Source organism: Micromys minutus (assembly GCF_963924665.1).
Source record: "Micromys minutus genome assembly, chromosome: 1".
NCBI lineage: Eukaryota > Metazoa > Chordata > Mammalia > Rodentia > Muridae > Micromys > Micromys minutus.
The window spans coordinates 29,137,196-29,254,538 of NC_137969.1; the positions used below are offsets into that span (position 1 = coordinate 29,137,196).

The window sequence follows — 117,343 nt, forward strand, 5'->3', positions numbered from 1 at the left end:
GTGATAGTCCCTGTGTTCACAGCTTTCGGTGACTCTCACCACCGTAGAAGACAGCCCATCACACAATCCTGACAGCCTGTGGAGCTCAGAGCTCTTCCTTCCTCTGAGCCAAACCGAAATCCTGATGCTTTCACCAATTTGGTCTCAGATCTGCCCTCTGGAGAGACACAAAGTAAACCTAATCCCTCAACTAGACATCAAATCCCTTTATGTGACTCTCTTTAAAAAAATGGCGGTGACTCAGGCTCCACTTCCATCAAGGATCTAATAAGACCAATTACCTTCCCTCCTGCTCCTTTTAGTCGCAGAGCAGGCTTACATGAATCCACTTTAATAGGCAGGCAGGGAAATCCAGCCCCTCTTCCCCGACAGTCCTTCCTTAGTGCTTCAGTTGATACTCTAGGGCCTCGGAAACAGGGGAGAGTCCAGCAAAAGGCAGTGCGAGGCAGGCAGGCTACCCTGACTTTCCTCTGTTATGTAACACACACTCCTGCAGACAAAGGGACACCTAGCCCAGAGAGTTTCTTTTGTCAAAGCCACAGAATCTCAACTTCTGTGGCAGAATCATGATACTGTCCCCCAGAACTCGACCCTGTCAGTTTGATGGCTTCCAGTTAAGACATAATGTATGACGAACACTCCAGTGCTGAGAAACACTAATTTAAATGAAAAAAACTACAAAGTTCAAAAATTGATGAGTAAAAAATATCTTGCAGGCCCAGTGAATGGATAAGGGGGCTTTCTGCCAAGCCCAAGGACCTAAGTTCAATCCCCAGAATCCATGATGGAAGGGGAGAACCAACTTTAAGTTGTCCTCTGATTATCACACATGCATGTGAAACATACACACACACACATACACACACACATACACAGCACACACATATTTAATATCTAACTTATTTATCCCATTCATTTAAGATCCATTATTAAAACCCATGTTACATAAATAAAAAAAACAACTCTTTAAGCCATTTATTATTCATATTACATTAATCAGTAAGCCTATCAAAATTCTTCCAGAATATGGAGGGGGCAAATAGCATCACCTGCAAGTAACAGATTGATACTCAAGTATTTTGGGGAAAATACTCAACATAGGTCCTACAAGGGAATCAGGCTTCTGAACTGCATGTCAGCTGTTTGGGATTGGCCAACAAAATAGGACCTGAGACAGAGCTGAGGAATTTTACAGGGAGGGCTTCTGGATCTACATGTTGCTGATCAACTTTGTGACTGAAGTCAACATATAAGTCACACCTGGCTAAGCACCTTCACACACATCCTATGCTGCTCTGTGCTAGTTTTAATAAAACTATAGAAGGATTCCAACATACAGGTTATAACAAGTCAGAATATTTCACAGTAGTCGAGATACCTGGAGAATTTAATTATGTTAAAAAAAAAAAAAAAAAAAACCCTTTCTTTAAGAACAGCAACTTACTTCTTTCCAAAATAGCTGCTGTGGTTTTTTGTGCAAACACAAAGCGTGTCTCATCTCTAACTTAGCCATGAGGTAATACCATCCCAAGGCAGCTCTGGTGATTTTGTTTCCTTCTGGAGAAGTGAACACATGTCCTGTTCAATAGCTTAGCCACTTCACAAACTGAGTAAAATCTAGAGCAAAAGCTTTAGGAAAAGTTCGTGAGTCTTGCTACGACATTCCGTACATTCTTGTAAATGAGGCATAGCAAAGGCACCTAAGTTTCATTTTCTGTTAGGAATGAGGACTGTCACTGGTTCACTGACCTTCCTCTTCTTCCTGGAGCTTTCAAAACTTGGCTCAATGTGCACAAAATTCATTCTTTGAACCTGTGAGAATCACAGAGAGAGGTATAATTCAGCAGAGATGTGACATCTCACAGACATCTATAAGACAGGAAGACCAAGCATGCATAACCGATCCAAACCTGCTCTCCTGTGGGCTTGTTTGGCCCAGATCATAACCCTGTTGCCAGTATCAGAATCTGGCATTCCAAGTTTCAGGAGCTGAAGTCCCCTGGAGGCAGCCAGTTTCTGGGACAGTTTCTTGGCTCTCTCTAGTGAATTCAGCACATCCAGCTCTTGAGGTTGTTGATCAAGGTGTGGGGCCAACAAGGAGCAAGTAAGGGTCAGGAGAGATCTAGGGCATTGATTATTTTAGAGGCAGACATAGTGTAAGTCCCTATTCCAGCCAGCAGAGACATGCGGCCTTGTCTTTTCTGCAACTGTTTAGACAAACAACTTAAAAGGACAATGACTCCTTTGCTGAAAAAAAGTATATATTGATTACAGGGAAGTTGACTAGTGAATTATCACTAATTATCATTCCCATTAGTTAAAGATCTTGGGACTTATTTTTGTTTAACTAAATGCATAACTGGAAGCCTACACATCTGTTAGACACCTCTGATGCCTGGAGCTCCAAGAAAAGCATAAAGAACATTTGTATATTATTCAGCCACTAGAAAGGACTAATGTGTTTTTCCCACATCTTTTGGCCCTTTGGAAGGAAAATGGAATGCAGTGAATTTTAAAGCCAGACTTGTCAGAGTATCTAGCAGAGGCTCCAACATTATCCCTCTTTTCTTTTGTAGTCGACGTTCGTTGTTGTTGATATGGTGTAACTACAAAATAGTGAGAATGTCAGTAAAGCCTTTAAGTACCATTTAGACACAGAAACTGAGTCTGAAAACAGGCAATTTAAGCATTCATTTATCCTTTAGTTTTACAAGAGGGCTGAATTTCTCATCTCAGAAACCACAAACTCCCTTTAACCTTAACTAAAACACTGACTAATAAAATAGTGAAAGTTTGAAGAAATTTGGGCTGCTTATCAAATAACTCATTTGTTTCTATGTGCAGAAGTTTGAAATGGCTTGCTCTAAAGGAAAATGAATAGCATCATCAAAACACAAAACACGGGCTGGAGAGATGGCTCAGTGGTTAAGAGCACTGACTGCTCTTCCAGAGGTCTTGAGTTCAATTTCCAGCAACCACAAGGAGGCTCACGACCATCTGTAATGGGATCTGATGCCCCCTTCTAACAAAAACAAAACAACCTCACAAAATACAAGCCAGCTTTTTAGTCTATGAGATGAATTTGTTGTAGTTTGGTTGTAAGAAAAAGCATTTGACAAAGTTCATCTTGTTTGGAAATGCTGCTGGAACTACGACTCTTCTATGAGTCCTGGGAACACACGAAAAAGAGCAACAATGGCTGAACAGCTTTTAAACAACAACTTCACCTGATGCTTTAACTAAGTTTTAGTCCCATTTCTTCTATTGCCAAATAAACGAGTTTTATTTTAAAGTGCGAGACTACAAGCTTATTTCACTGAGCTAATCAAAATACATTCAATAATGAATAGTTTTATGGCAAGCAGTGAACCTGGGGCTTCTCGATGGTTTATAGAAAACTGGTGTGCTCAAAGGCAAGCGTACTATCAGTCAGGGCCACCTCCACATAGAAAGGATCTATGTGAACTGTATGAGCTAATATACCACACAATATCCACACAAGGTATATTCCAACTGGTTACATTTGTACTTTTGATGTCAAAGCTCAACTGGTCAAGCAATTTGGCAGGCTAGACATATCACCTGTAAACACATCAGATATGAATAAAATAATTAATAAAATAATTGTTTTTACTTGTGTTTGTCTAAATGTATGTGTGTGCACCACATGTGTGCCTGGTATCTGAGGAGACTGGTGGGTTCCAATACTCTGGAACCAGAGTAACAGACAGTTGTGAGTGACGGTGTGGGTGCTGGGAAGCAAACCCTGTTCTCTGCAAGAGCAGCTGGTGCTTTTATCCACAGAGACATCTCTCTGGAGTGTCCGTACATGTGATTTCTTGATGCAATGTCTCCTGTCTACTGACGGCTGAGGATGGTCTTGTAATTTTTCATCCTGCCTCCACCTCCCAAGTTTTGGAACTGTGGGTGTGCATCACTAGTACAGTGCAATATGTCCTGTCACATTTAAACACACAGTTCTTAAGGTGTTTCTTAGCCAAGCATGGTGGCTCATGTCTCTGAGTACAGTACTTGGAAGACTGTGACAAGACTGTTGTAAGTTCAAGGGTAGCTTGGGCTTCAGTGTCTCAAAGAGACCAAAATTTAAAAATCACAAAGTGTTTCTTGTATTCAGACTACTAAGAGGCTACCATGATTAGTCACCAATTGAATCCAAGGAATACAGAATTCACATGGGATTGAAAAAAACTTAGAATATACACTTCCTACTGTGTGTCGCTTAACTGGTTTACATTGTTGAAAACACACATACAAACAACATATGAACTGAGGAGGTTGGAAATATATATACATATATAGTATACATATATATATATATTGTATACATATATACACAATATAATATATACATATATAGTATATATTACATATTAATATAAAAAATCAAAGTTGGGTTTTCAGGATTGAGCCTTGTGAAGAGAGTCACTAAGCACATGTTATAATATAATGCAACACTATATCGTCCAAACAGACATCTATTCTCTCAGCAAATACTTTGCATCAGACAAAACAGATAAAAGTCCCCATGCGGGGAACTGTACAGTCGGGTCACATTACTTTTGGTCTTAGAATGGCATCATGTCAGTCTTGGCTGCCTGCTTGGCAGTGGTGCTTCTTCAGGTATGACTCACATGCTCACCCACTCTGGCAGATGGGTGAGAGCTTACTGGACCCCTTGAGTAAGGTCACATCTGGTTATAGCTGCGTGCTTTGATCCTATACCCTGTCCTTCCTGATTCTAGTCCTTTGCATGCAATACTCTGACTAAAATATCTTCTCTCTTGTATCTTCACTTAAAGATTCTGACTCTGGTGAAAAATTACTTTCCCAAAGAATATTTTCCAATCCCTGTGATATTATTATAGACACATTTAGTTTCTACGGTTTCTAGCTCCTAATTCCTGCCTCAGGGCATGTCACAGAAATTCAAATCTTCTGTCTTCCTTTGACCTACTTTTCCTGATAGTAGATGATAGATAAGTAACAGCAGATACTACCCTCATGTCAGAAGGTGACCTGTCTCCAAACGGAGAGATCCAGAGGACTGACAGGGAGACAGAGTGTAATAGCCTCCATCTTCCAGTCTGTTTCAATCTGAAGAGAACAAATGCCAGAGAGCATGGAAGCGCTATGCCCCTCTCCTTACACCACTCTATGTTCCTTCTAACATCCGTTATAAATGCAGTGTACACCCCTAGATTTTAGGAGCCATTTAAACGAATTAGTGGAACTTGAGGCAGTTGTGGGAATCCTAAATGGTGCCAATAGGTCAGAGGCACAGGATAAAGAAACAATCTGTAGCTAGCAATTGGCATCTAAACTATGTGTGCCTGGGGGCACAGATGGTGCACTGGGGATAACTTTATGTAGATGGTATCAGTTGAGTTGGGGGATATTGAATTGGTGTTTCCTGTTATAGAAATGACTGTTGCTTTTGGTGAAAAAAAATCCTCATTTTTTTCAACATCATAAAACTCTTCTTTGCTGGAGCTAAAAAAGGGCTTAGTGGACGAAGGGCCTGCTGCTCAAGCATGAGGACTTCCGGCTGCCTGGCACTCACATTAAAGCTGGGTACAGTGGTAATACCTATGATCTCAGTTCTGAGTGAGGGTCCAAGATAGGTAGATCCCTTGAGTTCACTGGTCTGCTAGTCTGGCTGAATTGGTGAGTTTCATGTTCTAGAGACCCTGCCTCAAAAAACAAAGTAGAGAGAGTAACTGAGGAAGACAGCATACATTGACTTTTAGCATGCTTGTGTACACATATATATTCATGTATACTTGACACACAAATGAACACACAGACCTACATATAGTGCCCACACACAGAGGGAGGAAGGAAAATGTTGATTGAGTTGATTTTTTATATTGATTGAGTTGTGAGATCAAAAGAAAAACAGTCTTCTTTATTTATACAAACACAATCTCAATTACATTAAGTTCCCCAATCATACAATCTATAGAATTCTAGAAGATTGGGAACAGGCAATTTTAGTCACATTTGTGTCAGCACCATCTAGGAAGTGCCTTGCATGCAGAAAAGGGTTAAGAATGAATGAATGAATTTTTAAATTATGTTTGCAATGTAGAAATGCAGTAGAGGTATGGAGTGGGAGAAAGATGGTGGTTCTGCATATAGTTGTACTCAGGTGAAAACATGAGAGGATTATTTAGAAGTCAGAGTCAGAAGATTGACCATCAGGACATGGCAGTGAAAGAACTTAGGTATGTCAGTAATAACTCCTTGCTTTTAGTTTGGCTAATGTGTAAATGAAGGAGCTATTCTCTTAGATAAAGAACAATTTGTGGAGTTTGAACCTGGTGAGTGTGGACAGAGTACCAGCAAAACTTCCACAGGGACTATACCGAACAGCAGATAGACGTCTGAGTATCAGGAGAGAATTTAGGGTTGGAGATGAAATCTGAGAGTCAGCTGCCTGAATAATTAAGGCCCTGGGTGTGGAAGTGTTTGCTTATATGAAGGGCAGAGCGTGAGAAGGGAAAGGGGCCAGGACACAGCCTTAAGGAATTCCAACACTGAGAGATTAGCTGGAAGAGGAGCCAACAAACAAGGCTGAGGATGAAAAGAAAATGACAGATAAAATACTAGCAGACTGTTATGTCAGGAAATTCAGGGGAAGCCGTGCTAAGAACAGGGAATGGGAAAATCAAAAGGTGGTGGTCAGCAACATCAAGGAATGCTGACAGGTAAAGGCATTGGTGTGTGTCCTTACCATTCAGCCGCCTGGAAACTACTGGGTACTCTAAATTGTGAGGCTAGAAATCAACTGAAATGTTAATAACCACAGGAAAAAACTGAAAAAGTACACAAAAGTGTATGAAAGTCAAAGGCCTGGGGAATACAGAGAATTAAATGAGAGATATTGATTTCCATCTTGAAAAGTGAGTAGCAGTTTTCCAGACAGATGTGGTGGTAGACATAGAGGGCAGGGGGTCACTGGAGGCAGAGTTCAGCAGATATAAAGTTGCTGAGTTGTGAAAAGACAAAGAAAGAACGAAAAAGAACGACAAGGAAAGACTATGGGACAATGGGAAATGTCCCTCCATTAGAACAGCTCGCAGGGCTAGGTCTTCTATATCCTCCAATTATTACTCAATGTGATGTTAGTATAAAGTAACTTATCAAACGATCTCCAAGTGTCAGCCAGCTGGAAGCCAGGTCTCTCAGGCTTTGGAAAGAAAGCAGACATATTTCCATATGGCAAGAGCGAGCAGCTCAGGCCACAGTAATTATCTTGCATCAGGAGGTTGGCCTGTGTGGGGAACCAAGGGATGGGCTGCCCTAGGCGTCCAGGAAATACACTGAGTACTTTACGTGCCTTGGGTGAGAGTGCAATGGATTTGAATTTTGTTTACTTCAAACTTATTTTTCATGTCTTATTTGGCCATATGCCTCGTCTATAAAGTGTGATTTCTCTGGTGTCAACTCATAATGAAGCCGTAACTCTTGAGTCTCTAGATTTGTCACTTCCCAAGTCACAGAATTCTATGGTCCAGAGAGTCTGTGTTTCTATAAAGAAGTGTAGTGTTGTCATTAGTTTGATTCTTCTGCCATTTACCTTTTCTGGCATCATAAAAGAATTAATAGTGATTTATAATAAATGATATTAACATAAATGTAGGTTGTGTTAAATTGTAATGAATGAACAGTACAAGGCAAATGCTTACAGAGAATGCTTATCTTCAACTTCAGGGGAGCTATGCAAATTGCCTATGTGTTACTGGGCTTTATAAAATACCCAGTAATTACTTTATTTTCTATTATAAACAGGGTTTTGAACATGACTATTTTTATTTAGGAAATGAATATGCATTTTATAACTAGATTAATTCCATTTAACCCAAGAAGCTATTATATTTATTATCTTTCCATGTTCCCTAAGATAGAGTCTCACAATGAAGTCAGGTGTGGTAGTGTATGCCTTTAATTCTAGCACTCCTGAGCCTGAGGGGGGCAGATATCTGTGAGTTCAAAGCCAGTGCCTATATAACTAATTTCAGGCCAGCCAGGGTTTCATAGTGAGACTCTGTCTAAACAAGTAAAGTTTTATAAAGACTGAGTTGATAAATGCTTTTGAGCACCCTTTCTGTGGCAGACACTGATGTAAGCACTATAGATCTAAACTTATGAAAATGTGCTTTATGTCCTTAAAGAGAGCCTGGGAGGGAAATGGGTCAGAGAACAGATGACAGCCAGGAAGAGTTCGGATACCATTTGAACCAGTTTTCTTCAGGAGACATGGCAGCACACTCCTGGGGACTCTGAGAATGAGTTCAACGAGACTAACAGGAAGGGGAGGAAGCAATGGGCTGAGAACACCATCTCTCAAGTGTAGACTTGGGGGCAAATTATTTTAAAAGACACCATTGATTTTGATCAATACATGTCTTAATGAAGATCATAAAAAGGAAATGAGGAAAACAATATAATACATGAAAGTAAAGTTCAATAAAGAAATAGAATTACTAAAGGCCAAACTGAAATAAAACTCAAAATGAAAAACTTAGGAAGTCAAGCAAAAAAGCTTTGGGGGTAATCCTCACCAACTGATTAAAAGACATGGAAGAGAAAATTTTAGGTCTTGAAGATAAAGTAGAAGAAATGAGTATTTCAGTTATAGAATATTAAATGTAAAAAAAAATCCAGGCACAAAACATCTTGGAAATATGGGACATTATGAAAAGGCTAAACCTGTGGTTAATAGAAAAAAAAACTTAGGTCAAAATCTATCTGTCTATTTATACACATGCATATATATATACATACATACATACATACATACTTACATACACATACAATATTTTAAATAAAAGCATAGAATAAGATTTCTCCAATCTAAAGAAAGAGATACTCATTAAGGTAAAAAGTTACAGGGAACATCAAATAGAACCAAATATGAAATTACATACAATACATAATAATATAATCACTAAATGTACAAGACAAATAAATGATTTTAAAAGGGAAAAAGACCAAGTCACATTTAAAGGCAGAGCCACTAGAGTAACATCTGACTTTTCAATGGAGACTGAACACCAAAAGGGCCTAGAAAGAAGTCTTATGAGTTTTGAAAGACCACAGATGACAGCCCAGACTGCCCAGCTAAACTTATTATCACAATTAATGGAGAAAGAAAAAAAATGTTCATGATAAAAACAAATTTAAGCAACTCTGTCCACAAATTAAATTCTATAGAAAGCACTAGAAAGAACAAATCTGTCAAAGAAAAAGTTAGCGACACCTGAGAGGTCATAAATGGTAAGCAATCACAGAACAGTTAACCAAAAGAAGGAGAAGAGGAATGTGAACCCACCTAAACAAGATAATAGAAATTAATAAACAGTGCTCAATAATAATTTTCAATAACAACAGTCTTAATTTCCTAATAAAAAAGACACAGAAAGCAGGATCCAACTCTTTGCTCTACACAAGAAATATATCTCATCATCAAAGACAGAAATATCTTAGGATAAAAGGATGGAAAAAGATATTATAAGCAAAAAGAAACAATTAGGCACAGATATTTTAATATCTGAAAAAATAAACTTCAAACCAAAACTAATCAGAAGAGATGGGGAAGATACTACATACACACTAAAGGAAAAATCCACCAAGAGTATAATTCTAAGCATATGCACCAAACACAAGGACACCCAATTTCATAAAAGAAACACTACTACAGCTAAATATATATATTGATCCTCACACAGTGATGGCGGGTAATTTTAATACCTGACTCTCCCCAGTATAAAGGTCATAAAAACTAAAACATAGACATGGTAGAGTTACATAATATATAAGTCAGATGGACCCAGCAGACATCTATGGAACACTTCACCCAAATGTTAAATAAGCCTTCCCAGCAGCCTATGGAACTTTCTCCAAGATTGACCACGTATGAGGACACAAACCAAGTCTCAGCAGATACAGAAAAACTGAAACAACACCTTGCCTCTTATCTGATTACCATGGGTATCAATAAGAATAGAAAGAGCAGCGTATATAAACTCAGACAAGCTAACTTACTACTGAATGAACATTAGATCAAAAGAAAAATCAAGTAGGAAATTTAAACCTTTTAGAAATAAATGCAAATGAAACATACCCAAACCTATGGGACACACTGGACAATTCTAAGAGGCAATTTCATAGCACTAAGTGCCTACAGTAAAGCAAACAAACCACAAACTCTGGGGAGATCTCATATTAATAAACTAAGCCCTATCAAAACCCAGGAAGACATAATATTCAAAAAGAAGAGATGGGAAGAAATAATAAAACTCAGGGCTGAAATCAATGAAATAAAAACAAAAAAATAATTAATGAAGAGTTGTTTCTTGGAGCAAGATTGGAAAAAAAAAAAAACCTTTAGCTAAATTAACCAAAATATACAGAAAGGGGATCTAAATCAATATAATTAAAAATGTAAAGGCATATTATTATGACACCAAGGAAATTCTGAGAATTATAAGAATATACTTCAACAAGTTGTGTTTCGACTTTGCCCTCCAGCCGCAGTGGCTGCAGTGCAACTTGCGGATAGTGGAGTGGCCTCAGCTGCGAGCCGAGAGGTGGCGCTCAGGACATCCGCAGATCAACTTTTCCCCAAGACTTCGCCATGGCTGAGAGTTGTGTACCGGTATGCCCACGGCCAATGTGTATCCCTCCACCATATGCTGACCTTGGCAAAGCTGCCAGAGATATTTTCAACAAAGGATTTGGTTTTGGGTTGGTAAAAGCTGTATGTGAAAACGAAGTCATGCAGCGGTGTGGAATTTCAACATCTGGCTCATCTAATACAGACAGTGGTAAAGTCAGTGGGACCTTGGAGACCAAGAACAAATGGTGTAAGTATGGTCTGACTTTCACAGAGAAATGGAACACCGATAACACTCTGGGGACAGAGACTGTAATTGAAGACCAGATTTGTCAAGGTTTGAAACTGACCTTTGACACCACCTTTTCACCGAACACAGGAAAGAAAAGTGGTAAAATCATGTCTGCTTATAAGAGGAAATGTATAAACCTTGGCTGTGATGTTGATTTTGATTTTGCTGGACCTGCCATCCATGGGTCAGCCGTCTTTGGTTACAAGGGCTGGCTTGCTGGATACCAAATGACCTTTGACAGTGTCAAGTCAAAGCTGACGAGGAGTAACTTGGCTACAGGACTGGGGACTTCCAGCTACACACAAATGTAAATAATGGGACAGAATTTAAAGGATCAAGTTATCAGAAAGTATGTGAAGATTTTGACACTTCAGTAAACCTTGCTTGGACATCAGGTACCAACTGCACTCGCTTTGGAATTGCAGCTAAATACCAGCTGGATCCCACCGCATCTATTTCTGCAAAGGTCAGCAACTCTAGTTTAATTGGCGTGGGCTATACTCAGACTCTGAGGTCTGGTGTGAACCTAACACTGTCTTACTCTGAGCTTTAGTACTGGAGGCCACAAACTTGGGCTTGCCTTGGAATTGGAGGCTTAATCCAATTAAAAGAAACATCTGGAAAGGTTACCAGAAGATTTGGCCTTAATATATTTCCATGCAACCAGCAGGCTCCTCCCCACTCCAGAAGGTGATCAAATCAAAGGATGGTTAAGCAAGAGCTGAGTTTTAAATATTCAGACAGCCACCCGTTGGCTGGTTTCTAGTTGGATGGTTATCTCGTTATCAGTGCTGCCGTCATGTGGCCTCCTATACATTATTTAAATGTACTTAACTGTTAAATGTGCTGCCCACCAATGATGAAATAGACGTTTATGAAAACCGTGAAAAAAAAAGTTGTGTTTCACCAAACTGGAAGACCTGAAAGAAATGGATGAATTTCTTGATATATAAGAGAGTTAAATCAAAATAAAATAATCGATCTAAGCATACCCATAATCCCTAGTGAGACAGACAAAATAATCAACCCTAAAATCCCAGGGCCAGATAGATTTGAGTGAATACTACCATACCTTCATAGAACTAATACCAATCCTCTTCAAATTATTCGTAAAATAGAAACTGAAGGAAAGTTTAAAAACCTTTGTTATAAAGTTGCTATTACCCTTATACTAAAACCATGAAAAGACGCAACCAAAAGTAAAATTATAAATCAATATTCCTTATGAAAATAGATGCAAAACTTTTCAACAATACAGTTGTAAACTGAATTCAAGAACATATCAAAAAGATATGATTAAGTGTGTTTCACTGCAGAGATGTGGGAAGGTTCAACATAAAGTAAATTGATAAACGTGATTCACCACATTAATGGTTCTCGACCTTCCTAACACGGCAGCACTTCATACAGTTTTTCATATGTCGGTGACCTCTGACCACAAATTTATTTTGTTACTACTTCATAACTGTAATTTTGTTATAAACTGTACTATAAATATCTGCTATGCAGAATGTATGATATGCAATCCACAGACTGAGAACCAATGCACTAAATAAAAAGACTGAAAGACAAAAACCACAGGATCATCTCATTAGATGCAGAAAAGGCCTTTAACAAAATCCAACAACCATCATGATAAAAGTCCTGAGGAGACTAAGGATGCAAGGGGCATACCTCAACATTATAAAGGCAATTTAGAGCAAGACCATAGATATGACCCTAAATAGAAACTCAAAGCATTTTTGATAAAAATTAGCAACAAGATAAGGGTGTTGACTCTTTTCATAACTATTTAATATAGGACTTGAAGTCTTAGCTAGAGCAGTAAGATAACAGGGAAAGAAAAGTAAAAGTATTCTTATTTGCAGATGATGTGATTTTATACATAAAAGGCCCTCAAAGCGTTCAGTAGGAAAATTCTAGCACTGATAAACATTTTCAGCAAAAGTAGCAGAATATAAAATTAATAGGGAAAATGAGTAGCCTTCAGATATACAAATGACTAATAGGCTGAGAAAGAAATCATGGAAACAGAACCTTCCACAAAGGCCTCAAAAAACATCTCGGGATAACGCTAACGAAGCATTTGAAAGACTTGTGCAATAAAAACTTTAAAATGTTAAAGAAGGAAATTGAAGGAGACATCAGGAGACAGACCTCCCAAGTTTATGAAGCATCAGGATTAATATTGTGAAAATGGCCATCCTACCAAAATCAGTCAACAGATTCAACACAATCCCCATAAAAATATCAACAGAATTCTTCACAGAAATTGAAAAAGACCATCATTAACTTTTATTGGAAACAAAAAACCCAGGATAGCCAAAATAATCCTAAATAACAAAAGGCCTTCTAGGGGTATCACGATCCCAGATTTCCAACGGCACTACTGAGCTATGGTAATAAAATCATCACAGAACTGGTGTAAGAACAGTCACAGTGATCGATGGAATAGAAATGAAGACCCAGACACATTCTATAAAATATGGACACATGATTTTTGACAAAAAAAAAAGCTCAAAATACACAGAGAAGAAAAGACAGTACCTCTAACAAATGGTGCTGGCCAAACTGGAGCTGCACGTAGAGGAATGAAAATAGAACTAATACCTAACATCTCCAACGAAACTCCAAACAGATTGGACCTCTGTTTAGGATCAGATATCCTGAGTCTGACAGAAGAGAAAGTGGGGAATAGGCTTGAACTCAATAACATAGGAAGGACTTTCTGAACAGAACACATGAATCAAAAGTGCTTCTGTGCAGCAAAGGACACCATCATCCAAAGCATCAGCCTACAGATGGGGAAAACCTTCACCAGTTATACTTTTGACAGAGGGTTAGTATCTCTAGAATGTACAAAAATCAAACAAAACAAAAATCCAAAACCCAAACAAACAAAAAATCAAGAACACCACCACCAACAACAACCAAAAAAATAAAAATAAAAAAAAATGAAAATGAGGTTTAGATATAAAGAGAGTTTTCAGCAGATGAAACATAAATGGCTGAAAACATTTTTTAAAAGTTCAGCATCATTAGATATCAGAGAAATGATAATTAAAACAAATTTGAGATTTTAATCTTTCCCCAGTCAGTATGACCAAGATTAATGAAAAAAAAAATGACAGCATATACTGGAAAGGGTATGGAAGAGAACACTTATTACTGCTGGTGGGAGTGCAAACTGATACATTCACTATGGAAATCAGTGTGGAGGCTTATTACAGTGCTGAAATTAGCTGGGTGGTGGTGGTGAGTGCCTTTAACCCCAGCATTTAGGAGGCAGAGGCAGATGGAGTTTGAGGCTGGCCTGGGCTACAGAGGGAGTTCCAGGACAGCCCAGGCTACACAGAGAAACTGTCTTGAAAACAACAACAATGCTGAAATTAATACACCGCATCATAAAGCTATTACATTTTTTTATTTCTAAAGGTTTTTTCATCTTACTACAGTGATACTTGTGTATCCATGTTTATTGTCGCTGCATTCATAATAGTTAGAAATTGGAAACTGCCTACTGTATATCCATCTACTGATGGACAATGAAAATATGGCATACCAACACAATAAATATTAGTCAGCTGGTAAGATAAAGAAAATGTGCAGGTAAGGGAATGGGGGTTGAATCAATCATCCTGAGTAAAGTAACCCAGACTACCCAAAGCAAATTATTTCATATTTTCCCTTTCTGTGTGTGTTAGCTTTAGATATATGTGTTTTCAATTAGAATGGATTAGGAGATTAGGTAGCTAGTAAGGGACCCGGGGGGAGGAGGGAATCTTTCTGGTAAGAGGAAACAGAATATAGTGTTATAGGAAAATAAAGGAGGAAACTAGGATTAAATGGGGAAGGAACAGAAGGCAAGGTAAAAAAGGGTCCATGAGGAGAGAGAGATGGAATCACCATACAAATGGGGAGACAATGCCCCGACTAGATATTTTACATCTCAATTGGTTATTTAGCATTTGCATATCATCTTTTGTAAACTGCTCTTGAGACAATTAATTGACTGAGTTCTTGATTAGGTTTTTACACTTGATCTTAGCCAATAGGCCGAAAAATGATTTGATTAGGTTTTTAAAATATTGTTAGTTCATTGCGAATTCGATTCTGTGTGTTTGGATAATTTTTACACTCCTTTTCATTTCTCTCAGACCAATTCCCCTGCCTATACAAATCTGTGTCTTCTTATGTCTTCTTTTAAAAAACAAAGCATCAAGTCCAATGTGTTCTGCCCACATATATCTTGGGTGTGTGGCCATGCACTGGAGTGTGGTCAATCTACCAGGAGCCACACCCTTAAAGAAAACCGACTCTTTCTCTCCTAGAAACTATTTATTGTCACTAGCTTAGAGGTAAGACTTCATGTTCACATTCCTCTCAGTGTTGGGATTTTTTCTGGTTTGAGCTTGTTCAGAACTTGAGCATGCTGTCACAATGGATTTGGGCTCACATGGGCAAATGTTCTGTCATGTCCAGGAAACATTCTTATAGTCACCCACAGCCTCTGACTCTTACCACTGTCTTAGTCACTGTTCTGTTGCTGTGAAGAGATACCGTGACCAAGGCAATGCTTATAAAAGAAAGCATTTAATTGGGGGCTGGCTTATAGTCCCAGAGGCTTAGGCCATTATCATCATGGCAAAGATTATGGCAGCACACAGGCATACGTGGTATTGGAGAAGTAGCTGAGGTTCTATATTATGATCTGAAGGCAGAAGAGTCTGAGCCTGACACTGGTGTTTGAAACCTCAAAGCCCACCTCTAGTTACACACTTCCTCCAACAAGGCCACATTTCCTAATCCTTCTAATTCTATCAAAGTTCCCATTCCCTGGTGACTAAGTACTCAAATATATGAGCCTATGGGGGCCATTCTTTATTTAAACCACCATACAATCTGTACACTCCCTCTTCTACAATGACCCCTGAGCCCTGGGAGGAGGGGATGTGATATAATGCCTTATTCAGCACTGAACAGTCTCTGTTTCTTGACTAGTCACTGGGTTTCTTTTGTCATCCACTGTAAAAGAAGTTTCTCTGACGAGGGCTGAGATATGCACAAATCTATGGGAATACGGGTAAGTCATCAGCAGCTGGTTTAATGCTGTATCTGTTTATCAGAATAACAGTGGTTGGCTTTCCTTTAGGGCCTGTGACCTGTCTCGCCACAAGATGTCGGTTTCCATAATGATGCCAGGTATGGATTCCATCTTGTGGAATCAGCCTTAAATCCAAGAAGAAAGTAATTACTTGCAGGACACTCATGCCGTCTATTGTACCAGTGGGCATGTCTTGCTGAAACAGCTCAGTAAGCTCAAGATCACTTCTCTCTTCCAGTAGCATGCATAGAACCTTCTAGTACTGTGAAAGCTAGCCAGTACAGATGAAGATTCTAGGTCAGTACCAGCTTGATTTCTACATGATCTGAGTCAAGTACATGGTGTCTTCAGTAGTAAGGCCTTACCATCAAGTTCTGGAAGGTAACCAAGAGCACTGGCAATAACCTGCAATGTAAAGTTCTAGAATATTTGAGCCCTCAACTACAAAGATGAGTATTTCTAACAACTCTAAAGGAAGAAACTTACCTACCTCTGCCACTGGGCCTTTTGTCAATCTGTGGTATCTAGTAGGGGCATTACTGTCCTGTTACAGAGTAACACTATTTTAACTCTTTTTCTATTGTACATGTATATATTTTAGGAAGCATCTACAGGAGTAGGCTTTTTACCCACATTCCTTCCTCCACTTTGCACTCCCATCCCCCAAAATCCTTAGCCTTCAATGGTTTATCATTTCCCTTTAGACCATTACAGTGTATCTCCCCTTCCCTAGAAGCTACACTCTATCCCCTTCCCTTAGAACCCTCTCATGTGTCTTACTCATTTCCTGGCCTTGGGTGAGTATTCCAAACAAAACACACCTATTTAAAGATTCAAAGCTAACATCCACAAATGAGACATATCATGTGACATTTGTCTCTCTGGGACTATGTTACCTTAGTCAGAATGGTGAGATTTTTTAGCTCTATTACTTGTGAGTTTTGTAATTTCGTTTTTTAAAAAAGATTTATTGATTTAATGTATATGAGTACACTGTCGCTGTCTTCAGACATACCAGAAGAGGGCATCAGAACCCATTTCAGATGGCTGCTGGGAATTGAACTCAGGACCTCTGGAAGAGCAGCCAGTGCTCTTAACCACTGAGCCATCTCTCCATCCATGTAATTTTATTTTTAACAGACAAAAGAATAATATCCCACTGTATAAAAATCCCAGAGGGAGAGTGCCCATAAAGTCCTACCCCTAACCAAGACGTTACTTGCAACTGACACCTGCTGGGAAAGGGAAAATTAGTTCTCTCCAGTGGCACAACCATACCCTACCAGATTCCATGGTTTTTGTGTGTGCTTATTTGTTTTGTTATTGTTTTGCCTTATTGGTTTTTATATGTATTTTTTGAGAAAATAAAGATAAAAGAATGAGAACATGTAGTTGGGTGGAGGATCTTAGAGGAGTTCAAATCGGTCCTTGTACACATCAGTGGGCATCTTCTTTACTGATAATTGAAGTAGAAATTCCCAGTCTTCTGTGATCACTACCATTTCTAGGAAGGAGAGCTTTAGCTGTATAAGAAAATTAGCCATGAGCTAAGAGGTTAAGAGCATTGGCTGCTCTTCCGGAGGACCTGGGTTTGATCCCCAGCAACCACATGTTCAGAATCATCTGTAATCCCAGTTTCAAGGGGATCTGATGCCCTCTTTTGACTCCCTTGGTACAGCACACACATGATGCACAAACATAGTGCAGGCAAAACATACATATTTAACACAAATATACAAACAGACAAAGGAAGCAGTAACTATGTAAGTCAGAAGGAGGAATCTAGGAAGCAGCATTCTTCCTTGTCTCTGATTTGGTTCCTACCTCCAGCTCTGGCTTCGATAATGGACTGTAACCTGTAGGTTGAAATCAACCCTTTCCTCCCCAAACTGCTTTTGCTTTTGGTTATGGTGTTTACCAAAGCATCAGAAAGAAAACAAGAACATTCATCTTTGTAGATGTGGGGACTGAAGCTCAGTCTATTGTAATAAATAGAATCCAGGTTTCCTGCTATCAAATTCATTGTTTATTATAATTTGCTTCTTCAGCCCAAGAGAGGGAAACAAAGGTAGGAAATTTTAGGAGAGGTCATCAGAAGAACTCTTTGTGGGTTCTGGGCTTCTGCTTAGGATTGGCCCTTTCTTGAACAGTCTACTGTGACCTAAACACAGCTAAAATGGAATAATTGCTCTTCTTTTGAACCCATTTCCCCTCATGACTCTTACATTTCTACTCATCATCATTTCCCTGGCATCAGAAGCAGCCGACACAGCATTCTGGTAATGAGTAAACGGAATGGCATAGACAGAGCATCTAAGACAGTATCTCACAGGACAAGTCATTCAGTGACTGGCAGCTGCAACCACTCTCACTGACTCAAGAGTCTCCAGCCATCCTGCATCCCCACTGCAGGCTAAAAGTTGAGTCCCAAAAGATGTCTGTGTCCTAAGCCCTGAAATATGCGATGTTCCTTTACATGAGAAAGAGGAGGAAAGAGATACTTGCTGAAGTGATTAACAATCTTGAGATAAGGAGATTAGTCGTAATTACCCAAGTGGGCTTAAATGGCCCTGTGTAGTTAAAAGAAAAAGACATGGAGAGATACGAACAGAGAAGACATCAGTGAGCACACAGGCAGACTGGAGGCTCCTATGGAGCTAAGTTCCTTTTGGGAAGCACTTTCTGTAGATGCCATCCAACTTAAAACATAAAACATACACGTAGAGCTTTCTAGAAACACGGTGTAGCAGAGACACAGACACTATTAAATCATGCTTCCTTAAGACACTAAGATTATTACAAAAACAATTGTTCCCAAAATTAACTATCATATTAACATAATCCTGGCCAAAATTCTAATAATATGCATGTTGGAACTCATTATAGAAGAGAAAATTACCATAAGAACATCTAAAGAGGAGAATTATGAAGGGGAAAGAGTTAAACTTCCAGATACCAAAACATATCATGAAGTTAGAATAATTAGAGCATGACAACCGTGCTTCAAGAGTAGATTTATGAGTGACACAGAATATCAACTATAAAATATCTTTTCATACAAGAACATGCCCTTTCAGTTTTAGCAGGCAGAGCAGACTGTTCAAATTTTATCAATACAGTGGGAAAAAAAACTACAAAAAATAAAACTCAGCTTGCTTAAGGAGTCAAATATTTAAAAAAGAAAATCTTAAAAATATATGAGAAGTAAATATAGAACATTATGATTATAACAGAATTGAGGAGAGGTGGGATTTTTTTACTTACTTCTTTTTTTTTTCTTTTTCCTTGTCTTTCTACATATCCCTGAATGGCCTGGGACTCACTATGTAGACCAGGCTGCCCTCAAACTCACAGAGATCCCCTTGCCTTTGCCCACAGTATTGGGATTAAAGACGCACATCATCACACCTGGTAGAAAGAGTTTCCTAAGCAATGCACGAAGCAGCGAGAGGATGGAAAGACGAGCGCATGCATGAGCTGCAGGGCTTGCGATTACCCTGTCGCTACCACAGACCAAAGCACTGCTAACAGGCCAGTGAGATAGCTCAGACATAAGGGTGGTCACTGCAGAGCCTGATGAGCCTGGTCTAATCCCTGGAACTAGTAAAGCAGAAGGAAAGAACCGAGATGTCCTCTGACTTCTACATATGTGTCATGACACATATGCATAATGCCTCTCCTACTAAATGTATGAAAAGAACCCCAATAACATTCATTACATAAATAAAAACAAAAGTTATTTTTAAAAGTATAAGGAAGTATTGTGGCATAGCTTAGTAGTAAAGCATCTGTCTACTACAGAATATATACATATCAACATTTATAGTATGAACAAAGTGGAAGCCATCTACCTGTCTGTCCTGGTCAGAGTTTATACTGCTGGGACGAAGCACAACACCTGAACGTAACCTGGGAGTTCATTTTGCTTACACATCCACACCAAATCACGAATCACTGTTCATCATAGAAGGTCAGGAACATAAACAGCAGAAACCAAAAGGCAGTAGCAGACAGTAGGGACCATGAAGACCAGGAGGAGCGCTCTCTGGCTCACTCGATCCTAATGGCTTGTTCGGCCTGCTATCTTTTTTGCTTTCTTCTGCTTAAATTCATTATTTCATGTGCACTGGTGCTTTGCCTGTGTGTACGGCTGTATGAGAGTGACATATCTTCTGGAATATTAATTGTGAGCTATCGTGTGGGTGCTGGGAATTGAACCCAGGTTCTACTGAAGAGCAGCCAGTGCTCTTAACCACTGAGCCATCTCTGCATCTACTCAGCCTGCTTTCTTATAGGATCCAGGACCACCATTCCAGGGATGGCATGGGCCATAATGGGTTGGGCTTTCCCCATTAGTCACTAATGAAGAAAATGCTTTACAGCTAAATCTTATGGATGCATTTTCCCAATTGAGAGTCTCTCCTTTCAGATGACCAATTTGTGTCAATTAGCCAGGACAATGGCCACAGAGGGTGAGATTTTCTATACATAAAATACAGCATTATTGAGTCTTAAAAGGAAGGCATTTCTGATATGTATTTACAGATGATCCTTAAGAATGTTGTGTTACATAAGTCAGTCAAGAAAGGGCAAATATTGCTTGATTCCACTTATATGAGGTTTCTGGGACAGTCTAGTTGGTAGAGACTGGCAGCAAAAAGATGGTTTTCAGGGGTTGAGGGAAGATGGTGAGGATGGGGAACTACTGTTTAATGGAAAATAGCTTTGGTAACAATTACATCAAAGATGAGTGGTGGTCATGGTTACATGACAGTGTGAATATACTTTATGTTACTAAACTATACACATAAAATGCTTAAAACAATATTTAAGTCTGACAGCATAGCCCTGCAATCCCAACTACCATGAAGACTGAGGCCTGGGGATCACAAGTTCAAAGCCTGCCTGGGCAACAGTGTGAGTTTGGGGCTTGCCTGGGTAGCAGTAAAAGTAAAAGGCCAAGAGATATAGCATAGTGGTACAGTTCCTTCCTAGCACACATAAATTCCTCAGCTCAATAAGTAATTGGGGTTAAATTTGCAGTATAACAGACTGGCTATGTGACTATCCTCAACTCAAACACAAATGCCCATGATGTGTTTTTAAAGATAGGGCCATAGGAAAAACACATCTCTTATAGTAGCACAGTTTGAACATGACAATCTGTATCAGCTACAAAAACTTCACAAAGGGTCACAAGGGTTCTAGAGAAAGGATTCTGTATGTGTACAGCCATGTTTAGAGACATATGAAAAGCACTGTTTTTATGAAAAAATAAAATTTTAAATTTAAAAAGTTTATTTAGTGTATTAATTTTATTTTAATTAACTTTGAGTGTGACACACACATACACACAGTTTCTAGGGCTAGTGTTCAGTGCCTCACACATGATAAATATGCACTCTATCTCTGAGCTACAGTCCCAGCCCAGTAATATTTTATTTAATTCAATTTATCAAAACACTATCATTCTAACATGTGACCAAAATAAAAATTTCTGATATATTTTACTTTCCTTCTTTATAGTACACTTTCACAATCTAGTGAATAGTTTATACATAAAATACATCTCAATTTAAAACTAGCCAAATTTGTGTAGGGGTGTATATATGGGTGCATACATGTGTGTAGTGTATGAACATGTGCATGCGTGTACAGGGTTAAGGCTGTATTTGGGTGTCTCTAAGATCCCCACAGATTATGAGACAGGATCTCTCTCTGAACTGGGAGCTCACTGATGCAGCAAGACTACTGGGTACTGGGGATCTGAGCTCAAGCCCTAATGTTTGCAGCAAGTATGCTCCTGAGTAGTTAACTCCTGTACCCAAACTAGCCATATTTCAAGTGCTCACTAGTGTGTGTGTGTGTGTGTGTGTGTGTGTGTGTGTGTGTGAAATAAAGGGAACGGTCATAAATATCCACAGCAGTTTTTGGATAGTCTCTAAGAATATATTCAAGCCTAGGGCTAGAGCAATAGCTCAGTGGGTTAAGAACATTGGCTGAGATGTTCTTCCAATGGACGCAGGTTTGATTCCAAGCATCTTCTTGGTGTCTCACAACTATCTGTAACTGCAGTTCTGGAAGAGCTCAACCTCTCTTCTGGCTTTCATGGGCACTACCTCCCAAGTATTGGGGTGCCTTGCTGTTTGGCTTATTTTTAAAGATCATAGGTTATTCCAAAATATTTTACTAGATTCTTTCCAACAAAAGACAGCTATTTCCCTACTTTCAAGTACCCAAGTAATTGATTTTGAATTCTGGTGGTAAAGATGGACATAAAAAGCATATAAAGTTGCTCGCACACATACTGACACCTGTTATAAAAAAAGAAAAGTGGGTGTCTGGTTTGTGGGACGAATAAAAGAAACCTACAGGTGAGGGATGACATGGTGACATCTGTATCACATCTGGCACGTTTGCTGTTTCTTCTAACAAGAGAGGGAGGTTGGGAGTAGTGCTACATTCCTTTGATCCCAGCACGCAGGAGGTAAAGGCACCCAGATCACTGTGAGCTTGAGACCAAACTGCTCTACACAGTGAGTTCCAGGACATCCAGCACTACATAGCTAGACCCTACTTCAAAGAGACAAGTGCTGAAAGAGGAGCAGGTACCCAAACACTATTCTTTTAAAAAATATTAAATTACTTTTATTGACTAAGGAGGCATGCCAAAGTGCCCCTCGGAGGCACTGTGGAGGTCAGAGGGCATGCAGGAGTAGATTCTCTTCTTCTACTGTGTGGGCCTCGGGCTTGGAAACAAACACCTTCACCTGCTGAGACATCTCACTAGCCCCAAGCAGAATTTTTTTAAAAAAGGTTTATTCATTTACTTTTACTTTATGTGCATGAGTGTTCTGTCTGCCTGAATGTGCACTAGTACCCATGGAAGCCAGAAGAAGGCGCTGGATGTCCTGGAACTAAAGTCACAGTTGGGAACCATCTTGGTGCTAGAAACAGAACCCAGGTCTTCTGCAACAGCTTAACTACTGAGCCACCTCCTCAGAGCTCACACTCAACATTCATATCAAACTTTCTGACACAAAATGAAAGCTGGGCACGGGGACTCACCCTGTGATTGTCCTTCTCAGAAAGTAGAGGTAGGTGGATTCTGAGTTCTGGGCCAGACTATGATGTCCAGTGAGATCCCGTCTTTTATTATTATTATTATTTATTTTCTTAATTAGCTGGGTGTGGCAGTGCACTTCTTTTTTAATCCCAGCACTCTGGAGGCAGAGACCAGTAACTCTCTCTGAGTTCCTTGCCAGCCAGTTCTGGTTTCAGAATCAAAACAAACAAAAACTGCACACTACCCCAAATTGGAAAAAACAAAAACAAAACAAACAAAAACAAAAAACAAACAAGAAACAAACAAAAAAAAAAAAACCCCCACTGGAAATAAAGTTTAAAAAGAATAAAAATTCTGGGCTGGAAAGATGGCTCAGTGGTTAAGAGCACTGACTGCTCTTCCAGAGGTCCTGAGTTCAATTCTCAGCAACTTCATGATGGCTCACAGCCACAACCATCTGTAATGGGATCTGATGCCCACTTCTGGTGTGTATGAAGAGTGTGAAAACATACTCACATAATAAAATAAATAAACAAATCCTTTTAAAAAAATAAAGTTTCGAACAAATATTAAAACTATACCTTTTTCTTGATCAAATTAATACATTTGAATCACTTAATATAATCAATGGATTTTGTGCCATTAATTTACTTGGAATCTATTTAATTTTCCTGTTCAAATTTTATATTATTTATTTATTCCAATAGTTAGTACATTCACGCAGTATGCAACACAAAGGTAACGAAGAAGTGTACAGTGAGGCTGGATCCTGAAGTCACTCAGTTCCCCTGCTAAGAGACAATCGATTATGTCTTGGAATTTTCAGTTTCTTGAATCTTTTGCAGAAAGTGCCTTTTCTCACTTTGAAGTGATTGGTACAACTAAAAATGTAAATTCCTATAAAATCATTTTATCCTCTCCAAATTGGCGATGTACACCTGAGGAGACGTGGTAAATGAGAACAACCAAGCTAAGGTGGGACAAGCAGAGTCACTCTTGGTCCCGAGGGGCAGCTCCCCTCCACTCCCTTCTAGCAACCATGTGGTTTCCTCCTAACTAAGGGAGTGGAGGGGAAGGGAAGGTCAGAAAGGCAGAAGGCTTGGTGGTAAGAGGGGCAGGGCACAGTGGCAGCAGGAGGGCAGGATTGGAATGAGAGCCTTTCAAGGCAGTGGGACAAAAGACACAGAAGCCACAAACTCTAACAACATCTAACAAAGTGAAGAAAGGCTAGAAAACAGTCCAAGCAGTGTGATTTTGGAATGCAGAAGGGCAAGGAATGGAGGAAAGACTTTATAAATTAGCCTGGAGCTGGCTGAACATGTCTAACGAGCCTCTCCTCAGAGTGCACAGTTTTCCCTGACTCATGAAAACGGAGCTGAGACTATGCCAAAGCAGTGTACAAAGCCTGGAAAGGAAGTCTTTTGGAACCAACATGGAGGGGGAAAGTCCAAGAAAACTGCAAAAACACAGAATGCAGAAACGATGAGAGAGCCACTGCTGTAGTCCCGAGCTGCATGCTGAAGCAGTTACAAGCATTTTCAAAACCTTACTGTCAGGTTAAAATTAGGCCTGCTAAACCATGTTCAACTCAAGGGATTCCCAGTTATATTTCTGTATGTTATGAGCATTCCTCCAAGTGTGCAAGTGACTCAGCATAGATCCCTGCTGAGCAAGCATTTAAGTTATTTTGCTGCTGCTGTTTGCACTTCTGAGAATCAAACCCAGGGCCTTATAGCAGATAAGCACCCTATCTCTGAGCCACACTTCTGGCATTGAACACCAGCTTTTAACACACAATTTCTAATCCCAACACTAAGCATTTAGTTGGTATACAAAGACCATCCCTTTGGCTATTATTTCCAATATTAGAAACACTGCTTGCAATGTTTTGAAAATGTATTTAAAACCCAAGGCGGTTGGATCTGCACTGCAATGCAGCAGTACCATCAGAACACAGCCACATTATACATTTCAGTATGACATACGTTTTCCAGCCTATAAAAAATTTCCATGATGTGGCAGGGCTGCTCGGTTTCCAGTTAAACACAATTTTAGATGCAGGGCCCTTTCACATCTAGCAGAGCTGGACAGCTGAGTGGAGCAGCACTGTTGCAGGGCATGTGACATGCTTTGGCTCTGAGGATTTCAGGATTTACTGATTCAGACCACAAAGCTTCTGCCTTGTTTTAAAAGCGCTCCTCTGATTCCTACCTAGTATCCCTCAATTCATTGCCATGACCAAATCCAGTCAAGTACCAACATCTACCAAACTGGGAAAGAACATGACATGGGATGTGCAATGGGTTTTTGCGCTACTGTAGTTCACAATCCTGAGTTCTAGTCATTAATCCTGCTCAGCAGTCACCTATACAAGGGAGATGAAGAAACACTTGGCCTAAGATACACTGTGCTTCTTCCTCTTTCACACTTCCCACTAACTGCACTGCAACTGACCTTGTGAGTTTTGACTTGGTGAGTATAGAGCTGACTCCTGGCAAGTTTTATAATTTACTCGATTTTTTGTGAAAATTAGTTTTTGTTGGAATTTCCACTATGAAAGTTAACTGGGGAGTTCTTTACAAGAAGATAGCTCAGGAGAGATTACTATTAGCACCTCTTTTCAAAATGTGTGTGTGTGTGTGTGTGTGTGTGTGTGTGTGTGTGTGTGTGTGTTTGCGTGCTATACATAGATCAGGGAACAATTGACAGTTCTATTCTTCCACTATGTGGGGATTGAACTGACTTGGTAACAAGGTCCTTTGCTTGTTGAGCCATCTTGACCCTCAGTTTTCGATTGCCTCGGTATTTTCACACATATAAGATTTAAAACGTAAAAGGTTCCCATGTAATATTACGTATGTAAAACAAGATCCTATGTTTGCAAATCATTGACATAAAGGTTAGTATATGCTGGTTATTCAATACAGATTAGTTAGTTGGATCTAGTTAAACATCTGATTGAACATGAGATGACTATAAAATGAAATTATATTCTGAGTTGGTATGATGACTTAAAATCAGCTTATTCGATATGGGTATGAGGGTGAAAGGGATCTCTGAGCAAGGGAAAGTCCATGTCCTGTTACAAGGCCTCTCATTTGAAATCCAGCTGTGAACCTCTATCGCATAAACACAGCAGCAGAGGGGAACAACACACGCCTGAACATGCTGAGCCCTCAGTGAAGAAAACTCCAAGAGGAGAACTGAAACTGGAGACACTGAGTACCAGACCGCATACAAACAAACACATCCTTTCCAGTTCCACCAAGATGCAGGACACTGTAGAACACTAGTCCTCTGGCCCTTTTCATCGTATAGTATAGAGTAAAAATGGGGAGCTGGGTTCCAGAACTGACTTGCAAGTTTCCACACAGAAGAAAAAAAAAAAAAAAGGAAGGAGACTCATATTTGCCATACAGCAAACAGGGATGCTTTGAGGATTAATGACATAATGTCTGAAAAGAGGCTGGAGTTCCTTGGAAAACAGACTCTACATAAATATAAAGTTATAATATTTAGGCTTAGTCCACAATGTGAGACCTGGTCTTTGGTTTATGAGGTCATCAGCAACTTTGTAGAATGTGCTCAAATACCCACCAAGCAACCTTTCAGGGTCCTCCTAAGTGAACTGCCCAGCTAATATGAGCCACCTGGACGGAGAAAAATCAGAGCCAGTTTTCCTTCTTTGTGGCTCCCAGAGAATACACGTGTGGAACGCTGATCCTATAAAGAAGAAAGGTATTGCCAAGACAGCATTTCCACAGCACTTAGAGCAAAGGTTCTCAACCTTCCTAAAGCTATGACCCTTCAATATGGCTCCTCATGTTGTAGTGAATCCCCAACCATAAAAGTATTTTGTTGCTACTTCATAACTGTAATTTTGCTACTGCTATGAATCATAAATGTAAATATCTGATATGCAGTATATGTGATATGTGACCCCTGTGAAAGGGCTGTTTGATTCTTAAAGGGGCTGTGATCCACTGATTTAGGGTTTCCAAGGAATTCAGTAGAAGTTTGGGTATGTTGTGGCTAAGAGGTAAACAAAATCAATATCATATGCTGACCAAGAGGAAAAACAAATAGTGTTTCCCACAAGAAAAACTGGAGGTAATTGTAGGAATGAGAAAGCGTCTTGGAATGGTTGTTTATGGACATTAGCTTTTCCTGGGCTAGTTTAATGTCTCTGACTGGAGTACCCTCTACCTCCTCTTCTCCATATAAAGGTTATCAGGGCCATTCTGCAGACACTTTCATTTTAATGTTCCCAGGGGAAATCAATTCAACATAGACACCGATTTGCAGAATCCTGAGGTCTAACTGAATGGCAGTTGTATTGCTATGTAAAATAGTTACATTTCTCAGTCTTAAGAGGGAAGGTAAATTGTAGTACCAAGACTCCAAGCATGAGAAAATTTCCTTTTCAAGATGTAAGGTTCATAAATATAATTAACCATTAACTGCTCAATAGTAATTCCGAGACTGTTATAATACCACAGTATCTGAACAGAAGATGGAAGAACTACAGAAGAGCCCTTCATTTGGTTGTTTTGTTTCTATATTTATTTCAGTTGGCTGTTCCTTCAGGGGCTTGACTTTTCTGATTGGTAGATATTTCAGACAGACTAAAGTTGGGAAACACACAAAGAAAAATAAAGGGAACAGAAGTGGTATAACCTCAACAAATTAAGTGTGCAACTTCTAAATAAGACATTGACCTCAATTCTTCCTTTTCTTCCAGCCCTTATCAGCTGAGTCCTAAGGTGGTGTAAGATGTGTCTAAGCAAGCTAGGCAAACTGCATGAAAGAGAATGGAGCCTGGGCAAGACAGGAAAGGATCCACAGGGAAGACAGGATTGGTGTGAGGAGATAGAGTTTAAATAGGGTAAGAAGGGTGTGTTACACGGAAGGGTGACCAACAGTAGGGTATCAGAACAGAAGCTGAATTAGAAGGCCATCTGCATAAAAAGAGGCCTAGTGTAGAATTCCAAAGACCCAGCAGGATGGGAGGTTATCTGGGGGGAGTTGGGAGCCCCAGGTGGGAGGGGGTGAGACAGGTCTCTGAGCAAGTATGAAAAAAATGAGGGTAGGAATTTGGTTACATCCCAGGGAAGCAAGTAAATATGTTATGGATGACAGGAGCCCAAGTTCTCACAGATGGGAATAGTATAAATATGGAAAGTGAGAAAACTAGAATGATCTTTTCTATTTTCTAGTATTGCACTGGCAATATGAGATTATGGACTTCAACTTGGATGCATACATATAGGTGTGAGTGTGTGTGCTCAAGCACTTGTGCATGGACATGTAGGCTCTACCTCTGTCCCCTCAGAGAGCCCACACCGTAGTTACTAAAAGAAGCCACTAATACTGATTCTGGGACTGAAACAGGGAAACTATAAATCTGGACAGCTTGTCAGGGCAGAATGCAAGTAGGTACTAAATAATTACGGGGACACTAAAGCCTCCCTGATGGGATAATTACTAGCAAAATCTCAGAGACTGTGAGCATCAAAGTAGTCAGTGACAGATAAAGTACTCATGAATTCATACTGGATTCAGAAATGAATAAATGAGAAGTTTGATGAAGATAAGATAATGTAGCTTCAGAAGACTTCTCTAGACTGATTAGTTCCAAAAGATTAAAGAAAAAAAAAAAAAAAAAAAAAAAAAAGACTGACTTTATTATAGAGAAGCCTAGCAAACTGCACCTTAATCAAATTACCAAGCAACAAATTAACAATGGAACAAATCAAAATCATTTGCTACTTAAAGGAAGTAGTGATTATTCAACAGCACTTCTGGAGTACTTGCACACACACACATACTCACACATACACACACACTGAATTTAATCCTGAGGAAACATCAGTCAAATGCATATGGAATGATCAGTGAGTCTGTTCTATACCACAGTTAGTACAGTCAAGGAAAGACTGAGGACCTGTTCCAAACTAAAGGAGGCTTAAGAAATGTAACAACTAAATAAACCGTGGGAGTCTGGCCTGGATCCTTATGTACTAAAGAACATTATTAGTATAGCTGGGGACTGGGATAGAGTCTGAGGACCACATAACAGTTGTTCTAGAAGTTTGTCCTAGCTTGGATGGCTGTACTGTGACTATGGAGGTGAATGGTTCTACTTCTAGGAATTGCTTTAAGTTTTTTGGGTTAATGAAGTAAATTGTTCAGGAAAAAAACAAACCTGATTTGTGCTGAACTTGCAGCTTTTTGGCAAACCGAAAACATGTAAAAATGTTCATTTTTAGGAAAATATTTTTAAGAAAAGGACTTACCTTTTTCTGCTACACACCTATTTTAATAAATGTTTTGGAAGGCACTTACTCTTCCCTAACTGGCCTACGACTGAGGAGAACATGTCTAAGTGAGGTATCAGAAAGCACAATGCCAGACACAGGAGATGAGCGAATGAGAAACCAGGAGAATCTTGTTTTGACTGGGGCCTATCAGGGATGCTTCTGAGACCATAGGCATCTTTAAAAGATGTCTTAGGTCAACTAAATCATGCAAGGGCAAAACTAAGAGCAGAGATCACTGTGTCCTGTCTGAGTGGTAGCAGTTAGTAAGACGTGGCTTGGATGGAAATATATCATGCATTGAAAGAAGCACAGTGGATTCTTGATGAACTAGATGTGATTGTGAGTGAGGTTTTGTTTGAGACAGGGTTTCTCTGTAGACATAGCTGTCCAGGAATTCCCTCTATAGACTAGGCTGGCCTCAAACTCATAGAGAGCCACCTGGATCCCAGAGTTTTGACTGATGTAACTGGATAAAAGATAGTATTACTTACTGAAAAGGGAAAGAAGAAATGTGAGGTTCACATATAGTCACTTGATTTTTGACAAAGGAGCTGTAAACATTCAATAGAAAAGGACAGCCTCTTCAACAAATGGTGTTGGTCCAACTGGCATTCAGCACACAGAAGAATGAAAATAGACCCTTCCTTATCTCCTTGTACAAAGCTCAAGTGCAAGTGGATCAAAGATCTCCACATTAAACCAGATACACTGAAAACTATTAAAAGAGAAAGTAGGGAAAACCTTAGAACACATAGGTACAGGGGAAAATTTCCTGAACAGAACACCAATGGCTTGTGCTCTAAGATCAAAGATCGAGAAATGGGACTTAATGAGATTGCAAAGTTTCTGTAAGGCTAAGGACACTGTCAAGAAAACAAAACTGCAACCAACAGATTAGGAAAAGATCTTTACCAACCCCACATCTGATAGAGATCTAATATCCAATGTATACAAAGAACTCAAGAAGTTAGACGCCAGAGAATCAAACAATCCTATTTTAAAATGGGGTACATAGCTTAAAAAAAAAAACAATTCTCAATTGAGGAACATTGAATGGCTGAGAAGCATCTAAGAAAGTGCTCAACATCCCTAGTCATTAGGGAAATGCAAATCAAAACAACCCTCAGATTCTACCTCACACCAGTCAGAATGGCTAAGATCAAAAACTCAGATGACAGCAGATGCTGGTGAGGATGCAGAGAAAGAGGAACACTTCTCCACTATTGGTGGGGTTGTAAACTGATACAACCACTTTAGAAATCAGTCTGGCGGTTCCTCAGAAAATTGGACATAGTCCTACCTGAAGACCCAGTTATTCCATTTCTGGGCATATACCCCAGAGATGCTCCAACATACAATAAGGGCACATGCACCACAATGTTCATAGCAGCCCTATTTATAACAGCCAGAAGCTGGAAAGAACCCAGATGTCCTTCAGTAAATGAATGAATACAAAAATCTTGGTATATTTACACAATGGAGTACTACTCAGCTACTAGAAACAATGAATTTATGAAATTCCTAAGAAAATGGCTGCATCTAGAGAATATCATCCTGAGTGAGGTAACCCAGTCACAAAAGAACAGACATAATATGCAGTCACTGATAATTGGATACTAGCCGCAGAAAGCTCTGAATACCCCAGAAACAACTCACAGACCATATGAAGCTCAAGAAAACCAAAGGTCAAAAAGTGAAAGCCTCAGTCCTTCTTAGGAAAAAAATAAATGTATAGCACCCTCTCAGAGTGTGGTTCACCTGGATCTTAAATCATTAATAATTCAAGAGCTAGAAATATAGCCTTGTGGCAATTTTTGGCATTCAAAGATCATTATGCTTAATCTATACTCACCAAGAAAACTGTTTCCATGTTACATTCTGTCCTACATGTACTTTATGCTTATGGTAACTAGTGGCATTTCAATGCATGCTATCAAACCTCTAAAAGAATTAAGTACTGACAAAAAATATATTCATATAGTGTTATGCCAAAATGCCTTTAAAAATCTGTACATATATCTCTCTTTTTTTTTTTAAAAAAATAAAGTTGTAAGAGTGAAAAAAAAGAAGTGTAAGGTTAGTTTTAATTGTCAACTTGATAAAACAAAAATCACTTGGGAAGACAGTTTCAGGGACTGTCAACACTCAGCTGGGCAGTGTACATGTCTGTTAATAAATTAAGTGATATGATCCAACACACTGTGGTAGCATTATTTCCTAGACATTCTTACATTCTATCAAGAGTAGAGAAATTGAGTTGAGCACCAAGCAAATGAATGTATCTACACTCATTTTCTCTCTGCTCCAGACTGTGGATGTGATGTGACCAGCTGTCCCAAACTCCTGCCCCCGTGTCCTCCCACACTGCTGGACTGTAACTTGTCACTGGTTTCTCCCCTCAGCTGTTTTCCATCAAGGTATTTTATCACAGATGAAATGAAGATGAGAAGTGAATAATGTTAGGAAAATGAACATGTGAACTCGACAACGGGGCTGTCAAGATGAAAGTCTGAGTAAACTGGGCTAAAAACGACAGAAGGCAGAGAAGTAGACACAGAAGAACTAAGAGAATCGTTGTGCAAGATGAACAGAGTTCGGATATGAGGTAGCAAAGGCATTTTGGATAAGATAAAATACATTCCCTAAATTGGGGACGCATAAATGGACTTAACTCTTTTCTCATGCCAGTGAAAAGCCAACCTAACTCCAGGAAGGAGAACATGTTGGGCAACAGTGAGAAAGAACACAGGTCGGGTGGAACCAGATTAGGAGCAGCCTGAAGCTGAGCAGAAGTGTTTAGACTTGATGTAGTAGGAAATGGGAGTCATGAGATCTGATGAAAGCTATAGTTATGTTAAAGCAGATGAGCCAGTGGTGTTACACGGTGGAGAGGAGGCTGCAGATGATGGACTCATGTTTTCTCAGTAATATCACCCTGGAAAGCAAAGGCTTGGGGGCACACTTCGATAACAGTGTGGAAGGGGAAGGGCAGTAGTGAATAAGGCGACTGCATATTGAATTGGATAGGATAGTGGGACGAAAGGGGAGAACTGCTGAGTAGCAGTTCAAAGAAGCAGAAGTGGAAGTCTGGGTCAAGGTCAGGGCTCAGGATAAGACATGTAAAAGTCAACAGTACACACAGCGCTGTCTGAAGCTCTAAGAATGACCAGGCCCATCAAAGAAACTATGTAGGGCTGGGAGAGTGTAAGTCAGATCTCTGGAGATGTTGGGAGCTGCTTGCTACTAGAGATGGGAAAAGGAAGAGAAGCAAAAGAGAAGTGGATAGCAGGGTAGACAAACGAAACGGAAGCAAGAAGGCAACAACAGCAGAAATAAGAGGGGTATTTCAAAAAGCATGCATAGTCATCGTCATAGAGCAGACAGATTATGGAAGGACTGGTAAGGAGGGTGGTTAGGAGGCTGTAAGGACAGAATAAGAATAGCAACTGGAACACAGCTAATCAGGGTCATGTGAAGGTTGCACTTCTTCCCTGCTGAAAGTTAGACTGACATCTTTACATTTCCCTCACTTTCCTCTTTTCTGAGAATCTCCAAGTCTCATTTCTGAACATAAAAGTAAGTGAAAGAATTTGACTTCTCCATCCTTATAAATCAACAAGAAATTATCATTTTTGCTCATTTTTTTTCAAAATTGAGTTTAGAGTTGTTCTGAAAAGTTCTGAAAAAATTCTGTGGGAGGGATAATTTTCTTTAGGTCAAAGTTTTTTCAGATAATGTAGTTTATGGTATTCAGTGGCTTTCTATCCAGCTGAGATACTTATTTCAAAATAGAAGACAATGTATTAATATTGTCTTCTCTGAGCCATTCAGACTTACTATCTAAATACATTTGTATTATTTTTACAGTATTTTGGAGTATTTGCATGTTAAATTTTATGTCTACTTTGGCAATTCTCAACCTGTATAAAACTTATTTATGTATTTATTCATTCTTCAGATCAAAATGCATAAAATACTTCATTTCTAGGTTCTCTAACTATTTCTTGAAGTATTTTTTAGAAATGTATTTACTATCTTCTGGACAGAAATGGTAAATAAAAAAACAAAAACTTTAAAACACAGATGTTTGGAATTCTGATGACACAGACACACACATCTTAAAAGAAAGAAAGAAAAAAGGAAGGAAGGAAAAACACCACTAAACTATATACAGGAAATTAATATTTTCAAAGAGAGGAGACAAATCTATAACCACAAACAAGAACAGGATGTCATCAGAAAGCTATATTCAGAGAACAACAGCAAAGGTCTTGGAAATGAAAATACAGTCACACAAACGAGAAAGAATCAGGTCTGTGTTGAGGGTTATCTTTCCCCAGAACAAGACAAAAGTACAAACATGGAAAACTGATTACAAATCTTTTAACAAACAGAATACCTATACAAAAGGTCTAATATTTATATGGAGTTCTGCAAAAAAAAAAAAAAAAAATGTTTGAAGAGACATTGTTTTCCTTAAGGAAATAATTGAAGAAAGTTTCCCAGAACTGAGGGAGTGCCCGAGTTACCAGACTGAAATGGGTCACTATGTAACCAGAACAAATAATGTATAAAAACAGACTCACATCAAGGGACGTTGCTATAAAATTTTAAAACCTTGAGGAACAAAGCTTTCAGACAGGAATAATCAGATAATGAACAAAGACTTCGAACCAGAAAGGTCTGAAACTTCTCAAAAAGCAGCAATACTGAAAGCTAGGAGAGGAACAATGTCCCAAAATTTACCAAGACAAATAATTATCATGCTAGATTTTTATTTCCAAGAAAACACTCAATCAAACATAGGGGTAAATGGTATTTTTAAGACAAAAAATACCAACACCCAATACTGGCAAAGAGTGCCCAGGAAGCTGGGGTGGGAGCAGCAGCAGGCAGAAACCCTATAGGCTGATCCAAGATGAAAGGGATCATCTGAGCAGCCCTGTGCACCACAACTTTCTATGATTAGTTCCCAGCACCCATATCAGTTGGCCTATAACCTCTGAGGGTCAGATACCCTTTTCCTGCCTCTGAAGGTACCACAGATGTGCACTTGAGGCACACACATGCAGATAAACAATAAATCAGTATTTTGAAATAAAAATTACTATGCATCAGTGCTTTTACATTCAACTGTAGTCAGATGGATCCCTGTGAGTTCAAGGCCCACCTAGTGTACACAGAGACTTCCAGACCAGTCAGAGCTACACAGGGAGACCCTGACTTAAATACAATGCCCATGAGGAAAAACACAATGAAATGAACAATAAAATGAAACTATTTGAAGTGTATCTCTTTCTGTTTTGATAAATAATAATTATAGCTACAATGAAGATACAGAACATCCATTATGCTAAAAAAAAAAAAAAAAGTTACCATCTGTCTCACTATGTAGCCCTGGCTATCCTAGAACTTATGTAGACCAGGCTGGTCTAGATCTCACAGAGAACTGCCTACTTCTGCCTCCCAAGGGCTGGGATTAAAGGGTGCACAACTGGACCAGTCATAGTTTATTTCTTTTAAGTTACACAAATATATTCTTTTGTTTGACGTTTTTCTGACTTATAAAATTCACACCTATATTCGCCTGTATCCATTGTTTCTTTTTATTGCAAATTGTAATTCATTTTTTAAAGACATCATAAATTTGCTTATTCTCTGATATACTCATGACATTTGTGTTGTTTCCAGTTTGGAGTTATTATAAGTAAATTTGTAGTGAATGTACACACACAAGCCTTTACATGGTTGTGTTCTCATTTCCCTTGCTTAGACACCAGGAGTAAAAACAGCTGCATCAAATACTAAGTCCATGGTTAAGAAAGCCTAAGACTTTTTGTTTTATTTTCTTCAGTATGCTTCAACTATGTTTCTCCTGTTGTATAATATGAATTCACTGAACTATCAATGGCCTCTTATCTGCTAAACCTATCCAGTAAAAATTTAAAGTTACAAATATGGTATGTTTCAGATCTATAGTTGATTTTGTGATTCTCCCCTTAAAAAACAAAACAAACAGCCAGGCAATGTTGGCATACGCCTTTAATTTCAGCAGTTGTGAGGCAGAGACAGATACATCTTTTGAGTTCAAGGACAGTCTAATCTGCAGAACAAGTTCCAGGTCAGCCAGGACTACACCAAGAACCCTATCTTGAAAAACCAAGCAACCAAGCAACCAACCAACCAGACAAGCACTTCCTGTATTTTTCTACCTTGTGATACTTATGCTTTTCTTTAAATCTGTGACCATACTTATAATAGCTTTTTCCATTTATCTTATTGATGTCTAATCTACATAAAATAAAAACCATCTGTGAATTCTAATAAATGTATACATATTAACAACCCAAATCAATTCTACTCACCTCTGTACTTAAGCCTCAGACAAAGCTTTCTAATTAACTTTTGTCTCTAGATATTTCTCTGCAAAACACTGTGTAAGGGATCAACTTCTCACGTGTCCATGGAAAGAGCTCCATGGGATGGCTCTCCAGCAGAACTGAAGAACTGTTTTTAAGAAATTAAAGTTTCAGTCATACTTGGTGGCACATGTTTGTGATCTTAGCCTTCAGAGGCTGAGACAGGAGAATCACATATCTGATGCCAGTTTAGATTCCATAGGGAGACCCTGTATAAACAAAAGTAAAGTCTCTAGAAGTACTGTGAGGACATAGAGCAAGTGAAACAGGATCATATAAGTATAACATTACATTAAACAGATGATTTCAATAAAGAGATAAACATTCCTAACCAAATGCTAATTCTGGAGATAATAGAAATGAAAAATTCACCGGAAAGTTCAGCAATAGATCTGAGCTGATGAAGAAAACGACGGACAAGCCTGTAAACAGATCAATATAAATTAGGATATTGAAAAAGAACAGTTTGGAAAATGAACGATGAATATTTAGGTGGTCAGCAGACTATGACAGGCTGTAGCACAGCTGGTGAAGACAGGGTGGAGAGAAAAGTACAGATGCAGAAGAAGCACCAGACAATCGACAGTCAACAGCAGAGGCTTTGCAGGCATAACTAGCTCCTTAAACAACTTGGGAGCAAAACAAAATAAAACAAAACAAGAACTTTAAAGCCCAGATAACAGAGTACCACACGAGGTGACATGAAGTGCTCAGTGTCGTCGGACTCTTCCTGCGCCTCAGCTGCTGTGGGGACCACCACCGAGGGGCAAGCAGCCCTGACCGCTTTGCCTCATAAGATTCTCTCAGAATCCTCAAAAGTCTGCCTGATTGCCAAAGATAAATGCAGTTCACCTGAACAGACAGAAAGTTTCTATAAAAAGCTTTTGAAAAAACACGGAATAAACACTACCTCTCAGATTATCCGTTTAAAACTTTAAAAACAGAAGATAAAGCCTATGAGGTCAAGCTCCGCCTCCAGTGTAGCTTTGATGTCTTTGTTACTGATGAAAGAATTAGAAGGCACTTGCCCACACACATAGGAAGGCATTTCTATCAGAGGGAGAAAGTTCCAGTATTTGTAAATGTTCTCGCAAAGAATCTGTCCAAAGAGATTGACTCGTGTATCACAGGGATTGGCTTAAACATCTCTACGCATGTTTTTTTTAAGTACTGTCCCAATTGGTCACACTGGAACGGAGACTCAGCCCATCACCACAAACATCCTGGCTGTCTCAGAAATGCTTTCAGAAAAATTGCCAGAGAAATGGCAGTGTGAAACTCTTGTTCCTGAAAACTGTGAGGTCGGTTTCCCTTCCCATCTTTTCCTCATTTGTCACATCTTAGTATGAAAAGATCGTTTCCAGAAGGACCAGCAAGGCAAGTGCACAGCCGAAAGTTAGAGGAATGTGAAGAAATAACTCCACAACTGGCACCAATAGGAGAAACTCCAGATAAAGAAAATGTGAAGATGCAAGGAAATATCACAGGGGAAAAAGCTCCAAAATCAAAATCTGATCCAAATATACCTAAGGGTAAGAAAAGGAAGGCCTTACTGGTTTCAGAGACTCCAGAAGCCTCAGATCCTGAGACCTCAGGGAAGAAACAAAACAAAACAAAACAAAAGGATGTGCTGAAATTCAGAAAGCCAGAGGCCAAGTCCTTCTCTATTCCCACGAAATCTGGAAAGAAAGCTTCCGACACACCCAGGGACAGAAACCCACGCAAGCTAGAAGCAGTGCACTGGCACGAAGGGCATCGGTTAACCTCAGAGCTTCTCAAGAATAATTAGAGAGGGTGAGGTGGCACACGCACACTGTGGTGCAGAGATGGGCAGATGTGTGTGAGTTTAAGGCCACCTTAGTTGTCTGCAAAGGTGGCTGGGTCACCTGGAACAAACCAAGATTCAATATTTAAAGACCAGATTTAAGTCCCAGGCGTGGTGGCTTAACACTGACAGTATACACAAGATCCTGACCTCTTACCCAGAACTGTCACAAGAAAAAACAAACAAGCAAACAAACAAGTCCACACACCAGAAGGCACTCTGCATCACAGCCTTTCCAATAAGGAGTCCATGGGTGCCTCTGAATTTAATATTTTGGTTGTAAAAACAAACGGTTTGAGACACAAAAAAATTTTTTAAATTGTTTAGTGTATTTTCTGATGCTCCTGTATGTTTGCTTTTTTTAAAATTAAATTTACATCCCCTTCTGGGTTAAAAAACCTAGATGACAAAATGAAAGGTGTTCATCAATAATGAGGAATATCAGTGAAAACATCTACATGAAAATAAAGAGACAAGAGGCAAAAGGTTTAAAAATGAGTAATGCTACATGGTTTTTTAGGGAGCATCCAAAAGGACAGGGCTTTCACAGAGGTTAGAGAGTAGCAAGAGCGATGATGGGAAGCTGTGGGGGACAGCGACACTAACTACCCTGATCTACAGTGGTCCCTAGGCTCATGTTTAAGTGTGTGGGTTTGCCTCATTTTGTTTTGTTGGTTTTTTGAGACTGGGTTTCTTTGTGTAGCCCTGGCTATCCTAGAGCTCACTTTATAAACCAGGTTAGCCTTGAACTCACAGAGATATGCCTACTTCTCCCAGACATGAGCCACTGTGTCCAGTGAGCTTTTGTTTTTATAAACAAGTTTTTAAAAATAAAATAATAAAAATAAGTAAATATATATAAGTACAAATAAAATAATAAAAATAAACTTTTTAATAGGAAAGGTTTCAAGAGTATATAGGAAAAAACACTATGTACAGCTATATGAATGTGTATGTTAAGCTGAATGTTACTATAAATAAGTCAAGAGGTTTTAAAAAGTTTATAAAGCTAAATGTTAAAGAAAACTGACCATCCGAGGAAGAAAAACCCTTTTTAATAAATTTAGAGTAGTCTAAGTGTAGAGTGTCAGTCATCAGTCCTCAGAAGGGTGACAATGGGTCTCTCATAGCTGTCACTCACAGCTCAGGCACTGATACATCAAGAGCAACCTGCAGCCTGGCTCGTTTCTTTGTGGAATGGAAATTCTAAAATGTGCCACACCATATTCTCACTGCACCTTTTCATGTTCAGATGCACGAATAGCCAGACAGTGCCGTGATGGTCTCGGCACCAGTACAGTCGCATCTCTCCTGGTGTGTAGCCTGCTACAGTAGGTCACACCAGACTGCTCAGGTACATTGTAGGCACTTCATGTGGGTTTGTTGAAGTACATTCTGTGATATTCATACAACAGAAAAATTACCTAACAAGATGATTCATCAGAATGTATGCCCATCTTTCAGCAATACTAAAACAAAACAAAGCAAATCCTAAAGCTAAAAGCAAGAGCCCCAGTTATTTTAAACAATCCAAAGACAACAAAGAGTACTGCTAAAACTGCTCTTGAATTCAAAATTCAAAAGCAGTATAAAAGCATATTTTTCTTTTCTTCTATTAAATGAATTAAAATTAAGTTATATAAAATAATATGCGTATGATATATTTAAAATACAAATAATGCATCTTTATACTGCACAAAAGAGCTGTGTAAGCTAGAAAAGATAATTCTCATGTGAGATAATGTCACTTGCTTTCTCTCTCGTGCAAAGCGTGTATGACAGGAAAGCAGCAGAGAAGTGCTTTGGAGGAGAGAGCCGAGCAGGAAGTCGGAGAGCAGGAGTGAATATAAGCAACATACCATGCAATGCATCTATAAATGTCACAGTGAAACCTATTGCTTTGCATGCTAACTAAAATTAATTAATGGAAAAAAGAGGCACTGGGGGCTGGGAGGATGGCTCAGCAGGCAAAATGCTTGTCACACAAATATGAGGACTTGTGAGCCCAGAGCTCCTGCAGATTTTGGGAGGAGAATTCCCAGAAACGTGTGAACCACTGGCCAGGTGTGCATAGCATCAAATGACAAGACACCCACTTCAAACAAAGCAGAAGGAGGACTGATCTCCAATATTGTCTTTGACCTACACACACACACACACACACACACACACACACACACACACACACACGCACACTGTACATATACACACACAGAGACAGAGACATTAAAAGCACTGGGGAAAAGTTGCACTTAGCTAGGGAAACGCCTACAGAGTAAAGTAGGAACTGTAACATGATTGTACCTTGAACATTAGCCAACATAATACATATAAAGCAATAATACAAAAAGAGGATGAATGTGGATCTGTATAAGGGAAACACTGAAATATAACACTGGAATTAAACTAGTATGCGGTTGAAACTGACACTGACCAATTGGTATATAAACACACACATTTGTATGCTTTATATATTTTTTGTATAAACTAGTATGTATACCCCTAAAGCACCTATTAAAAATAACCCAAAATATGTTGATAACCATAAAACAAACATAAATCTTTCATTCACTTCATGCAAAGAAAAATAGTAAAGAAGAAATAAATGAGCAAAGAGATATTAAATCACACAGTAAAATTAAAATAGCAATTATAACTACAACCATATTAATGCAAGCATTAAATGAGACTGAATTAAACGATCAGTAAGCAGCTGCTGACAGTGACTGTTACTGGAAATAATAAAGGGAATTTATGATAATAAAGGGCCAATCCGATACATGCACATTAAAGAATATAAAATTGCAAGGAGACGAAACTTATACAGATCAAGGGGAAAATAGGCAACTGAAAGCAATAGCCATAGACCTCAACACCGGGCTTCGGGAGTGGGTAGAATGACTTAGCAACTGAGGAGAAAACAATCCCAACACCATAATCCAACATGACATCTTCCAGCATACACTGTATTTGATAATTTTTTAAAACAAACTTTAATACATTTTTGAAAATAGAAATTTAAAAGTTTTCTAACTGCAACGGAATGAAAATACAAACCAATAAAGAACAAAATTTGGGGCAATAAAAAGTATGTAGACATTAACTTCTACAAGGGCATAGCACCATGGGTCTGCTGTAATCCCTGCACCCGAGAGGCTGAAGGAAAGGGGATTATGAGCTTTGAAGTCATTTTGGGACATCCCATAAGTTCTAGGCCAGCTTGGCCTACAGAGTGTCATCTAGTATTATATAAAAAATAGATCAAGTTAGATGGTGATGGTAGTGTATGTCTTTAATCCCAGAACTTGTGAGGCAGAAGCAGGTAGGTCTCTGTGAGTTCAAGGCCAGCCTAGTCTACAAAGTTCCAGGGAAGTCAGGGCTACACAGAAAAACTCTTGTCTCAAAAAATAAAAACAAAAAAATTGGGTTAAAGAAATGGCTCAGCAAGTAAAGCTGCTTGCCTCCAAGCCTGATGACCTAAGTTTGATCTCTGGAAGGAGAAAATTTCCCCCTGTAAGTTGTTCTTTTTAAACACACACACACATACACACACACACACACACACACCAAATAAACGTAAAAAGTTAAAATATAAACAAACAACATAACAACACTGGAGATATAGCTCAATAGTAGAATACTTGCCCAGCATGGAGAAGTCTCTGGATTCAATTCCCGGTACTGCAAACAAACAAACAAAAATACAAAATTAACATATTCCTTTAAACAAGTGTGACTCACCTTTCTCAAACTCTTCCCACATCTACCTTTCCAACCAACTGTGTCTTTCTCCTCCCCATCAAAGGCTGTTCCTAGTGCCCAAATCTGCAATCAACATACTCTTAAATATTTAAATATATCAGAGCGAAAGCAGAAAATACTGTGAAGCAAATTAAAACAAAAACACAGCAAAGCTCACACAAATAACACATGACTCGCAGGGAAATTTATAGCTGCGCACACAACAGAAATCTCATGCTTTAATGTATAAATGTGTGACCTACCAAAATGTGCCTGTCGTCTTATCTTTTACCGTAAGAGAGACAACAAACAAAAAGGCAAACGAACCAGGTGCAGGGTAAGGGAATCTTCCATAACACACAGGCACTGAGCTGTCTCTTACATACAGAAAGGTCCTGAAAGCACAATGACAAGTTTCCCTCATGATGACACAAGATGAGACGACCTGACAAAGTCTATCTTTTTCCTTTGGCAGCAGACAACCTAAACCTCATACAATCAATGCTGTCTCCCATCCCACTCCACCCCTCTTCCTATCTACGACCTTTTCCAGGTAGTTTATTCTCTGTATCTCAGTCATTTCTGTATTTGCTGCACCAGAGCTTCCATGTATCCAATGTGACCCTAGTAACTCTGCAAGGAAGTACAAAGATAGGCAAGAGATGCTCAACTTGGAACCCAAAACATGATCTCCAGCTGAGCAGTTTCCTGGGTCTTCCCTTCCCCAGAGTGACCATGCAGAAATCTGTCTCTGGATGTCACCGAGACTGCCAGTTCTTCCACCCTAGAGGCAGGAATTTCTAGACTCTAACTATGTTAGACCAGGGTTTAAGTTCCTCTCTTTTTTTCTCATTTACGACTCTGATCCCACAGGACCTTCACACAGCCAGCTATCTCATGTTGAAAATCGCTGACTAAAAGTAGTTACTCTGTCATCTGACAGGTTCAAGTCTTCTGTCCTGGCCTGCTGTTTATTTAGGGTGATTTATTTCCCCTTTTCTCTCCCTCTCCTGTCCTTCTTTCCACACTGCTCCCATATGTTTTGGAACTTATCTGACAAATCTGTCTGTATCCCTACCCTCTGTACTTTCTTCTGGGGAAGAGAATCCCTTGATTCCCTCTGATGGTCCCAACGAGTCCTTTCAGAACTATGTCATCCTTTCCAACTCGGCCACACTTGCATGGCTTGCATGCTCTCCATGAGGCCACCTACTACCTCAACACCTTGTTTGCTATTCTAATCCTGTACATAAATAAGATTGTGATTTGGATTTTGATCAGAATTAGAATCAAAATTAGTATCTGTGGAGCTGGAGAGATGGCTCAGTGAGTACACTGCTTTCTGCACCAGCATGAGGAGTAAAGTTCAGAACCCCAAAACCCATGTAAAAGCTAGGCAAGCATGGGGGCCCATCTGTAATCCCAATTCCTAGGAGGCTGGCAGGGAATCCATTGCTCCAGCTAGCTAGCTAGAGTAGTTGATTGGAAATCTTAAGAGTACAACTGAAAAATCCTGCCTCAGTCAATAAACTGGAGATACACATTGACTCTGGACACACACACTGACTACTCAAGTATTCATTTTGCTGGTTAGATTTTAGGACAGCTCAATACACGCTTGAGTCATCTTAGAGAACTTCAATGTCTTCCTAAGATCAGACTGCAGTCAAACTTGTAGGGCATTTTCTTAATTAGTGATTGATGTGGGAGGGAACAGCCCATTGACAATGGTGTCATGAGTGAGCTGGTGATCCTGAGTTCTATAAGAAAGAAGGCTGAACAAGCCATGAGGAGCAAGCCAGTAAGCAGTATTCTTTCATGGCCTCCTGGCTCCATGTTCCTGCCCTGTTTGAGTTCTTTCCCAACTGCTTTTGATGATGAATCATGATATAAAGTGAAATAAACCTTTCCACTAAGGTTGCTTTCAGTCATGGTGTTTATTTAATGACACCCAAGATACCCATACACATGTGAACATATATATACATACATGTACTTATTACCTGATAGATTTTCTTAAAACTAGAGAGCCAGGACAGATTCCTTTAGAGCGCCATCCTGTACTGTCTCAGGTTACTCTTGCCCTGTTGTCACAGACCCATGAACATAGTTTGTGTCTGTGTTTGGGTCATTCCTGGGTTTTATGTTACATCCCAGGGCCACTTACTGCAAGGCATTAGATTTATAGGAATCCTGGGTATGGGGGCTCTAAAAGTACTCCAAAGGATTCTTTCTCTATAGAAAAAGAAGGCAATTGTATTTGGCCTCAATATGGTTGTTCTGGTTGGTTGGTTGGTTTGTGCTTTTTTTGAGATAGAGTCTTACTATGTAGTCCTGGCTGACCTGGAATTCAATATGCAAAGCAGGCTGGCCTCCAGCTCTCAGAGATCCTCTGTCCCTGTCTCCCAAATTATGAGATTAAATGTGACTGCATATGCCATCACACTTGGCTCGATATCCTCTTAGTCAGAAACGATGGCCTCTTAATAGCTTTCTAAATTCTAATGCCATTTTATATCTGAACTGCAGCTGTGAGAGACGAGAAAATGGGAAATTTATACATACAGATTTATGTTTGGTTATCTAAGATCCAAAACTAAAATGAAAATATATAGCATCTACATAGTTTTACAGCTATCACTTAAAAATAATCCTCATTCAGAATCAATAGATATTATATCTATATGGTCTACGCCCTAACCCATGGCTTGATTCAGGGTCTCCTGACAGACATCTTGCTCTTTAGTGCTTTGCTTCCTCTGCTACCACCTCTTCCATGTGGCTCTGCTCCCCTTCTGCCTGGCTACAGTCAAGAAGCTAGTCCTTACTTCTCCTGTGCGACTCTTGCACAAAGCTGGAATGAACTATTGAAACTTTCTCATTTAGGGCCACATCAAATTAGAAAGGTGAGGTAGCTTTCATTACAGTATATGTCTTCTTCCTCATTTCATATTTAGGACATGAAAAGAAAAAAAAATCTCAAGCTTTTAGAGGATTCCAATACATTCCAGAATGAACTCATAAAAGTCATAGTTTCTCCTATTCCTCACCTACCAAGGGTAATGATGGTTTTGGATTGTTGTTCTATAATATATATGAAGACTAAAACTGAGGCAACAGATAAATTTGTTCCCACTCATCTAGATCACAGTGTATATACTGTAGGATCTGCCTTCCAAACTCTTGTGGTTTAAATGAGAATGGCCTCCATAGGTTCATACATTTGAATGCTAGGTCTCTAGTTAGTGGAACTGTTTGTGAAGGATTAGGACATATAGTCTTACTGGAGGAGATATAGTCCTGTTGAAAGTGATGTGTTACTGGAGGTGGGCTCTGAGGTTTCAAAAACTCAGGCCAGCGCCAGACTTACTGTCTCCTGTGTGCTTTCAGATAACACGTAAGCTCTTAGCTACTGCTCCAGCACCAGGCCTACCTGCTTGCACCATGTTTGTGGACATAATGGAAATAGGATAACCCTCTGAAACTGTAAACTAGACCCCAGTTAAATGATTTCTTTTATAAACCACCTCGGTCATGGTGTTTCTTCGCTGCAAAAGAATAGCAACTAAGACACAGACAAAAACACCACCCAACTAAATGGGACTACAGTTGGGGTGCCCACAGGGAACAAATGGAACATTTCCTTACCTGTCTTGCTAGGGGTATAAAGAAGTCTATAATGAAACCAACTTATTACAAGGTCTAGGAAATTATACAGTAAAGGGATGAAAACACAGTTCTATTTTCTTTTCTGGTTTGCAAGTGTGTGTGTATCTGTGTGTGTGTGTATCTGTGTGTGTGTGTGTGTGTGTGTGTGTGTGTGTGAGAGAGAGAGAGAGAGAGAGAGAGAGATACTCTGTGTAAGGAGTGTGTGTGTGTGTGTGTGTGTGTGTGTGTGTGTGTGTGTGTGTGTGTGAGAGAGAGAGAGAGAGAGAGAGAGAGAGAGAGAGAGAGAGAGAGACTCTGTGTAAGGAGCGTGTGCAAGACAGGGTTGCTCTGTGTAGCTCTGGCTGTGTTGGAACTCACCCTGTAGACCAGGATGATACTGAACTCAGAGATCCACCTGCCTCTGACCTCCAAGGGCTGGAATTAAAAGCCTTGTATTACTATACTCAGCTATTTTTCTTTGAAAAAAAAAAACCATTTATTTATTGTGTCATTCTCCATGTGGTAGGCCAAATCACTTGACTCTTTTCTGATTAATGGATCTGTTTATTCTGTTCTGACTTGACCCACTGGGCCATTTATCAAACCAAAGTGTTCTGTAATACTAGATTATAAGCCTAAGTGAGTTACTTTTTGTCTTGCTTGTGAAACTGGTATCCAGACAACACCCCGCCACCATGACCACATTATATAACTAAGACTGGCCTTAAACTCCTGATCCTCCTGATTAAACTTCACAGCTGGGATTACAGGTGTGTGCCATCTTGCCTAGATTCCAGGTCAATTTCTTTATGTCCTGAGACGCTCCACTCCTCTGTTAGTAAGGGATGTATTGACTAAACAAGGGAGAGGCAATTCATTAACTGGAAGCCAAATTTGGAGGTTCCTCCAGAAGAGGGAATTCATTTACTAATCCTTCTAAAACAGGATTCTCCTCTTAATATTTTTCAAGGTGTACTTGATTTAGTAAAACTCATGCTCTGGGATACCACAACCCCAGAACATACTATTAACTGTCCCCCAGGTCAGATCAAATGAAAATGTTGGGTCCAATACTCTTCGAAAAGATAATTCCATTTAAATCCAAGTACAAACCCTACTGAAAAAATTCTTGGCCAGCAGCTTATTCAAGCTCGCCAATTTCCAACATAACTCTCAACAATCCCACTAAGAAGCCCTCTAGAAAATATCACCATCACAGGGTCTCAGGAATATAAGTAAAGTTGTTGTCTCCATCTATTTTTATAGTCCAGAAATTCTAGACTTTGTTCAAATACCAGCTAAATATTTTACTGTTTTAATTTTAAATGACATCTTACTTTACATACTTACCCAAATAGATGGCTTATCTTTAAATGGAAGAACTCCAAAACTCAAAAAGCATCCAGTATGCCTAGATAGTATTGTGTTAGGGATCTAGGACAGCCTACTTGGTTGGTAATGCTTTAGCCCACCTAATAACATTACAATTTTTAAAATGGAATCCTGTTTAAATACAGTGATAATGAATTATTGATATTTATATCACCACTATGACAGTCTATTATCAGTCTACTATATTATAGCTACTTTTCTCTTTTTCTTTTCTCCCTTCTCTCTCTTCTTCCTCATGTGTGTGTGACTCTGTGTAAAAAGTGTGTGTGTGTGTGTGTGTGTGTGTGAGAGAGAGAGAGAGAGAGAGAGAGAGAGAGAGAGAGAGAGAGAGAGAGAGACTCTGTAAGGAGTGTGTATGTGTCTGTGTGTGAGAGAGAGATTCTGTGTAAGAAGTGTGTCTGTGAATATGTGAGACTGTGTAAGGCATGTGTGTGTCTATGTGTGTGTGAGATTCCGTGTAAGGAGTTTGTGTGTGTGAGTATACACACTTGAGAGAGGGAGAAGGGGGAAGGGGAAGGAGAATGAGAGGGAGAGACAGAGAGACAGAGAGATGCAGACGGAGACAGTCAGAGTCGCTCTGTAGTGTGACTGGCTGGCCTGAAACTTGCTATGTAGATCAGGCTGGCCTCAAATCTGTTTCTTCCTCTGCCTCCCAAGTACTGATGTTATAGGTATATGCCATTATGCCTTTAATTTCCTTGCTGATCACCTTTCAAAAAGTCCAACATGTAGAATTCTTACCCTAGAAGCCTGCTCACTGGTCCCCCAATAGAAAAAGGATACCATTTTGTTAGTTAAGCCCAAGTCCTCAAGACATCTTTGAGGGTTTCTAGGCATGAAAGAGTTTTGCTGAATATGGTTCTAAATGATATCAAACTGCTGAAAAGCATTAAAAGGGAACAGATAAAGCCTCTATGCTGGACTAAGAACATCAAAGGACATTTGATCAACCAAAGACCAAACTAAGTTGTATGCCTCCATTTTAGGTCTTCCTAATTCTTAAACACATTCACGCTTTTTCTATATGGAATGCCAGGTTTGACTTTTGGGATTTTTTTCTTATAAACTATGACATGTCCCAAGACCAATGATCTGTTCTCTATAAACAACTCAATTTAGTGGCCCAGTGATAGCTAAGCTATTTAAAGCAGTAGCTACTTAAACTACTTTAAAAATTTAAACTCTACTAGTTAAAAGGCTTACAAATTAAATTAACTTTGGGATAACATACGAAGCTCAGAAACTTTATCAAGTTCAGAGAGTTTCAGAAATCAAGGGGCATGACCAACTTAGCAGACAACTAAGAACCTATCAAGCCCTGCATGTGTACTAAAACCTGAAATTCAACTACCCTGCTCCCAACTTTGTCTCCTCTAGATTATCAATATAGAGACCACTAAATCTTTTCCAGCCAATCATACCTAAAAACACGCTTCTGGATAGCTCCAAGGCTGGCCGTTTACAGATGACAGTAGTTTTACAAAAGCTGTTAAAGGCATGGGCTGATGCTGTAGCTGCCTGCCATGATAACCATAGAAGAAAATGCCCTTTCTCCTTATGCCTCGGTCTCCAAAGCAGAATTCCATTGCCCTTACTCAGGCCCTACAGTCAGGCCAAGAAAAGATCGTAAGCAGCTACACAGACTAGATGTAAGGATTCCTACTACTCTGTGTCCATGGTTTCTGGGAGAGAATGTTAATGGTTGAAAGTTCTCCATCAGTACAGCCCTCTACACACATGAAATAACTCACTACAAGGAACATTGATAGGGTGGATTCTTAACAAGCCAAAGCAATAATATAACAGGTAAGACTTCAAAGCATGTAGTTAAAAGCCAACCTCTCACATAGGATCCCATACAACCACACAGTCTAATAGTCTTAGTCCCAGATTTTCTTAACCTAATCCGAATGCCAGATGCCCTTGACCAGGTGTACAGAAATGGAGTAAGTGGGGATTCTGTAACAATCAGGCAAGCTATTTCATAGACGGACACAAGACTGGCTGCAAAGGCTGATTATAAGCAGATTAGTAAACACCTAAATAAAGCCACTAGCCAGAGAAGGCATGTCCCCAAGGACCCAAGGAAAAGCCACTTTCTTATAAAAGGCACTTATAAAATTGTTAAAGGAGTGTTTACAGCTATCAAGTTTGCATACAAAATAAGCCTTAAACCCACTCAGTGCCTCCATAATTTGTAAAGCCTCTCCAATACCTGGGTACCTTACAAGGGGAAATTGGCTATTAGGCTTTACTCAAAGCCTCCTAAAGATGGATATAAACATTTATTAGTGTTCATAGGTATTTTTTACTATTAGTAATTTTGTTTACAGGTGTTTTTATAGGATGGATATGTTTGCACTATTAGAATAAAAAGACTGTAGAGTTATCAAATGCCTCTTCCAAATGCATTTTACTTGGGCTGTCAATGTCCCTGCTAGGTGATAAGGGGTCTTCTTTTGTTAAGAATGTAACCTTCCTACAACCTTTGGGATTAATTATAAACTACATTCTGCCTGGAATTCCCAGTTCTTAGAAAGAGTGGAAAATGTCAACCATTACTTAAACAGACTTTAGACATACTATTTCAGGAAATTCAGGACCCTTAATTAAGCTATTACCTATAGCCTTCTTGAGACTATGAGCCATCACAAACATTTGCCTAAAATTAAACCCTTTCCAGATGCTGTACAGAGGCGCTTCTTAACCATTTTTTTGTTTGATAACAGACCATGCTTGTCATACTCTATAAGATACTCTTAATATAGAAAAAACCAACAGGTTCTTTTAGAGTATAAAAACAAAGTCTTGCCAGCTTCTATGCAGACTTCACAAAGAGAACCAAAAGATCTATGAAAGTATTATACCAAATGCTGGCTTCTACCATGTTGGAAGCCATTAGTCACTATTGGTCCATTGCTAATGGTTGGTGTATGTGTATTTGATAAACTGTAGTCTACATTTTCTAGACTCTATCAATTCCAAGTCAAGCTGATATTTTGCCTGCAGTTTTTAATCCATATTAGATGCCTGCTAGAAATACTATGTCACACTGACAATAAAACATTCCATTCCTCTAATAGATAAGGCGAAGAGTCTCAAATTGGTTCCGAAGCAATTCTGGAAGACAGGCCTCCACTCTTCATGACTTCTTTAGGATTACAGAGAAAGAAGATCTCAAGGGGGAAATGAAATAGAAATACGAGGCCGTCCTCTTTGGGACAATGTACACAGGTTCTCACAGTTCTAATCCACAATTTCATAGACCTGTAACCCACCAAGAGTCTCTTTCATCTCCTGCTAATGGTATATGTGCCAGTCCCTTGTCTCCTTATAACAGAAGAAAAAAATAGCAACAAAGCACTAGAACCAGGGTAATGCCTGGATACCTGCAGTGACAAAGTGATCACTCATCTGTTTATACAGGAAATTCCTGACACAAAAGAAAGAAACTATATAGAGATTTTGTCTCTCTCTCTTTCTCTCTCTGTCTGTCTCTCTCTCTCTCTTTCTCTCTCTCTCCCTCTCTCTCTCTGTCTCTCTCTCTCTCTCTCTCTCTCTCTCTGTCTCTCTCTCTCTCTCTCCCTCTCTCTCTCTCTCTCTCTGTGTGTGTGTGTGTGTGCGCGCACACACACTCACACTTAGAGATCAAACTCAGGGCCTTGTGCATCTAAGCAAGTGTTCCATATCGAAAGTCCTAATAAGAGACTTCTTCAAAAACCCATCCTCATATCTAATGAAAACAACCAGAGTCCAGATCACTCCAACAACTCACATACAATGCCCGCTCTTCTCTGTTGCTTGGCAGCTGAATATTCTGTAACCAGCATTGCTCCTTTTTTTTTGTAGCCCTCTTTCTCTATCCAGCAAAAAAGATTGCCTAAAAATATGGTTTCTACATCTCAATTTTTATTTATAATCACTGATACTACAAATACACACATTTTTAAAAGGGGGGGCTAGAAAGATAGCTCAGTGGTTGGAAGTTGTTCTTTCAGAGGACTGGGCTTCATTCCTAACAAGCACACAGCGGCTCACAACTGTCTGTAAGTCCAGCACCAGGAGATCCGATGGGCTCTAGTGGTCTCTGCACTACATGCCTGTGGTGCGCAAACATAAATGAAGACAAAATACCTACATATACAAAGTAAAAAAAGATAAATCTTGGGATGGAGAGATGGCTCAGTGGTTAAGAGCACTGACTGATCATCCAAAGGTCCTGAGTTCAAATCCCAGCAAGCACATGGTGGTTCACAACCATCTGTAATAAGATCTGATGCCCTCTTCTGGTGTGTCTGAAGACAACTACAGTATACTTATATATAATAAATAAATCTGTTTTTAAAAAGATAAATCTTTTTAAAAAAAAAAATAGGTTAGGACATTAGTGATAAGGTCTATGTTTAACATACCAAAGATCCTGGGTTCAACCAATCCCCAAAAGCAAAAGGAAAAAAAAGGCATGGGTGAAAACTAAGGTAGGAAGATCAAGGCCAACCTGGACTACATAGTGAGCTAGTTCCAGGCAAGCTGGAGTACACAGTGAGACCTTCTCTCAAAATACCAAAAATCTCAGTTTCACCTTCTGCCTTAATACACTGAGAAAAAGGCTGAGCATGCTGGGACACGCTTTTAGTTCCAGCACTTGAGAGGCAGAGACAGACAAATCCCATAATTTGAAACTAGTCTGATCTACATAGTGAGTTCTAGGGCAGATAGAGCTATAGAGAGTCCCTAAAATTAGTAAGACTGTTTCTGTTATTCCCAAAGCCACCAATATTCTCGTAACATATACATGCTGTCTCTCCAGCTAATTCACAGAGCAAAAACTACATCTTCTATATCTTTGTTTTCCTCACAGCAAGGCATCTTCTTTGTTTTTGTTTTGTGTTTTGTGAGGCAAGATCTTTCCACATGAATCTGGCTGTCCTGGAACTCACTATGTAGACCACGCTAGTTTCAATTTCATAGATCCACCTACCTATGGCTTCCAAACTCTGGGATTAAAGGCATGAGCCAACCATTGCCTGGCCAAGACACCCAGTAAACCTTAGCATAAAAGAGATCTCGGAGATCAATCTAGCTCAACCATCCCCTGAATCATCAATTTTGTGTAACACTCTAAAGACAATCATCTACACTCATCTTGAACAAAAGTAGATGATATGTGTATATGCATGTAATAGATGTAGGCAAAGCTGGGGATAGGAAGCTTAGCCCTTCACAAGGCAGCCAGATTACCATTCTCAAAACAGCTATCCTCAGGAGGTGGAAAAATAAAGTTTCTGAAAAATGATTTAGTTATGTTCATTCAAGTGCTGACTGCTCTTCCAGAGGTCCTGAGTTCAAATCCCAGCACATGGTGGCTCATAACCATATGTAATGGGATCTGGTGCCCTCTTCTGGTGTGTCTGAAGACAGTTACAGTGTACTTATATATAATAAATAAATAAATCTTTTTTTAAAAAAAGACAAAGACAGTTGAAAGATTTGAGCTTTTAATTACTTTGATGTCGTTAACTGTATTGTTTTTAAAAAGTTCTTTCAGGCTGTAGATATAGTTCAATGGTAAAACATAAGTCTGGCATGCACAGGGCCTAGATTTAATTCTTACCACTGAAAGCAACCAAAGAGTTTTATCAAATTAACCTCTTCCCTACCTCTGCTCTGCTCACAACTGCTATTTTCACACACTGTATCTCTATGCCCCTGAGACTACACAATACTATTTGAAGTATCTGAACATGATAAATACCTTTTCTCTCTGGCATTCTTAAAAGACAGACTGGATGTTCGAGAGAACCAGTCAGGAACTGTAGGTGTTATTCACCAAGAAAGCCTCACACAGCCTGTGTCAGCACGGTGGGAGAGGGCCATACTGGACTAGAATTTCAAAGCAGAGCAGACTGAAACACTAGCCAAAAGGATGTGAGGAGTAAGGGGGAAATGGAGGCTAAACATCTTGGGTGTTTGGAAGAGTGACAGTACCTAGTGCCACAGATAGTGAGCACAAGAGGAAAACGTTGGGCTGGAAGTTGAAACAGGGGACCTATAGGGAATACAGGTCTGCACAGTGATGGGGACTTGTAGGTGGTGTGATGGTGTAAATGAGAATGGTGCCCAGAGGTTCATATATCTGAATGCTCAGTCAGCACGGGGTATCTGAGAAGAATTAGACCAATTAGGAGGTGTGGCTTTGTTGGAGGAAGTGTGCCACTGGGGTGGGCTTTGAGGTTTCAAAAGCCCAGGCCAAGTCTAGAGCTCTCTCTGCCTACAGATCAGGGTGTAGCTCTGAGCTGCTGCCCCAGTGCCCGCCTGCCTGCCACCATACTCAAGAAGGACGAAACCTCTGAAACTATAAGCCAGCACCAGTAAATGTATTCTTTTAGTAAGAGTCACCTTGTCATGGTGTTTCTTCAGTAACTAAGACAGGTGTGCAGATCTATACACCAATGGTACAGTAAGGGACCTGTAGGTGTGGTCTGCACATGGGTGGGAAGATCAATGTGAAGTCAGGGAGAAAAGACCGTGAGCTAAATAGAAAAGAGAAGCAAGAGATGTGAGCAGCACAATCAAAACATAACCTTTTCAAAAATACTGATTTGGGGTAGGGGTATTAATAATAAAATAATAACAATATAATAATAATAATAATAATAATAATGGGACTCAAATAAATAGCACCAGATAGAAAAAAAAAACAACTACAGAAATGTAATAGATTTCCAAATTGTGAAAACTTCATAAATAACTCCATATTGAAATGTGAGTGACTGAAAGTGACTGAGGAAAAGGCCAGGTACTTATATGTTTACACACATATATGCATATATGTATATACATATGTGTATGTATATTTATTTATAGATATTTATGGTGATCTTTGTTTCTGTTCCCCTCCACTCCTATCCCAGTACAGAGGCAAACAGAAGCCAGTACCCCGTATGTGCTTAGCACACTCCCCCATAATGAAACAAAACTTCTTTCCCTGTGGTTACTGTCTCCTCCCCTTCAGAGAAGGACACAGAGAGGATGTCTCTGTAAGCTCTGGAGTAAACTAGAATTTATTTTCATCAAGTATTTAAAGCTCTTTTTTTGTGCATGTGTGTGTAGTGTTCACAGGGCCCAAAAGAAGGCACTGAACCCCTGTCTAAAGAAGGGTCCTAAACAAACATTTTTTTCCTTTTTTAAAAAATTGGATATATTTTATTTACATTTCAAATATATCCCTTTTCTCTGTTTCTGCTCCATTAACCTCCTATCCCAACCCCCACTCCATTTCTATGAGGGTGCTCTCCTACCCACCCAAACCCTTCTTCCCCCCCACCCTGACATTCCCCTACACTGGGGCAATCAAGCCTAGGCAAGAACAAGGGCTCCCCTCCCACTGATGGCCAACAAGGCATCCTCTGCTACATGTGCAGCTGGAGCCATGGGTCTGCTCATGTGTACTCTTTGGATGGGGGTTTAGTCCCTGCAAGGTCTGGTTGGCTGGTGTTGTTGTGCTTATGGGGTTGCAAACCTTCAGCTCCTTCAATCCTTTCTCTAACTCCTCCATTGGGGAACCCTGTTCTCAGTTCAATGGTTGACTGTGAGCATCCGCCTCTATGATCTGGCAGAGCCTCTCAGGAGACAGCTATATCAGGCTCCTGAAGTCAGCATGTACTTCTTGGCATCAGCAATATTGTCTGGATTTGGTGGCTATATATGGGCTGGATCTTGAGGTGGGGCAGTCTCTGAAGAGATGGCCTTTGCTTCAGTCTCTCCTTCAAACTTTGTCTCTGTATTTCCTCCTGTGAATATTTTTGTTCCCCCTTCTAAGAAGGACTGAAACATCTGCACTCTGGTCTTTCTTCTTCTTGAGCTTCATGTGGTCTATGGATGTTATCTTGGGTAATCCAAGCTTTTGGGCTAATATCTACTTATCAGTGAGTATACCACGTGTAGGTTTTTTTTTGTTTGTTTGTTTGTTTGTTTGTTTTTTTGTGATTAGGTTACCTCACTAAGGACGATATTTTCTAGTTCCATCCATTTGCCTAAGAACTCCATGAAGTCATTGTTTTTAATAACCGAGTAGTACTCTGTTGTATACATTTTCTGTATCCATTCCACTGTTGAAGGACTTCTGGGTTCCACCTCACACCAGTCATAATAGATAAGATAAAAACTCAGGTGACAGCAGATGCTGTCGAGGATGTGGAGAAAGAGGAACACTCCTCCATTGTTGGTGAGATTGCAAGCTGGTACAACTGCTCTGGAAATCAGTCTGGCAGTTCTTCAGAAAATTGGACATAGTACATGAGAACCCAGCTATACCACTCCTGGGGATATATCCCAAAAGACTCTCCAACATATAACAAGGACAATGCTTCACTATATTTATAATAATATAATTATAGTTTTAATTGCAATAATATAATTGCAGCCTTATTTATAATAATAAACATTTCTTTTTTAAAAAGATTTATTTATTTTATTTATATGAGTACACTGTAGCTGTCTTCAGACACACCAGAAGAGGGCATCAGATCCCATTACAGATGGTTGTGAGCCACCATGTGGTTGCTGGGAACTGAACTCAGGACCTCTGGAAGAGCAGTCAGTGCTCTTAACCGCTGAGCCATCTCTCCAGCCCCATAATAAACATTTCTTAAACAGTTTTCTAAGCTGCTGAATGGAGCTGACAAGATTAACAAAATGGTTTCTTCTAAAATTAGCACCTTCTGTTCAAAATTTTGGTAATATAAATTATTGACCTGTACATTTTTTCTTTACTCTGACTCACTCCTTTCCAGTACTAGATTACTGATTCAAAAGAAGCCAAGAAAATAATTTCATATTACCAAATGCTATTCAATTGCATATTGTACACTTTATTGTAAATATGGTGAGCAGAGATCAAGAAAGTTATATATTCCTCTAAAAAAAACTATTCATAAAACATCTCCATAAAATAATGAAAAGGAAATTTATGAAGTTAAGATATTCCTATCCATTTGTTTGGTAAATCAGTTTTATGCAGGATGTATCTGTATCATTACTACACATCAGTAAGTCAGACAACTGCTGATTTTCTGCAGAGAAATAAAAATCAGAACCACAGTAATATACCACTGCACACACCCACAAGAATGCTCATCCCTAACAAGATGAAATATGCTCTGCATACACAGCATGACGAAAATGACAGAAATGACCAAAGTGGATGAAGATGTAACGCAGCTGCAGCTGTGAAGGAACACACCTTGGCAAAAGTGCTTTAGAACTGGACCTATCAGAGCTGACTGACAGAGGCCTGTCGGCCAGCAGGCCCACTCCTATTAACTCGATTCCCACCATCAATGTGTATCTGACTGAGCACCATGTTCAAAAGTCTCAGTAGTACTAGTCCTAGTGACCCCAAGTTGGAGCATATGCAATGTATACCAGCAACAGCATGAACCAATCCATGTGAACAGAAGGGAGGATGCTGATGCTATTGCTAACTAGAGTAAAAACTGTAAGGTTAAAACTAAGTTTCCAAGCAGCTAGTAGTGTCCCACTTCTTGATCTGACTGATGTTTTTGTCAGACTATTCAGGAGGGCCAAGATGTGTTGAGACAGCAAGAACCCAGGGAGAACATCTTAAGGAGGCTTTCACTCTTGTACTTGAGGGCATCCATCCTCCCTGGGCGTCTTGCTTGCCTCACCCATGTCCAACCCTACAGTTCAGTTTGTGTGTATTTACTGATCTGTGCCCCCAAACCATATATCTTTCTGCAAGTATATAATAATTAGACATAAAACTGTTAGGGAGTCTTATCTACCTTATACCATAAATGAAATAAGCTCTATTATATATATATATATGTATATACATATTATCTTAAGTAGATAATTTCTTTAGAATATCAGAATAAAAGTTTAGACTACATTGAATGAACAGCTTTTCTTTACCAAAAGACTACTTAAAGAAGACAAGACAAGCCACAAAATAAATTATTGTATAATTAAATAAATAAAATAAAATAAATTAAAAAGGGATTAGAAGGATATTTTCTTTTAATTATGTGCACTGTGCATGTTTGTCTGTCTGTCTGCTGTGCACACAGTACAGGTGTCCTCAGAAGCTAGAAAATGGGTCCCTCTGAAGCAGTCGTGAGCCCCTGACAAGGATGCTAGGGACTGAATTCAGGTACTCTGGAACAGCAGTGTAAACTAATAGCCACTGAGCTATTTCTCTGGCCCCCAGAATATTTTTGCATGAGATAACTCAATGCACCAGAAAACCAGAATGACTGATGGAAACATGCTCAGTATCAAATGTAAGAAACTATGCTCAAACTATGAGGTGTTAGCATATCAAGCATACTACTGAAAAGATAAACAGGAATGCAGGATCTCTCTTTCTCTGTTGGTACAGTAAATGTGGGTATAGAACTTTAGAAAACTATCTTGTGATTTCTAACAAAGTTGAAAATGTGTGAACCTGTGGTGATTTGAATAAGTGCCCCATAGGTTCATATATTTGAATGTTCAGTCATCAGGGACTAGCACTATTTGAGAAGAATTAGATCAATTAGGAGGTGTGGCTTTGTTGGAATAGGTGTGACCTTATTGGAGAAAGCTGGGCTGGGCTGTGAGGTTTTAAAGCCCATGCTAAATCCAGACTCCTCTCTGCTTACAGATCAGGATATAACTCTCAGAGACTGTTTCAGTGCCTGCCTTTATGCCCCCATGTCCCTTGTCATGATGCTAATGGACTAACCTTCTAGAACTGTAATCAAGCCCTCAATTAAAAGCTTGCTTTTATACACTGTCTCTTAACAAAGACACATCGGGTGTCTGTTAACAGCAATAGAGCAGTAAGTAAGACAAAGCCTACAACTCGTATACTCCCTGAAGACACTCACTCTGTAGACCAGGCTGTCTTTGAACTCAGAGATCTTCCTGCCTCTGCCTCCCAAGCACTGGAATTAGTGACATGCTCTATCATATTCAGATGTAAAGATTTTTCTTCAAAAAAAAAAAAAAAAAAAAAGAAAGAAAGAAAAATAGTCTCATTATTTTCTTAACAACCATTATTGTTTCCATGATGGTTGTATCTGCTTTGGCATGGAATCAAAAGAAAAATAACGCACCAGAATCCAGTTATCCTCATGCCTGACACTGTGAAAAATTAAAAAATAAAGACAAAAAAAAAAAAAAACCTGTTGTTTGGCTACATTTGTCACATTAACTGAATAGACTAGGATCTCCCTTTCCATATACAAAACGTAATACCGAGTATGGATTTAGAAGGTATTTTAGAAGCTGCCCAGCATAGTTAGCCATCAAAGTTTTGTTGTTGTTGTTGCTGCTGCTGCTGTTAATCTTATACGTATGGTTGTTTTGCCTTCATGTATGTCTGTCTATTCAGCATGTGTGTGCCTGGTACCCATGGAGGCCAGAGAGGGCATAAGATCCCCTGGAACTAAAGTTACAGATGGTTGTGAGCTGCCATGAAGTGCTTGGAATAGAACCTGGGTCCACTGGAAAAGCAGCCAGTGCTCTTAACTGCTAAGCCAATACTACAGCCTCTAGAGTCATCTTTTAAAAGTAGGAATATATATATATACACACACACACACACACACACATATATGTTAGTGTCCCTTTCCACTAAACAGCCTGAAAATGCTTTCAGAATCCTTCACCTACAATGCTAGCACACAGCAAACATTATTACCCAGACAACTGCTAAGTCATGGTATGGACCTTCCCACAACAAAACAGAGCCTTAGCAAGTCCACAGCTTTAAGTCTTTACAGAAACAAGCAAAGCCAAGGGCTCTAAGCTCTACCTATCACTGGCACTGGCTGCAAGCTCTCAGTTCCTCAGCTCTCCCCAGCATTCAAACCACGATGCTTGTCGTGGATGTTGGTATCATATTCTCTCTCTCTCTCTCTCTCTCTCTCTCTCTCTCTCTCTCTCTCTCTCTCTCTCTCTCTCTCTCTCTCTCTCTCTTTCTCTCTCTCTCTCTCCCCTCTCCCATTCAGGTTAATCCATAAAATTTGTTCCTCCCTAACCCTTGTGACCAGTTACTACAGTAATCAAGAGCTAATGTATATTTCTATTGAGTATGAACATGTCAGATACTTAGAATTTTTTTTTTTTTTTTTTGCTATTGCTAGACAGTCCCATACAAGAGCATATATTTCCTCCTAGAAGGACTTTTTGACTAGAAAGTCCTTGACGTCACAGGCCAGTTTGTTTCAGTTTTCACAGCTGGCATGCTCCACTGGACTCTGTTACTGTGACATGACCCAAATACAAACTGGAAATGTCACCTGTGTTTAAGTGAAGCAATGAAGGGTCACTAAAAGTTGGCCTTACTTGACTGCCGCAAGTCTCTTCTTCCTCATCACAGTCTAGACCCTGATGGGCTATCTCAGTAGTGCCATTGTCCTGACCGACACTGTTCTCCCCATCAAGCATTCTGGTGGCCTCCGTGGTGACTTTTAGTTTCATGCTGTGAAAGCCAGACGAGACTGAACCCATTCGAAGGCTCACAGGTTCCCCCTCAAACAAGAGGAAGTGTGAATTCACCCCTTCTTTAAAACCAGGGGGTTGGTAATCATGTGGGGTCACTGCAGAAAGGACAAAAATATTGCAAATTAAGTTTCCATAGAGCAAGTGACATTAATACTTCATGTACAGTAAAAAGCATCTTTCAGATGGTATCAATCCTTCTGCTTCTACATAACATCACTTGAGCACTTAACAAGAAACCTGACCAAAGGCCTCTACCTACCTGAGTTATAATAATGGAGTTTCATAGTAAGTACAACATCATTGGGAAGGGGTCCAAGGTTCTGCATCAGTATGTACAACTGGCGGATTAGTAGGGAACAGGCTTTCTTAATGTCTTGACTGTTGGTCCCACTTTCAAAGCTTGTATTACTGCTACAGTCACAGAAAAAAAATGGCAGCGTTCAATCATATATAAGATTCGCAATAGACCCCCAAACTATACAACTTTCAATCACATATAACATTCCCAATAGACCCCCAAACTATACAACTTTCAATCATATATAATATCTGCAATAGACTTCAAAACTATGCAATTTTTGGTTATGTCATCTAATAAATTAAACATTATGACATTTTGTAGACAGTTTTTAAGGGGTAACTTAAGGGAATGATAGTACTTTCTGCAATGTATATGCACGTAATCTCTGAATAACAGACATTCACAAAGCATTTTAAATATTATCTTTAAATTTTGGCTTTTAAATAACCACATGTCATAGTAACGAGAACAATGGATTTGTAATTAGGTGACCTGGCATCTAGTATCAGCTGTATGTACTCTTAGCTGAATGACCTCGGTCAAATCATTTGCACACATTCTAGGTCAGTTAGCCCATTTGGGAGATAAGCTTATGGACATTTCTGCAGCTCTCCCAGCATGAAATCAGCCACTAGCTCTATGCTTATCTACCATCTGATTGTCTCTCAAGAACTCCCCTCCTCTCTCTGACATAGGTTACTAAAGCATCTATTCTTCTGGCTTTCCTTTTGTCTACACTTGAGGACATTCTCCTGGCTGCAGCCAAGTGACTACTCCCAATAGGAAGATCTGCTTATGTCACCTTCTTGATAAAGTTTTCTATTACATCTGTCATCTTTAAACCAAACATGAGAAATGGCGTATGTACAACTATTTTTCACCTCCACCCGCCCTGCAGCTGTCACCTGGTTTGTTTTAACCACGTGCATCTGCAGCGGTATGGTACTTTCTGTTCCTTATCCTGATGCTCCCTTAGCACCTACCTAGCTCACTCGCCATGTTGTCAAGAGTCTCCCTTACACTCTGCACCTCCCTCAGAATTATATGTCCTCACATAGACTAGGAATGGCTAAATCTTTCATCTACACGGTACTCGGTTTGGTGTTCATCTACCCAATAAATATTTGTTGAATGAATGAATGAATGAAAGAGTTAGGTTAGTTATCTTCTAGCTCAAATTTTTCATTACTTTACAAAGTTTTCTTGCCAATTAGCCTCACATTTGAGTGTCTTCAAAGACATGCTACAATGGCAATATATTTGTAGTACCTTGAATGTATTGACACTTAGCACTGCAACATAATCCCAAGTTCTTAAACTGTTAGGTCTCTCCCTGATTTTTGGAGGCAGTGAGAGATCATGAAGTAAACAAACATGTATTAACTGAATATTTTAGCTTCTTTATCAATTTCCAACAACTTAGAAATTCTGTCTACCAAGGTTTTTAACCAGGCAGAATGATGGGGTAAAGATGCACGGCTCATGAAGCCTCAGGAAACATCAAATCATATTCAGGGCCTCACTTAAGCTTCATTTCCAGAAATGTATACTACATATTACCTTCTTACCTCCTGAGTATCTGAAATGTTTACCCATTTGATTTACTGTCTATCTTTCAGCAAATGTATCTCTAAAACATACAAAAAGATTAACCTGCTTGTCCAGAATACATATGCTAGAGTTTTGAAGAGTAACTGTTTCTGTGGGAGGAAAGCATGAAGTATGTCATACACAGCTGGGCTTGGTAGAGCACAATCTTGCCTGTACATTAAGTTCAAAGTCAGCCTGAGCCACATGAGATGCTGCCTCAAAGACAAAGTTCTGTACAACTTGTAAAGTTGTATATAAATCCTAATTAATTGTGGCTGGTGTTTTGACTTTTCTTTTTGTACCTGAGTACTTTCTGCAAGTCTCACAAATGAGGGGATAATTAAGAACATGCACAAACATCTCTATATGTGCTAGGGTCTTCCTTGGTTTTGCCTTTTGACCCATTACTATATCTAAAAGCATGGATTTTAAGACTTGATAAGGCTAGGAGGTGGTGGCACACATCTTTAGACCCAGCACTTGAAGACAGGCAGGCAGATTCTGCTTTTGAGCCCAGCCTGGTCTACAGAGTGAGTTCCAGGACAGCCAGGGCTACACAGAGAGATCCTGTCTCAAAACAAAACAAAACAAAAGGCCTGTAGGAAAATACAATGTATATGGGTTTTCCTATATAATGACACACATAGAAAATGGTACGTGTATGTGTATGGGTAAGCAAAGTATTTGCGCATACAGGCAAATAATCCAGGAGTTTCACTTCCCTCAGGCTCAGTATTCCTCTACTGAAAATGAAAAGAATTAACGTCTTTGCATGCCAACCGAGCTACTGAGTTAATAGCTAGAGGCAGTCATATGGGTTCTTTATGTTGACAGCATGAATACATTTTAAATTAAATCTTTTGTTTTTTTCAAGATTTATTATTATTTTTAGTTATTTGTAGATGTGTGTCTACATGTGGGTATGCGCACATGAGTGCAGGTGTGCTCAAAGGCATGATTCATTGTAAGCCACCTGACTTAGACATTTAGAATTGAACTCAGGTCCTCTGAAAGAGTGCTTTCTTAACCACGGAACCATCTCTCCAGCCCCCTCACTAATATAACTTTAAGGGCCATCACATCCACCACTGCCTCTACTTTCATCAGCCAAATGTATTGACTTCAGACTTTGAAACAATTATCATATTTGTGACAGTAAAGTTTTATAGGGCTACGAGAAGATTACAAAAAGATGTCAGATTTCCACTGGCCACACAGAAGCTGATATTCACTGCACTCCTATACATTTCTCATGCTCATTGAAAAGTCAGGGTCTACCTGTCAAAGTCCATAGTGGTTCCCTTTTCTGTGTATTTGAATTTGAATTGGTATATCTCAGTCACTTTCTAGAAAAACCAAAGAGAGCAGAGAAAGAAGTTAATTCTGAAAACCAAACTAGATTTTTACCTCATAAAATGAACATTTCATTGAATATCGCCTTTGTTTCATCTGTATGTTTGTCTCACAGCATTACTTTATCAAGGAGTAGTAGTTCCAAATATAATGATAACCTCTCTCCTCTCAGCTGAAAGTGAGTTAGGTAGCAAATATTTCCATTAGGTATTACTAGCTGAGGAATCAGTCATTTGTTAATGAATGTTTTATCAAATTATTTACTTTGAGCTAGAAACTGGAGTCATTGTGGTGAACAAGACAGAGAAGATTTTTTTCCATAGAATCTACAGAGCTAGCTAGTAAACAAAAAACTAAGGTAATTTCAGAAGTAGTGACACGGACAATATAAAGCCGATGCTACAGTAGGAAATCCATAATGGAGAGAAAGAAGGGTTCATTAGATTTTGAAGGGTCAAGAAAGATTTGCCTGAAGATGTAATATTTTGTGATGAGCCTCAAGAAGGGTCAGTTCTATACAGACTGGTGGGACAATGCTTCAGACAGACAGAACAGCAATGCAAAAGTCCTGAATTAGGAAGGGATGTATTTCTCAGAATCCAGGGAGAAGCTAACTAGCTGGAAATGAGAGATATGGTTGTAAGACTTTGTTGACAATGTAAAGATCTTGAATTTTATTCTAAGTTCATCAAAGTCTACTGAAAGTTTAAGCAGATCAGTGGTTTGCAGTTTCTAAAGCTCTGTGTACCTTAAGGATACAGACAGTGTATTGGTTTGAATGAGAACAATCCTGACAGGCTATGAATGCTTAATCACCAGGAAGGGAGTGGAATTATTTGAAAGGATTAGAAGGATCGGGAGGCATAGCCTCATTGGAGGAAGTATATCACTGGTAATACCAGGTCCAGTGTCCATTTGTCTTATCTGTCTGTCTATCTCTCCCATCCAACAAGGAATCCAGTTCTGTCTCCTTCACCAGAAGTTGTCACTGCTATTTGCTCTCATCACTGGTAAGGCTGTGACAGCAGAGAGAACAAATGTCCTCATTAATGACATCCTCACATAGTTCTTTCAGGCTGGTGGCACAGCTCCGAGGGAAAGTGCTGACACTGCAAGCCTGACACCCAAGTTTAATCCCAGGAACCCAGTGTGGAAGAACAGACTCAAGCTGTTCTCTGATCTCCATACACTTGTTGCTCACGCCTGCACACACATGGACATACACACACACACATACACACACACGAACCTACATGCACACACAATTTATGATGCTTTAGTTTAAAAATAACTGTTTTACCCAGATAAATGATACCATTTGCAGACAGAGCTGAAGGTGCTAAAGGCAGATAGAGTATGAATTGAAATCAACACGGAATATGACCCTCATTCATCTGACAATGTGGACATGAGGATGTTAGACTGATCAAAAGCAGTTTTCATGTTCCTGTTACTTATCTCTAAGATTTAAGCTCAAAGCTCTGCTGATCTTTAGTATACAACTTAACCGCAGGTGATGAAGTCCTGGAAATTAGCTCATACTTCCTGAGCCTAAGGAGATTGTAATGAGTTAACGTTAAAAGAGAATTGCTTTCATAACTGCTCAGTCTATTTGCAGGCGGCTGTTTTGTGAATACAGTAGAAGACAGGTCAGATCAGAGGTAGCTGCAGGTGCCTAAGAGCAGCAGCATGTTCACTTCAGATTGGCTAGTGCCTCTCTAGGACCCAGTGTCCTCTCTTAGCCAGTGCTAAGTATGATTGTCCTGTCAACCAAACAATGCCCATTCTTCTTGCCTGTCCTTGTTTCTAGTCAACTGTGGCCTCTTAATACTATGAGAATGTATTTTGTAAATAAGAGAGACTTTAAGTAGTTGTTCAATATTTATTATTTGATGCCTAAATCAGTGGTTTTACCGTTGAGATATAGAACTGTTTTAAAAAGATGTTAATCCCAGAGCTGAAGAGATGGCTCAGGTTAAGAGCGCTTTTTCCTCCAATGGAGGAGTTGGGCAACTTAAAACTGCCTGGAACTAGTTCTAAGGGATCGGACACCCACTTCTGGATTCTAAGGGCACTGCAAACACATGGTGCACAGTCAAGTAGACACAAATGCATCAAATATAAAAAAGTCACTATTTTGAAGTGTTAATTTTTGCTAACTTCACCATGTCCAAACTTTCTCTCTCCTTATTCCAATCACTGGAGCCTCCTCAGGTCTGTGTCCAAAGTGAATCACACAGCCACGTCATCTTCATTCTCCTCCTCTAGCCGAGAGCTTTTGAAACTACAAACCAGGCCAGGCACAGATCACACATGCTTGCACTCTCAGCTACTCAGGAAGCGGAGGCAGGAAAATCACAAGTGAAGGCTAACCTGGGTAACATACTGAGCTAACCATCTCAGGCACGTGGGGAGGGGGGAGAAGAGAAAAGGCCAAGGGTCAGAGAGGATCTAGGTAAGGCCTGAGTCCAATTCCTCAGACTACAACAAAAATAAGCATTTTAAGTACAAATCAAATCGCATCTCTCCTCCTCTCAGCCCCTCCCCTGGCCTCTCACTGTCCTTGTAATAACACCTATGGTGCCTCCTCATCTGTCATCCACTTAGCTCTGCTGCCATTTCCCTTTTTGTCACTTATGAGACAGACACGGGGTATCTTTTCTGCCTATAAACACTTCCTGTCTGAGGGTCTCCGTATGTCTGTATTCTGGGTCGTGCCACCAACACTCTGAGGTGGCACAGAATCGGAATCACAGTTGTCAGTACTGACGGAGCTAGTACATGGTAGAGCTGCAGTCTGACTGCAGAACCCGGTGTGTTACCCTCAGTGCTGATCCGATGCCTTGCACAGATCTGGAAAAGCTGACTCCTGATTACTCCAGCCTCCAGGGATGTTTCCTATGGCTTTGTCCATCTAAGCCCTCCTTCTGTGATCTTTACCTCATCACTGACCAGCACACTGTTTCAAACTTTTTTCATGGCGTTACAACCTTAAAAGACTTGTACTAAATTCTATTTACTTAATGTTTATTCTTCTTCATACAAATATAAAGTTCTAGATGTCAGAGACCAGGTCTGTCCCGTTTATGTCTGTAAACACGCAGAGTTCATTTTCAAGTAGAATTTCTTATTATAAGAATTCGCTCTTGACAGAGTTTTTCTATGTTGTACAACTAACCTAGAACTAATGATCCTCTTGCCTCAGCCTCCTGAGTGCTGGGATTATAGATATATGCCATCACACTTGGTCTCTAATATAGAAGCTTTTTAAAAATGTCTCTAGGCCAGGCTTAAACCCAACATTCAGGAGGCAGAGGCAAGTAGATCTCTGTGAGTTCGAGGCCAGCCTGGTCTATAGAGCAAGTTTCAGAACAGCCAGGGCTACAGAGAGAAACCAGCTCATACATGTAATTCTTAATGATTTATCACAGATTAAGATTTGCTTGCTTTGTATGCCGCCCACATTTCAGTGTGTGCTTGTAGAAAAGCTCATTGTCAGTCTTCATTACTTTAGTTTTTAGGTTCTCGTTCACGACAGCAATCAAAACAAAAGTGTAAATGTAAATGTACTACAATTGTGTACATGGCTCCTAATTCTGTTCACTTCTGAAGTAGAAAAACACGCTTGGATTTAACCTACAGTTCATCTGTAGTACTGTAATATATTCTTCACAGAAGTGCTCCAAATTGAGACCCATGTGAAAAGTCTATTTTTATTCCTAGTAAATATTAATACTGTTATTTTTTATGCCATTTTGTTTAGGGAAGGCTATTCCTTCAGTGATGACTCAAGCAGTTGGCATAGGATCAATAATGCCAGAGATTGGGTTGATCTGATAATGTTGTCTCATGATTTTTTAAGAGAATGAGGTCAGAGAGCTACAGAGTTTTCTCAGTGACTTGATGTTTTCATAAAACAGTGGAACCTTGTGCATGCTTTTCGATACAGTGACCACTGTAGAACTGTTGTGGTAGTGAAACTGTAACCATCAGTGCTACAGTAATCTGAGTGAGAGATGTCCCTCAAACTCTGTTATTTGGACACCTGGTCCTCAGTTGGTGGCGCTGTTTGGGATGTTGTGGAATCTTTAGGAGGAACCTGGTTGGATAAAGTGTGTCACTGGGGGTGTGATTTGGTAGTTTATAACCTCATTTCCACTTCTAGTCTGCTTTCTCTGCTTTGTGTTTCTGGTTGAAGATGTGAGCACTCGGCTTCCTGCCCCGGCTTGCTCTGCCTCCTTGCCATGATGAACTCCTCTCTGGAACTGTAAGCCAAAATAAATTCTGCTCTAAGCTGCTCTTGGCGATGGCATGTTACCACAGCCGCAGGAAAGCACTAATACAATCGCTGACTTTGTTTTGAGTTGTGTTTTATAAAATACAACCTGTAGTGTTTTTAGTCTTTAAAGGCTCCCATTTCTTAGTGACCAGATGCCATGAAAGCATGCGCTCGGGGACTGCTGCCATAGAGTTAAGCAGTGAGTGCTCAAGATAGTTTTGTCAGGTCATGGATAGCTTCAAACTGCCCACACGAAAGCTCTCTTTTAAACCTTCATTATCCTATACGTTAGCATCAGAGCTAATTCAGTAGTTTTATTTTCATTCTGTTTGACTTTTCCTGAGGTAAACTCGAGTTTACCACCTCTAAAACTACTGATCTCTCTTTAAAAATAAAGCTTATTATTTTCTTAAAAACCTGCAAATAAATAAAACATCATGCACCAAAACTAACCAGATTTCAAACTAGGAGATGTGCATGCACAGGGAAACATAATACGAACTAGAACAAAACAATCTACTCACAGTCTGCCAGGAAGTTTTTGTTTGGAGAACTTCTACTCCATCTTAATTCTTTTAAAAATCATTTTGAAACTAAATAGGCGAAAAAGATCAGGCTGGGATGTAGCTCAGTTGGTAGAGTGCGTATCTCGCATGCACAAAGTCCTAGTTCCATGCCTAGGACTCAGTAAACCAGGCATAGTGCTACCCTGTAATCTCAACACTACACATACAGAGCTGGTGCATTTGGTGAAGGCAGCAGGAGCTGAAGTTCAAGGTGATTCTCAGTTACATAATGATTCCAAAACTGATGGTTAGGAGAGAGACTCAGAAAACAGAATGCCAGTCTGGGCGTTAAGGAATCTCTGTACACTCCTGCACAGTAGTGATTCTCCTCGCTTTCATGGTAATTTGTAATCTTGCAAAGTAAAAATACTAAGGACTTAAAAACAATTTAGTCTCCAATGCCACCAGTTAGACCAAATCCACTGGCTTAGAGAAGAAAAATTCAAAAGGGAAATGAGAAAAGAAAGCTAGAAGAGAGACAAACCAGGATGAGAAAATAAAATGCTTCTCCGTGTCTGTGTCAGTTAGAAAGCCACTGAAGTGGCAGAGGTGACGATGTCATATTCAAGGCAGCACTAGTCACTCTGCAAGACAGTAAACAACACCCTTCTCCCAGGAACTTCTAATCCTAATCTTTTTAGGAAACATGGACCAACCCAGAGGGCTCACCTGGGAAAAGACTTTAGAAAAAGTAGGAGTTAGCACAGACCGTGAGCAGTCCAAAGAGGATTTCACAAAAGATCTGAAAAGCTCAAGGTTCAGGAGTTAAGAAGCAAGTCCAGAAATCTAAAGATGAGAGTGGAGATCCTAAGCTCTCAAAGTTTATGAAAGCATCAGCAGAGAGCACTCAAATGGTAAAGAGCTCTGAGTAATGCTGTAGCTTTTATTTTTCCAAAAAATCATAAAGCAAATAAGTAAAATATATTTATTAGTATACATCAATACTTATTATTTATATATTTATATTAATAAATATAAAGAAAATTACTTTTATTCATTTATTATTAAAAGAATCTTAATATTGACATGTTATGGAATAGTCTCAGTTCTAAATAGTGTTTTCTGGTTTTTTTTAACACTGTGTAGAAGTGTTTCTAAAAAAGAAATCTAGTTTCTAAAGGAAACTCTCATACAAAAGGACTGGTCTCATTTATAATAACACATAAAGTTTACGATGAATTGCTGTTTATGTGGTAGTCTAGTAATATAATCTACATACAGCCTCAATTCAGAGAAGCATACATAAACATAGTATCATACACTACTATCTATGCACCACCATCTTACCTCGGGTTCCTTGGGATTTGTGTAAAGCTGTTAAAGGGAAAATATAGAGCACTTAATCTCCAAAACTTGCTAGATTGCTGTTCCCTGAATACACTGTCCTTGTAGAGTTAATTTGTGCTCTGCTGACTAAGCGCCACTAAGCACACTTCCAGGTTTAATAGGATGAGCTCTCATTTTACTAAAAACTTGAAATCTTTAGTACTTTCTACGAACACTAAATATAAGGAAGTTTATAGCTGATGTAAAGTATCTGTGATTAGTATGATTGAACTGCAAATAAATTCTTAAATGGTTATGCCATAAACACTTGAATAATTAATATATATTGTCAATGGTATCTCAATTTTCTACCATCATTTTATACCCAAGGGTATATAAAACTTCAAAAAAAAAAAAAAAGTCCACAAAACTTTCAAAACAAAAACCCTTTGAATCTGTTACAAACCTAAAAATATATTTAAATTGTGAGTTAATATGATTAATTACTATGTTCTCTCATATAATAACATATATGCCAAAGAAATATACTGAACATTTATAATATCTTATTAAAGCTCTGATATATCCAATTTTTACATGCTAAAATGTTAATAAATCTCAAAAGGGAAGAAAGGGAAAGATTTGTTTAAATGCTTTAAACAAAAGTTTAAATTTTGCCAAAAGTTAATGTAGAGACAGAGACTTGGCCTTTAAGTATGTACTTACTGTCAGCACTGCCATGTATAGCTTCAAGAGAAAAGAGAACTGCTGTTATGTGCTTGTACTGACATTTCTGACACAGACTACTTCAAATACTACTTCAGAGAAAAAATATTCAGAAGATCAGAAAAAGGAACTAATTATTCACTCATTCAAACAATTCATATTACAAACACTGGCTTTACTGGGAAAGAAGAAGAATATAACTTAAAAGTTGCTATTTTCAAATTTGCAAATCAAAAGATATGCAAAGCAATTCATTATTTCTCAAAATTAACTATAGCACAAGAATCCCTTAGAAGTACTCCTTTTGAAACTTACTGAGCAAGGTAAACAAATTAGTGAGTCTGGTGTATCTCACAAACTCTCGCCTCTCTGCATACCACAAACTACAAAGTCAGTCTCTCATCCTTAAAGAAATATTGAATATACAGACACAGATGCAATCAAGGCTATGCAAAATTCTTAAATGTAAAATATAAAATTTGAGGACCATAATTCTGCAGTAGTTGGCCAAAACATCAGTGCCACCTTGTGGTCATTTTGGCTTATAACTGACTTTTATGACTAACAGTGAAAATGTTAATAGTTTATTGATACATTAAAGAAGGAGGAGGAGGAGGAGAAGGAGAAGAAGAACGCTGCCTAGCAAGGTGGACCAACATTAAGGAGAAAAATCACATGGCCACACCGTTATACCGTGTGGTCTGCTGTGAAGAAACCATACACAGTGTCAGGGGAACCCTCAATGAGGGACAATTTTAGCTGCAGGACAAACTAAAGCCAGGCAGGCCATGGGCATAGGGTCTGGACAGAACTTTTTGTGCAAGAGGAACAGTATGTGCAAGGACACAAGGAACCAGCACCCTATAGCGTCTTCATGTAGCCTGAGCATGGCAGTGAGGGAGGGTGTCTTAGAAAATCAACAGGGACTTTCAGGCCGGCTCAATCGTGCAAACGGCTTTGAACTCTTTTTAAATTCCTGGAAAATCTTTAGACATAAAAAAATAACATAATCGGGGCCTGGAGAGATGGCTCAGCGGTTAAGAGCACTGTCTGCTCTTCCAGAGATCCTGAGTTCAATTCCTAGCAACCACATGGTGGCTCACAACCATCTGTAGTGGGATCTGATGCCCTCTTTTGGTGTGTCTGAGGACAGCTACAGTGTAGTCACATACATTAAATAAATAAATCTTTTTTAAAAAAAGAATAGCATGATCAGAGTTCGGTTTCTGGACAAATGTAGTGTGGAATGTGGGCAGGAATTGTGAGAGATGAGAGTGGGAATAAGGGAAGTTATATAGTTCCTTTTTTAAGAATTATTTAATACATGTGTTTACTTTAAAGAATTCAAATTTACCATAAAATATAAAATACCCAAATTTTCACAACTAGTAAACAGAACATCTTCCAAGTGCACTTGCTACTTGAAACTTGGTTTTGCTTAAACTACTTTTTGTTTTGTTGTTGTTGGTTTTGTTTGGTTGGTTTGTTGGTTTTTTGTTGGGTTTTTTTGTTGCTGTTGTTGTTGTTTTTTGTTTGTTTGTTTGTTTTTTGAGACAGGGTTTCTCTGTAACAGTCCTGGTTGTCCTGGAACTCACTGGATAGGCTGCACTGGCCTGAACTCACATCCACCTGCCTCTACTTCCTGAGTGCTGGGATTAAAGGTTTGTGCTACTAGGGACCTGCTCTTTTCTTTCTTCCTTTCTCTTCCTTCCTTCCTTCTTTCTTCTTCTTCTTCTTCTTCTTCTTTTTTTTTTAAGAAGCAGGGTCTTGTCACAGAGCCTGAATGGATCATGAGTTACCTGAGGATTACGGAGTTGCTCTTCAGAAGGATTCAGATCCTTTGCATAACTTAGAGCAGAGACAGACCTGGCAAACCAGGAAGTCTCCTAGGGCTGAGAACTGCTTAGGTAATCGTCCTTCACACAATTCCTAGATCAGATAAGAGGTTTTGCTATGCGGAAATTGACTTGCTAAATGTGCCTTTTGTGTAACAATCAAGAGCAAATGAAAAGTTTCTGGGTGTTCAGTCCTTCAGAAGCTGCTCCATCCTGCTGCTACCAGAGCCTAAAGTCCTTCTGCAGTGTCACTTTGTCAACCCAGACCACAGACACCAATAGCTGAGCAACAGGTAACCAGTATAGAACCAGCAATATTAGCCCTCATATGAGCAACACCCACCTTCTGCCACGGTCTATAAGCCCTTCCCTTATCTGTTTTATCTTTGTAGCCCTCAGTCCCGGGTCAAAACGGGATGACGTGAGAGTGGGAAGGAATGAGGGAACGTGTGACTATGTTAAATAATTCAACGTAAAACTTCTTCACTGCAACAAAAAGTGGAGCTGACAAGTGAGAGGAGAGCGGAGGGTAGAGTAGCAGCCATCTCATCTACGAGCATCTCATCTCTTCCGCCAGGCTTGGAGCCTTCATTTTAACACCCTGCACACTTGCCTATCAAAGCATGACAGATCATATGTGCTTAATTAAAATCTGGGCTGTGTCTTTTAAAAGTTCAGAGTTATACTCAGGAGTCATAATTAACAAAATAAAATAAAGATTCATTATTTAACTATTACTTCTTTTCCATCTACAAAATGAATCACTACTATTTTGAATATGTTCAATGTGCTAACTACCAGATTCTTGTCTTCCTTAACCCACATCCTGTGGATCTTGTCCAGTGACTTCAGAGGAAATTCTGTGGTTAAAAGAGATATGCGTATATAAAAAAGGAGAATGAAGCTTTCGTTTCTTATTGATGTAAGGGAAACATCAGTGCAGCAACACAGACAAAATAAGAGAAAATCGACTAATAAATACAAAGGCAGGTACTGCAATACTGCTAACCACTATAGAATAGAATGTTCTTAAAGAGTAAAGACGAGTCTTTAATTTGAAGGTAAGTTTTTAAACATTCTTACGTATCTCTTTTCCAAAGCATCAAAACAACCTTGAATCCTGTCAAGAAATAATAACCAACGTCACTTAAGCCCATATAAACAGCCAATGAATAATAAATAAATAAATAAATAAATAAATAAATAAATAAATCCAAGTATGTAATTAGTTCGCACTTCTATTTTTTTAGTACATAAATTGATATATGCTTCTCGGCCTTCTCGCTAAGATCAAGTGTAGCATCTGAAGTATATAAATTAATAATCATTCTGCCTGTTCAATTTAATCACCTTTGAAAACCTAAACATCTTCCCATATATCTATAGAATACTGTAAATAACAGACAAGCCATTCTGAAGCACAGAAGTGTTCTCTCTTCCCACTACTGCAATGCTAGTAAACAGATAGGCATATGGTGAATAATCGCAGTTAAAATTTTTTTCTTTATATAAGTCCATTTTCTTCTAAAATGAAATCAATAGTTTAAAATAATAATGAATAATTGCTATAATTTTCAGAAAAAAAGACTAAGAAAAGTAGCCTAAGTAAATAATTTTACAAAATAAAATTTTATGGGTAATTTCAACCATGACTAATATGTTGTTTGATTTTTACAGAATTTACTTACCACTTAATAATATGTGATGACCCAGGACACTTTTTGTCATCCCGAAGAATTTTTAAACTGAGGTCTAAAAAAATAGAAACACCACTGTTATCCTGAAAAATCCATGCTAAATAGGACATTTCCTTTATTTTTTTTACTTGTAAAATTTAGTTTTATAACATATTTCTATCTTTCTTTTTGTTTATTTTGTTATTGTTGTTGCTGTGTTTTTCAAGACGGGGTTTCTCTGTGTAGCCTTAGCTGTGCAGAAACTCACTTTGTAGACCAGGCTGGCCTCAAACTCAGACATCCACCTGCCTCTGCTTCCTGAATGCCGGGATCAAAGGCGTGCACCACCACTGCTTGGCACACTTTTAATGTTTCGATACCTACTTTACACATAAGTCCTGTGTTGACAGTGACCTCAGTCCTAGTTCTGAAGTTGGCAGCAGACTCCCACTCTAGTTTTTTTGACTTGTTCCCTTCTCTTCCTAAGCAATCTGAGGTCCCACTGAGGCCATCTCAACTAACAAGTTAGACACATTCCCAATTCCGTTCTTTACCATCTCCCTCTTAATGAAAAATATTAAACACAAATGCATAAGTTATTCTTAAACATCTCCATGGGAGATCTCCCACATTCCCATATGAGGGAAGAAAGGAAGACATAAGTGGGCACTGAAATCAGCATAGAATCACTGACCCATGTATGATTTAGCAGGAACCTCTTAAATGATCAAGTGTTTATAAATGCATGGATTTGTGCACGTATAAATGCAAAAATGTGTGCCATACCCACATGTGTACAAGTCAGAAGAAGATGACTTACAGGGGTCTCTTTTCATTACGTGGGTCCCAGATCATTAGGTTCGGCAGCAAGTACGTCTATGCCTGTGGAGCCATCTCACCAGCTCTCGGAGTCCTCTACTCTTTCATATGGTTTCTCTATGCCAACATTAACATCACTTCCACCATTGTTGAGGAATAGGAAAACTAGTCTAGTTTGACAAAATACTTAGATATTGCTGAAAAGAGTGCCACACACACTGGGCACTTTTTTGTGATGTGTCACTTTAAATACAAACACATTAAGAAAGACTAGCTTCTACTATAACAGTCACAAAAAAAAAAAAAAAAAAAAAAAAAGAAAAGAAAGAAAGAAAGAAAAAATGGAACTATGAGCAAGGCTCTTGCCTCCATGCCTAAGTCAGTGCGAGGTAATGCTCCTGGAGAGAAGCTGTACTTTACGAGGCTGCAGGTCCAGAGCTAAACTACAAATTGTGTTGGGTTGTTTCTAGTCCCCTTCATAGCCAGTTACTGCCTACCTCTGTTTATGAGCTAACATCCTTGTGGGTGTTAGGTAGTCCTTTTATAATGTACCAACAGACTCCCTAGCTTAAACAGACACAAAAGCTGAAAGTGTCAGCAGACAGCACCCAGGACTGAGGGGAGCTTTCCCCACTTGACTGTATCCCCAACTTTCTATGACTTTCTTTGTTCTGTTACTATAAGAACTTCATGAAGCTTCTTCCATACTAGAACATGGAATTTGGCATTGGCAGCAACCTAAATCTGTGTCCCTGGCCCATGTCACTCACATTTGGTCCTAGAATAAACTATCATTTTTATCTTTTGAAGTAAAAGCTGTGGGGTTTTGTTTTGTTGTTTTGATTTTAATGTCAGCAGTAGCAACTGACATATAAAAAATGCTTAATTTCCAAAGGATGCCTTCTTTTATAATTCCATGTTTCAAACAGGAGGGGAAACAAAGTATATGCTACCTGTGAACACACTAAATCTTACATATTTAGCTCCTAAGTTAAAAGAAGTGATTAACATGAAGAAAGGGCGGTGCATGATTACAAGCACCGTCCTTATGTGTTTAGAGTAAGCACACACTCACTGCTGTTCATTTGGAGAATCAATATTGCCTAGGAAAATTAACTTAGAATGAAGCTATGGCTGTTACTAAATATAAACATGAGAAATTTCAAATTACATTTGGAAAAATAGCATTTTACAAGGAAATATGTGCACACCAATAACAATAAAATGAAGAGGCGGGCTATTGTCAAAAGAACATACTGATTAAAATAACTGTCTAAATAACCATGCTAATCAACAAATGGATTTATGTCTCCTATGCATATTTATATGTGTTAATAAGAAGTTGTTTCTCGCATGATTCCTTTGAATTTCCTCAGCATCAAAATGTACCTCAAAGAACAAATTCAACTGAGGCACAAAATAACATAAATCTTCAGCATTAAGGCAGACTTTTGTTCTCACCTTTTCAAGGATGACTAAGAATTACTAAACATAGCTCATCAAGTCTGCCTTTTCATTTACTAGCTAGCTTGAAGTTAATGGTTCCTATAAGTAAAACCAATACACAGCAAAATTAAACTGGAAAGTGAAGTACATTGATCTTGAAGAACATGCCCATGAGGTAGAATGAACGCACTCTGTGAGAGAGGAAGCTGTGTCCTGCTGAGTAGAAAACGGGACACTAGCCAAAGCAGTCATTTCACCCAACTTTACCATCCAAATGGCGATCTCTGTAAGAGCTCTCTGGAAACAGGCCCCTCAAATACGTTATACATGAGATAGAAGTAGCAAAAAGTTTCTTCACCATCACCAGTGACTCATGCTCATTCGTGATTTGGGATGGAAAAATTGTGTTCTGGAAGAAAATCAGAGATGATAAAAATCAGTATTCATGAATATTCAGCCCATCAAACCATTACCACAGACAGGACAGAAACTTTTTTAAGATGTCAATTATGATACATTTCTAGATAATCAAAAGAAAACAGGGCTCTGAATACTTGAGTTAAAATAGATCTTCATAAAAGCAAGGCAGAACAGAAAGGCAGGCAATTACTGGAGTAATTCAGGATGAAAACAATATATTTCAATGACCCATTGCTCTAAAGTGAAATGGGGAGTTTTCCTATAATTCTATAACATCATTCCTCTCTTCATATACTCTAGATTTCACTGTAATCTGAATTTTTACCCTTGTCTCTTTTATACACTCTCTCCAGAGTTACCATGTACAACTTATCAGAGAATGGACCCCTTGTCTGGAGTGTTTGACACTGTATCCATATGTCCCCCTCCAGCTGCCTTGACACTGTTTTGTGTTTTTCTTGTTTTGGCAGAAGTGGGAATCAAACCTAGGACATTGTTGCATGTTAAGCAAGAAGGATACTGAGCTAAACTGCTACCCTAACACTATTTCAGCTTTCATCCATCCCTGCACAGATGAATCCCACCCCACCACCCATCCCCTGACTCCCATTCTTATGAAACAAGGTCTCACTGTGTAGCCCTGGCTAGCCTAGAACTCACATTATAGACCAGGTTGACCTCCAACTCATAGAGATCCGCCTGTCTCTGCCTCTGAGGATTAAATCCTTTTAGGATTAAAGGGTGTTTAGTCCTAGGTCATTTCTCCTTTTTACCCTGTCGTCCTCCCTGGAGTGTCTTCAAGTCTTTCCTCTCTTAAGAGTTCTCTTGGAAAATCTTGTCTGTCCTCACAGCTTCAGTTACAGTCTATAGAAAAGACTTCAATTTCTTATTTATGTTCCCTGCCTATATTTCTAGTTCTGGACATCTGCTCCAATACTACTTTGTCGACCCTGAAATTCAGTTTGTCTCTGCTACAGTGCATAAAGCATGGTCCCCAGTTTCATCCCTAGACAAGTAAATCATTTATTCCAGTTACCAGGCTAGAAGTAGCTTCATTCCTCGTTGGCTTTTCTCCCTCTACCAATGCCATTTATAACAACCAACTTGTCTTTCAATAAACCATTTTTTAAAGCAAGAAAAGTTCTCTGTGTGTTCTGTGTATGCTCCTATGTGTGCTCCTATGTGTGCAGGTACACATATATGCAGGCATACAACCACATGTGTTTACATGCATACGGATACCAAAGGTCAACCTCAGGTGCTCTCTCTTGAGACAGGATCTTTCATTGCCCTGGGAGTCAACAAGTTAGGTTAGCAAGCACCAGGGATGCCTTGTCTCCACCTCACCAATGCTGGTCATACTAGTGTGCACAAGGCTGGGGTCAAACAGGTCCTCATGTTTGCAGGATGCAATGTTACAGGACTCATCACTTTCGAGTGCCTTGAGAGTAGAGTGGTAAGGGGGCATCATGAAGAGGCGAAGGGCACAGCCTGCATTCCTTAACCAGGTTGAATCACTATTCTGTTACAAACACAATTTATGATTGGCCGGAGGTCAGCGACCTTTTCTAGTAGCTGTCCAGATAGTGAAATTCTTAGGCTTTGCAGTTAATTATGCCATTTCAACAAGAAAGAAAATACAGACACAATATAAGTAAAGCCGTTACAATAAAACTCTAGTGCTAATACATTGTTGCAGGTACCTGATTCTACATAAATTCATGGCTCTTATACCTCACTCAATCCCTTCATCTGTACACAGGGCAATAGTAAGACCACTTGATTGAGGATTAACTAGGCTAAAGTCTATAAAATGCTTCACATGGGCCCCAATTCAATCATTTATTGTATTTTGGTATGTGTGTGTTCACTTGTTATGTGAACAAGTACTAATTACTTTGTTCATTTGTGAAACATCCATTACAAACAAGTTTCAGAACAGCCAGGGCTATAAAAGGAAAATATGTCTGGAAAAGAAAGAAAAAAGAAAGAAAGAAAGAAAGAAAACCAAAAGTGGACTAAAGAGAACACAGTTCTCTAATGGAGTTTACCACCCAGGTGCAGACAGAGGGAAAGACTTAGGCTAACAGGGCAGAGACTGGGTATAAAATGAGTGGAGAGAGATTAGAGGCTGCGCATGGGAGACAGGAGCAGCTATTCGCCTGAGCAGGAAAGCTGTGGGAAAAGTGGGACTGAATTGAGCCTAAGGATAAGTGGCAAAGAAGAGGAATGTTAGCAGACAGCCGAGAGGGGAGTGCTGCGACATTACGGGCACGACCATCAGACAGATCAGCACAACCTCAGAGTGCAAGCTTCGCAGAACAAGAGCAAATTAAACAGAAGCCAATGTGCAGCACCGCTAGGACACCATATTAAAGAAACTATTGAATCTCTAGAGCAACAGAGAATGCATGAAAGTTGAGTAATGACTTTCCTCTTTCATCCAATACTTGAGTTGTTTGTTTGAATTCTGGCTCTGGGACCAGCGGTTATATTTTAGAAGACTGCTGAGTCCTGCCAAGATCATTAGTGTCCTAAAAATGGACAAAATTCTTCTTAAGGCCAAGTCATTCTTAGAACTTTTGTTGTCACCAAATCTCCAAGTGACAAAATGAATCTGGTTAAGTTAAGGAAACTGTAACATTCAGTAACAGAATAAGCTTCTCTGTCTTACTGGAATGAGATTACATACATGTAGTCAGAGCCTTAGTACTAAACAGGCTAGAGTTTCTCTTTCTAAGCCAGCAAGACAGTTCCTTGTGTAAGGGCACCGAGCCTGATGGCCTTAGTTCCATCGGATCACGAAGTGGCAACTGATCTCTGCACGTATGCCAGGATGCACTGCTCACTCCCATGCTCAGTGTCTTAATCAGCGTTTCTACTGCTGCGATGAAACACCAGGACCAAGCGCAGCTTGGAGAGGAAAGGGTTGACTTGGATTACACTTCCACAGCACTGTCCATCACTGAAGGAAGTCAGGAGGGCAGGAGGAAGCAGGAGCTGTTACAGAGGCAATGGGCAGGTGCTACTCACTCATTTGCCCCCCATGGCTTGCTTTGACTGCTTTCTCATAGAATCCAGGACCACCAGCCCAGGGATGGCTCCACCCACAATAGGCTGGGCTCTCCTTAATCAATCACTAATTTTAAAATATGCCCTATAGGCCTGCTTATGGCCCAATCTTATAGAGCCAATCTTAATTGAAGATCCCTATTCTCTGCTGACTCCAGCTTGTGTCAAGTTGATATAAAACTAGCCAGCACACACGCATACATAAACAAACATGTATACATACATATATTAACAAATAAATTAATGTATAAAACTTTTTAAAGTTTCTGTTTCCTATTTTTGGTAGTTTGAATGCATTGTCCCCACTGGTTGAATTATTTGGGAAATAATATGTATGGCCTTGTTGGAGGAGGTATACCACTGAGGGTGGGCTGTAAGGTTTCAAAAGCCATGTTATGATCATTCCCATATAGCATGTATCCCCCCTCCCCTCTCTTCCTCATGCTTCTGTATCAATACATAAGTTCTCAGTAACCTCTCCAACGCCTGCCTTCCTACCTGCTGACACACTCCCTGCCGTAATGGTCATGTACTCACCCTCTGAAACTGTAAGCTTTCAATAAACTCTTCTTTCTATAAGCTTCCTTGATCATGGTGTCTCATGACAGTAAAAGAAAAGTAACTAAGTCATTCATTAAATCAAAGTTAATTAAATCTAATCTAATGCTGGGGACTTTGCACAGCATTTTTAAATTGGGAAGACTTTAGGACCCATTTAACTCAATGTACTCATGTCATAGGTCCTAAAAGGAAATCTAGAAAGATAAGTGATTTGCCACATCAGAAAGCTGGCAAGTAATAAATGTTCTTTTTTATACAGTTCAACCGCTGGACTTCTAATAATTTTAATAAAGTTATTTAGAGGTAGTTACTACCTACAAACATATCTTCAGATAAAAAATACCTTCCAAAGTTCACATACAGGTGCACACAGAGATAAACACACACACACACACACACACACACACACACACACACACACACACACACGTTCCTAAAATGTCCTCTGGATATTTTAGATATGATTTTGCCATATTTAAGAATGTATCTTCTTTAGTAGTCTATATAAAGACAATGAGTTATCATTTTATGTTTTTGTCAAATTACATTATATTCATCTTTTTTAGGCATTTAATCTTTTTCTTTTTGAGTTCAGATATGGTTATTCACTCCTGTGATCCTAGTACTAGCTAGTATCCTAGAGTTGAAAGCAAAAGGACTGTAAGCTCGTGGCCAGCCTGAACTACATAGTGACCTTGGGCTATGCAGTATACATCTAAAAAGTAAAGAGAAATTTGAGGGTTTCGAACATATAGATCCTGAGAAATTAAAAGTTTCTTTGGCTGGTTAATAGCTGACATGAAATACATGTAATAACTCACTGAAAACATTCTAAAAGTAATACATGAAGCTCGGTTAGTCTAACAGCTAGAATGTTACTGGTGGTGTTGATAATATCTTGAAAATAGCAGGCACTGCCAAGTTTTGGTAGTCAAGCATGCTACTGTTGACAAGTTAGCTGTTGTGTGGCCCTGAGCTGGATACCTTACTTCTCCAAGATTTACTTTCTTCCTCTTCATTTCAAGATAGGGTTTCTCTGTGTAGCCCTAGCTATTCTGGAACTCACTCCATAGACCAGGCAGGCTTTGAACTCAAGAGATCTGCTTGACTCTGCCTCCCAAGTGCTGAGATTAAAGATGTGCATCACCAATGCCCTGCTCAGTTTCTTTCTTATTGAGAGTTTTAACTGAAATAATAACATAATGCCCTTGGTACAATGCCTGGAAAATAGGTAAATGTTGCATAAATATTGAGTTTTACAATTACTATTGATAGGTTATTTCTCTGCCAGTGAGCCAATTCAAGCCAGATTAGATTGCATTAAAGGCCAGTTTTTTTGAGAAGCTGTTCTCCAGAGGGCAACTTCCCTGGCCCAAAGGAGGCCAGAGAAGCTGCCATGGTGGGGAGGAGGGAGAGAAAGGGCTCAATGCAGAGAAGAGAGGGAGGGAGAGAAGAGAGGGTGTGTAAAATGTCTGGATTATATAGGGAGGAGCCCCTGGGGAAGGGCAGCCCAGCCCCTGGGGTAGAAAGTTCAGGGTATGAGCAGGGTATGCCAGGTGTGGACTGAAGGATGCTGGAAGAACCTGGAGGGCAGATCTGCTTTGATAGGTAAAATATGCACCTCAGTCCAAGGTCCTGCGTCTGAACCCAAACAATTATCATTGTTGTTAGTATTAGATAATAGAACTGCACTGTCATGTAAAATTTACTGGGAAAAAGAGTTCCTGTAACTCAATACAACAAAGGTTTAGTTGAACCAAAAAGTCAATTTGTTCATTTCAGTGAGAAAAATGGCTGCCATGCTGATTGCAATTCCCACACCCAGCTCAGCACTTCCCTCAAGAGAGAGTACTCCCTAGGAAACTAGATGACATTAGGTGTTGGCTTGACAAGTTCCTGGGACCAAGCCAGAGAGATGACTGCTTGCTGATGCCCATTTCTCCTTCAGCTTCCAACCTGCACCCCTTCTCTCCTACAATTTAGCAATCTTAAAAAAAGTCCTGTACTCACTCTTTTTTTTTTTTACTTTAACTACATTTATTTTATGCTAAATTTATTCCCATGCCATGAGCTTTTGCTTCTTCAGTTTCTTCTGGGATATCTTTTCCTTCTGTGCAACCTCCTCTTCTGGCTTTGGAACGATCTGCTCCTTCTCCGTGAGGATCATCTCAGTGTGGTAGGGGGAGCTCATGTATGGGTTAATCCAGCCATGAGCTCTGTAGGTTCGCCAGTGCATCTTAGGTGCCTTGTTCACCTGGATGTGTTCAATGACTGGAGAATCTGCATCTAAACCCTTAAGTTCAGCATCACTCTCTGCATTCTTAAGCATATGCAGCAAAAACTCAGCACTCTTTTTTGGCCACCGTCCCTGTGTCCAGCCCCACTGTTTGGCCTGGGTGCACCTACTAATGCCACCATTGTAACGCTGGAATGGCACACATTGCTTCTTCAAAGTGACATCCTTCAGATACTTGGTGGCTTTACAAATATGCATACCTTGATGGCCTGGGCAGTTTCCCGAGTGTTCTTAAAATGAACATGAAGGTTTGAACCTCTGGATTTGCATGATTTTGTGGTGTTTTCTGGGTCAAAGGAGTAGCGAACCATCTTTACAGGTTACCTCTGGCTGCTTACAGGAAGGGCTGTACTCACTCTTCTAAGCACACAAACCTTCAGACCTTCTGACCTGGTGCTGACTACAGAATAAAGCACCAGTTCTTCAGCCTGGCTTCTAAGATCCAAATTCATGTGTTTGCCAAAGTCCTGCTCCATGTTGTTTTCTCCTCCTGGTCAACATGTCAGCCTCACCACAGAAAGAGCAGCTTCCCCTAAACACACCAGGTTTATTTCTTATTCTGAGCCAAGGCATAGGCTAGGTATCCTCATGACATTTTCTCTTCTCTGAGCCTTTTCATCATTTCAGAGTGAACAAAGACCCCTAAATTGCTACATTGCTACAATTTGAATTACTTTGTGACTTTTTTTTTTTTAAAAGATTTATCTATTTTATGTGAGTACACTGTAGTTGTCTGAAGACACACCAAAAGAGGACATCAGATCCTATTACAGATGGTTGTGAGCCACCATGTGGCCACTTGGAATTGAACTCAGGACCTCTGGAAGAGCAGTCAGTGCTCCCAATCGCTGAGCCATCTCCCCAGCCCTACTGTGTGCCTTTGTAGGTTAAGAGGTAGAGACAGCTTCTCAATCTAGTTCAGGGTGACCTGGAACTCACTATGGAGTCCAGCTGGTCTCAAGCACGTGACAATTCTCCTGGCCTCACTCTTTTTCATGTGTAAATATAGGTATATTGACTTAATTACCATAAATCTGATTGTTCTTAATATGATTACAAAAAAGATAAAGATTATCTTTTGTATTTTCTCACAAAAAATAACATTACCCCACATATACTATATACTGGATCTAAAAATTGCATGTGATGCATTTGACTGTTTTGGGATTTGCCCAACTTGCCTGGGTAAATCCAGTAAGCTTTCCTGGCCTGACATACTGTAGCTTGTTATGTCTGAATCTTGACTGTCCCCTGAAGTTGAAGGCATGGTCCTCAACCTGCTGTGATATGGGAGATGAAGAACCTCTAATAAACAGGATCTAATGGGACACTAGGTTATCCAGCGAGTGTGTCCTCCCCACCCCACGCCTGTTCTGGAACACTATGGTGTGCAGCTTCGCTCTACCATGTGTTTTCCCTGCATGTCTCCATGGTGTTCTGCCTTGATACTGAGTCAAAAACAATAGAATCAACTTCTGAAACGGTGAGCCAAAATAAATCCTCTTTTCTTTTAAGTTTATTATCTCATATAGTTTGTCATCCCCACAGGAAGTGACTAATACATTTTTCCCTGGACTCTTAGCATCAAAGCCTCTTTCAGATCTCTCCTCTTTGGTTCTGAACATTACATCACAAGTTTCCTAATTGCTTCAGGAAGTACATATCTAACAAAGAACCTTCTCTTTTTGTCTCTGATTTCTTTTACTCTAGTAAGCATGAAACATGCACCCAGTACATAACTTTATAATTGGTCTTAATTTTCGGAATAGCCCCAGTCCATTAGGCACTAAAATGTAGACATACTTTCCCAGAGTATTATGTGCCAACTAACTGATAAAACTGCTGCTAAAGAAATTTGAAATTAAGTAGCTCACTAAATGGTCATTGATTTTTCTTTTGAATTCTTAACACATACCTTAGATGCCTTCAGTGTTCTGGTGTTGTGAGACAGCTGAGCAGTAGCCATCGTGAGAATGAATCAGGACTTCTTCAACAAATCCAACCTGTTAAATAAATTAGATTTTCCTTAACATAATACTTCTATCTTGTCTTTCCAAAGATGGAACTGAACTCTAAAACCAAAAAGTACAATCAAGTACAGTTAGGTATAGACAATTAATTCCTCAGACTGTACTGTTAAAAGAGAAATTTACCAAGCTCAATTTTGAAAATACAAAGGGAGAATGAAGCTAAAATAGTTCCACCTGGCCCTATCAAAAATTATGAAAATAAATCTGAATTAGAAAAATTCTTACTTCGAATTTTCCAAATGAGAGCTATATTAATTAACTGTAATTTTGGAAACTAATTTTAATAATCATTTGAGTTTTCACGACAAGCTTTTACTAAATCTGGCATAAAGTCTCTGCATTAAATTTCAACGACCCAATAAAAATTGTAAGATAATTTATTCGTTCATAAACACATCCTCAGAAGAAAAAGAAGTTATCAGTCACCTACACACTCAACAACATATCCCATTCATCTTTGTTGTTCCCTCAAAGAGGAACTGCCTTCTTGTGCACAGCAGGGCTCAAAACATTTTTTAGGTTAACTTCAGATTTCTTTACAAACTGAAAACCTACTCAAAAACAGTGAAGAGATGGAGAATTAAAACCCTCATCACTGCTGGCTGGAATGTAAAACAGCCCAGCCATCATGAAAAACAGTATGCAGTTCCTCACATTTCTAAACAATCACACCAGTATCCAACATTTCCACTTCTATGCACACAGCCAAAAGAAATAAACAGGGGAGGAGGGAGCGGGGAGGGCCTCCAACACTTGACCATTCACTTGCTCAGCAGCGTTCTTGTTCTTTCTCGGGGTCAAAGGTAGAAACGATCCAATGCCTATCAGCCGGCAAACAGACAAAAATCCAGGGGCAATGGCACACTCTGAGCCCAGGAGTTTGTGAGCCTGGACAACAAAACAAGCCCCCAACTCAAAAAAAAAAAAAAGGCAGATAAACGGATAAACAAAATGTGTTTTATGATATATTTAAGTGCTACTCAATCTTTAGAAAAGGATGGAACTGTAGCAACATGCCATGATGTAAATGAACCTTATAAGCACAATTCTGGGTTAAAATAAGACAAAGCCAGATACAGAAGGACAATTCTATGCTCTCGTGTATGAATACTTACAATAAATTAAGCAAACATACATAGACAAAATGTAGCTGAGAGGTTATCTAGACTCGGGTGGGGATAGAAGAAATGACAGTTCAATAGGAGAGTTTCTATCCTTGTTGATGAAATGTTTTGGAAACTAAATGGGTAGCAATTGTCACCTGACAGCTGAGCATTTCTATACTATACGTGGAAAATGGCTGACATGATCAGTTCCCCATTATGCACAGTAGATCACAATGAAAACAAACGATGGAATTGGGAGAACCCACAATTATACTGCTGAGTCTGGGAAAACATTTTAAAGTGTCCTAAAAGGTAGGAATTAAAAGGGTACTATTCGCCCTTTTCTGCTTCAGTGGAATTTTTAAAAAGTAAATCTTCCATTTTCTTTCTGAAGGCCTTAATTTAATTTCAATCCAGACCCTACTTACTTACTTACTTCTTTTAAAGAAAGTCCATTCTATTTCACCCAGGGCAGTCTGTTACCTGTTATATTAGCAACTAAGACAAGAATCTGAAAGAGTTTTTGCAAATTAGAAGTTAGAATAATTTGGACATAGTGCCACAAGGTGGTGATAGAGATTATAAACAGATACTACTGAGTTTCTCTTAAATTGTTTCTTCAGGCAGCACTAGGGGACACTGGTACAATGTTTCTACATGAGACTGAGATCTACCCAGTGGTCCTTGAGTAGGCTTTCAATGCTGTTTTCTTTTGTTGTCTTTAGAGTGTAACTCAAATCTGACCCAGGACATCTTCTTTATAATGTAAGAAACAAGGAAGGAAAAGAAAGGTATAAGGGTTATATTAGAATATAGCCTCCTGCAGAGAAGCAATAAATATAAGAAATAATGGTTTTTAAATCACCTACTATATTGGCAGAATTTTAGCCAATTTCTTTATGATCATAAGATATTTCCAATGGCATCCGCCAACTAGACCACCACATACAGTTGGCATCTGCATTTTTAGAATATATAGATGACCCAGACTAAATTAATAGTACTGAAAAACAATACCACCAAGGGTGTTACATCTGAGAAGAGATTAAAAATATTTATAAAACAAGTAAAATTTAATTTTATGTAACATAAATGGATATGTAAGAAAAAGCAGTCAATAATACAATCTAGCAAAAAAAAAAAAAAGGCTTTGGAATTACAAAATCTGAGTTCAAATTTGAATTCTATTACCTAGCAGCCGTGTAACTCTGGTTAAATTAATTCCTCTGAGATCTGGTTTCTTTTTTTGTAAACATAAATACAGATCCAACTTTTAGGTCTTGCTCTCTGTACAGCTGGAATAGTAACACAGGCCAGGAGTTAGACACATGGACTTTCTGAAACAAAACTGCCTAAGATCACATCTCAGTGTGCAGCTCGTTATGTAACCCTGGACAAAATATAGGTCTCTGTTGCTCCATTGTACAGAAAAAAATGTAACAGTGACTACTTCACAGTTATTTCAAGATTAGTTTATTAAACTAATAAGGTACTTAGAATGGTTTTTGGAATTCATTTCACTAAAGGTAAGAAAGCACGTTTGCTTTCAAAACAAAACAAAACAAAGCACCTGTATATTAGTCTTCTTTCTCCTGGTGTTTCCCAGACTCAACAGCCCCTCCTACCCTCCTCCAGTCTTTTCCTCCTGCCATCTTGGTATTCCTCAAGTTTCTGTACTAGTAGTCCTCTGTGATTGATTGACTGATTGAGGGGGGGGGGGGGATTTTTCTGTGTAGCCCTGGCTGTCCTGGGACTCCCTCTGCAAACCAGGCTGGTCTTGAACTCACAGGAGATCAGCCTGCCTCTGCCTCCTGAGTGCTGGAACACAAGGTGTGTACCACCACCATTCAGGTTTTTTTAATTTCCAAACATAACCACTAAACAAACAAATAAGGTTCCACTATTTCAATTATTGTTTCTAGTCTAATGATTTTTATGTGTATATTCCCAGCCCAGGTCATTCTCATGAGTTACTGATCTACAGTTCTGCCCATTAGACAATTCCCACTTTGATGTTCTTAGCATATCCAAATGCAAACTCTTTCCCCTCAAACCCTCTGTTTCCTAGCAAATGACATCATCAAACACTTAAATCACTCAGTCTGAAAATGTATGACTCAACTCTGCCCTATTTCTTTGTTCAGTCAACTTAGTATTTCTGAAATGTGTCAGCTGCTCAGTTTCTCCACACTGTTGCCTACTTATGTTGGGGAGGTGGGGGGTGGAGGGTCTTCTTTCGTTGTTATTGAAGTTGCTACTATTGTTTTGATAGGATCTCACTACATGGCTCCAGCTTCCTGAAACTTGCTCTATAGCCCAACAGCCTTAAACTTGAGGTGATTCTGCTGCCTCCACCTCTCAAGTGCTGGAATTACAAGTGTGGACCCTCACACTGGGCCTGTCATCTCTACTTCAGCTCAGATCAGCCTCATCTTTTGCCTGAATTGCTGTGACCACCCATCTGCCTGTTGCTGTGCTCAGCCGTCTCTGGTCTACCTTTTCAGCCAGACTTTTCTCATTACAACCTTGATTATATATTATTTCCAAACTCAAGTACTTACACAGCTCCCCGACTGTCATGGTTTGAATATGCTTGGCCCAGGGAGTGGCCCTGTTGGAGCAGGTGTGTAACTGTGGGTGTGAGTTTTAAGACCCTCATCCTAGCTGCCTGGAAGTCAGTCTTCCACCAGCAGCCTTCCAATGAAGATGTAGAACTCTCAGCTCTGCCTGAACCATGCCTGCCTGGATGCTGCCATGCTCCTGCCTAGATGATTATGGACTGAACCTCTGAGCCTGTAAACCAGCCTCAATTAAATGTCCTTATAAGAGTTGTCCTGGTCACCGTGCCTATTCACAGCTGTAAAATTCTAACTAAAACACCAACTATTCTCAGGGAAAAAAATTCAAAACTCTTTCTTTACATTGTTTCAAGATTTGCCTCAGACTAACCTCCTCAGTCATTTCCTCTGGTATTTTTATGTACCAGTCATTTGTATACCTTTACTCTCTCCGGGGTATTGGCAATATTCTTCTGGTCTGAAATATCCTCTTCTACTTCAAATTATTACCTATCTCCTGAAGATGGTTTGTTTTTTCAAAGAACAATGCCCTAATTTCTACTGCCAACTCTACCAAGTTCAAGTTATGACCCCATTATAATATATAGTATATTATATCTACTTTGTGTATGTGACTACCTACTGTGAGTTAACATAAGAGTAAAACTATATCTGTTGAGCTCAGATTTTTAAAGTTTTTTTTTAGTACTCCAGCTTAAATGAGAGTCCCTGTCTCTAAATAGATACATAGATAGATAGATAGATAGATAGATAGATAGATAGATAGATAGATATGGTAAAGGAGAAATGCCTCAGTGGTTAAAAGCACAGACTGTTCTTCCAGAGGACCTAGGTTCAATTCCCAGCACCAACATGGCAGCTCACAACTGTCTGTGACACCAGACCCAGTGAATCCGATGCCCTCTTCTGGCCTCTGTAGGCACTAGGCACCCACATCCATAAAGCAAAACATCTATACAAGTTAAAAAATAATGGTACAAATAAAACATTTTCAAACATAAGCAAGCAAAGAAGATAATAGACATTAACATATAACTTCCAAATACACATGAATCTCCAGGTGTATGAAAACACACATGCACAGAAAGTAAAATGTGCCAGGCTGTAATAGTGCACACGTCTAGGGTGGCCCCAGGGAGGAAGGGGCAGGGGACCTCTGTGATGGAGGCCAGCCTGGACAGCCAGGGCTACACAAAAACCAAAGCCAAAGGGGAGGGGCTCTTTTGCTTCCAAAAGCCAAAGGGGGGGGGCTAACAGAAAAACATAAAATAATAAAGGAAACTGAAGATCAGCAAGAGAATTTGGTTTGCCAAAGTTCTCCGTGCTGAGCGCACTTGGTGGCTAAATTATTAGCCACCATTTTAACAAATTCCTTTTGTCCCTGATAATTCTGCTACTTCGTGATTGCTCAGGCTAAGTGGATCATACTGTATTAATTGGGTATTGGTTCATACTCTTTGCTTTTTAAAACAGTTTCGTGCTAGTTCCATTAACCCATTTATTGAACATCTACTGTGCACCTGCACTGTTCCAAGTCTTTATCCCAGGAAATGTACCATCTGATGAGGGAGAAATTAGGCTATCATCCTAATTAAATCTAACACCTTTTAGGGCCAAGAACCACACTAACTTTGCTTTCACCGGGTGAGCAGATAATGTACTGCTCATATCACGTATGTGTGTACATCTACGTTTAGATTCCACATGAGGGTAAACGTGGTTGTTTGTCTGAGTCTGGCTTATTTCACTTAATTTAGTAATCTCCAGTACCAATTTTAAAAAGTAAAGAAGAGCTAAATCATACAGCTATTAAAACGGTGGAAATTCGCCACCACACCACCACCTCTTTGTTTAATGTGTGAGATTTTTCACCATCTAGAGTAGGAAACCATGTTACCTGAAGCTTCCGGTCCTCCTTGGCACTCCGCCACGATTATACTTCTCAGAGGACTTTCGAGTTTCACGAAAATACTTCCAAATCAAACCTCTCAATTAAAAAGAACAGAGAAGGTTGACCTCAAAAGACCACAGAATCCACCCGAACGCCTTCCTCGGGAGACCCCGCGTGCGGACACGCGGTGAGGCCTTCACCTCATCGGAGGCCAACGGCTTTTCCCAGCAAAAGCCCGCCCCGGAAAGACACTTTCCCGCCAGGGCCACAGGCGCCTCTTCAGACCCTAAGGTTTACCCCGAAGTCCGGCCGGCCTCTACCTCATGAATATGCAAAGTAGGGAAGGAGGCAGCCTACCCACCTGGGCTGTGGGCGGGGCCTAACCCACAGGGCTATGGGCGGGGCCTGCGTTTTCTTGCCTTAAAAGGAAGTGTGGGGAGCTCCTGGAGCCTTCAAGGGACTGTGTGAGGTGGTGTCTGTTCTGGGCCAGAACTGACTGACTGAGGGGAGGCAGGGTGAAGCCGATGGGGCCAGTAACCCTGATGGGAGTTCTCCAAGACCTGAGGCAGAACTGGTACCCCTAGCTAGAGCCTGGAAAGACCCGGACTCAACCAGAGAGCTTTGCAGTCCTAGGGGCCATCTTTTATCTCTTTCTCAGGCTTGGACCCCTCTGTAATCTTCTTTACAGTAGTAGTGCTTAATTATACGGCTAAAACTTGGCTATATTCACCTTTCTTTGCGCTTCGCCTATCTTAGCCCCGCCTCCCCAGAGCTTTTCCTCTCTCTCTCTCTCTCTCTCTCTCTCTCTCTCTCTCTCTCTCTCTCTCTCTCTCTCTCTCTGTGTGTGTGTGTGTGTGTGTGTGTGTGTGTGTACCAGGGAGCTTTCCAGAGCAATCCAAAGCTCTGTAAACCTCTGCAGTGGATTTCCCAGGGCCCTAAAATGAGTGAAATACTTGACAGCATTCATTTTATTTCCATTAGAAAGCAAAAAAAGGAGGAGGAGGAGAAAAAGAAGGAAACATTGGGTTACTGAGAACATGAGTTTAAAATGTAATGAGCAAACTGAATGAAAAAATATATATATAAAAGGAAAGGACATGACTAGTCCTGGGTATGGTGAAGAAAATTTATTATAGATAAAAGGGAAACGGAGCCAGAGGCAGAGACAACTGGGAAAGCCCAGAGTATTCAGGATGACCCTGAGTCATGTGGGGAGGGGGAGGAGTGGGGGGGTATGGGAGAGAGGAGAGAGGGGAACCAGGTGCAACAGCCAGGAGGCCCAAAGAAAAGAGGTGACCAAAACGGCTGGATTATATAGAGAAGAGCAGTCCAGCCCTAGGTGGAGAGCTCAGGGTAGGGGACAAGATATGCTATACAGAAGGGCCCTGGTTGGACTGAGGGATGCTGGGAGAATTGGTGGCTATGTCTGCTTCAATATGTTAAATAGGCACCTCAGCCATTTGTCCAGGGTTTGAGACCTAATATAAATCACAACCCAGATAGAAAAAATACTCTAGATTTTCTCAACCTCTGCAGTAGTTAAGTGCCCCTCTCTCCAGTCTTGGCTATCAAGATGACTTCTAGACTGCCAGTAGTCCCTCCAGTGCAAAATCACTTTCTGGTTTAGATCTGCTCGGATCCTGGACTTTCCAGAAATAACTTCTTATTTTGTCTCTAAGATCCTTTCCAGTCACAGAATTGACCAGTTTCCCGGCTGGACCATGAGACTCCCCTCTAGGCTGCCTGTCTGCCTTTGTTCTCTATTGCTGTAGTAAAGACATCAAAACCAAAAACAACTTGGAGGAAGATGGTGTCTATTTTATCTTCATCGTGAGGAAAGTCAGGAACCTAGAGGCAGGATCTGCACTAGAGACCCACAGAAGAATGCTGCTTGAAGGCTTGCTTCCTCAGGCCTTCTCACCTTGCTTTCTTATACAACGCAGGACAGCCCACAGTGGGCTGAGCCCTCCCACATCAGTCAAGAAAATGTCCCTGCAGACATGCCCACAGGCCAGTCTAATGGAGACAACCTCTAACTGAAGTTCCCTCTTCCCAAATAACCCTTCTGTCAGTTTGACTCTGCATATGTGTTGGCATACATGCATGCAATCGTGTAAAAACCAGGACACTGTCCTAATTGTCACTTGTAGTCAGAACTCAGCCAACCACCACAATGTTCAAAGGCCTTCTTTCTTTCCTTTACACTAATGGCCATCTACCATATTCACAGAGATATTTTCCTCACACTTTTTAATAGTCTATTTCTTTCTTTTTAAAAAAGACTTATTTATTTTATGTATGTGAGTACACTGTCACTGTCCTCAGACACACCAAAAGAGGGCATCAGATCCCATTACAGATGGTTATGAGCCACCATGTGGTTGCTGGGAATTGAACTCAGGACCTCTGGAAGAGCAGTCAATGCTCTTAACCACTGAGCTGTCTCTCCAGCCCTGCTATTTCCTTCATGGCACTTAATATGAGTTTCATTTTTTTTCTTAACCTGTTCTTTCTGTCTAGAACATATGTGAGCTAAATAAGCTTCATCAGATCTCCAGGTATTCAGTTTAGTTCCTGGCAAATGGTGGACACCTGATAAACATGGGTGGGTCAAATGTGCTGGTGTGTGCCTGTAATTCTCAGGCATTAGAGGCCTTGAGACAGGAGGACTGCTCTGAGTATATATATTAAACATCAGTGAGATGAACCAATCACTCCCCCTCCCTTCCTCCTAACTTTGTTTTCAGTGTTTCTCCTCTTTCCCATTGTTGGTTCCTTGTAATTTTTGTTTAGAGCATGAGGATGAATAAGCCCCTGTCCTGCAGTGCACGTGGACTGTGCCACCAGACAGAACTGCTAAGGCTGAGTGAGTCAGACCCAGGGAATCTCAGAGACTTGAGCTCAGCAGGAGTAGAACCCCCTATCCATTTCTGTACCTGCTCCGGAACATGTAACCATGACATCCCACTGAGAAGTCATGTAGCATAAACACCTGGAGTTCTCCATGCTGATGAGGTATCTAGATAGACCCCCGACCCCCACCCCCAGCATTCAGCCAATGAGCTACCCTTCCTGGGCACAAAATGTATTTAATCCCTGGTTCACTCCAAATAAAGTGTATGCATTCACACCCACCGTCAAAGAGCAGTATGAGCAACCAAGGATCATTTCATGGCTAAAGGCCGATACGGTGAAGGCCTTCATCTTAAAGAGCCATTTCTAAATCTCCCCGAGAAGGCCTTTTCTCTTCCAAGTGCTCACTTGGAACCAAACCTCCTGGGCTCTGCCTTCCCCTTCCTGCCCTGTGCATGGACACCCTGAGGGAGAGCATGAACCAGAGACCCACGTTCCTAACTCTCAGGGGTACACTGGCAGTGCCTAAGTACACAGGGGATTGGGAGCCACAGCACCATCCCAGACTCTCCCTTCCTGGGAAAACATGGACTGTAGACCACCCTCAACAGACTTTGCCCTGCCTTCTCCTGGCTGTGTGCCAGGCACTCCAGGCACCTCAACAGAGAAGCTCCACACAGCCACGAGAAACGCCTGCTTCTTTCCTCACTGGCTTATCAGCTTCTTAAGGGCAGGAATGAGATGTTAAATGTACTTCTTGTTTTATGTTCTTTGAATGCATGCACGTCGATAACTGAATGAACTGATTCCCGACTTACAGAAAGGTGTTAATCCAGTTAAAGTGGGTGGTGCTAGAGGAAGCCTTGGAACTCATCTTCGTCTCCTCTTCTGCTTCACACAGGAGAGTTTAAGTCTTCGCTCATTCCCTGAGCTTGTTAGGACAGCAAAGCGCAAGAACAACCCTTGCACCCCCATCTCTCATTCCAAGGCTTTGCTGTCCAGAGCTGGGCTAGTTTCTAATTACTCTTCTGTGAGTCCAACTTACAACTCAAACACAGACAACCCCATCAAAGACTTGCTTCTTATCTGCTGAAGTCTCGAGCTTCTGCTCTGAGATCAAGTCTACACTGGGATACGAACCCAGGGGACGAGAGTGCAGTCTGAGCCCACTACCCCCTGTTCTTCCTCTTCCTCCTCCTCCTCCTCTTCCTCCTCTTCCTCTTCTTCCTGTACTGCCTCTTCTTTCCGTTCCTTCCCTTCAGTAATAAAAACTCCACCATAGCAGAGTAGGAGTGCACATTGCTTTAGCAATAGGCCACCTTTTTTTTTTTCTTTTAGAAACATCCTTGTCAGAAATTGACAACTGTTAAAGTTCTGACAGCTGGAAGTAAAATGGCACGTGAGACAGGAGTGGGGAGGAATCCTATCAGAGAGTGCTTCACGACCCAACTTTTCTCTCTTTAGAAACATTGGCATCGTTGTCTATGGGCCCCTGGTTAGAACCTGGCCCCTTACCTGCTGTGGAAAGTTTCTCCTTCCCCATTAAAAGGAATTTGCTGTGTCTCTGATCAACTTGATGGCCTTGTCTACAGCCAGGGGCAGAATCATCTGGTCAGCAGAATCATGCGGGGTCTTAGAGTCTTTCTCCCAAAGCATGTTCTGGTATACTGCATCACAGGAAGAGCAGCTAGCTACTGAGAGGTCGCTATTTAGACTGGCTGAAACTGCACACTGCATTTAGTTTAATCTTGGGAATCATCTGGGGGTCATCAGAATAGACATCAGGTTGAAAACAATGTGTACTCCAAAAAGGACATCTCTAGAGGCACCTTTCTGCTCCTTGTACATGAATGATAGCAAATACAGAGAGCAGAGGTAGGAAGGGTAGGGTGGCAACATTTGCTTCCAGCCTTGATTAGGTCTCCTGAAACACCACAGCCTTCAGTCCTGCCACCGGCACTGTGTGTCCTTCATCTGCAAGCGCTCTGGTTGGCTGTGGGGATCTGGGAGGCGATGTCTTGGGCCCTGGGATGTTTATAGTTTAGTGAGAAAAGATGAGCTACAACCACATTAGAAACAGAAAATGGTTTGCAAATCGTGATAGGGCAGAAGGTGAAGAAGGAGAACGGTCCACATCAGCTCCACCAGGAGGGGGTATTTTAGAAGGAGAGTGTGTATGTATATAAGCCCCTTGATCTGTTCTTTGGCAATGGCTTAATCACTTCAAATCAATACCAGCAGACATCTGACCCGCCCCTGGAGAGCCAGAAGAGAAACATGATGGCAGTTCCTTTCTTTTCAGCACGGAGCGTGCCCCTGAACACCGAGTGCTGCCTGTGAGTGACAGCTCAAGGGCCGTAGTAGTCACATTAAGAGCAGAGCCTAGTGGACCAAGTCCCCTACCATCTTTGTTTCCTTCCTTATAATACCAAACTGAATGTGGCCAGTTAGCGCTGCCTGTGTGCCTTCTCATTTCTATGTTCAGATGCTATTTTATTTTGGTTTTCAAGGGAGCATTCAACAGGGTTATAGTCTGGATCTTAAATGTTTTCCATATACTAAAGGCTTGGTGACCTGCCTGTCACACTGTTGGGAGGTGGTAGAACTTTTAAGAGGCAAGGGTGGATGGCAGGAAGAAAGGTCACTATGGGGTGGACTGGGCCTTCTCTTCTTTTCCCTGCAGCAGTGACATGGGTAGAATGCATGGTCCCCGCTATGGCATGCTACCTCCCCTGAGGCCCAGAAACAAAAGTGCCATCCAAACAGCTGAAATGGTGAACCAACACATTTGTAGGCTGTTTCTCTCTGTCACATCAGTTGTGTGATGGAAAACTAAAGCAAGTGGCCACGTGGTTTATAAGGGGCAAGAATCCTTCCTTGGAGCTCAGGGTGGATTAGGAAACAATTCTGGAGTCCTAAGAGTTTTAGCATCATAAAAGGGAGAAGCCAAATAAATGATTAAGAGAACTCAATTTCTGAATGAAGCCTGTGTGTGTGTGTGTGTGTGTGCACGTATATATTTATGATTGCCAATTTGGCTGAGATTCTGAACTTTCATCCTTTGGCAGCTAAAGAGAAGCCAATCAATAGGAAACAAACTCCCAACTGTAAGGTCCAAACACAAATCCCTGCTCCTTCTGACCCCATCCTGTCAACCTACAAAATATGACTTCCTGTGTAAGTGGAATTCACTGTGGCCTTCGTGCCCACTCAGAGCTGCATATCAACCCTTGTCCCCTTGGGGCTAATTTTACTGACTAGTAGAGGATCTCCAAGTGGATTGAATGTTTCCAGGAAAGCCAAGGTTTAATGAGCTGGAACAGGAAGTGACAGGAGCTGTGAGTGACAGGCTGCTTTGCTGCTTGCTTGAGTACCCAGACTAAGAAATGATGTCAAGGGGGACATCGAGTGCTCCAGCATCATAGAACTAATGTTTAGCTACATGGTTCTGTCTTCTACTGAATATCAAGTTTTGGTGTCACCTAAAATGATGTTTCCTTTTAATAATTGTCACTTAATATGGGAAGTTTCAAATAAATAAATAGTGTTGAAGCTGGCTTTCCACGGTTGGCACTGAAAATATCTGCATTGGTGATAGAAAATGACAGTTACCAAAAAGTGATTTTGAATTTCAGTGAGGCCACATTGCAGCCTGGGTCCTCAGAGGTTTTTTTTTTTTTTTTTTTTTTTTCCCCGAATTCACATTTAACAAGTGATGATTATATTGTAGTCTCTGATTGAGAGGGTCTGTAATTTAAGACTTAGAATTCTCAAGATCTTAGCACAGACTGAATATAATAACGTAAGAAACACGGAGCAGGCTTTTAAAAGATCTTTTCTGATTAAAGAAACAAGCATCTAGTTTGTTCTTGCCAAGAAAAAAGCTAAGCAACTAGAAACTGTGAGTCCTCACAGGAAAATGACCTACATTACTTCAGAGCGGGAAGAAAAGACAGTGACAAAGGCAGTGTTGTGGTGTTTGCTGGATAGACAGTCTCTTTCCTGGAAGCCTAGGTCCCCATGGGTGCCCTATTCCTTAGTGCATGTGTGTGTACATGTGTAAGTGTGTTCATGTGGGTGCACTTGTTGTCTTAGTTAGGATTTTACTGCTGTGAACAGACGCCATGACCAAGGCAACTCTCATAAAGGATGACATTCAATTGGGTTGGCTTACAGGTTCAGAGGTTCAGTCTATCATCACAAAGGTCGGAGCAGGGGAGCATCTAGGCAGGCATGATGCAGGCAGAGCCGAGAGTTCTACATCTTCATCTGAAGGCTGCTAATGGACGACTCCATCCAGGCAGCAAGGATGAGGGTATTAAAACCATGCCCAGTGACACTCCTACATCAAGGCCACACCTTCTAACATTGCCCATTCCCTGACCCAAGCATATACAAACCATCACACTTGTGTGCATAAGTATACAAAGACCCCCAACACTGTCTCACAGGTATCATTCATTTCTCAAGAGCTATCTACCCTGTTGTTTCAGATAAAGTTTCTCATTGGTCTGGGACTTTCTAGTTAGGCCAGGCTGGTTGACCAGCAAGCCCCAGGGATCTATCTACCTGTCTCTGCCTCTCCAGAGTTGGGGTTTCAGGCACACACAAACACACCTGAATTTTGTTATGTAGGTTCTGGAGATGGAACTGTAGTGCTTGTGTGGCAATCGCCTTACTGACTGAGCTGTTTCCCCACCCCCAGGAGCTGCGCTTTCAAATGTGTCTGGCACTGTGTGTATTTCAGTCCTTCGAGGACTCGGGATTCAGCCTGGAAGGTTGTGCAAGATGAGAACAGAGAGGAGACCTGTAGTTTCTAATCATTTGTTGATGTCGCCCCCCCACACCTTTCTTTTTATGAAGACTGTCTAGACATGAAGACATGTTGAACTGAAGTTTTATTGTTGGAAGAATTTAAATCCAAGTGATTTTTTTTTTCTGGGATGTACTCAAATTAGGCATGATATGATTTCTCTTTAAAAAGAAATATTGTAAATGTTCTTATCCGGTTGTTTATTATTGTTGTGTAGTTGGTTGTTTTTGCTTTTACAGTTCTGAAGATTACACCCAAGGCCTTGCACATGCAAGACAAGCACTTTATCATAGAGCTATATTCCTTCCCGGGCCTTGTGTATTTTTAGTTTTTATTCTGCATGTGTGTGTATGTGCATGTGTGTGCATGTATGTGGAAACCGGAGGTTGAGGTCACTTGTCTTTCTCAATTCTTCTTCCCTTATTTTTGATACAGAGTGCTCACACATTTATCTAGAGTCTGGCTCGGAGGCTGCTGGGATGCACCCTCCTGCCTCCAGCTCTTCAGTGCTGGGACCAAAGTACAACCACCTACCCAGCTTTTTATGTGGTGTTGGGGGATCTGAACTCAGATCCTCATAATTGTGCAGAAATTCTTTACCGACTAGGCCATTTTCCAGCTCTGAGTTTTAATTTTGAGACCTAGTTTCACTGGGGCAGCTAGGCTGGCCTTGAACTCACTCTGCAGCCCAAGGCAGGCTTTGAACCTACCACTGTCCCCATGGAACCTCCCAAGTAGGTAGGATTACAGGCTTAGATGTCATTTTATTTCTTTATTCATCTTAAATTGAAATCTTTATCTTTTTGTGAATAACCGTTTTATGTATACATACATAAACCCATCTCCTCTTTTGCTGTTTGATTGGCATATTTATGAAACTCATTGTTTTGAAGTATATAAATCAATGTTTAGTTTAGTCACAAAACTGTGTAGCCATTACCACCGACTCAATTCTCTAAGAATCTCATTGTCTCCAAGAGAAATCCTACGTTCCGAGCCTATTCACTGCCTATTCCTCAGAGGTGTCAGCTCTGTACACTCCATAGGAAGGAATCACAATATGGCTTCCTCTGTCTGGCTTCATTCATGTAGTATAAAGACTAGAATATAATTTTCACCCTTGTTGTAACATATATTCCTTTTGTAACGAATACTCAGGTGTGCACAACATTTTGTTTGTATATCCAACTGATGGTCATTTCGGTTGCTAACACGTTTTTGCTGTCCAGAATAATCTTGCGGTGAACAAAAATGTGTAACCTTTCCTGTAGGCGGATGCTGCCCATGAGTGGGGCCCTGGGCACTGTGGTAACTTTTTGACTCCGTGAGGAGAGACCGCACTCACTGGAAACCACCTAGTCATCCATTGTCCATCTGCGTATTGCCTTGCTGGCTTCTCTGTTGGCTCTTCCTTTGCTGGGACATGGTGCTGAAGCATCTTTTAATTTGCTAATTGGTTATGTGTATATCTTTGAAAAAAGTTTATTTAAGTCCTATTCCCACTTTTAAATCTAGTTACTTTTTGATGGCTGCATCCTAAGAGTTATGTCTTCTGGGTGCCAGCCTGTGATTGCATGCTTTTTAAATATTCCACTCTTTGGGCTGTCTTCACTATCTTGCTGGCATCCTCTGAAACCCAAAAGGTCTTATTTATTTATTTTATTGTTTGCACTGATTGAACCCAGGGCACCCACCCCAAGGCTAGAACTCTAGGACCGAGTACACCCTTAGTCTGCAAAGCTGCTCTTCTGGTGAGGCCTTCGCCTCATCCCTTCTTCTGACCCATCTGGTATCTGGCAATATGCTTGTGGGACCTTCCTTAAGTCTAATGAATTGCTTTTCTCTTGCTGCTTTCAAAAGTAGTTATCTTTGACTTTTTTACATTATTAATTATGCATTTGTGCCAGGGCAGGGGGAGGGATACATGCCACAATGTGTGTGGAGGCCAGGGAACAATTTGCAGGAATCAGGTTTCTCCATCAACCACATGGGTCCCAGGGGTGGAAGTCAGGTTTTAGACATCCCAGCAAATGCCTAAACCCTCTGAGCCTTCTCAGCAGCCAGACTTTTAATAGGCTCTCTCTCTCTCTCTCTCTCTCTCTCTCTCTCTGTGTGTGTGTGTGTGTGTGTGTGTGTGTGTGTGTGTATGTGTGTCCTTATTTGGATCTGTTTAGGATTGTCCTGCTCAGAATCCTTTGACATTTCTTGAATTTTACTGAGATCCCTTCTCAGATGGTGGGATGTTACAGGTCATAGGCCATTGTGTATTAGATGCATTATCTGGGTCCTTTCTCTCCCTTCTAGAATTTCCAAAATGCATCTATTTCTATATTTCATCATGCTCTGTAATCTTCATAAGCTGTCTTTACGTCTCTTCACGTTCTTTTTGTTCCATTGGTCTTCACTGCCTAGATTTAGAATCGACAAGAAAAGTAGGGTGTGGTGATCCAAGCTCATGATCCCAGCACTCAGAGGAGATGAGAGTAAAATTCCCCCCCCCCAAAGCAGGCCTAGCCTGATCAGCAAGTTTTAGGCTAGCCAGGGCTACGTAGTGAAATTTTCTTTTAAAAGGATAACTAGAAGATATTGGGGCACGGTTCTGTTGTATCTATGAGGGGATTTTCAGAGAAGATTAACTGAAAGAGAAAGCTCCTGAAGGTAGAAGATGCCTTCCATGGGGAAGAGAGTCAGGGAAGGGCCAGGGTTCTCTTTTCCTGGTGTCCTTCCATGGTGGCCTAAGGACTGCTGTGGTCCGCTATACCTCCTGGCCGCTGTAGACTAGGGCTTCCGAAAGCATGCACAAAGTTACGGTACACAGTTCTCACTTATATGTTTCTGTAGGATTTCAGTCACAGCAACATACTTCTCTCTTTGTCCATCTGTCCATCCCCAGCGGCTTGCCTGGAGACCAACAGCTTGGTAGACTCTGCGGCCAAACCCATCCAGCACAGCCTTCCACTTGGGTTCGTCAGCTCCGGATGTCGTCTGATTCCTATGGTTGACATTTGTGTTTTGCTGTTCCCTTGTTACCCACAGTTCCTCTAGTTGGCTCAGTCCTCCTCTAGCTCACCCAATGCTATCTTGGTCCTTTGGACCCTGTGTCCCTGTCTTCTATGTGCCATTATCTTGCTGGAGCATGAGCATTTGGAGAAATGCCTTGCCTCTTCTGTCTTTACAGATGTCCACGGTCAGCCCAGCTGCAGACTCTTTGTACCTCTCAACTTCCACTTTTTCTGAGACGCATGTCCCTGCGCTTAAGCACCCCCTGTTGTGGAAGGTTCTCCAAATTCGAGCTTCTTGCGCCCCCTGGTGTCTGCACGCAGTGCTGCAGCTAGCTGCGAAGGCTCTCTGATGAACACAGAGCCTCCAGCGAGCGGTTCCTGTGTTTTTTAAGTGCTTCTGAGCTTACCCCTTACACTTAGAATCAGACAAGATAAAATCAATCCTTGGGAAGGCCCCCAGAGAGCCAGCGAGTTGGGCATACGTCCCATTCTTTCCTTCCTAAAGAAGAAACAAAAACTGGGCACTTTTCCTGGCCGCACAGAGCTGTCTGGCTCGTTGGAAGACTCGCACATGGAAGCAAAGCAGACGGACCAGTGTGCGATCAGCCGTTCTCGCCCCTGTGCTTTGCTGGGTTCGGTGACTTCCAGTTAGTTTTTGGACTTTTTTTTTTTTTTAAGTTTTAGGAACTATATATAAGGTCAGTGTCTCTGGTCTTTTGCTTTCTACTCTGCCATCTTGCCATCCCCGCTCTAGATTCGTAACTTTCGGAGTCGTGGTTCACTGATAATATGGTGGAAGTCCCGGAATGTCTACCTAGAAAAAACACATACATAAAATCTGAGATATAAGACAGGTATGGTGGTTCACATCTGTGCCCCCCGGCACGGGGAAGATGCAGGCAGGAAGATCCAAATTTCAGGGCCAGCCTCGGGCCTTTATCTGTCTAGGGCCTGGAACCTCATGATCTGCATTTGGTTCCAGGAGTTATGGTGACATTGAGACCTATGGTGGCCGTTTAATAAAGATTGTGCCCGACTGTGTGAACTTCGATAAAAATCCTGGACTCTGAGGCTCAAGAAAGCTTCTTACTGCGTGGCACTTTGTAGATCAGTACTGAGAGAATTAAGTGCTCTCCCTGAGACCAGCAGCAGACAGCTGGAGGCTTGTGTCTGATATCTTCTGGACTTTGCCCATTCGCCTTTTCCCTTTATGATCCTAATCTCTGTCCCTTCATTGTGATACACTTCAACGTGAGCAGAGCTACGTTTTCTGCGCCCCAGTAGCAATTACCGTATCTTGGGAACCGTTTACACTCTAAACCATTTACACTGAGGTGGCCACCCTGCCAGGCCCTCTGCAGTGCGTGACCTTCCTGTCACTCAGCACCTGCAGCATATGTAAGTTGATCCAAAGAGAACATTACTGTCTACGCGCTGTAAAAGTCCAGGGATTCCAAGGTGAATAGGCAGAGACCTCGATATCAACCTCCCCACTTTCGAATCTAAGTGGTAGAACTCTGCACACGGGTCTCACCCTAGTCTTCTTGTTGCGTCCAGTTTTTCTTGCTCAGCATCTCATTGTACCATAGCCCCTCCCCCTTCGCCTGGAGCGGAGTACACTTCAGGGCCACCAGTGGATGCTGAGGCAGAGCCCAGTGCTCAACCTTACAGCCAGTCCTTTTCAGGACCACTAAACCCCCTCACAAGCTGCACTCGGGAGCGGAACAGCGACAGTTTTAGCGTCTTATCTCTGTCGAGCGTATGATTTTTTTCTTTACTTACTACCTCAAGAGCCTTCACCTTTCACCTATAGGAAGTTGTTCACCCAACCCCCACCGAGCCCCGCCTCTCTCCTTTCTCAACTTCTGCCTGTCTCTCGGCTCCTGTCTGGGACCTTTCTCCAAAGAATTAGAGCCGTCTTGTTTCTCCCACTCTGGTTTTGGAATTATATGGTACCCGTGCTTTTGTGTCAGGGTCTCACTCTAAAGCCCAGAATGTCCTGGAACTTACTTAGTGTAGCCCACACTCAAATTCCCAGCAGTCCTCTTGCCTGATGTAGCCTGTCTAATTCTAGGACCACACGCCACCCTGCCCAGACATCTCTTTATACTCATTTCTTCCCAGTCTGGGGCTTGCATTCTCATTTTTTGGGACAATGTCTCTTGCTGAACAGTTTCAAGTTTTGAGTAAGAACATTTTACACTCAGTTTGAGCACGTTGTTCCCAGGGAAGGGCCAGAGCCAGAACGCAGCTTCTGCACACAGATGTTTCATTTTTCTAGCACCATCTATTAAAAAGCATCTCCTTCCTCCCACCATCAGCACCTTTGTAGAAAACGTATTGCCTCTGAGTGTGAGTCATTTTTGGCCTCTGAGGTTCTATTCATCCATACGTCTGTCTTTATGCTTTTTCTGATTTTAATTTCCATGGTTTTACACATCTTGAAAACGTCTAGTTTAGTTTCTCTGGTTTCAATCCCTTTCTTCCAGGTTGCTTTGGCATCAATAATTTTAGAGCCAGCTTGTCAATCTCTGCAAAATTACCTGCTGGGATTTTGACTGGGTTTGTATTAAATCTTTAGATCAATTGAGGCAGTTTACTGTCTTAACGATTCAAGCCTTTTAATCCACGAACATGGATTGTCTCTCCGTGTATTTAGGTCGTCCGTCTTCGGTTCCGCTCAGCGGTGTTTTGTAGTTTGCGTTGTGTAGGCCTTGTGATGCTTTATTTAAATAATCCCTAGATGCTTCCTTTCTGTTGGCGGGTAATGTTAACACTATTGTTCTTTCATTTCAACTTGTAGTATAGAGAAGTCCAATAGGTCTTGAGTCATTGTACACTTTGTATGTTTTTATTTTAAAATAGAATGAGGACAAATGAACTCTGAATATGTTGAAGTGGCCAAAGGGTTTCCTGTTTTCTTTCTTTGGACTCTGTATCCTTCCATTTCATACTCATATGTGTCTGTCCTCTTTACTGTAATAAGCTCAAAGATATCATATAATGCTCAATATTTGACTCAAAAAAGCCCTGCGTTATAAGTACTGTTAATATCTCAGTTTAGAGATTTAAAAAAAAACAAAAACCAAACAGAAACTTGAACGATGAATTAATTAGGAAAGCCCCACGGATAAGTGCCTGGGATGGGGAATTGATTCTGGTGTCTGGCTTTTGTGCCCATGCCCTACATCAGAAGTCCTGAGACCTTTTGGTGTCTGGACACCTTCATAGTCTTAAAGACTGAGCCAATGTGTGCTTGGAGAAAGAATGTGTGGCTGGGAAATGTTGATTAAGAAATTTCGGTGAGTTTAACCACCAGATTCTATGTTTGCCATAAAGCTCCGAATTACAATAGAAGCCCAGAGGCAGACTCTTAGATGCACCATCCTCCTCTGATAACCCATGAAGGACACGTCCCAGATGCCCCAGCAGAAGCCTGAAACTGGGCGGTTTTGAATCCTAGTAGAAATCAGACGTTGAGCCTAGAATTTTTTTTATCTTTTACTAGAAGAGCAATATACAGTGCAGAGCTCTGTTGAGATGCGGGGTACAGCGGTGAACCACGCCTCCAGCCAGTCACGTATCCACAGCTTTAAACACAGCTTTAATCCACAGTCGCTACTGTGTGTGTGAGGTGCGGCTGAACTCTCATCCATAGCATATGCATATTAAACACATTTTTTGACTTGGGATATTTCCATCTCACTATGGGTTTATCAACTCTATTATGAGCCAAGGGGCATCTCAACTATGTTCTTGTCTATACACCCTGCAGTGTTGCCAGAAGGCTGCCAACATTCGGCCTCCTGTGGTTTGTGCCCAGGGTGTTTTTGTACTGCTGCTCCTGTGCTATGAAGCCAGGTCGATAAGCAGTAGGTTGTAGTGTGAATACTCTCACAAAGGGTTGATTCATGCAGAATGCACTGGGGCTAGAGCATTTGCCTAGTGTGCATGAGATCTGGGGTCCAGGCCCCATCACCACAAAACAAACAAACAAGGTAAAAATGGAATGGTGTGAGATTTCATCTCGTTGCTCTGAACAGTATTAAAAGTGAAAAATTAAAGTTATTAATTGTTTATTTTGGAATTTTGCATTAAATAATACTGGACTGAGGTTAACTGTGGGTGGCTAAAATTATGGAAATTAAAACCATGGAGAGGAGGGGGTGTGCGTGTGTGTGTGCGTGACACAGCCTTGGTAATTCCGTGGACCGAAGGCATGAAACACTGACACATGACTGAGAATGAGGAACTAAAACTGTACACGGATGTTTTCAGGAATAACTGACCTACATTTAAAAGTTTTAAAGCGTCTAAATAAACAGGTAGAGGTCAAAGAAAATATTTTCACGATACTGGATTGAGGTAGGTAAAGATTTTGTCATGACACAGAATGTGTTAAGCCGAAAAACTAAACAACAAATGGAGCCAAATGAAAATCTAAGCCAGTGAAATTCGAGAAGAAAACCAACTCTCAGAAGTTGTCCTCTCACCTACATAATACACTATGGCCTGGACACACACACACACACACACACACACACACACGCACACACACTAAACAAAATAGCACCTGGCTACCAAAATATACCGTTTTAAAATGTATTTTTATTTTGTGTCCGTCTGTATGACTATATGCCAGGTACACACAGTTCCCAACAGAGGCCAGGAGAGAGTGGTGGACCCCTGGAACTAGAGTTACAGGGAATTTAATAACCTCTTCTGGCCTCTTTAGGCCCCCATACCCATGTGGGACACAGGCTACCAGACATACACATAAATAAAAATAAAAAGAAAGGAAGTAGAGGCAGGAATAGTGACACAGACCTTTAATCCCAGCACTTAGAGGTGGAGGCAGGGGGATCTCTAAGTCAAGGGCTACATTGTGAGATCTTGCCTTAAAAACACAAAACAAACAAAAAGACAGCAAAACAAAAAAAGAAGAAGAAGAAGAAAAGAAAGGTAGGTCATCTATGGACTGTTAAAGAATTCATATACAAAAACTATTTTAAAATTCCTTCCAATCAATAAGTAAAAAATTAGTGTGTTTTCCACCAAGAGACTCCTACAAGATGTTTCTGCCAGCCCTATAATTGACTAAAATTAGACAAAATCCAAATATGCAACAAGAGGAAAATAAAACAATTTGTGCTATAGCCATATAATGTAATATGATTGGTAATAATAAAAGAAATGAACTACTAATATACATACCACAAATGAATCTCAGAAATATGCTGGGGAAAAAAGCCAGATATGGTTCTAGGGTGTAGCTCATTGGCTGAACATGTTCTTAACATGCAACATGCCTTGGAAGCAATACTCAACCCAAACAAGAAAAACACAAAAGAATACAAACACCTAGATGCTCTGGCACACATCTGTGGCCCTACCTACGAAGGGGACTGGGTTAGGAGGATCTCAAGTTCAAGGCCAGCCTAGGCAATTTAGCAAGACCCTGTCTCAACAGGGATAGGGTTTTAGCTGGAAGCCCTGAAATACATACTATGTGGTTTCATTTATATGGCATTAAAAACCAAGCCAAGTTGATATGTTTTATGTACATATGATATGTGATATATATATATATATATATATATATGATATGTGAGATATATATATATATATGATATGTGAGATATATATATATATATATATATATATATATATATATATCTCAGACTGGTCACCTCTGACAGACTGGGCATTAATTGATACACAGATGGCCTTCCACGATAAAAGTGGTCTGTTTCTTAAAGTGGGCACAGGTTGTAATATATGTTAAAAACATAAGGTAAGTGTTTAAGATATCTATATTTGACTGTTATAGACTGTGTCAATTGTTTGAGACAGTGTCACTAAGTAACTCTGTCTGGAACTCACTCTGTACTCCAGGCTGGCCTTGAACTCATATTCACCTACTTCTGCCTCCCAAACTCTGGGATTAAAGGTGTGTGCCACCATACCCAGCCCTATAAGTCAATTTTTAAAACTTTAAGTAAAACAAGTTGCTGAGGAGCCCCAAAAGCCAATGTTTTTGTTTTCTACCAAATCTTAGAAACAGAAAGAGAAATATAAAAGTAGAAACTCATTAAGATATTAGATTTACTATATAGTAACGCAAATAATGCTGTTATGAAAATTAACTCATTTTTTATTCAACATAATACGTTTATGGATTCTCTGTGAATTGCACATCATACACCCCAATCATACCCATTCTCCAGTCCTTCCATGTCTGCCCCCACGCTCTCCTGTATCCTCCCCAATCAACCAAAGAGGAGAAAGAAAAGGCAAGCCCAATCTGATGTCTCTCTCCTCCCTGGAGCATGTTCAAACTCAGTGGCCTGCCCCTTAACTAGAACTGAGTCCTTCCCCTCCCACACCCCCAGGGAGTCCATCGACCTCGGAGAGCTAACTTCAGTATCCTTGACACGCCTTTTACGAGTTCTCTTCCGTGGCTTCCAGTTTAGGCTGCTACTTACTTTTGTGGTGGAGGCTTAGAGTTAGGGCGTCACCGACGCCATTCATGCCTCTCTCACCTGCGCATCTGTGGTCATCGATATCACTGCAAAAATAACTCCCTTGCTCTCTACAGTCAAGGTGGATAACCCCATTTTCTTTTTTTAAAAACTTTTAAAATTGATTCTTTGTTTCACGTCATGCACCTAAGTCCCACCTCATGCACCTAAGTCCCACCTAAGAACCTCTTCTGATCGCCTTATATCTACCCTCTGCCCTTGCAACCTCCTCCCCAAAAGAAAACACACAGAGACACAGAGACACACACACATACACACACACACACACACACACACACACACACACACACACACACACACACACCAAATGAAGCATAGAAAACATCTCATTGTGGAAGCTGTAGTGTGTCACAGTGTGTTCCTCTGTCCACACATCTCCACGTGCAAATGTCCACTGCAATGAGTCATTGGTCTGGTTTTAGGCCTCCGGTTTCTGTGTCAGTTTCAGTAATGGATCCTTCCTGGGATTCCCCCTGGTTATCCTGCTATTGCCCTGTGTCATAGAGATCCTGCAGCTTTGGATCTGCAGAACTGGCTTCTCCATGCACTCCAGTAGTTCACAGATGACAGAGATTTTGAAGTGGGCCAACTCAAAGCCCTGGATCTGGGCCTGGTTGGCAGCTGAGCTGATCAGCCTGCTGACTCTCCCTTATCCAAACTACCAGGCCAAGCTGCCCAGTGCCATCATTGGCCAGAGGCAGGGTCAGCCTTCCTGCTTTCATGGCCTTGGGGAAGCTCACCCACACCCATGCCTCCAGAGCCAGCTCCACTGTGCTGCCCAGTCAAGAGGTAAAGCCCACTTTCCCACATGCTGTAGCAAGTAAGAGGCTGGTCCAGCCCAAGCCTTCACCATCAGGGCCAGACCCACTGTGTTGCTCAGCTGAGTTGCAGGGCCCTTTCTCATGAGAGCTACAAGTGGTGAGGGGCAGGGCCAGCTTACCCACTCTCAGTCAGAGGGGGTTAGGGTAAGGCGGGGTATGGGGGAACATATCACCCATGCTACCTCAGAGAAAATGGGTGGTGGCGTTGGCTTTCCCTTTCTTTTGCACTTGGGGCTGGCTCACCCAATCATCTTCCACCAGGGCCAGATCTACTGTGATGCCTGGCTGAGGTACAGGACCTGCCCTCTTGAGCTTGACAGTTGGTGAGAGGCAGGGCTAGCTCTTCTGCTCTCTTGACCCTGGTATCAGCTCACCTAACTGCCTTGGGGCACAAGGGGCCAGGGCATCATCTTCTATGCCCACACCTCTTCATAGCATAGAAGTGGCAGAGCCAATACTCCCCACTTTCATAGTTGGGGCTAACTTGTCTTTGCCCCCTGACACAGATACCAGGGCTAGCTCTGCTGTACTGCCCAAGTGCTGCAGCCAGTGAGGGGAAGGACAGCTTTCCTGCTCTCATGACCCCAGGGTTAGAGGTGTTGAGGCCATCGCACAGATGAGTGGCAGGGTCCGCTCTCCCACATTCTTGCCCTTGGGGCCAGCTCACATCCCCCTCCCCTGCCAACCTGCACCCCTGCCAACAGTGCTGCTACCAGTGAGAAATGGGGCAGGCTCTCCAGAATGCTGCAGCCCGTGAGGGAAGGAGCTGGTTATGCACAGCCCCTGGACATCCACGTGGTCCCTGGCAACTGCATAGACCAGGGACGCCTCCATGATCTTTAGTGGTAATATGAGCCAGGACATGGACACAGCCCTCTGCTGCTGCACGGCCACTGACCCTGACATGATACTCCAAGGCAGCATGATGGGACCTCACCATGGCCCCAGGTGACAGGGCTGAGCAGTCATGCCAGGCTCCTCCTCTCCACCCTGAGTCTCCATTTCCCTCTCTCTTCATACCGTTCCAGCTTCCCCACTTTTTCTCACCCATCTGACCACCACACAAGACTGGCAGGTGTGACTTCCTCTATCCCTACTGCAGGACTTGACCGCTACATCCTACCCCTGTGGCACGGTGGAAGGTGAGTCAGGTCTGCGGGCACCTCCCCCACCCCCACCTGCACTACTTTCTTAATAACAATAACAAAAACCATCAAGGCACTAGTGCATGCCTGAAATCCCAGCATCTGGGAAGCAGAGGCAGAGGGTTGCACATCCGAAGCCAGCCTGGGCTGGTAGCAAGAACCTGTCTCCAAAAAAACAAAAACAAAAAACCCTCGTGGGAAAACTGACATTTAGAGTCACCTTGGTGAGAAGGGTGACAGAATTGTACTTCTTTGCAGATTTCTTTAATGTCTGGCTCAAAAAGAATTCAACTGAGTTCAAAAACCTGCGTCTGCATTTAATTTGTTACAACCTCATACTAATCAGCCTGTGGGGACTCCGGTGTGTACTTAGCAGGGAAGCAAATGAAGAGACAAACAGCAGGTAAGAGTCATTAGGAAAACAGCTTGGACCTCATGACCCTCCGGAGTCTCCCAGAAGCAAGGCTGTTCTCCTTCGGGGCAGGTTGACCCCTGGCCCTGACTCACCTCCTTGGCTGCTTCTTTAACACGAGGCTACAAAAGGAATTAAAAGATTTTTCAGAGTGGAACTTCCGTTCCTGTGCCTTCCAGATTTTCCACTGTTGCACGCCTCCCTCCATGACATTCTGAAGGCTTGATGGCTTTAGTGCACAGGACATTTTTTTTCCTGTTATTTTTGCTTCAGTCGGAGACTATGCTCCGACCAGCAGGTAGACAGAGGCACAGCATGGTAGTTAGTCTCAAGGTGACTTCTGTCTCCACTTTTCTAGGATGATGGTTTCTCTGAGAGCACAGCCAGAATTAGCATATTCTCATATGTGTTCAGCATCCGTTTATAAAATACAAGGATAGAGAGGTCCCTTGCATCCTGTCTCAAACCTTCCCCCCTCCCCCCCTCGCAGGTACTCGGGAACTCTCGGCATTTTGTTACTTAAAGCCCTATGAACTGTTTTTTAAAGGTTTTAATTATTTTATGTGTCTGCGTGTTTGTGCCTCACACATGGTCTCAGTGTCTGGGAGCTGGAGTCACAGAGGGTCATGAGCTGCTCGGTGTGGGTACTGGGAGCTGAACCGCCTCCCTCTGCAGAGGCAGCAAACCTTTGAACCACCAACACCTCTCTGCAGCCCCTGAAACTTGTCTTTAAATGATTTGGGGAAACCTTTGCACAACTTAGGCCCACTAGTCTTAGGTAAGTCAGGAACATTCTCCAAATTTCTCCTAAGTGGTAATAAAATATGTTAGGGGGTTTTTCCTCACAAATTATTTTAAATCGCAAAATAGGAACAGATCTTCAAACCATGGATCACAATAAAAATCTTTTTATCTCCATAATACTTAATTGCATCTTCCTAAGGAAGAATTTTTTTTTTAACAGCAAACTTGGAGAAGGAAAAGCAGGTTGCCATTTCTCCTTTCCACAACAGTGTAGTGAGTACAGGCGTTCAGTGCTCTGGGTAAAGAGAGGACGCTGTAGGGCTTCAGACTTGCTGCGAGTGATTAAAGCCCCGAGACCAGGCCTCCTTCTCAGACAGCTCCATCCAACATTTGCACTTTAGGCAGCTCAGAGCCTTTCAGAGCCAGGAGAAATACATCCCATAATGCTGAATCATACACATCTCCGGGTTTGTAGATAAACTGCATTATCAAGAAAGGCTTGAGTCCTACTTATTCCCTTCTGACCCACTAAAGTGGTGTTTTAGCGTTGAGGACCATTCTAGGCACGTCTGTGGCGTCCTTGTGCAGACCTCTTCCCTGTGGAGCACACAGATGAGAAACTGCTTTCCAGTTCCAAAGACTTTACAACATCTCTAGGTCTTTTTTATGGACGGCACCAAGAGGATTCAGACTAAGAGATGAGCATGGGGGGGTGGATGGGAAGGTGGGGAAGGAACCGGTGGAAGCGAAATTGTGACCTAAGTTAAGCAGCTCTGATGGGAAAGGTATCCTGGCAGTTAGGGAGCCAAGGAATACCACAAAGTCACACTGCACAATAAAACCTCACTCAAGAGTGTGGGAGGGGGAACCCCAGGAGGGTGTCTGCCTCTGCTCAGATGAGAAGCAGCAGGGAACTGGGCAGAGAGCAGGGCTTACATAGGATTTCTTAGGAGGTGGGGCTTTCCAGGGTAGCAATTTCTAGGGTGAGGACTGGTGGGAATTCAAGTCCTGAGCTGGAGGAGTTTAGGGATTGGTGAGTTTTCCTCTCCGGGGGATTGGTGGGATTTTTTTTTCTTGTAAGGTGTTACCTGGCCATTCTCCCAGGGCTGGGGATGACCATTGCCTTATAGCGGTTAGAAAACACCCTTTTGGGTTGTTAGGGAGGAGGTCTGGGGTGAGGGGTGAGGCCTGGCTATAGGAGCTTCTCAGGAGGAAGAGGATCTGGGGAGGGAGTGGGGCTCGCCACTTTCCTGTCTTGTTTACTTGGACTGTTTCTGCTTGAATGGGAGGGTAACCTGGGACTTGGAAGTCCAGGAACCACATGAGTCTGAGGGGAGAGGGTGTCCCAATGGAAGGGCATCCTGAGACACAGGACCAGGAACCACACAGCGCTGAGAGGAAGTTTCCTCAGCAGAGGCAGTGCAGCTCCCATGGGAGGGATCCCCAGCTGAGCTGAGGCACTCTGGAGTCTCAGCCCCCCTCCACTTCTTCACTTCCCTTCCTTTCTTGTCTTCATTGCTACCTTGTCTTCTCCAGATGAGAATGCCACACCAGCCAGAAAATCTCATGAGCAAGATTTATTGGAGGGTCCAGGGTGTGGAAAAACAAATTCAGGGATGGCTGCCTCTGCTCCTGGGTGCAGATAGCAGGGAACCGGACAAAGGGCGGGGCTTAAATAGGATTTCTTAGGGGCGGAGCTTTTCAGGACAGAGATTTGCAGATTGAGGATTGATGGGATTTCAAGTCCTGAATTTGAGGAGCTCAGGGATTGGTGGGTTTTCCTGGTCAGGAATTGGTGGCTTTTTTTCACCTCCTTTGCCCTGCATCAGGCATGGGTTAGGGTGGCAAGTCCTTCTCAGCTGCAGGCAGCTTTGGCTGAGGCGCCATCTCTCAAGCTGCTCGGGAAGTCTGAAGAGGAGGGATTACCACTGTGGACAGCTCTTGTGGGACAGACCCTGTGGTGGTATTTCATAGGCAGAAGAGAAAGAAGGTGGACAGCTTCTCATGATGGCAGAAAAGCTAAGACGTTGCTGCTTTCACCACTGCTGCCATTTTGGCTTCTTATGGTGGCCTTAGGCTGGGGCAGGAAGGAGGGGCCTGCCGCCATTTTGACAGCTTTTGCTGTGCAGTTTAGGGTTTACTTTTACAAAGGTTACGAAGTTTATATTTACAAAGGGAGTCTTTCCCTGCTGCTTGAATTTGCATAAATAGCCAACCTTAGGATACTGAACACTGTTGACCTACGTAAATCCTAAGGGATGGGGAGTCTTATGCTCACGTTGAGATGATGGTGCCCAGAAGGAGTACGTCTCCAAAGCCAACTAGTTATCAGCATTGTCTAGCTAAAACTTAGCACAGTGTTCCTACCTCAACCATTCTCTGTTTAACTCCCTGAGTGAAAACCCAAGTGTCTGGCCAGGCTGTGTCCCTTTACAGAAGCTCCTAAAAGGACACCCTTCCCCAGAGCTGCCATTTTTTGGCTTGCTCCCCCGCCCCCACCCAATCTCCAGTGTTGGCCTAGTGAGTCCTGGCATATCATACCCCTCTGACTCTGGTCCCTCTACGCCATCATCTATGTTAAGGACATGGTGAGATTGGAGAAGAGAGTTTCTCACCCCTGGCTCCTCTGCGATCACCTTTGCAGTGTCACTTGCATTACAGAACAGCGGATTCAAAGGGTTTGAAGGATTAGGGATTGTTCACCAATGGCCATTATTCTAACTACATCAGGTAAATCCTGACTGGCATTAGGATGGGCTGCAGTGGTGTCTTTCTGGGGTGGCCACAGGGGGTTGAAAACTGCCACCAAGTGCTGTCTTCATGGGAACCAGCTGGATCCCCACAGAAAACAGGAGTGAGGACTCCTGTCCAGAGTGTCTTCTAGTGCTCCCTAGTGTATCTGGTGCTCCCTGTTTTTAACGACTGATCAGGAAGCCAGCCTAACAGAGATTTTGTGTGGCAGAGCAGAGTATAGAACAGCAGGTCTGAAGGAATGATATGGCTTTGTAAGCAACAAAGACAGCAGCTTTTAGAGTTGCATGAAGATGCTCGTCATCCTACAGTGGGGCTGTGTCTCAGCAAATCTATTTTAATACATGTCTGCTTTCTCTTATAATAGTGTGGATGCCTGGTACCTGGGTAAAATACCTAGGAGTGGCTGAGACCATCTTATTTTACATCACTAGCCCAGGAAAGATGTAGCATTCAGAAGAGAGCAATTGCTATTCAGTGGGCGTCATTTTCACACCATCATCCTAGAGCTGAAAATTTCTAAGTCAAACCAATGTAAGCTGGGATGGTCTGTGTGTCTAATTGAACATTTAGAATTCAGACTGGCAGTGGTGGCGCCCAGTGTAGGATAAAAGGACCAAGGAAAGAACACACTGACCCAGGCTTGACCCCAAGACCAGGGTCAAGAAACAGAATTCTACCAATCCCTGAGCTTGCCACAGAAACCCACAAATCCCTGAACTCAAAACCTCATCAATCTCTGAAGAGGAAAACTCACCAGTTCTAAGCTCAGCCGAATTTAGCACTTGAAATCCCACTAATCCTCACTCCCAAGAAGTCCTGTATAAACCCTGGTCTCTGCTCAGCTCCCTGCTGTGTCTCACAAGAGCAGAGGCAGCCACCCTCCTGCTTTTTCTCTCCCAGTGTGAGGTTTGTTGTGTGCTGTGACTTTGTGGTATTCCTTGGCTCCTGAATACCAGGGGACCTCTCTGAGCAGGATGATAACACTTTTGCCAGAGCAGAGCTTTTGCTGGGGAAACCTTCCCTTGCAGCAGCTGAAGAAAGGTTGTTACACTTCTGTAGGGGAAGCTTTTCCCTTCAGAGCTGCAACACTCCACGGAGCATTCAGGAGGCAGATCTCTGAGTTTCAAGGCCAACCTAGTCTACAGAGGGAGTTCCAGGACAGCTGGGGCTACAGAGAGAATCTCTGCTTTGGGGGTTGGGGGGGGGGAGACAAAACAAAACAACAACAAAAATAAGAAAGAAAGAAGTTCATAATTCCAATATGTAATTATTTAAAAAAATAAGAAAAAAAAATCCAATGGCACATGCCTGCAATCTAAGCAATGCAAAAAACAAAGGTAGGAAGATTACAAGTTCAAGTCTAGCCTGGGCAACTTAGTGAGACCTGTCTCAAAATAAAAGAAGGGGTTGGGGGGAGCTGGGGATGTAGTTCAGTGGTAGGGCGCTTGCCATGGGAAGCCCTGCGTGTGCCACCCACAGGGTACAAGCATGGTAGCCAGCCCCAGCCGCCATTGCCCCGAACTACTCCACGCTACATAGAATTGCATGTGCCACTGTTTGCATGCACTGGTGATGCAGCAGGTCTGTTGACAGCAGCTCTGGCACAGATGATTAATGCACTGTGCAGGGATGTAATTAGGCAATAGGAAAATTCCATTAGTTCCATCATAGTTCCCTGGGACCACTGACAGGTCTGCCATTGCCCAGAATGTCCTCATGCCACATGTGACTGCGTACAATGATGACAGTGGAGGGCCTGTAGAGTAGAAACCACAAAAAATGGTTAAAATCCCAAAATGATGACATTGCCAATAAGAAAACCCATAAAGATGGAAACAGTAGGGCTCCAACAGAATGCTGCCTTAGTTAGAATTTCTGTTGCTGTGAAGAGACACTGTGACCACAGCAACTCTTATAAAGGACAGCCTTTAATTGGGGCTGGCTTCAGAGGTTTAGTCCATTATTGTCACGGTGGGGAACATGCAGGGATGCAGGCAGACATGGTGCTGGAGAAGGAGCTGAGTTCTAGGCCAGGATCAGCAGGCATCAGGAAGAGGGTGAGACACTGGGCCTGGCTTGGGCATCTGAAACCTCAAAACCCACCCCTCAGTGGCCACATCCTCTCCTAATTTTTTTTCAAATAGTGCCACTCCCTATGAGGGACATTTTCATTAAATGCCAGTGTCAAGAGTGGACTCATCTGAGCAGCAAAAATGAAGTAGGATGTCAAATTTGTTCTTAGAATTAGAAAAGATGATATGACACAGGGCCATCAAGGAGATGATTATATGTAAACACAGAGTCAGCCATCTCCCAAAGCCTGGCGGTACTGGCATGTCAGCACTGAATTACAACCCAGGTATGAAGTAAACACCACAGGCATCTATCTGACTTTAATAAATCAACAGAGGGAACGGCAGATCTCTGTGCAGAGGAAATGCAGACACGTGGTTTTTCCTTAGGGCATGGAGACTCCCTGCATTAGGGAGGGAGCCATGCAAAAACAGGTGTCCAAGGCCATCTTAAACTACGTGGTGAGTCTGAGGCCACTCTTGCCTGGGTGAGATCTCCAATCATTAACTGTGGGGCTTCCAAGGGAACAGTGTGGGCTGGAAGTATGGCTCAGTGGTATAGGCCGTGAGTTCGGTTCCTACTCCTGTCCCCAGCACTGCAGGAAGTTATTCCCAGTTCAAAGCTGCTTTCTTTAGGTGCTGGAGCTTGAACTGATCGCCTTGCTGGTGAACCAGCACATAGCCGAGCCGAGGCTGGAAAGTTCAGAGAGACGTTAAGTCGCCAGGAAGCTTTTTCTTTTACAAAAATATATGTGCATTTGAAAAAATTAAAATGTAATTATTGTTCAGTCCCAGAAACACCCCCTTTCATAACTTCCGATTAAAACAGTTCTGAAGCATGGAAAAGTGTTCGTGCATAGAACAGCGCTGGCTCATCTGTCTACTCCTGATGACCCATGCATGACCTTCCTGAGCTGTGGGCGGGATTCGTGGATCCCCAGGCTACACCAGGAAGCCGTGTTACACGGGCCAACAGAGATGGCACAGGCTTGGTTTGACTTGTTCTGTATTTTTGTCCTTTTCTCTCTCAGGGCTGAGAGTAAGTTTAGGGTCTTATAAATGGACAAGTACTCTACCACTGAGATACATGTAGTTTGGTTGGCAATTCTAATATTTTATTTATTTTGAAATAAGTGCCCACTGCATCACCTTGACTGTCCTGAAACTTTGATTTGTTCCAAATCTTACAATTTGGCTGGTCTTGAACTCACGGATATCCAATAGCTTCTGCCTCCCACGTGCTGGAATTAAATGAATGTATCACCACACCCAGCTGGTCTGTAATTTTGTTTTTTAAATTTATTTCTTTATTACATATAAGTACACTGTTGCTGTCTTCAGACACACCAGAAGAGGGCATCAGATCCCATTACAGATGGTTGTGAGCCACCATGTGGTCGCTGGGAATTAAACTCAGGACCTCTAGAAGAGCAGTCAGTGCTCTTAACTACTGAGCCATCTCTCCAGCTCACTGATTTGTAATTTAAGTAAAAAATAAAATAAATAATACTCTTTGTAAATAAAACAAGAAAACACTCCCATTCTGCCACACCACAAAAGCAGCCATCCTGAGCTGGCCTTGCCTAACCGAGTGAACCCTTAAAAACACTGGCATAGAGAGGGCTTTGGCTTCAAAAAGGATTTTAGGTGAGGTGACTTTGCCTTGGGGAGATCCCTTCAGACTGTCTTTGAAGCAAAAGGACCACACTTCAAAGAATCCAACCACCTGAAGGACTAGGAGGGCCCAGGCCTCAGGGGTAGGGGACCTAGTAACACCACAATTTCAGCTCCTTCAGCAGAGAACACAGACACTCTGCTCTAAAGTCCCAACCTGTAGTAGCCTTGTAGTGGCAAAGGTCAAAGGTGAACACATGTATGCTGCTGCTACTGCTGAGAGGCTGGGAATGGTGTTTCTAGGTAATGGGGTGCTGTACAGTGAAGGGGGTGGTTACAACACCCACCCGTGTGCTGTCCTGGGTAGAAGCACTCCACAGACACTGTGCCCTCCCTCTGGATGCCGGACAGTGGATCCCAGGGAAAGGAATTTCCTCGGGAATCTCAAAAAGGCTGAAGCCTGGGGTAGCTGGAAGAGGAACTTGCCTCCAAGGGAGAGATTCATAAGTTCTGATGTGTCAAACCATGTAGCAGGAGTGTGTGGTCTAGCAGGAGGACCTGGAGCAGGGACGTGATGATGGTTGGGCCTACACCTTGACCATCCTGGTTATACACATGGCTAGCCCTCTATTTAAACATCAGCTTCATGCCAGGACCCCACAGATGAGTCTAGGTGCATGGGGTGGGGGTAGGGTGGGGTGGAGGGGGTCACCAGACATCTTTATTTGTTTTTCCCAAAGTGGCCACACTGAATAAATCTTTCTCTGCTTAAATGAGGGCTGGTGGCTTGTTAGGGTTGCCAGGGCCCAGGCTCCAACTCTTAATAATTTCAGTAATAACTGGGAGGCTGAGGCAGGAGAATTACTTGTTTGAAACCAGCCTAGGCTACACAGTGATACTCTGTTTCATAAAAGCAAGACACACCTGAATGTGATCCCCAGAGGAAACAGAGCACTGTGGGCTGACAGAATAGAAGAATTGACAGGTAGGCTGATTGGTTATTATGGTCGCAGGGAAAAGCTATGGAACAGCCATCACCAAAGTCTCAGTGATGGGGTGGCATTTGTCAGACAGATTATTTCGATTGTTGATGGCTAGAGTTTGTTTAGGTGGAAGCAGGGATGTGGCCACGCAACTCCTCCTTTCCTACCCAGCTCCTCCCTTTCCACCCAGCTCCTCCCTTCCCACCCAGCTCCTCCCTTCCCACCCAGCTCCTCCCTTCCCACCCAGCTCCTCCCTTTCTACCCAGCTCCTCCCTTTCCACCCAGCTCCTCCCTTTCTACCCAGCTCCTCCCTTTCCACCCAGCTCCTCCCTTCCCACCCAGCTCCTCCCTTCCCACCCAGCTCCTCCCTTCCCACCCAGCTCCTCCCTTCCCACCCAGTTCTCCCCTTCCCACCCAGCTCCTCCCTTCCCACCCAGTTCTCCCCTTCCCACCCAGCTCCTCCCTTTCCACCCAGCTCCTCCCTTCCCACCCAGCTCCTCCCTTCTCACCCAGCTCCTCCTTTGCATTTTGCAATGTGCATTCTTCAGAGGATATACTTTATTATTATTATTCTTTAACGATCTTGTACATATTATGCATATTTTGGTCACTTTACTCCCTATTACCCTTCCCATCCCCTCAAAACTCCAGCTTGTCTTCCTCTTTTCCAATATGCCTCATCCTGTTGTCCCGAGTGTGTGTGTGTGTCTATCTGTCTGTCTGTCTGTGTGTGTGTGTGTGTGTGCGTGCAAACATGTGTGTGTGTGCAAGTACATGCATGTGTGAATGTTTAGTGCCTGGGTATGCATGTATGTCT

At 41.1% G+C, this 117,343-nt stretch overlaps 1 protein-coding gene and 3 pseudogenes across 4 annotated transcripts; 2 read left to right on the top strand and 2 right to left on the bottom strand.

Annotated features, from left to right (window-relative positions):
* Positions 1–1,707: 1,707 nt before the first annotated feature.
* HORMAD2 (HORMA domain containing 2) lies at positions 1,708–83,158 on the bottom strand (the record flags this gene model as incomplete). Its single annotated transcript, XM_080938484.1, has 10 exons — positions 83,081–83,158; positions 75,084–75,225; positions 72,564–72,627; positions 71,959–71,995; positions 69,041–69,061; positions 68,336–68,362; positions 62,129–62,196; positions 59,219–59,370; positions 58,801–59,054; positions 1,708–1,812 (listed from the first exon to the last, which is right to left on the bottom strand). The coding sequence occupies exons 1-10, from the start codon at positions 83,129–83,131 to the stop codon at positions 1,708–1,710; spliced, it is 921 nt and encodes a 306-aa protein (XP_080794610.1). The 5' UTR covers positions 83,132–83,158.
* Positions 10,558–11,530, top strand: LOC308437373 (non-selective voltage-gated ion channel VDAC2-like; annotated as a pseudogene). Its single transcript has one exon. The product of its transcript is annotated as a non-selective voltage-gated ion channel VDAC2-like (transcript).
* On the top strand, positions 36,542–37,184 carry LOC308434531 (ribosomal L1 domain-containing protein 1-like; annotated as a pseudogene). The gene has a single exon. The product of its transcript is annotated as a ribosomal L1 domain-containing protein 1-like (transcript).
* LOC308423450 (large ribosomal subunit protein uL22-like) lies at positions 80,923–81,476 on the bottom strand (annotated as a pseudogene). Its single transcript has one exon. The product of its transcript is annotated as a large ribosomal subunit protein uL22-like (transcript).
* Positions 83,159–117,343: the final 34,185 nt, after the last annotated feature.